General features: G+C 47.9%; 2 protein-coding genes across 4 annotated transcripts; both read left to right on the top strand.

Annotated features, from left to right (window-relative positions):
- Positions 1–5,088: 5,088 nt before the first annotated feature.
- SRCAP (Snf2 related CREBBP activator protein) lies at positions 5,089–66,009 on the top strand. 3 transcript variants are annotated; one of them, XM_069735243.1, is made up of 33 exons: positions 5,089–5,299; positions 34,976–35,129; positions 35,440–35,640; positions 36,045–36,230; positions 37,392–37,532; positions 38,385–38,604; positions 38,918–39,132; positions 39,243–39,339; positions 49,901–49,990; positions 52,005–52,109; positions 52,188–52,375; positions 52,488–52,665; positions 52,738–52,874; positions 53,009–53,178; positions 53,284–53,476; positions 53,551–53,687; positions 53,779–53,965; positions 54,061–54,230; positions 54,308–54,471; positions 54,544–54,696; positions 54,773–54,937; positions 57,557–57,790; positions 57,874–58,044; positions 58,122–61,030; positions 61,111–61,325; positions 61,404–61,606; positions 61,705–61,874; positions 61,967–62,163; positions 62,238–62,352; positions 62,574–62,699; positions 63,029–63,190; positions 63,273–63,356; positions 63,448–66,009. In XM_069735243.1, the coding sequence occupies exons 2-33, from the start codon at positions 35,100–35,102 to the stop codon at positions 65,464–65,466; spliced, it is 9,732 nt and encodes a 3,243-aa protein (XP_069591344.1). In that variant the 5' UTR covers positions 5,089–5,299; positions 34,976–35,099; the 3' UTR covers positions 65,467–66,009. The 3 variants fall into 3 exon arrangements, with proteins under 3 accessions (XP_069591344.1, XP_069591346.1, XP_069591347.1); XM_069735245.1 differs by having other exon boundaries at positions 5,159–5,299; positions 38,921–39,132; XM_069735246.1 differs by lacking the exons at positions 5,089–5,299; positions 34,976–35,129; positions 35,440–35,640; ... (3 more) ...; positions 38,918–39,132; positions 39,243–39,339 and having other exon boundaries at positions 52,250–52,375.
- Positions 66,010–95,299: 29,290 nt separating this feature from the next.
- On the top strand, positions 95,300–100,227 carry TMEM265 (transmembrane protein 265). The gene is made up of 3 exons (XM_069735254.1): positions 95,300–95,402; positions 95,686–95,910; positions 98,145–100,227. Exons 1-3 carry the CDS (start codon positions 95,379–95,381, stop codon positions 98,295–98,297), a joined length of 402 nt encoding a protein of 133 aa, XP_069591355.1. The 5' UTR covers positions 95,300–95,378; the 3' UTR covers positions 98,298–100,227.
- The last annotated feature ends 21,669 nt before the right edge of the window (positions 100,228–121,896 follow it).

Here is a 121,896-nt window from a genome sequence, read left to right as displayed (position 1 = left end):
TCACACACGGTGAGGGAAGTATATACACACGGGTCACACACGGTGAGGGAGGTGTATACACACGGGTCACACACGGTGAGGGAGGTGTATACACACGATGAGGGAGGTATACACACACAGGTCACACACGGTGAGGGAGGTACATACACACGGTGAGGGAGGTATACACACACGGTGAGGGAGGTATATACACACGGGTCACACACGGTGAGGGAGGTATATACACACGGTGAGGGAGGTATATACACACGGTGAGGGAGGTATATACACGGTGAGGGAGGTATATACACACGGTGAGGGAGGTATATACACACGGTGAGGGAGGTATACACACACGGGTCACACACGGTGAGGGAGGTATATACACACGGGTCACACACGGTGAGGGAGGTATACACACACGGGTCACACACGGTGAGGGAGGTATACACACACGGTGAGGGAGGTATACACACACGGGTCACACACGGTGAGGGAGGTATACACACACGGGTCACACACGGTGAGGGAGGTATACACACACGGGTCACACACTGAGGGAGGTATATACACACGGGTCACACACGGTGAGGGAGGTGTATACACACGGGTCACACACGGTGAGGGAGGTATACACACACGGGTCACACACGGTGAGGGAGGTATACACACACGGTGAGGGAGGTATACACACAGGTCACACACGGTGAGGGAGGTATATACACGGGTCACACACGGTGAGGGAGGTATACACACACAGGTCACACACGGTGAGGGAGGTATATACACACGAGTCACACACGGTGAGGGAGGTATACACACGGGTCACACACGGTGAGGGAGGTATACACACAGGTCACACACGGTGAGGGAGGTATACACACACGGTGAGGGAGGTATACACACACGGGTCACACACGGTGAGGGAGGTATACACACACGGGTCACACACGGTGAGGGAGGTATATACACACGGGTCACACACGGTGAGGGAGGTATATACACACGGGTCACACACGGTGAGGTATATACACACGGGTCACACACTGAGGGAGGTATATACACACGGGTCACACACGGTGAGGGAGGTGTATACACACGGGTCACACACGGTGAGGGAGGTATACACACACGGGTCACACACGGTGAGGGAGGTATACACACACGGTGAGGGACGTATACACACACGGGTCACACACGGTGAGGGAGGTATATACACACGGGTCACACACGGTGAGGGAGGTATATACACACGGGTCACACACGGTGAGGGAGGTATATACACACGGGTCACACACGGTGAGGGAGGTATATACACACGGGTCACACACGGTGAGGTAGGTATATACACACGGGTCACACACGGTGAGGTAGGTATACACACGGGTCACACGGTGAGGGAGGTATACACACGGGTCACACACGGTGAGGGAGGTATATACACACGGGTCACACACGGTGAGGGAGGTATATACACACGGGTCACACACTGTGAGGGAGGTATATACACACGGGTCACACACGGTGAGGGAGATATATACACACGGGTCACACACGGTGAGGGAGGTGTATACACACGGGTCACACACGGTGAGGGAGGTATATACACACGGGTCACACACGGTGAGGGAGGTATATACAAACGGGTCACACACGGTGAGGGAAGTATATACACACGGGTCACACGGTGAGGGAGGTATATACACACGGGTCACACACGGTGAGTGAGATATACACACGGGTCACACACGGTGAAAGAAGTATATACACACGTGTCACACACGGTGAGGGAGGTATACACACACGGGTCACACGCGGTGAGGGAGGAATATACACACGGGTCACACACGGTGAAGGAGGAATATACACACACGGGTCACACAGGGTGAGGGAGGTGTATACACATGCGCACACACGGTGAGGGAGGTATATACACACGGGTCACACACGGTGAGGGAGGTATACACACACGGGTCACACACGGTGAGGGAGGTATACACACACGGGTCACACACGGTGAGGGAGGTATATACACACGGTGAGGGAGGTATATACAGACGGGTCACACACGGTGAGGGAGGTGTATACACATGCGCACACACGGTGAGGGAGGTATACACACACGGGTCACACATGGTGAGGGAGATATACACACACGGGTCACACACGGTGAGGGAGGAATATACACACGGTGAGGGAGGAATATACACACGGTGAGGGAGGTATACACACACGGTGAGGGAGGTGTATAAACATGCGCACACACGGTGAGGGAGGTATACACACACGGTGAGGGAGGTATATACACACGGTGACGGAGGTATATACACACGCGCACACACGGTGAGGGAGGTATACACTCACGGTGATGGAGGTATATACACACGCGTACACACGGTGACTGAGGTATACACACACGGTGATGGAGGTATATACACACGCGCACACACACACGGTGACGGAGGTATATACACACGGTGACGGAGGTATATACACACGCGCACACACGGTGAGGGAGGTATATACACACGGTGAGGGAGGTATACACACGCGCGCACACACACGGTGAGGGAGGTATATACACACGGTGACGGAGGTATACACACACGGTGACGGAGGTATATACACACGCACACACGGTGAGGGAGGTATACACACACGGTGAGGGAGGTATACACACACGGTGAGGGAGGTATACACACACGGTGAGGGAGGTATACACACACGGTGAGGGAGGTATACACACACGGTGAGGGAGGTATACACACACGGTGAGGGAGGTATACACACACGGTGAGGCAGGTATACACACACGGTGAGGCAGGTATACACGCACGGTGAGGCAGGTATACACGCACGGTGAGGCAGGTATACACGCACGGTGAGGCAGGTATACACGCACGGTGAGGGAGGTATACACGCACGGTGAGGGACGTATACACGCACGGTGAGGGACGTATACACGCACGGTGAGGGAGGTATACACGCACTGTGAGGGAGGTATACACACGGGTCATACACGGTGAGGGAGGTATATACACACGGGTCACACACGGTGAGGGAGGTATATACACACGGGTCATACACGGTGAGGGAGGTATATACACACGGGTCACACACGGTGAGGGAGGTATACACACACGGTGAGGGAGGTATATACACACGGGTCATACACGGTGAGGGAGGTATATACACACGGTGAGGGAGGTATATACACACGGGTCATACACGGTGAGGGAGGTATACACACACGGTGAGGGAGGTATATACACACGGGTCATACACGGTGAGGGAGGTATACACACACGGTGAGGGAGGTATATACACACGGTGAGGGAGGTGTACACACGGTGAGGGAGGTATACACACGGGTCACACACGGTGAGGGAGGTATATACACACGGGCCACACACGGTGAGGGAGGTATATACACACGGGTCACACACGGTGAGGGAGGTATACACACACGGTGAGGGAGGTATACACACGGGTCAGACACGGTGAGGGAGGTATATACACACGGGTCACACACGGTGAGGGAGTTGTATACACACGGGTCACACACGGTGAGGGAGGTGTATACACACGATGAGGGAGGTATACACACACAGGTCACACACGATGAGGGAGGTACATACACACGGTGAGGGAGGTATATACACACGGTGAGGGAGGTATATACACACGGTGAGGGAGGTATATACACACGGTGAGGGAGGTATATACACACGGTGAGGGAGGTATATACACACGGTGAGGGAGGTATATACACACGGTGAGGGAGGTATACACACACGGTGAGGGAGGTATACACACACGGGTCACACATGGTGAGGGAGGTATACACACACGGTGAGGGAGGTATACACACGGTGAGGGAGGTATACACACACGGGTCACACACGGTGAGGGAGGTATACACACACGGGTCACACACGGTGAGGGAGGTATACACACACGGTGAGGGAGGTATACACACACGGTGAGGGAGGTATACACACACGGTGAGGGAGGTATACACACACGGTGAGGGAGGTATACACACACGGTGAGGGAGGTATACACACACGGTGAGGGAGGTATACACACACGGTGAGGGAGGTATACACACACGGGTCACACATGGTGAGGGAGGTATATACACACGGGTCACACACGGTGAGGGAGGTATACACACACGGTGAGGGAGGTATACACACACGGGTCACACACGGTGAGGGAGGTATACACACACGGTGAGGGAGGTATACACACACGGGTCACACACGGTGAGGGAGGTGTACACACACGGGTCACACACGGTGAGGGAGGTATACACACACGCGTCACACACGGTGAGGGAGGTATATACACACGGTGAGGGAGGTATATACAGACAGGTCACACACGGTGAGGGAGGTATACACACACAGGTCACACACGGTGAGGGAGGTATACACACACAGGTCACACACGGTGAGGGAGGTATACACACACGCGTCACACACGGTGAGGGAGGTATATACACACAGGTCACACACGGTGAGGGAGGTATACACACACGGTGAGGGAGATATACACACACGGTGAGGGAGGTATACACACACGGTGAGGGAGGTATACACACACGGGTCACACATGGTGAGGGAGGTATATACACACGGGTCACACACGGTGAGGGAGGTATACACACACGGTGAGGGAGGTGTACACACACGGGTCACACACGGTGAGGGAGGTATATACACACAGGTCACACACGGTGAGGGAGGTATACACACACAGGTCACACACGGTGAGGGAGGTATACACACACGCGTCACACACGGTGAGGGAGGTATATACACACAGGTCACACACGGTGAGGGAGGTATACACACACGGTGAGGGAGGTATACACACACGGTGAGGGAGGTATACACACACGGTGAGGGAGGTATACACACACGGTGAGGGAGGTATACACACACGGTGAGGGAAGTACACACACGGTCACGCACACACTTGTAATTTCCCGCTTTTCCCCGGCCTCACTGAAGACGCGGAGCCACGCCCAAGTTTCCCAGCGTGCTCTAAGGTGCGTGACGTAGAATCCCCGCCCTTCGTAAAAAGCCCTGTGTCTCCGCCCACGTCGCCATTTTGCGCAGTGAGCGCCGGCTCAGTCCAGCTGACAGGAAAGTCGTTTCCCGTCTGAGTGTGACGACCCCCGGAGTGTTCCCCGGCCCCGGAGCCGCCCGCTGCCCGCCCCCTGAACGCGGGCGCACCCTCACCAACCACCGAGACGGATGGCGACGGATTGTGACCGCTGAGCGGAACCGGGAGCGCATCAGAAAGCGCGCAGGTGAGGAACAGACAAGATGGCGGCCGAGGAGAGAGTGCACGGAGAGGCTGTGTGTGGGGGAGGACACGGTGTGAGGCTAGTTATGTGTAATGTCCGGTGTGAGAACGTGTGTATATAGTATACAGAGGATAATGGGAGTATACAGCTGTGTATACAGAGGATAATGGGAGTATACAGCTGTGTATATAGAATACAGAGGATAATGGGAGTATACAGCTGTGTATACAGAGGATAATGGGAGTATACAGCTGTGTATATAGTATACAGAGGATAATGGGAGTATACAGCTGTGTATACAGAGGATAATGGGAGTATACAGCTGTGTATATAGAGGATAATGGGAGTATACAGCTGTGTATATAGTATACAGAGGATAATGGGAGTATACAGCTGTGTATACAGAGGATAATGGGAGTATACAGCTGTGTATACAGAGGATAATGGGAGTATACAGCTGTGTATATAGAATACAGAGGATAATGGGAGTATACAGCTGTGTATACAGAGGATAATGGGAGTATACAGCTGTGTATATAGTATACAGAGGATAATGGGAGTATACAGCTGTGCATATAGTATACAGAGGATAATGGGAGTATACAGCTGTGTATATAGAGGATAATGGGAGTATACAGCTGTGTATATAGTATACAGAGGATAATGGGAGTATACAGATGTGTATATAGTATACAGAGGATAATGGGAGTATACAGCTGTGTATATAGAGGATAATGGGTGTATACAGATGTGTAATGTATAGATGGAGGATGTGTACATAGTATACAGAGGATAATGGGAGTATACAGATGTGTAATGTATAGATGGAGGATGTGTATATAGTATACAGAGGATAATGGGAGTATACAGATGTGTAATGTATAGATGGAGGATGTGTATACAGTATACAGAGGATAATGGGTGTATACAGATGTGTAATGTATAGATGGAGGATGTGTATATAGTATACAGAGGATAATGGGAGTATACAGATGTGTAATGTATAGATGGAGGATGTGTATACAGTATACAGAGGATAATGGGAGTATACAGATGTGTAATGTATAGATGGAGGATGTGTATATAGTATACAGAGGATAATGGGAGTATACAGCTGTGTATATAGAGGATAATGGGAGTATACAGCTGTGTATATAGTATACGGAGGATAATGGGAGTATACAGCTGTGTATATAGTATACAGAGGATAATGGGAGTATACAGATGTGTATATAGTATACAGAGGATAATGGGAGTATACAGATGTGTATATAGTATACAGAGGATAATGGGAGTATACAGATGTGCATATAGTATACAGAGGATAATGGGAGTATACAGATGTGTATATAGTATACAGAGGATAATGGGAGTATACAGCTGTGTATATAGAGGATAATGGGTGTATACAGCTGTGTAATGTATAGATGGAGGATGTGTATATAGTATACAGAGGATAATGGGTGTATACAGCTGTGTATATAGAGGATAATGGGTGTATACAGCTGTGTATATAGTATACAGAGGATAATGGGAGTATACAGCTGTGTATATAGAGGATAATGGGTGTATACAGCTGTGTAATGTATAGATGGAGGATGTGTATATAGTATACAGAGGATAATGGGTGTATACAGCTGTGTATATAGTATACGGAGGATAATGGGAGTATACAGCTGTGTATATAGTATACAGAGGATAATGGGAGTATACAGCTGTGTATATAGTATACAGAGGATAATGGGAGTATACAGCTGTGTAATGTATAGATGGAGGATGTGTATATAGTATACAGAGGATAATGGGAGTATACAGCTGTGTATATAGTATACAGAGGATAATGGGAGTATACAGCTGTGTATATAGAGGATAATGGGAGTATACAGCTGTGTAATGTATAGATGGAGGATGTGTATATAGTATACGGAGGATAATGGGTGTATACAGCTGTGTATATAGTATACAGAGGATAATGGGAGTATACAGCTGTGTATATAGTATACAGAGGATAATGGGAGTATACAGCTGTGTATATAGTATACAGAGGATAATGGGAGTATACAGCTGTGTATATAGTATACAGAGGATAATGGGAGTATACAGCTGTGTATATAGTATACAGAGGATAATGGGAGTATACAGCTGTGTATATAGTATACAGAGGATAATGGGAGTATACAGCTGTGTATATAGTATACAGAGGATAATGGGAGTATACAGCTGTGTATATAGTATACAGAGGATAATGGGAGTATACAGCTGTGTATATAGTATACAGAGGATAATGGGAGTATACAGCTGTGTATATAGTATACAGAGGATAATGGGAGTATACAGATGTGTATATAGTATACAGAGGATAATGGGAGTATACAGATGTGTATATAGTATACAGAGGATAATGGGAGTATACAGATGTGTATATAGTATACAGAGGATAATGGGAGTATACAGCTGTGTATATAGTATACAGAGGATAATGGGAGTATACAGCTGTGTATATAGTATACAGAGGATAATGGGAGTATACAGCTGTGTATATAGTATACAGAGGATAATGGGAGTATACAGCTGTGTATATAGTATACAGAGGATAATGGGAGTATACAGCTGTGTATATAGTATACAGAGGATAATGGGAGTATACAGATGTGTATATAGTATACAGAGGATAATGGGAGTATACAGATGTGTATATAGTATACAGAGGATAATGGGAGTATACAGATGTGTATATAGTATACAGAGGATAATGGGAGTATACAGATGTGTATATAGTATACAGAGGATAATGGGAGTATACAGAGGATAATGGGAGTATACAGATGTGTATATAGTATACAGAGGATAATGGGAGTATACAGATGTGTATATAGTATACAGAGGATAATGGGAGTATACAGATGTGTATATAGTATACAGAGGATAATGGGAGTATACAGCTGTGTATATAGTATACAGAGGATAATGGGAGTATACAGCTGTGTATATAGTATACAGAGGATAATGGGAGTATACAGATGTGTATATAGTATACAGAGGATAATGGGAGTATACAGCTGTGTATATAGTATACAGAGGATAATGGGAGTATACAGCTGTGTAATGTATAGACGGAGGATAATGGGAGTATACAGCTGTGTATATAGTATACAGAGGATAATGGGAGTATACAGATGTGTATATAGTATACAGAGGATAATGGGAGTATACAGCTGTGTATATAGTATACAGAGGATAATGGGAGTATACAGCTGTGTATATAGTATACAGAGGATAATGGGAGTATACAGCTGTGTATATAGTATACAGAGGATAATGGGAGTATACAGATGTGTATATAGTATACAGAGGATAATGGGAGTATACAGCTGTGTATATAGTATACAGAGGATAATGGGAGTATACAGCTGTGTATATAGTATACAGAGGATAATGGGAGTATACAGCTGTGTATATAGTATACAGAGGATAATGGGAGTATACAGCTGTGTATATAGTATACAGAGGATAATGGGAGTATACAGATGTGTATATAGTATACAGAGGATAATGGGAGTATACAGCTGTGTATATAGTATACAGAGGATAATGGGAGTATACAGCTGTGTATATAGTATACAGAGGATAATGGGAGTATACAGCTGTGTATATAGTATACAGAGGATAATGGGAGTATACAGATGTGTATATAGTATACAGAGGATAATGGGAGTATACAGATGTGTATATAGTATACAGAGGATAATGGGAGTATACAGATGTGCATATAGTATACAGAGGATAATGGGAGTATACAGATGTGTATATAGTATACAGAGGATAATGGGAGTATACAGATGTGTATATAGTATACAGAGGATAATGGGAGTATACAGCTGTGTATATAGTATACAGAGGATAATGGGAGTATACAGCTGTGTATATAGTATACAGAGGATAATGGGAGTATACAGCTGTGTATATAGTATACAGAGGATAATGGGAGTATACAGCTGTGTATATAGTATACAGAGGATAATGGGAGTATACAGCTGTGTATATAGTATACAGAGGATAATGGGAGTATACAGATGTGTATATAGTATACAGAGGATAATGGGAGTATACAGCTGTGTATATAGTATACAGAGGATAATGGGAGTATACAGATGTGTATATAGTATACAGAGGATAATGGGAGTATACAGATGTGTATATAGTATACAGAGGATAATGGGAGTATACAGATGTGTAATGTATAGTTGGAGGATGTGTATATAGTATACAGAGGATAATGGGTGTATACAGATGTGTAGTGTATAGACGGAGGATGTGTATATAGTATACAGAGGATAATGCGTGTATACAGATGTGTAATGTATAGATGGAGGATGTATATATAGTATGCAGAGGATAATGGGAGTATACAGATGTGTAATGTATAGATGGAGGATGTGTATATAGTATGCAGAGGATAATGGGAGTATACAGATGTGTATATAGTATACAGAGGATAATGGGAGTATACAGCTGTGTATATAGTATACAGAGGATAATGGGAGTATACAGATGTGTATATAGTATACAGAGGATAATGGGAGTATACAGATGTGTATATAGTATACAGAGGATAATGGGAGTATACAGCTGTGTATATAGTATACAGAGGATAATGGGAGTATACAGCTGTGTATATAGTATACAGAGGATAATGGGAGTATACAGCTGTGTATATAGTATACAGAGGATAATGGGAGTATACAGCTGTGTATATAGTATACAGAGGATAATGGGAGTATACAGATGTGTATATAGTATACAGAGGATAATGGGAGTATACAGCTGTGTATATAGTATACAGAGGATAATGGGAGTATACAGCTGTGTATATAGTATACAGAGGATAATGGGAGTATACAGCTGTGTATATAGTATACAGAGGATAATGGGAGTATACAGATGTGTATATAGTATACAGAGGATAATGGGAGTATACAGATGTGTATATAGTATACAGAGGATAATGGGAGTATACAGATGTGCATATAGTATACAGAGGATAATGGGAGTATACAGATGTGTATATAGTATACAGAGGATAATGGGAGTATACAGATGTGTATATAGTATACAGAGGATAATGGGAGTATACAGATGTGTATATAGTATACAGAGGATAATGGGAGTATACAGCTGTGTATATAGTATACAGAGGATAATGGGAGTATACAGCTGTGTATATAGTATACAGAGGATAATGGGAGTATACAGCTGTGTATATAGTATACAGAGGATAATGGGAGTATACAGCTGTGTATATAGTATACAGAGGATAATGGGAGTATACAGCTGTGTATATAGTATACAGAGGATAATGGGAGTATACAGCTGTGTATATAGTATACAGAGGATAATGGGAGTATACAGCTGTGTATATAGTATACAGAGGATAATGGGAGTATACAGATGTGTATATAGTATACAGAGGATAATGGGAGTATACAGATGTGTAATGTATAGTTGGAGGATGTGTATATAGTATACAGAGGATAATGGGTGTATACAGATGTGTAGTGTATAGACGGAGGATGTGTATATAGTATACAGAGGATAATGCGTGTATACAGATGTGTAATGTATAGATGGAGGATGTATATATAGTATGCAGAGGATAATGGGAGTATACAGATGTGTAATGTATAGATGGAGGATGTGTATATAGTATGCAGAGGATAATGGGTGTATACAGATGTGTAGTGTATAGATGGAGGATGTATATATAGTATGCAGAGGATAATGGGTGTATACAGATGTGTATATAGTATACAGAGGATAATGGGAGTATACAGATGTGTAATGTATAGATGGGGGATGTGTATATAGTATACAGAGGATAATGGGAGTATACAGATGTGTAATGTATAGATGGAGGATGTGTATATAGTATACAGAGGATAATGGGCGTATACAGATGTGTAATGTATAGACGGAGGATGTGTATATAGTATACAGAGGATAATGGGAGTACAGATGTGTAGTGTATAGATGGAGGATGTGTATATAGTATACAGAGGATAATGGGAGTATACAGATGTGTAATGTATAGATGGAGGATGTATATATAGTATACAGAGGATAATGGGTGTATACAGATGTGTAATGTATAGACGGAGGATGTGTATATAGTATACAGAGGATAATGGGTGTATACAGATGTGTATATAGTATACAGAGGATAATGGGAGTATACAGATGTGTAATGTATAGATGGGGGATGTGTATATAGTATACAGAGGATAATGGGAGTATACAGATGTGTAATGTATAGACGGAGGATGTGTATATAGTATATAGAGGATAATGGGTGTATACAGATGTGTAATGTATAGATGGAGGATGTGTATATAGTATACAGAGGATAATGGGCGTATACAGATGTGTAATGTATAGATGGAGGATGTATATATAGTATACAGAGGATAATGGGTGTATACAGATGTGTAGTGTATAGATGGAGGATGTGTATATAGTATGCAGAGGATAATGGGTGTATACAGATGTGTAATGTATAGATGGAGGATGTGTATATAGTATACAGAGGATAATGGGAGTATACAGATGTGTAATGTATAGATGGAGGATGTGTATATAGTATACAGAGGATAATGGGTGTATACAGATGTGTAATGTATAGACGGAGGATGTGTATATAGTATGCAGAGGATAATGGGAGTATTCAGATGTGTAATGTATAGATGGAGGATGTGTATATAGTATACAGAGGATAATGGGTGTATACAGATGTGTAATGTATAGATGGAGGATGTGTATATAGTATACAGAGGATAATGGGTGTATACAGATGTGTAATGTATAGATGGAGGATGTATATATAGTATACAGAGGATAATGGGAGTATACAGCTGTGTAATGTATAGATGGAGGATGTGTATATAGTATACAGAGGATAATGGGAGTATACAGCTGTGTAATGTATAGATGGGGGATGTGTATATAGTATGCAGAGGATAATGGGTGTATACAGATGTGTAATGTATAGATGGAGGATGTGTATATAGTATACAGAGGATAATGGGTGTATACAGATGTGTAATGTATAGATGGAGGATGTGTATATAGTATACAGAGGATAATGGGTGTATACAGATGTGTAATGTATAGATGGAGGATGTGTACATAGTATACAGAGGATAATGGGTGTATACAGATGTGTAATGTATAGATGGAGGATGTATATATAGTATACAGAGGATAATGGGTGTATACAGATGTGTAGTGTATAGACGGAGGATGTGTATATAGTATATAGAGGATAATGGGAGTATACAGATGTGTAATGTATAGATGGAGGATGTGTATACAGTATACAGAGGATAATGGGAGTATACAGATGTGTAATGTATAGATGGAGGATGTATATATAGTATGCAGAGGATAATGGGTGTATACAGATGTGTAATGTATAGATGGGGATGTGTATATAGTATACAGAGGATAATGGGAGTATACAGATGTGTAATGTATAGACGGAGGATGTGTATATAGTATACAGAGGATAATGGGAGTATACAGATGTGTAGTGTATAGATGGAGGATGTGTGTATATAGTATACAGAGGATAATGGGAGTATACAGATGTAACATAGTAACATACATAGTAACATAGTTAGTAAGGCCGAAAAAAGCCATTTGTCCATCCAGTTCAGCCTATATTCCATCATAATAAATCCCCAGATCTACGTCCTTCTACAGAACCTAATAATTGTATGATACAATATTGTTCTGCTCCAGGAAGACATCCAGGCCTCTCTTGAACCCCTCGACTGAGTTCGCCATCACCACCTCCTCAGGCAAGCAATTCCAGATTCTCACTGCCCTAACAGTAAAGAATCCTCTTCTATGTTGGTGGAAAAACCTTCTCTCCTCCAGACGCAAAGAATGCCCCCTTGTGCCCGTCACCTTCCTTGGTATAAACAGATCCTCAGCGAGATATTTGTATTGTCCCCTTATATACTTATACATGGTTATTAGATCGCCCCTCAGTCGTCTTTTTTCTAGACTAAATAATCCTAATTTCGCTAATCTATCTGGGTATTGTAGTTCTCCCATCCCCTTTATTAATTTTGTTGCCCTCCTTTGTACTCTCTCTAGTTCCATTATATCCTTCCTGAGCACCGGTGCCCAAAACTGGACACAGTACTCCATGTGCGGTCTAACTAGGGATTTGTACAGAGGCAGTATAATGCTCTCATCATGTGTATCCAGACCTCTTTTAATGCACCCCATGATCCTGTTTGCCTTGGCAGCTGCTGCCTGGCACTGGCTGCTCCAGGTAAGTTTATCATTAACTAGGATCCCCAAGTCCTTCTCCCTGTCAGATTTACCCAGTGGTTTCCCGTTCAGTGTGTAATGGTGATATTGATTCCTTCTTCCCATGTGTATAACCTTACATTTATCATTGTTAAACCTCATCTGCCACCTTTCAGCCCAAGTTTCCAACTTATCCAGATCCATCTGTAGCAGAATACTATCTTCTCTTGTATTAACTGCTTTACATAGTTTTGTATCATCTGCAAATATTGATATTTTACTGTGTAAACCTTCTACCAGATCATTAATGAATATGTTGAAGAGAACAGGTCCCAATACTGACCCCTGCGGTACCCCACTGGTCACAGCGACCCAGTTAGAGACTATACCATTTATAACCACCCTCTGCTTTCTATCACTAAGCCAGTTACTAACCCATTTACACACATTTTCCCCCAGACCAAGCATTCTCATTTTGTGTACCAACCTCTTGTGCGGCACGGTATCAAACGCTTTGGAAAAGATGTGTAATGTATAGATGGAGGATGTGTATATAGTATACAGAGGATAATGGGTGTATACAGATGTGTAATGTATAGATGGAGGATGTGTATATAGTATACAGAGGATAATGGGAGTATACAGATGTGTAATGTATAGATGGAGAATGTGTATATAGTATACAGAGGATAATGGGAGTATACAGATGTGTAATGTATAGATGGAGGATGTGTATATAGTATACAGAGGATAATGGGAGTATACAGATGTGTATATAGTATACAGAGGATAATGGGAGTATACAGATGTGTAATGTATAGATGGAGGATGTGTATATAGTATACAGAGGATAATGGGAGTATACAGATGTGTAATGTATAGATGGAGAATGTGTATATAGTATACAGAGGATAATGGGAGTATACAGATGTGTATATAGTATACAGAGGATAATGGGAGTATACAGATGTGTAATGTATAGACGGAGGATGGGAGAAGAAGAGAGAGCGGTGGAGATAGCAGCGCGGTATGTGAGCGAATGCCATAGACTGCGAGAAAGAGAACTATGATGCCATGGACTATAGCCCCCACAATGGATCTGCCCCACCCACCTCCCCTATGCCATGGACTATAGCCCCCACAATGGACCTGCCCCATCCACCTCCCCTATGCCATGGACTATAGCCCCCACCCTGCATCTGCCCCATCCACCTCCCCTATGCCATGGACTATAGCCCCCAACCTGGATCTTCCCCATCCACCTCCCCCTATGCCATGGACTATAGCCCCCAACCTGGATCTGCCCCATCCACCTCCCCTATGCCATGGACTATAGCCCCCAACCTGGATCTTCCCCATCCACCTCCCCCTATGCCATGGACTATAGCCCCCAACCTGGATCTGCCCCATCCACCTCCCCTATGCCATGGACTATAGCCCCCACCCTGGATCTGCCCCATCCACCTCCCCTATGCCATGGACTATAGCCCCCACCCTAGATCTGCCCCATCCACCTCCCCTACAGCTCCTACCCAACATCCCCACAGTCCCTATCCCTATTGCCTCTATACACTTGCTTTGGCAAAACTGATGTGTATTTGGTCCTGCCAATAAAGCTTCTTTGAATCTTGAATCTTGAATCGTGTATATAGTATACAGAGGATGGGAGTATACAGATGTGTAATGTTTAGACGGAGGATATGTATATAGTATACAGAGGATAATGGGTGTATACAGATGTGTATATAGTATAAAGAGGATAATGGGAGCATACAGATGTGTAATGTATAGATGGAGGATGTGTATATAGTATACAGAGGATAATGGGTGTATACAGATGTGTAATGTATAGATGGAGGATGTGTATATAGTATACAGAGGATAATGGGTGTATACAGATGTGTAATGTATAGACGGAGGATATGTATGTAGTATACAGAGGATAATGGGTGTATACAGATGTGTAATGTATAGACGGAGGATGTGTATATAGTATACAGAGGATAATGGGTGTATACAGATGTGTAATGTATAGATGGAGGATGTGTATATAGTATACAGAGGATAATGGGTGTATACAGATGTGTATACAGTATAAAGAGGAAAATGGGAGCATACAGATGTGTAATGTATAGATGGAGGATGTGTATATAGTATACAGAGGATAATGGGAGTATACAGATGTGTATATAGTATACAGAGGATAATGGGAGTATACAGATGTGTAATGTATAGATGGAGGATGTGTATATAGTATACAGAGGATAATGGGAGTATACAGATGTGTATATAGTATACAGAGGATAATGGGAGTATACAGATGTGTAATGTATAGATGGAGGATGTGTATATAGTATACAGAGGATAATGGGAGTATACAGATGTGTAATGTATAGATGGGGGATGTGTATATAGTATACAGAGGATAATGGGAGTATACAGCTGTGTAATGTATAGATGGGGGATGTGTATATAGTATGCAGAGGATAATGGGTGTATACAGATGTGTAATGTATAGATGGAGGATGTGTATATAGTATACAGAGGATAATGGGAGTATACAGCTGTGTAATGTATAGATGGGGGATGTGTATATAGTATGCAGAGGATAATGGGTGTATACAGATGTGTAATGTATAGATGGAGGATGTGTATATAGTATACAGAGGATAATGGGAGTATACAGCTGTGTAATGTATAGATGGGGGATGTGTATATAGTATGCAGAGGATAATGGGTGTATACAGATGTGTAGTGTATAGATGGAGGATGTGTATATAGTATACAGAGGATAATGGGTGTATACAGATGTGTAATGTATAGATGAAGGATGTATATATAGTATACAGAGGATAATGGGTGTATACAGATGTGTAGTGTATAGACGGAGGATGTGTATATAGTATACAGAGGATAATGGGAGTATACAGCTGTGTAATGTATAGATGGAGGATGTATATATAGTATGCAGAGGATAATGGGTGTATACAGATGTGTAATGTATAGATGGGGATGTGTATATAGTATACAGAGGATAATGGGAGTATACAGATGTGTAATGTATAGACGGAGGATGTGTATATAGTATACAGAGGATAATGGGAGTGTACAGATGTAACATAGTAACATACATAGTAACATAGTTAGTAAGGCCGAAAAAAGACATTTGTCCATCCAGTTCAGCCTATATTCCATCATAATAAATACCCAGATCTACGTCCTTCTACAGAACCTAATAATTGTATGATACAATATTGTTCTGCTCCAGGAAGACATCCAGGCCTCTCTTGAACCCCTCGACTGAGTTCGCCATCACCACCTCCTCAGGCAAGCAATTCCAGATTCTCACTGCCCTAACAGTAAAGAATCCTCTTCTATGTTGGTGGAAAAACCTTCTCTCCTCCAGACGCAAAGAATGCCCCCTTGTGCCCGTCACCTTCCTTGGTATAAACAGATCCTCAGCGAGATATTTGTATTGTCCCCTTATATACTTATACATGGTTATTAGATCGCCCCTCAGTCGTCTTTTTTCTAGACTAAATAATCCTAATTTCGCTAATCTATCTGGGTATTGTAGTTCTCCCATCCCCTTTATTAATTTTGTTGCCCTCCTTTGTACTCTCTCTAGTTCCATTATATCCTTCCTGAGCACCGGTGCCCAAAACTGGACACAGTACTCCATGTGCGGTCTAACTAGGGATTTGTACAGAGGCAGTATAATGCTCTCATCATGTGTATCCAGACCTCTTTTAATGCACCCCATGATCCTGTTTGCCTTGGCAGCTGCTGCCTGGCACTGGCTGCTCCAGGTAAGTTTATCATTAACTAGGATCCCCAAGTCCTTCTCCCTGTCAGATTTACCCAGTGGTTTCCCATTCAGTGTGTAAGGGTGATATTGATTCCTTCTTCCCATGTGTATAACCTTACATTTATCATTGTTAAACCTCATCTGCCACCTTTCAGCCCAAGTTTCCAACTTATCCAGATCCATCTGTAGCAGAATACTATCTTCTCTTGTATTAACTGCTTTACATAGTTTTGTATCATCTGCAAATATCGATATTTTACTGTGTAAACCTTCTACCAGATCATTAATGAATATGTTGAAGAGAACAGGTCCCAATACTGACCCCTGCGGTACCCCACTGGTCACAGCGACCCAGTTAGAGACTATACCATTTATAACCACCCTCTGCTTTCTATCACTAAGCCAGTTACTAACCCATTTACACACATTTTCCCCCAGACCAAGCATTCTCATTTTGTGTACCAACCTCTTGTGCGGCACGGTATCAAACGCTTTGGAAAAGATGTGTAATGTATAGATGGAGGATGTGTATATAGTATACAGAGGATAATGGGTGTATACAGATGTGTAATGTATAGATGGAGGATGTGTATATAGTATACAGAGGATAATGGGAGTATACAGATGTGTAATGTATAGATGGAGAATGTGTATATAGTATACAGAGGATAATGGGAGTATACAGATGTGTAATGTATAGATGGAGGATGTGTATATAGTATACAGAGGATAATGGGAGTATACAGATGTGTAATGTATAGATGGAGAATGTGTATATAGTATACAGAGGATAATGGGAGTATACAGATGTGTATATAGTATACAGAGGATAATGGGAGTATACAGATGTGTAATGTATAGATGGAGGATGTGTATATAGTATACAGAGGATAATGGGAGTATACAGATGTGTATATAGTATACAGAGGATAATGGGAGTATACAGATGTGTAATGTATAGATGGAGGATGTGTATATAGTATACAGAGGATAATGGGAGTATACAGATGTGTAATGTATAGATGGAGAATGTGTATATAGTATACAGAGGATAATGGGAGTATACAGATGTGTATATAGTATACAGAGGATAATGGGAGTATACAGATGTGTAATGTATAGACGGAGGATGGGAGAAGAAGAGAGAGCGGTGGAGATAGCAGCGCGGTATGTGAGCGAATGCCATAGACTGCGAGAAAGAGAACTATGATGCCATGGACTATAGCCCCCAACCTGGATCTGCCCCACCCACCTCCCCTATGCCATGGACTATAGCCCCCACAATGGATCTGCCCCACCCACCTCCCCTATGCCATGGACTATAGCCCCCACCCTGCATCTGCCCCATCCACCTCCCCTATGCCATGGACTATAGCCCCCAACCTGGATCTTCCCCATCCACCTCCCCTATGCCATGGACTATAGCCCCCACCCTGCATCTGCCCCATCCACCTCCCCCTATGCCATGGACTATAGCCCCCAACCTGGATCTGCCCCATCCACCTCCCCTATGCCATGGACTATAGCCCCCAACCTGGATCTTCCCCATCCACCTCCCCCTATGCCATGGACTATAGCCCCCAACCTGGATCTGCCCCATCCACCTCCCCTATGCCATGGACTATAGCCCACACCCTGGATCTGCCCCATCCACCTCCCCTATGCCATGGACTATAGCCCCCAACCTGGATCTGCCCCATCCACCTCCCCTATGCCATGGACTATAGCCCCCACAATGGACCTGCCCCATCCACCTCCCCTATGCCATGGACTATAGCCCCCAACCTGGATCTGCCCCATCCACCTCCCCTATGCCATGGACTATAGCCCCCACAATGGACCTGCCCCATCCACCTCCCCTATGCCATGGATTATAGCCCCCACCCTAGATCTGCCCCATCCACCTCCCCTACAGCTCCTACCCAACATCCCCACAGTCCCTATCCCTATTGCCTCTATACACTTGCTTTGGCAAAACTGATGTGTATTTGGTCCTGCCAATAAAGCTTCTTTGAATCTTGAATCTTGAATCTTGAATCGTGTATATAGTATACAGAGGATGGGAGTATACAGATGTGTAATGTATAGACGGAGGATATGTATATAGTATACAGAGGATAATGGGTGTATACAGATGTGTATATAGTATAAAGAGGATAATGGGTGTATACAGATGTGTAGTGTATAGATGGAGGATGTGTATATAGTATACAGAGGATAATGGGTGTATACAGATGTGTAATGTATAGATGGAGGATGTGTATATAGTATACAGAGGATAATGGGTGTATACAGATGTGTAATGTATAGACGGAGGATATGTATGTAGTATACAGAGGATAATGGGTGTATACAGATGTGTAATGTATAGACGGAGGATGTGTATATAGTATACAGAGGATAATGGGTGTATACAGATGTGTAATGTATAGACGGAGGATGTGTATATAGTATACAGAGGATAATGGGTGTATACAGATGTGTAATGTATAGATGGAGGATGTGTATACAGTATACAGAGGATAATGGGAGTATACAGATGTGTAATGTATAGACGGAGGATGTGTATATAGTATACAGAGGATAATGGGTGTATACAGATGTGTAATGTATAGATGGAGGATGTGTATATAGTATACAGAGGATAATGGGTGTATACAGATGTGTATACAGTATAAAGAGGATAATGGGAGCATACAGATGTGTAATGTATAGATGGAGGATGTGTATATAGTATACAGAGGATAATGGGAGTATACAGATGTGTATATAGTATACAGAGGATAATGGGAGTATACAGATGTGTAATGTATAGATGGAGGATGTGTATATAGTATACAGAGGATAATGGGAGTATACAGATGTGTATATAGTATACAGAGGATAATGGGAGTATACAGATGTGTAATGTATAGATGGAGGATGTGTATATAGTATACAGAGGATGGGAGTATACAGATGTGTAATGTATAGATGGAGGATGTGTATATAGTATACAGAGGATAATGGGAGTATACAGATGTGTAATGTATAGACGGAGGATGTGTATATAGTATACAGAGGATAATGGGTGTATACAGATGTGTAGTGTATAGATGATGTGTATATAGTATACAGAGGATGGGAGTATACAGATGTGTAATGTATCGATGGGGGATGTGTATATAGTATACAGAGGATAATGGGTGTATACAGATGTGTAATGTATAGATGGAGGATGTGTATATAGTATACAGATGTGAATGTAGTATACAGAGGATAATGGGAGTATACAGATGTGTAATGTATAGATGGAGGATATGTATATAGTATACAGAGGATAATGGGAGTATACAGATGTGTAATGTATAGATGGAGGATGTGTATATAGTATACAGAGGATAATGGGAGTATACAGCTGTGTATATAGTATACAGAGGATAATGGGAGTATACAGATGTGTATATAGTATACAGAGGATAATGGGATTATACAGATGTGTAATGTATAGATGGAGGATGTGTATATAGTATACAGAGGATAATGGGTGTATACAGATGTGTAATGTATAGACGGAGGATGTGTATATAGTATACAGAGGATAATGGGTGTATACAGATGTGTAATGTATAGATGGAGGATGTGTATATAGTATACAGAGGATAATGGGTGTATACAGATGTGTAATGTATAGATGGAGGATGTGTATATAGTATACAGAGGATAATGGGAGTATACAGATGTGTATATAGTATACAGAGGATAATGGGAGTATACAGATGTGTAATGTATAGATGGAGGATGTGTATATATGGTATACAGAGGATAATGGGAGTATACAGATGTGTAATGTATAGATGGAGGATGTGTATATAGTATACAGAGGATAATGGGTGTATACAGATGTGTAGTGTATAGATGGAGGATGTGTATATAGTATACAGAGGATAATGGGAGTATACAGCTGTGTAATGTATAGATGGAGGATGTGTATATAGTATACAGAGGATAATGGGAGTATACAGATGTGTAATGTATAGACTGAGGATGTGTATATAGTATACAGAGGATAATGGGTGTATACAGATGTGTAATGTATAGATGGAGGATGTGTATATAGTATACAGAGGATAATGGGTGTATACAGATGTGATGTGTATATAGTATACAGAGGATAATGGGAGTATACAGATGTGTAATGTATAGACGGAGGATGTGTATATAGTATACAGAGGATAATGGGAGTATACAGATGTGTAATGTATAGACGGAGGATATGTATATATAGTATACAGAGGATAATGGGTGTATACAGATGTATAGTGTATAGACGGAGGATGTGTATATAGTATACAGAGGATAATGGGTGTATACAGATGTGTAGTGTATAGATGGAGGATGTGTATATAGTATACAGAGGATATTGGGTGTATACAGATGTGTAGTGTATAGATGGAGGATGTGTATATAGTATACAGAGGATAATGGGTGTATACAGATGTGTAGTGTATAGACGGAGGATGTGTATATAGTATATAGAGGATAATGGGTGTATACAGATGTGTAGTGTATAGACGGAGGATGTGTATATAGTATACAGAGGATAATGGGTGTATACAGATGTGTAGTGTCAAGATGGAGGATGTGTATATAGTATACAGAGGATAATGGGTGTATACAGATGTGTAATGTATAGACGGAGGATGTGTATATAGTATACAGAGGATAATGGGTGTATACAGATGTGTAATGTATAGATGGAGGATGTGTATATAGTATACAGAGGATAATGGGAGTATACAGATGTGTAATGTATAGATGGAGGATGTGTATATAGTATACAGAGGATAATGGGTGTATATAGATGTGTAATGTATAGATGGAGGATGTATATATAGTATGCAGAGGATAATGGGTGTATACAGATGTGTAGTGTATAGACGGAGGATGTGTATATAGTATACAGAGGATAATGGGTGTATACAGATGTGTAATGTATAGATGGAGGATGTATATATAGTATACAGAGGATAATGGGAGTATACAGATGTGTAATGTATAGACGGAGGATGTGTATATAGTATACAGAGGATAATGGGAGTATACAGATGTGTAATGTATAGATGGAGGATGTGTATATAGTATACAGAGGATAATGGGAGTATACAGATGTGTAGTGTATAGATGGAGGATGTGTATATAGTATACAGAGGATAATGGGTGTATACAGATGTGTAATGTATAGATGGAGGATGTGTATACAGTATACAGAGGATAATGGGTGTATACAGATGTGTAGTGTATAGACGGAGGATGTGTATATAGTATACAGAGGATAACGGGTGTATACAGATGTGTAGTGTATAGATGGAGGATGTGTATATAGTATACAGAGGATAATGGGAGTATACAGATGTGTAATGTATAGATGGAGGATGTGTATATAGTATACAGAGGATAATGGGAGTATACAGATGTGTAGTGTATAGATGGAGGATGTGTATATAGTATACAGAGGATAATGGGTGTATACAGATGTGTAGTGTATAGACGGAGGATGTGTATATAGTATACAGAGGATAATGGGTGTATACAGATGTGTAGTGTATAGACGGAGGATGTGTATATAGTATATAGAGGATAATGGGTGTATACAGATGTGTAGTGTATAGATGGAGGATGTGTATATAGTATACAGAGGATAATGGGTGTATACAGATTTGTAATGTATAGATGGAGGATGTACATATAGTATACAGAGGATAATGGGTGTATATAGATGTGTAATGTATAGATGGGGGATGTGTATATAGTATACAGAGGATAATGGGAGTATACAGATGTGTAATGTATAGATGGAGGATGTGTATATAGTATACGGAGGATAATGGGTGTATACAGATGTGTAGTGTATAGATGGAGGATGTGTATATAGTATACGGAGGATAATGGGAGTATACAGATGTGTAATGTATAGATGGAGGATGTGTATATAGTATACAGAGGATAATGGGTGTATACAGATGTGTAGTGTATAGATGGAGGATGTGTATATAGTATACGGAGGATAATGGGAGTATACAGATGTGTAATGTATAGATGGAGGATGTGTATATAGTATACAGAGGATAATGGGTGTATACAGATGTGTAATGTATAGATGGAGGATGTGTATATAGTATACGGAGGATAATGGGTGTATACAGATGTGTAGTGTATAGATGGAGGATGTGTATATAGTATACGGAGGATAATGGGTGTATACAGATGTGTAATGTATAGACGGAGGATGTGTATACAGTATACAGAGGATAATGGGAGTATACAGATGTGTAGTGTATAGATGGAGGATGTGTATATAGTATACAGAGGATAATGGGTGTATACAGATGTGTAATGTATAGATGGAGGATGTGTATATCGTATACAGAGGATAATGGGTGTATACAGATGTGTAATGTATAGATGGAGGATGTGTATACAGTATACAGAGGATAATGGGAGTATACAGATGTGTAGTGTATAGATGGAGGATGTGTATATAGTATACAGAGGATAATGGGAGTATACAGATGTGTAATGTATAGATGGAGGATGTGTATATAGTATACAGAGGATAATGGGAGTATACAGATGTGTAGTGTATAGATGGAGGATGTGTATATAGTATACAGAGGATAATGGGAGTATACAGATGTGTAATGTATAGATGGAGGATGTGTATATAGTATACAGATGTGTAATGTATAGATGGAGGATGTATATATAGTATACAGAGGATAATGGGTGTATACAGATGTGTAGTGTATAGACGGAGGATGTGTATATAGTATACAGAGGATAATGGGTGTATACAGATGTGTAATGTATAGACGGAGGATGTGTATATAGTATACAGAGGATAATGGGAGTATACAGATGTGTAATGTATAGACGGAGGATGTATATATAGTATACAGAGGATAATGGGTGTATACAGATGTGTAGTGTATAGATGGAGGATGTATATATAGTATACAGAGGATAATGGGTGTATACAGATGTGTAGTGTATAGACGGAGGATGTGTATATAGTATACAGAGGATAATGGGAGTATACAGATGTGTAATGTATAGATGGAGGATGTGTATATAGTATACAGATGTGTAATGTATAGATGGAGGATGTATATATAGTATACAGAGGATAATGGGTGTATACAGATGTGTAGTGTATAGACGGAGGATGTGTATATAGTATACAGAGGATAATGGGTGTATACAGATGTGTAATGTATAGACGGAGGATGTGTATACAGTATACAGTGTATACAGTGTATACTGTATAAAAGCCGGTGGCCTAGATGGAATCCTACCAGAAATGCTGAAGTACAGCCCACCAGAAATACAGGCTGCAATGGTTAAACTCTTCAATATTGTACTGAGTGCCGGCTACTTCCCTCGTACCTGGAACCAAGGCCTCATCACACCCATCCACAAGAGTGGGGACAGGTATGACCCAGCTAACTACAGAGGCATATGCGTCAGCAGCAACCTGGGAAAACTGTTCAACAGTATCCTGAACAAGAGGATCCTCACCTTCCTCACCGAGCACAACGTCCTCAACAAGAGCCAAGCAGGGTTCATGCCGAACCATCGCACCACTGACCACATCTATACTCTGCACAGCCTCATTCAGAGACACGTCTACAATACAAAGAATGGGAAGATATACGCCTGCTTTGTGGACTTTAAAAAGGCCTTTGATTCAGTGTGGCACCCGGGCTTATTCCTGAAACTGCTGGAGAGTGGAATAGGAGGAAAGACCTACGATGTCATCAAAAGCTCCTACACCGAGAACAGCTGCAGCGTGAGTGTGAGCGGCAAAAGAACGGCTTTTTTCCAGCAGAGCCGCGGAGTAAGACAAGGCTGCAGCCTAAGCCCAACGCTCTTCAACATCTACATCAACGAGCTGGCTACCGCCCTGGAATCCTCCTCAGCACCAGGTCTCACCCTCCACGACGCCCAGGTGAAATTCCTGCTGTATGCAGATGACCTGCTGCTGCTGTCACCAACCGAGAAAGGCCTCCAGGACAACCTGAAAATCCTAGAGAAATTCAGCTCCACCTGGGCCCTACCGGTCAACCTAAAGAAAACCAACACCATGGTGTTCCAGAGGAGAAAGAGAAGATCAGACCAACACCCATCATTTATCCTCAACAACTGCGACCTCACAGGAACGGACAAATATACCTACCTGGGCCTAGAGATTCACCGGTCAGGGAACTTCAAACAAGCCATAGAGACCCTGAAAGACAAGGCCTGCAAAACCTTCTATGCCATCCGAAGGACACTCTACCATCTGAAGCCACCAGTGAGGGTCTGGCTAAAAATCTTCGACTCCATCATCGCCCCAATCCTCCTGTATGGCAGCGAAGTCTGGGGTCCTCACACCTACCCAGACTGGTCAAAGTGGGATTCCAGTCCAACAGAAATATTCCACCTGGAATTCTGCAAGCACCTTCTCCAGGTCCATCGGAGCACCTCCAACAGTGCTTGTCGGGCCGAGCTGGGCAGATTCCCTCTACACCTAACAGTTCTAAAGAGGGCGCTGTCATTCCGGGCTCACCTGCATAGGAGCAATCCAAGCTCCCACCACCATAAAGCCCTGATACATGAAGGTGAAACAGAAAAACAAGAACCCCCGGAACAGCCCAGCCAAACCCAACCGGAGCAGAACACCAATCACAACAACCTGACAAAAGCCGGAATTAGGAAGATGGCAGATGAAGGCCAGGAGAGGTATGTCAGTGACTGGAAGAATGATATCATCAGCTCACAGAAACTGACCATGTACCGGAGCCTACAGAGAGACTACAGACTGGCCCCATATCTGGAGAAACTCCCGGACCCCAGAGACCGCCAGATCCTGAGCCGATATAGACTCAGTGCCCACAGTCTGGCCATCGAATGTGGCCGACACAGGCAGAGCTACAAGCCCAGGGAGGAAAGACTGTGCCAACACTGAGATCAGGAGGCCATAGAGGACGAAACCCACTTCCTGCTACACTGCTCCAAATACTCAGCAGTGAGGGACACTCACTTCAGGAGACTCTCACATCTCTTCCCAGACTTCATCACCATGAAGGAGGAAGAGAAAATATATATCCTGCTGGGAGAAGAGAGAGAGCGGTGGAGATAGCAGCGCGGTATGTGAGCGAATGTCATAGACTGCGAGAAAGAACTATGATGCCATGGACTATAGCCCCCAACCTGGACCTGCCCCATCCACCTCCCCTATGCCATGGACTATAGCCCCCACAATGGACCTGCCCCATCCACCTCCACTATGCCATGGACTATAGCCCCCACCCTGGATCTGCCCCATCCACCTCCCCTATGCCATGGACTATAGCCCCCACAATGGACCTGCCCCATCCACCTCCCCTATGCCATGGACTATAGCCCCCACCCTGGATCTGCCCCATCCATCTCCCCTATGCCATGGACTATAGCCCCCACCCTGGATCTGCCCCATCCATCTCCCCTATGCCATGGACTATAGCCCCCACAATGGATCTGCCCCATCCACCTCCCCTATGCCATGGACTATAGCCCCCACCCTGGATCTGCCCCATCCACCTCCCCTATGCCATGGACTATAGCCCCCACAATGGATCTGCCCCATCCACCTCCCCTATGCCATGAGACTATAGCCCCCACCCTGGACCTGCCCCATCCACCTCCCCTATGCCATGGACTATAGCCCCCACCCTGGATCTGCCCCATCCACCTCCCCCCACAGCTCCTACCCAACATCCCCTCAGTCCCTATCCCTATTGCCTCTATACACTTGCTTTGGCAAAACTGATGTGTATTTGGTCCTGCCAATAAAGCTTCTTTGAATCTTGAATCTTGATACAGAGGATAATGGGTGTATACAGATGTGTAGTGTATAGATGGAGGATGTGTATATAGTATACAGAGGATAATGGGAGTAAACAGATGTGTAGTGTATAGACGGAGGATGTGTATATAGTATATAGAGGATAATGGGAGTATACAGATGTGTAATGTATAGATGGAGGATGTGTATATAGTATACAGAGGATAATGGGAGTAAACAGATGTGTAGTGTATAGACGGAGGATGTGTATATAGTATATAGAGGATAATGGGTGTATACAGATGTGTAATGTATAGATGGGGATGTGTATATAGTATACAGAGGATAATGGGTGTATACAGATGTGTAGTGTATAGATGGAGGATGTGTATATAGTATACAGAGGATAATGGGAGTAAACAGATGTGTAGTGTATAGACGGAGGATGTGTATATAGTATATAGAGGATAATGGGTGTATACAGATGTGTAATGTATAGATGGGGATGTGTATATAGTATACAGAGGATAATGGGAGTATACAGATGTGTAGTGTATAGACGGAGGATGTGTATATAGTATATAGAGGATAATGGGTGTATACAGATGTGTAATGTATAGATGGAGGATGTGTATATAGTATGCAGAGGATAATGGGTGTATACAGATGTGTAGTGTATAGACGGAGGATGTGTATATAGTATATAGAGGATAATGGGAGTATACAGATGTGTAATGTATAGATGGAGGATATGTATATAGTATACAGAGGATAATGGGAGTAAACAGATGTGTAGTGTATAGACGGAGGATGTGTATATAGTATATAGAGGATAATGGGTGTATACAGATGTGTAATGTATAGATGGGGATGTGTATATAGTATACAGAGGATAATGGGTGTATACAGATGTGTAATGTATAGATGGGGATGTGTATATAGTATACAGAGGATAATGGGTGTATACAGATGTGTAGTGTATAGACGGAGGATGTGTATATAGTATACAGAGGATAATGGGAGTATACAGATGTGTAGTGTATAGACGGAGGATGTGTATATAGTATACAGAGGATAATGGGAGTATACAGATGTGTAGTGTATAGACGGAGGATGTGTATATAGTATACAGAGGATAATGGGAGTATACAGATGTGTAGTGTATAGACGGAGGATGTGTATATAGTATACAGAGGATAATGGGAGTATACAGATGTGTAATGTATAGATGGAGGATGTGTATATAGTTTACAGAGGATAATGGGAGTATACAGATGTGTATTGTATAGATGGAGGATGTGTATATAGTATACAGAGGATAATGGGTGTATACAGATGTGTAATGTATAGATGGAGGATGTGTATATAGTATACAGAGGATAATGGGTGTATACAGATGTGTATATAGTATACAGAGGATAATGGGAGTATACAGATGTGTAATGTATAGATGGAGGATGTGTATATAGTATACAGAGGATAATGGGTGTATACAGATGTGTATATAGTATACAGAGGATAATGGGAGTATACAGATGTGTAATGTATAGATGGAGGATGTGTATACAGTATACAGAGGATAATGGGTGTATACAGATGTGTAATGTATAGATGGAGGATGTGTATATAGTATACAGAGGATAATGGGAGTATACAGATGTGTAATGTATAGATGGAGGATGTGTATATAGTATACAGAGGATAATGGGTGTATACAGATGTGTATATAGTATGCAGAGGATAATGGGTGTATACAGATGTGTAATGTATAGATGGAGGATGTGTATACAGTATACAGAGGATAATGGGTGTATACAGATGTGTAATGTATAGATGGAGGATGTGTATATAGTATACAGAGGATAATGGGAGTATACAGATGTGTAATGTATAGACGGAGGATGTGTATATAGTATACAGAGGATAATGGGTGTATACAGATGTGTAATGTATAGACGGAGGATGTGTATATAGTATACAGAGGATAATGGGTGTATACAGATGTGTAGTGTATAGATGGAGGATGTGTATATAGTATACAGAGGATAATGGGTGTATACAGATGTGTAGTGTATAGATGGAGGATGTGTATATAGTATACGGAGGATAATGGGAGTATACAGATGTGTAGTGTATAGATGGAGGATGTGTATATAGTATACGGAGGATAATGGGAGTATACAGATGTGTAATGTATAGATGGAGGATGTGTATATAGTATACAGAGGATAATGGGAGTATACAGATGTGTAATGTATAGATGGAGGATGTGTATATAGTATACGGAGGATAATGGGTGTATACAGATGTGTAATGTATAGATGGGGATATATATATATATATATATATATATATATATAGTATACAGAGGATAATGGGTGTATACAGATGTGTAATGTATAGATGGAGGATGTGTATATAGTATACAGAGGATAATGGGTGTATACAGATGTGTAATGTATAGATGGAGGATGTGTATATAGTATGCAGAGGATAATGGGTGTATACAGATGTGTAATGTATAGATGGAGGATGTGTATATAGTATACAGAGGATAATGGGTGTACACAGATGTGTAATGTATAGATGGAGGATGTGTATATAGTATACAGAGGATAATGGGAGTATACAGATGTGTAATGTATAGATGGAGGATGTGTATATAGTATGCAGAGGATAATGGGTGTATACAGATGTGTAATGTATAGATGGAGGATGTGTATATAGTATACAGAGGATAATGGGTGTACACAGATGTGTAATGTATAGACGGAGGATGTGTATATAGTATACAGAGGATAATGGGTTAGGGTGATGGGTGTGATGTGTCTAAGTGATGGGTGTCTCAGTATGGAAACTGCTGGTGGTACTGGCCTCTTGCGCGGTACCACCAGCGAAACACCGTCACACCCACACACACTGTATGCGCCGTACACATACACAAACAGACACTGTATATGGCGTGCGCAACACACAGAGTATACGCCGTACGCGTCTTGTGCGGTACCACCAGTGGAACACCATCGTGAACATGCTGCTGCCGGGATCAGCCGAATGATTTTTGACCGCCACCATCTGTCTGCACAAAGATGGCGACGGTCTGATTTACTGCGCCTGCGCTTATTTTGCGCAGTGAAACGTTCGGCTGATCCCAGCAGCAGATGCGCGTCGTATCTACAGGCAGAGGACGCCGGTCACATTAAAGGGGTTTTCCCACGAACGAAAGTTCATTTTAAAAATTGTCTTTTTTCTGACCTTGTACGGAGCATAGCACAGCTCCTTGGCAGGGGAGGAAGCAAAAGACAAAACTGACATTACAGCAGGGGATCATAATAGATTCATTTTGTGAGGTAAAATATTTCACTGACTGTTTTTAAAGGGACTCTGTCACCCCCTCCAGCCATTAGAAACTAAAAGAGCCACCTTGTGCAGCAGTAATGCTGCATTCTGACAAGGTGTCTCTTTTAGTTATTGGTGCAGTCAAAGCAGAAATAAAGTGTTTTATAATTTCGCAAAAATACCTGTCTTTAGTCGTGGAGGCAGGTCTTAACCCCCCTGCTGCACACGCCACTCTGCCGTCACTCAAAGCTTCTTCGGCGCCGGGTGCCGCCCCTCCGCTCTGTTTTCCAATCAAATCCGGCGCCTGCGCTGTTTAGTTCTGCCAGGGGCAGGCGCAATGAGCGCTGCCCGTCTGACCTCAGATGCAGTCTTGCAGACTGCGCCTGTGCGGCCACCCAGCTTGTGAATCCCAGCCCCGCGGTGTTATGCTTTATTGATACTACGAGGCTAGGATTCACAGGCAGGGCGTCTGCACAGGCGCAGTCTGCAAGACTGCATCTGAGGTCAGATGGGCAGCGCTCCCTGCTCCTGCCCCTGGCAGAACTAAACAGCGCAGGCGCCGTATTTGATTGGAAAACAGCACGGAGGGGGGCGGCGCCGAAGAAGCTTTGAGTGACGGTGAGTGAGCACATGGGGGAGAGAGGATAGGAGGGTGAGCACATGGGGGAGAGAGGATAGGAGGACGAGCACATGGGGAGAGGATAGGTGGGGGAGCACATGGGGGAGAGAGGATAGGTTGATGAGCACATGGGGAGAGGATAGGAGGGTGAGCACATGGGGAGAGAGGATAGGAGGGTGAGCACATGGGGAGAGAGGATAGGAGGGTGAGCACATGGGGGAGAGAGGATAGGTGGATGAGCACATGGGGAGAGAGGATAGGTGGGTGAGCACATGGGGAGAGAGGATAGGAGGGTGAGCACATGGGGAGAGAGGATAGGAGGGTGAGCACATTGGGGAGAGAGGATAGGTGGGTGAGCACATGGGGGATAGAGGATAGGTGGGTGAGCACATGGGGGAGAGAGGATAGGAGGGTGAGCACATGGGGGAGAGAGGATAGGAGGGTGAGCACATGGGGGATAGAGGATAGGAGGGTGAGCACATGGGGGATAGAGGATAGGTGGGTGAGCACATGGGGGATAGAGGATAGGTGGGTGAGCACATGGGGGATAGAGGATAGGTGGGTGAGCACATGGGGGGAGAGAGGATAGGTGGGTGAGCACATGGGGGGAGAGAGGATAGGTGGGTGAGCACATGGGGAGAGAGGATAGGTGGGTGAGCACATGGGGAGAGAGGATAGGTGGGTGAGCACATGGGGAGAGAGGATAGGTGGGTGAGCACATGGGGAGAGAGGATAGGTGGGTGAGCACATGGGGAGAGAGGATAGGTGGGGGAGCACATGGGGGAGAGAGGATAGGTGGATGAGCACATGGGGGAGAGAGGATAGGTGGGGGAGCACATGGGGGAGAGAGGATAGGAGGGTGAGCACATGGGGGAGAGAGGATAGGTGGATGAGCACATGGGGGAGAGAGGATAGGTGTGTGAGCACATGGGGGAGAGAGGATAGGAGGGTGAGCACATGGGGAGAGAGGATAGGTGGGTGAGCACATGGGGAGAGAGGATAGGTGGGGGAGCACATGGGGGAGAGAGGATAGGTGGGGGAGCACATGGGGAGAGAGGATAGGTGGGGGAGCACATGGGGGAGAGAGGATCGGTGGGGGAGCACATGGGGAGAGAGGATAGGTGGGGGAGCACATGGGGAGAGAGGATAGGAGGGTGAGCACATGGGGGAGAGAGGATAGGTGGGGGAGCACAAGGGGAGAGAGGATAGGTGGGGGAGCACATGGGGAGAGACGATAGGTGGGGAGCACATGGGGAGAGAGGATAGGTGGGTGAGCACATGGGGAGAGAGGATAGGTGGGGGAGCACAAGGGGGAGAGAGGATAGGTGGGTGAGCACATGGGGAGAGAGGATAGGTGGGTGAGCACATGGGGAGAGAGGATAGGTGGGGGAGTACATGGGGAGAGAGGATAGGTGGGGGAGTACATGGGGAGAGAGGATAGGTGGGGGAGCACATGGGGGAGAGAGGATAGGTGGGTGAGCACATGGGGGAGAGAGGATAGGAGGGTGAGCACATGGGGAGAGAGGATAGGTGGGGAGCACATGGGGAGAGAGGATAGGTTGGGGAGCACATGGGGAGAGGATAGGTGGGGGAGCACATGGGGGAGAGAGGATAGGAGGGTGAGCAATTGGGGAGAGAGGATAGGTGGGTGAGCACATGGGGGAGAGAGGATAGGAGGGTGAGCAATTGGGGAGAGAGGATAGGTGGGTGAGCACATGGGGATAGAGGATAGGTGGGTGAGCACATGGAGATAGAGGATAGGTGGGTGAGCACATGGGAGATTCTCAACACTGCAAAGCCAGCCCCATCGCGACATTACCGCCCTCCTGATGCGATAGCTCGCGCCTCTATCTAGTATAATACAAATTATAAAAAATGTTTAAAGTGAAATTCTTAAATCAAGTCCTTCTCCGCCCTTTAACTCTTAATTTTTGACAATTTTTATATTTCTTAACATGTCTGGTATGACGCTATAATTGTAAAATGTAATCAGACGCCCTCAAGTGCTTTGTCCCCCAATATGGTATTAACCCCTTTCTGACCTCGGACGGGATAGTACGTCCGAGGTCAAAACCCCCGCTTTGATGTGGGCTCCGGCGGTGAGCCCACATCAAAGCCGGGACATGTCAGATGTTTTGAACTGCTGACATGTGCCCGCAATAGCGGCAGGTGAAATCGTGATTTACCCGCCGCTATTAACTAGTTAAATGCCACTGTCAATCGCTGACAGCGGCATTTAACCGGGGCTTCCGGGCGTACGGCCGGAAATGAGCGCATCGCTGACCCCATGACATGATCGGGGGTCAGCGATGCTTCTGTATAGTAGCCATAGAGGTCCTTGAGACCCCTATGGTTACTGATCCCGGCTAGCTGTGAGCGCCACCCTGTGGTCGGCGCTCATAGCACACCTGCATTTCTTCTGCATAGCAGCAATCTAATGATCCCTGCTGTGTAGCAGAGGCGATCGAGTTGTGCCAGGTTCTAGCCTCCTATGGAGGCTGTTGAAACATGGCAAAAGTGAAAAAAATATAAAAGTTTAAATCACCCCCCTTTCGCCCCATTCAAAATAAATCAATAAAAAAAATCAAGCCTACACATATTTGGTATCGCCGCATTCAGAATTGCCCGATCTATCAATAAAAAAAAGCATTAACCTGATCGCTAAACAGCGTAGCGAGAAAAAAATTGAAAACGCCAGAATTTTGTTTTTTTCGTCACCGCGACATTGCATTAAAATGCAATAACGGGCGATCGAAAGAACGTATCTGCACAAAAATGGTATCATTAAAAATGTCAGCTCGGCACGCAAAAAATAAGCCCTCACCCGACCCAAGGTCCCGAAAAAATGGAGAATCATAATGGCAGGTCAGTTCTAGCATTTAATGAACCTAGCAAAAAAGCCAAACAAAAAACAAGTGTGGGATTGCACTTTTTTTGCAATTTCACCGCACTTGGAATTTTTTTCCCGTTTTCTAGTACACGACATGGTAAAACCAATGGTGTCTCTCAAAAGTGCAACTTGTCCCGTAAAACATAAGCCCTCACATGGCCCTATTGACGGGAAAATAAAACAGTTATGGCTCTGGAAAGGAGGGGAGTGAAAAACGAACACGGAAAAACGGAAAATCCCAAGGTCATGAAGGGGCTAATAAGACAGTCAGCTCCGCAGCAGCGGAGAACAAGCCCCCACACGGCTCCAAGGGCGCAGAAATAGTCCAAGCTCTCACAATATGGCAGCACTCATTTTTACAGATTTCAGACGTTTATTTTCACCGCTGAAATAAAAGAAAATCCTGACCAAATGTGGTGTCCCCATAGCTGTGCGCAGAATTCGGACGCCGGGTTATTGGAACCAGATGGTGGACACATAAACACAAAACGCACAAGGCAATGCTGACATTGCAGGTTATATTTTTTTCCATTTCGTTGCACTTGGAATTTTTGTCATGTTTTCCAGTCTGATGATGATGGTGATGATGTTGATGGTGATGGTGGTGATGGTGATGATGTTGATGGTGATGATGTTGATGTTGATGATGGTGATGGTGATGGTGATGATGTTGATGGTGATTATGATGATGATGATGATGGTCATGATGATGATGGATCCCTGTCCCCTTCTCCTGACTCCGCTTCTGTCTGTAACGTCTGCACAGTGCTGTGCCCATGGACTGGTTGAAGGGGGATGTCCATGGCTCTCATATGTGCCTCCGCCATGTTTACGGGTCCTCTCATGCCATTATTTTTTTCTTGTAGCCCTTTACACGAGTGGAGGCTGGAGAGTCCGGCCCAGGATGAGGCGGCATCCCAGCATGCACCGCGGCAAGTCACTCTCCCCCTACTGGAGTATCGAGAGGAGTCGTCTGCCAGACGCCCCACAATGGAGCCCTGTCCTCGGAGGCACATGCCGGTGGGTCCCAGACCATTTATGAGGCGGCGTCACATTCTCACTACTGGAGGTTTGGGGGCGATTGTCAACCCCTTAACGGCATCATTTTCATTTTTGCATAATTATTCCACAAACTATATTTCCTGTTTGTAGACGTGCGCAGGATATGAGGATGCCCCCTGCACTTTACATCTAAGTATCCTCTCCTTATTGTGCATCTGCACTGGTATTATTGGGGCATACACATTAGGACAGCCCCCTTATTGGTCTCTCAAGCACCCCCTGTTAGAGAGGCTTGTGAATGCCCATTATTGCCTGCTCTGTCTTACAGGCATCGGATGTATTGACCAGCGGCATACCCCCCATGTCTCCAGACTCCAGCGGGGAACTGTCACCCTTTGACCTCTCAGGTGACATAGGGGATATATGCCCTGGTTCCCCCACAGATGATGGACTGGACGGAAACCAGCAAGACAGTTCCGCAGGACAGAAATGGGACAACCATACAGAAATTGCAGAGCAGGCCAAACATGTGAGTACCCGCCCTAGTCCCCCCCGGGGTAACCCGCCCGAGTCCCCCCCCCCCCCCCGGGTAACCCGCCCGAGTCCCCCCCCGGGGTAACCCGCCCGAGTCCCCCCCCCCGTCCCCCCCGGGGTAACCCGCCCGAGTCCCCGCCCGAGTCCCCCCCCCCCCCCCCCCCCCCCGGGGGTAACCCGCCCGAGCACCCCCCCGGGGTAACCCGCCCGTGCACCCCCCCGGGGTAACCCGCCCGAGCACCCCCCGGGGTAACCCGCCCGAGCACCCCCCGGGGTAACCCGCCCGTGCACCCCCCGGGGTAACCCGCCCGAGCACCCCCCGGGGTAACCCGCCCGAGCACCCCCCGGGGTAACCCGCCTCCTTCATCTGCTCATTTTGTTTCTCCATTTCTTGAGCAGGAAGCAGAGATAGAGAATAGAATCGCAGAGCTGCGGAAGGAGGGCTTCTGGACCCCACGCCGCCTGTCAAAATTTCCTGAACCCGCTCGTCCCAAAGTCCATTGGGACTATTTGTGTGAGGAGATGCAGTGGCTATCTGCTGACTTTGGCCAAGAGCGGCGCTGGAAAAGAGGCGTGGCCAGGAAGGTGGGCGCCAGGACCTATAATGCACGTTGTTGTTGGGTGGTAGAGAATAGTGCGCTGTTCTGGGGCGTTGTCAGCACAGCGCTATGATAAAGCAGGTCCCCGCCTGGCTCTGTAGGCTGAGATCTGGTAGCTGGTACCATAGAAAGACATGCTCCAACCGGGAGAGGAGAGAGGAAATGAGACTTACGGAGAAGGACACATTCCCCAATGGGGAGAGGAAGCAAGACATGGGAAGGGACATTTCCGATGGGCAGAGGAAACAAGACATACGGGGAGGGATATTTTCTCCGATGGGCAGAGGAAACGAGACATACGGGGAGGGACGTGTGCCCCAATGAGGAGAGGAAACAAGACATACTGGGAGGGACATTTCCTCCAATGGGCAGAGGAAACGAGACATACGGGGAGGGACGTGTGCCCCAATGAGGAGAGGAAACAGGACATATGGGGAGGGACATTTCCTCCAATGGGCAGAGGAAACGAGACATACGGGGAGGGACGTGTGCCCCAATGAGGAGAGGAAACAGGACATACTGGGAGGGACATTTTCTCTGATGGGCAGAGGAATCGAGACATACGGAGATGGACGTGTGCCCCAATGGGGAGCGTAAAGACATACGGGGAGGGATATTTCCTCCGATGGGCAGAAGAAGCGAGATATACGGAGGGGGACGTGTGCCCCAATGGGGAGAAGAAACAAGGGGCACATGAAACCAGCACAGTTACTGAGGGGCAGGAAGTATGTACCATGATGGACCGGTCCTGGGGGAGGATTAACAGGGCTGGGGGGACATATGCACAATGGTAGACGGCAGGTATTACTGGGGGATGGAGGCATGTACCATGATGGGGGGGAGGGCTCACTTCTCATCATGTTTCAAGGTTCAGGGTTTTTTTGCTGTATGTTCCAAGCTGTTGGATGTACAGCGTGTCGTGTCGGCCCAGTGGCTTCCCTTGGCCTGCGCTCGATGCAGCAGAGCCTTTCATGTGTTGTGGCAGGTCCTGGTTTTGCTATAAGCTGTCTGCCAGCCCTTTTCTCGAACAATATTAGAAGGATGCACTCTGGTACATGGTAACATTTCTTCTGGTGTATGGTATCCACACATTTGGGGCAGGTTTTATTCTGGTCTGTAACTTTTCTGCTGCTCTTGTTCTGTGCAGGTTGTGAGGATGGTGGTCCGTCATCATGAGGAGCTCAAGCAAAAAGAGGAGAGGGCTCGGAGAGATGAGCAGGCCAAGCTGAGGCGCATCGCTACCTCTATTGCTAAAGAAGTGCGTCAGTTCTGGAGCAACGTGGAGAAGGTGGGCTTTTCTGGGTCTGTGCAACCTCTTGCCTGCCCCCTCTCCCCACCAGGTCTGCGCTGCCCCTTTCCTCTCCCCACCAGGTCTGCGCTGCCCCTTCCCTCTCCCCACCAGGTCTGCGCTGCCCCTTCCCTCTCCCCACCAGGTCTGCGCTGCCCCTTCCCTCTCCCCACCAGGTCTGCGCTGCCCCTTCCCTCTCCCCACCAGGTCTGCGCTGCCCCTTCCCTCTCCCCACCAGGTCTGCGCTGCCCCTTCCCTCTCCCCACCAGGTCTGCGCTGCCCCTTCCCTCTCCCCACCAGGTCTGCGCTGCCCCTTCCCTCTCCCCACCAGGTCTGCGCTGCCCCTTCCCTCTCCCCACCAGGTCTGCGCTGCCCCTTCCCTCTCCCCACCAGGTCTGCGCTGCCCCTTCCCTCTCCCCACCAGGTCTGCGCTGCCCCTTCCCTCTCCCCACCAGGTCTGCGCTGCCCCTTCCCTCTCCCCACCAGGTCTGCGCTGCCCCTTCCCTCTCCCCACCAGGTCTGCGCTGCCCCTTCCCTCTCCCCACCAGGTCTGCGCTGCCCCTTCCCTCTCCCCACCAGGTCTGCGCTGCCCCTTCCCTCTCCCCACCAGGTCTGCGCTGCCCCTTCCCTCTCCCCACCAGGTCTGCGCTGCCCCTTCCCTCTCCCCACCAGGTCTGCGCTGCCCCTTCCCTCTCCCCACCAGGTCTGCGCTGCCCCTTCCCTCTCCCCACCAGGTCTGCGCTGCCCCTTCCCTCTCCCCACTGTGTGCGCCGCCTCTTCACCCTCCCCTAAGGCCTGCACCGCCTCGTCACCCTCCCACAGTGTGTGCCATGACTGTGCATGGTGTTTCAGGTGGTGCAATTTAAGCAGCAGTCTCGTCTAGAAGAGAAAAGGAAGAAGGCTCTGGACCTGCAGCTCGACTTTATTGTTGGCCAGACTGAAAAGTATTCTGATCTTCTCAGCCAGAGTCTAAGTGAAACTCTTCCTGTCAGCAAGACAAGCTCCTCGTGTGTTGGATCATCTCAGGAGGGTTCGCTGAGGACCAGCCCAACCCCGTCCATCTGTCAGAAAGGTAAGCAGAGGGTCAAACAAAGTAGTCCATGCTACAGCGATGCGCACTGATAAAACAGGTCCCTGCCTGGCTTTGTAGGCTCGGATTTGGTAGCTGGTGCCATAGAAACTTCTCTCTACTGTAGTTAAGTGTCATCTTAGTGACACCGAAACAGGCAGAGAGGGACATGCACTCCATTGGGGTGAGGAATCTAGTCACATGGAAAGAGGGACACTTGCCTGGGGTGACCCTGTACCCTCTACATGGAGGGATGTGTACCATGATGGCTGTATTACTGGTTGGTGACGGGGTTATCTCTTTGCCCTCTTTCCAGCAGCAGACATTGATGGCGACTTTCTCCCCCTTGAGATTGAAGCTGAAGAGGAGGACGATGAGGAGACCATAGAGTTAGAGGAGCAGCAGGAGGGGAATGATGCTGAGGCTCATCGTCTAGAGCTGGAGCTTCTCAGACAGGAGAGTGAGCTTCCCCTGGATGAGCTGCTGCAGAACCTGCCTCCGGAGATCCTGCAGGACTGCTCTCCTCTGCAGGTAAAACTGCTCTCGTTCAAAAAATGATTGCCTGTGGGTTATAAAGATTCACCGTAATAATCTATAAATGGGGTCCTTGCTTTTTCACTCCAACTTCCTTATTTTTTTAGGACCTTGTTTCCAGTGATGAAGACATTGAGGAGGAGGTAGAACAAGGAAAAGTGGAGGACGACGATGACGACGAGTTCACTGCAAACGAGGATGATGGTGAGTTCAGCATTTTACTTTTTACTTGTTTGTGTCGTGGTCGACCATTCTCCTCTGTAGACATCCTTGTATGGTACAAGGACGCCTCCCTGTGTGATGAGGAACGCCTCCTGAGGATATTAGTATAGTACAAGGACGTCTCCCTGTGTGATGAGGAACGCCTCCTGAGGATATTAGTATGGTACAAGGACGCCTCCCTGTGTGATGAGGAACACCTCCTGAGGATATTAGTATGGTACAAGGACATCTCCCTGTGTGATGAGGAACACCTCCTGAGGATATTAGTATGGTACAAGACATCTCCCTGTGTGATGAGGAACGCCTCCTGAGGATATTAGTATGGTACAAGGACATCTCCCTGTGTGATGAGGAACGCCTCCTGAGGATATTAGTATGGTACAAGGACATCTCCCTGTGTGATGAGGAACGCCTCCTGAGGATATTAGTATGGTACAAGGACATCTCCCTGTGTGATGAGGAACGCCTCCTGAGGATACTTGTGTAGTACAAGGACGCCTCCCTGTGTGATGAGGAATGCCTCCTGAGGATATTAGTATGGTACAAGGACGTCTCCCTGTGTGATGAGGAACGCCTCCTGAGGATATTAGTATGGTACAAGGACATCTCCCTGTGTGATGAGGAACGCCTCCTGAGGATACTTGTGTAGTACAAGGACGCCTCCCTGTGTGATGAGGAATGCCTCCTGAGGATACTTGTATGGTACAAGGACGCCTCCCTGTGTGATGAGGAACGCCTCCTGAGGATATTAGTATGGTACAAGGACATCTCCCTGTGTGATGAGGAACGCCTCCTGAGGATATTAGTATGGTACAAGGACGTCTCCCTGTGTGATGAGGAACGCTTCCTGAGGATACTTGTATGGTACAAGGACGTCTCCCTGTGTGATGAGGAACGCCTCCTGAGGATACTTGTGTAGTACAAGGACGCCTCCCTGTGTGATGAGGAACGCCTCCTGAGGATATTAGTATGGTACAAGGACGTCTCCCTGTGTGATGAGGAACGCCTCCTGAGGATACTTGTATGGTACAAGGACGCCTCCCTGTGTGATGAGGAACGCCTCCTGAGGATATTAGTATGGTACAAGGACGTCTCCCTGTGTGATAAGGAACGCCTCCTGAGGATACTTGTATGGTACAAGGACGTCTCCCTGTGTGATGAGGAACGCCTCCTGAGGATACTTGTATGGTACAAGGACGTCTCCCTGTGTGATGAGGAACGTCTCCTGAGGATACTTGTGTAGTACAAGGACGCCTCCCTGTGTGATGAGGAACGCCTCCTAAGGATACTTGTATGGTACAAGGACGTCTCCCTGTGTGATGAGGAACGCCTCCTGAGGATATTAGTATGGTACAAGGACGTCTCCCTGTGTGATGAGGAACGTCTCCTGAGGATACTTGTGTAGTACAAGGACGCCTCCCTGTGTGATGAGGAACACCTCCTGAGGATATTAGTATGGTACAAGGACGTCTCCCTGTGTGATGAGGAACACCTCCTGAGGATATTAGTATGGTACAAGGACGCCTCCCTGTGTGATGAGGAACGCCTCCTGAGGATATTAGTATGGTACAAGGACGTCTCCCTGTGTGATGAGGAACACCTCCTGAGGATATTCGTATGGTACAAGGACGCCTCCCTGTGTGATGAGGAACGCCTCCTGAGGATTCTTGTGTAGTACAAGGACGCCTCCCTGTGTGATGAGGAACGCCTCCTGAGGATATTAGTATGGTACAAGGACGCCTCCCTGTGTGATGAGGAACACCTCCTGAGGATACTTGTGTAGTACAAGGACGTCTCCCTGTGTGATGAGGAACGCCTCCTGAGGATACTTGTGTAGTACAAGGACGCCTCCCTGTGGGATGAGGAACACCTCCTGAGCATATTAGTATGGTACAAGGACATCTCCCTGTGTGATGAGGAACGCCTCCTAAGGATACTTGTATGGTACAAGGACGTCTCCCTGTGTGATGAGGAACGCCTCCTGAGGATATTAGTATGGTACAAGGACGTCTCCCTGTGTGATGAGGAACACCTCCTGAGGATACTTGTATGGTACAAGGACGTCTCCCTGTGTGATGAGGAACGCCTCCTGAGGATACTTTTGTAGTACAAGGACGTCTCCCTGTGTGATGAGGAACGCCTCCTGAGGATAGTTGTATGGTACAAGGGCGTCTCCCTCTGTGGTGAGGAACACCTCCTGAGGATACTTGTATGGTACAAAGATGTCTCCCTCTGTGATGAGGAACACCTCCTGAGGATATTAGTATGGTACAAGGACGCCGGATACTTGTATTGTACAAGGACGTCTCCCTGTGTGATGAGGAACGCCTGCTGAGGATATTAGTATGGTACAAGGACGCCTCACTGTGTGATGAGGAACACCTCCTGAGGATACTTGTGTAGTACAAGGACGTCTCCCTGTGTGATGAGGAACGCCTCCTGAGGATATTAGTATGGTACAAGGACGCCTCCCTGTGTGATGAGGAACACCTCCTGAGGATACTTGTATTGTACAAGGACGTCTCCCTGTGTGATGAGGAACGCCTCCTGAGGATATTAGTATGGTACAAGGACGCCTCCCTGTGTGATGAGGAACACCTCCTGAGGATACTTGTATTGTACAAGGACGTCTCCCTGTGTGATGAGGAACGCCTCCTGAGGATATTAGTATGGTACAAGGACGCCTCCCTGTGTGATGAGGAACACCTCCTGAGGATACTTGTATGGTACAAGGATGTCTCCCTGTGTGATGAGGAATGCCTCCTGAGGATACTTGTGTAGTACAAGGATGTCTCCCTGTGTGATGAGGAACGCCTCCTGAGGATATTAGTATGGTACAAGGACATCTCCCTGTGTGATGAGGAACGCCTCCTGAGGATATTAGTATGGTACAAGGACGTCTCCCTGTGTGATGAGGAATGCCTCCTGAGGATACTTGTATGGTACAAGGACTTCTCCCTGTGTGATGAGGAATGCCTCCTGAGGATACTTGTGTAGTACAAGGACGTCTCCCTGTGTGATGAGGAACGCCTCCTGAGGATATTAGTATGGTACAAGGACACCTCCCTGTGTGATGAGGAACGCCTCCTGAGGATACTTGTATGGTACAAGGACGTCTCCCTGTGTGATGAGGAACGCCTCCTGAGGATACTTGTATTGTACAAGGACGTCTCCCTGTGTGATGAGGAACGCCTCCTGAGGATACTTGGGTAGTACAGGGATGTCTCCCTGTGTGATGAGGAACGCCTCCTGAGGATACTTGTATGGTACAAGGACGTCTCCCTGTGTGATGAGGAACGCCTCCTGAGGATACTTGTGTAGTACAAGGACGTCTCCCTGTGTGATGTTGAACGCCTCCTGAGGATACTTGTATGGTACAAAGACGTCTCCCTCTGTGATGAGGAACGCCTCCTGAGGATATTAGTATGGTACAAGGACATCTCCCTGTGTGATGAGGAACACCTCCTGTGGATACTTGTGTAGTACAAAGACGTCTCCCTGTGTGATGAGGAACACCTCCTGAGGATACTTGTATGATACAAGGACATCTCCCTGTGTGATGAGGAACGCCTCCTGAGGATATTAGTATGGTACAAGGACGTCTCCCTGTGTGATGAGGAACGTCTCCTGAGGATACTTGTGTAGTACAAGGACGTCTCCCTGTGTGATGAGGAACGCCTCCTGAGGATACTTGTATGGTACAAGGACGTCTCCCTGTGTGATGAGGAACGCCTCCTGAGGATACTTGTGTAGTACAAGGACGTCTCCCTGTGTGATAAGGAACGCCTCCTGAGGATACTTGTATGGTACAAAGACGTCTCCCTGTGTGATGAGGAACGCCTCCTGAGGATACTTGTGTAGTACAAGGACGTCTCCCTGTGTGATAAGGAACGCCTCCTGAGGATACTTGTATGGTACAAAGACGTCTCCCTCTGTGATGAGGAACGCCTCCTGAGGATATTAGTATGGTACAAGGACATCTCCCTGTGTGATGAGGAACACCTCCTGTGGATACTTGTGTAGTACAAAGACGTCTCCCTGTGTGATGAGGAACACCTCCTGAGGATACTTGTGTAGTACAAAGACGTCTCCCTGTGTGATGAGGAACACCTCCTGAGGATACTTGTATGGTACAAGGACGTCTCCCTGTGTGATGAGGAACGCCTCCTGAGGATATTAGTATGGTACAAGGACGTCTCCCTGTGTGATGAGGAACGTCTCCTGAGGATACTTGTGTAGTACAAGGACGCCTCCCTGTGTGATGAGGAACACCTCCTGAGGATATTAGTATGGTACAAGGACGTCTCCCTGTGTGATGAGGAACACCTCCTGAGGATATTAGTATGGTACAAGGACGCCTCCCTGTGTGATGAGGAACGCCTCCTGAGGATATTAGTATGGTACAAGGACGTCTCCCTGTGTGATGAGGAACACCTCCTGAGGATATTAGTATGGTACAAGGACGCCTCCCTGTGTGATGAGGAACGCCTCCTGAGGATTCTTGTGTAGTACAAGGACGCCTCCCTGTGTGATGAGGAACGCCTCCTGAGGATATTAGTATGGTACAAGGACGCCTCCCTGTGTGATGAGGAACACCTCCTGAGGATACTTGTGTAGTACAAGGACGTGTCCCTGTGTGATGAGGAACGCCTCCTGAGGATACTTGTGTAGTACAAGGACGCCTCCCTGTGGGATGAGGAACACCTCCTGAGCATATTAGTATGGTACAAGGACATCTCCCTGTGTGATGAGGAACGCCTCCTAAGGATACTTGTATGGTACAAGGACGTCTCCCTGTGTGATGAGGAACGTCTCCTGAGGATACTTGTGTAGTACAAGGACGTCTCCCTGTGTGATGAGGAACGCCTCCTGAGGATATTAGTATGGTACAAGGACGTCTCCCTGTGTGATGAGGAACACCTCCTGAGGATACTTGTATGGTACAAGGACGTCTCCCTGTGTGATGAGGAACGCCTCCTGAGGATATTAGTATGGTACAAGGACGCCTCCCTGTGTGATGAGGAACGCCTCCTGAGGATACTTGTATGGTACAAGGACGTCTCCCTGTGTGATGAGGAATGCCTCCTGAGGATACTTGTATGGTACAAGGACGTCTCCGTGTGATGAGGAACGCCTCCTGACGATACTTGGGTAGTACAGGGATGTCTCCCTGTGTGATGAGGAACGCCTCCTGAGGATACTTGTGTAGTACAAGGACGTCTCCCTGTGTGATGAGGAACGCCTCCTGAGGATATTAGTATGGTACAAGGACGCCTCCCTGTGTGATGAGGAACGCCTCCTGAGGATACTTGTATGGTACAAGGACGTCTCCCTGTGTGATGAGGAACACCTCCTGAGGATACTTGTGTAGTACAAGGACGTGTCCCTGTGTGATGAGGAACGCCTCCTGAGGATACTTGTGTAGTACAAGGACGCCTCCCTGTGGGATGAGGAACACCTCCTGAGCATATTAGTATGGTACAAGGACATCTCCCTGTGTGATGAGGAACGCCTCCTAAGGATACTTGTATGGTACAAGGACGTCTCCCTGTGTGATGAGGAACGTCTCCTGAGGATACTTGTGTAGTACAAGGACGTCTCCCTGTGTGATGAGGAACGCCTCCTGAGGATATTAGTATGGTACAAGGACGTCTCCCTGTGTGATGAGGAACACCTCCTGAGGATACTTGTATGGTACAAGGACGTCTCCCTGTGTGATGAGGAACGCCTCCTGAGGATATTAGTATGGTACAAGGACGCCTCCCTGTGTGATGAGGAACGCCTCCTGAGGATACTTGTATGGTACAAGGACGTCTCCCTGTGTGATGAGGAATGCCTCCTGAGGATACTTGTATGGTACAAGGACGTCTCCGTGTGATGAGGAACGCCTCCTGACGATACTTGGGTAGTACAGGGATGTCTCCCTGTGTGATGAGGAACGCCTCCTGAGGATACTTGTGTAGTACAAGGACGTCTCCCTGTGTGATGAGGAACGCCTCCTGAGGATATTAGTATGGTACAAGGACGCCTCCCTGTGTGATGAGGAACGCCTCCTGAGGATACTTGTATGGTACAAGGACGTCTCCCTGTGTGATGAGGAACGCCTCCTGAGGATACTTTTGTAGTACAAGGACGTCTCCCTGTGTGATGAGGAACGCCTCCTGAGGATACTTTTGTAGTACAAGGACGTCTCCCTGTGTGATGAGGAACGCCTCCTGAGGATAGTTGTATGGTACAAGGGCGTCTCCCTCTGTGGTGAGGAACACCTCCTGAGGATACTTGTATGGTACAAAGATGTCTCCCTCTGTGATGAGGAACACCTCCTGAGGATATTGGTATGGTACAAGGACGCCGGATACTTGTATTGTACAAGGACGTCTCCCTGTGTGATGAGGAACGCCTGCTGAGGATATTAGTATGGTACAAGGACGCCTCACTGTGTGATGAGGAACACCTCCTGAGGATACTTGTGTAGTACAAGGACGTCTCCCTGTGTGATGAGGAACGCCTCCTGAGGATATTAGTATGGTACAAGGACGCCTCCCTGTGTGATGAGGAACACCTCCTGAGGATACTTGTATTGTACAAGGATGTCTCCCTGTGTGATGAGGAACGCCTCCTGAGGATATTAGTATGGTACAAGGACGCCTCCCTGTGTGATGAGGAACACCTCCTGAGGATACTTGTATTGTACAAGGACGTCTCCCTGTGTGATGAGGAACGCCTCCTGAGGATATTCGTATGGTACAAGGACGCCTCCCTGTGTGATGAGGAACACCTCCTGAGGATACTTGTATGGTACAAGGATGTCTCCCTGTGTGATGAGGAACGCCTCCTGAGGATATTAGTATGGTACAAGGACGTCTCCCTGTGTGATGAGGAACGCCTCCTGAGGATATTAGTATGGTACAAGGACATCTCCCTGTGTGATGAGGAACGCCTCCTGAGGATATTAGTATGGTACAAGGACGTCTCCCTGTGTGATGAGGAATGCCTCCTGAGGATACTTGTATGGTACAAGGACTTCTCCCTGTGTGATGAGGAACGCCTCCTGAGGATACTTGTGTAGTACAAGGACGTCTCCCTGTGTGATGAGGAACGCCTCCTGAGGATATTAGTATGGTACAAGGACACCTCCCTGTGTGATGAGGAACGCCTCCTGAGGATACTTGTATGGTACAAGGACGTCTCCCTGTGTGATGAGGAACGCCTCCTGAGGATACTTGTATTGTACAAGGACGTCTCCCTGTGTGATGAGGAACGCCTCCTGAGGATACTTGGGTAGTACAGGGATGTCTCCCTGTGTGATGAGGAACGCCTCCTGAGGATACTTGTATGGTACAAGGACGTCTCCCTGTGTGATGAGGAACGCCTCCTGAGGATACTTGTGTAGTACAAGGACGTCTCCCTGTGTGATGTTGAACGCCTCCTGAGGATACTTGTATGGTACAAAGACGTCTCCCTCTGTGATGAGGAACGCCTCCTGAGGATATTAGTATGGTACAAGGACATCTCCCTGTGTGATGAGGAACACCTCCTGTGGATACTTGTGTAGTACAAAGACGTCTCCCTGTGTGATGAGGAACACCTCCTGAGGATACTTGTATGATACAAGGACATCTCCCTGTGTGATGAGGAACGCCTCCTGAGGATATTAGTATGGTACAAGGACGTCTCCCTGTGTGATGAGGAACGCCTCCTGAGGATATTAGTATGGTACAAGGACATCTCCCTGTGTGATGAGGAACGCCTCCTGAGGATATTAGTATGGTACAAGGATGTCTCCCTGTGTGATGAGGAACGCCTCCTGAGGATTCTAGTGTAGTACAAGGACGTCTCCCTGTGTGATGAGGAACGCCTCCTGAGGGTACTTGTGTAATACTAGGACATCACTCTTTGATGAGGAACGCCACCTGAGGATACTTTTGTAGTAAAAGGACACCTCCCTGTGTGATGAGGAACGCCTCCTGAGGATACTTGTGAAGTACAAGGACATCTCCCTGTGTGACGAGGAACGCCTCCTGAGGATACTTGTATGGTACAAGGACATCTCCCTGTGTGATGAGGAACGCCTCCTGAGGATACTTGTATGGTACAAGGACATCTCCCTGTGTGATGAGGAACGCCTCCTGAGGATACTTGTATGGTACAAGGACATCTCTCTGTGTGATGAGGAACGCAACAACCACAAGACGGAATTCATCAGCAGGTATCCGTGTAATCAGTATAACGGCACTGACCTGACACTGTAGTCACTGAACACAATCCTGATGACAGGTATCCGTGTAATCAGTATAACAGCCCCGACCTGACACTGTCTGTAGTCACTGAGCACAATCCTGATCACAGGTATCAGTGTAATCAGTATAATGGCCCCGACCTGACACTGTCTGTAGTCACTGAGCACAATCCTCATCACAGGTCTCAGTGTAATCAATATAACGGCGCCGACCTGACACTGCCTGTAGTCACTGAGCACAATCCTGATCACAGGTATCCGTGTAATCAGTATAACGGCGCCGACCTGACACTGCCTGTAGTCACTGAGCACAATCCTGATCACAGGTATCCGTGTAATCAGTATAACGGCGCCGACCTGACACTGTCTGTAGTTACTGAGCACAATCCTGATCACAGGTATCAGTGTAATCAGTATAACGGCACCGACCTGACACTGTCTGTAGTCACTGAGCACAATCCTGATCACAGGTATCAGTGTAATCAGTGTAACGGCACTGACCTGACACTGTCTGTAGTCACTGAGCACAATCCTGATCACAATTATCAGTGTAATCAGTATAACGGCACCGACCTGACACTGTCTGTAGTCACTGAGCACAATCCTGATCACAGGTATCAGTGTAATCAGTATAACGGCACCGACCTGACACTGTCTGTAGTCACTGAGCACAATCCTGATCACAGGTATCAGTGTAATCAGTATAACGTCACCGACCTGACACTGTCTGTAGTCACTGAGCACAATCCTGATCACAGGTATCAGTGTAATCAGTATAACGGCACCGACCTGACACTGTCTGTAGTCACTGAGCACAATCCTGAATCCTGATCACAGGTATCAGTGTAATCAATATAACGGCGCTGACCTGCCACTGTCTGTAGTCACTGAGCACAATCCTGATCACAGGTATCAGTGTAATCAGTATAACGGCCCCGACCTGTCACTGCCTGTAGTTACTGAGCACAATCCTGATCACAGGTATCCGTGTAATCAGTATAACGGCACCGACCAGACACTGTCTGTAGTCACTGAGCACAATCCTGATCACAGGTATCAGTGTAATCAGTATAACGGCACTGACCTGACACTGTCTGTAGTCACTGAGCACAATCCTGATCACAATTATCAGTGTAATCAGTATAACGGCACCGACCTGACACTGTCTGTAGTCACTGAGCACAATCCTGATCACAGGTATCAGTGTAATCAGTATAACGGCACCGACCTGACACTGTAGTCACTGAGCACAATCCTGAATCCTGATCACAGGTATCAGTGTAATCAGTATAACGGCGCTGACCTGCCACTGTCTGTAGTCACTGAGCACAATCCTGATCACAGGTATCAGTGTAATCAGTATAACGGCACCGACCTGACACTGCCTGTAGTAACTGAGCACAATCCTGATGACAAGCGCTTTAATGTTGGTTTTTGATCACCCCTGTAAGGCCTTTTACTGTATGTCCCCATCTTTATTTGGTGGAAGTTGGCATATCTTGTGAGTGTCACCTCCATTCTCCGAGGGTCTGAGCTCGCTGCCATTTCCTGTAGGACCCTATACCATCCTCTCTTCCATGGGTGTTCTCTGCCTTCGTCATCACTCCGTACATCGTCCTCCCGCCCTCTCCTCCACCTTCTGGATCTGGTTAGCGCTGACTGGATCCTTCTTTTGGCGTTCTGATTCTCTTTTAGCAATCCTTGAAGGTCTACTGAAGGGTCTGTTGGCCATCCATCCCCATCGTAAAATTGTACAAAATCCCCTCTGGCTTCTGTCAATGCTGGCTTGTGACGTCACGTCGGCCTGCTCAGTGGCCCACTGTCAGCTTTTGTTCTTTTCCCACTTATTGGGACGTCTCATGGTCCTGTATCCCCCAGGTTAAAGAGAAAATTGGTCATGAATGTATTGGAGAGCACTGCTCCCACCCGACTTCCCGGTGGTCCTACCTGTGGGTCAGTTCTCGTTGCCTGTGGTGGTCTTCCCTGGGTTCAGGTCATGTTGGTTTCTGACAGGTTTTGTGTTACTTCATATGGTTTTCGTGTTCCTCTCCTGCTTTTGGCACTAAACTGAGCTGCCTTTTGTCTGTGGAGAGAATGAAAACACTTTCACCTGCTAGCATGACATGTACTCGCGGTCTTGTGCCCCCAGTGTGTTCACAGAGCAGGATTTTTAGGTGAGTACATAACAAGTGGCTTGTGCACCCCCGGGGTCATACAGTAGGTGATGGGCAATGCATTTTTGGAGTCTGCTGCTTTTTTCTTTTCCTTCAGTTAGCTCACTGTACATTGCGTGCTTTTTTGCAGCTGAGGACGAGGAGGACACAATTGAAGCAGAGGAGGAGATGGCAGGAAAGCAGGATCATGCCGAGGAGCTCTCCCAGCTGGCTAGAGAAGGTAGGTGCTAGGCATTACTTCCATACTCCTATCTCTGCAGGTACAGAGGTGGTCTGCAGCCTCCGTGATTGTAATCGTGGTGTACAGAGGTGGTCCGCAGCTTCCGTGATTGTAATCGTGGTGTACAGAGGTGGTCTGCAGCCTCCGTGATTGTAATCGTGGTGTACAGAGGTGGTCTGCATCCTCCGTGATTGTAATCGTGGTGTACAGAGGTGGTCTGCATCCTCCGTGATTGTAATCGTGGTGTACAGAGGTGGTCTGCATCCTCCGTGATTGTAAGCGTGGTGTACAGAGGTGGTCTGCATTCTCCGTGATTGTAAGCGTGGTGTACAGAGGTGGTCTGCATTCTCCGTGATTGTAAGCGTGGTGTACAGAGGTGGTCTGCAGCTTCCGTAACTGTAAGCGTGGTGTACAGAGGTGGTCTGCATCCTCCGTGATTGTAAGCGTGGTGTACAGAGGTGGTCTGCATCCTCCATGATTGTAAGCGTGGTGTACAGAGGTGGTCTGCATTCTCCGTGATTGTAAGCGTGGTGTACAGAGGTGGTCTGCAGCTTCCGTAACTGTAAGCGTGGTGTACAGAGGTGGTCTGCATCCTCCGTGATTGTAAGCGTGGTGTACAGAGGTGGTCTGCATCCTCCGTGATTGTAAGCGTGGTGTACAGAGGTGGTCTGCATTCTCCGTGATTGTAAGCGTTGTGTACAGAGGTGGTCTGCATCCTCCGTGATTGTAAGCGTGGTGTACAGAGGTGGTCTGCATCCTCCGTGATTGTAAGCGTGGTGTACAGAGGTGGTCTGCATTCTCCGTGATTGTAAGCGTTGTGTACAGAGGTGGTCTGCATCCTCCGTGATTGTAAACGAGGTGTACAGAGGTGGTCTGCATCCTCCGTGATTGTAATCGTGGTGTACAGAGGTGGTCTGCATCCTCCGTGATTGTAATCGTGGTGTACAGAGGTGGTCTGCATCCTCCGTGACTTAAACGTGCTGTACAGAGGTGGTCCGCAACCTCCGTGATTGTAAGCGTGGTGTACAGAGGTGGTCTGCATCCTCCGTGATTGTAAGCGTGGTGTACAGAGGTGGTCTGCATCCTCCGTGATTGTAAGCGTGGTGTACAGAGGTGGTCCGCAGCCGCAGTAATCATAATGCTGGGACGGCGGAGGGCCCCTCGTTTCTGGGGGGGTTTGGGAGACCGCGGAGGGCCTCACGTGTCTGGCAGGACGGCGGATGGCCCCTCACTCATCAGTAAGGGTATGTGTCCATGATCTGGCGTTGCTGCGGTTTTGACGCTACGTACTTCTGTAGTGACAGACTTGTAGGGGACAGATGTTACAGCATAGTGGATTTCAAGAAGTCCCATTACCACTATGTGTCTGGAGACGGGACGTGCGGTTTTCCCGCGGAGACGGGACGTGCGGTTTTCCCGCGGAGACGGGACGTGCGGTTTTCCCGCGGAGACGGGACGTGCGGTTTTCCCGCGGAGACGGGACGTGCGGTTTTCCCGCGGAGACGGGACGTGCGGTTTTCCCGCGGAGACGGGACGTGCGGTTTTCCCGCGGAGACGGGACGTGCGGTTTTCCCGCGGAGACGGGACGCGCGGTTCCCAACCTTGTGAACGTCAAGTGCCATCCTCGTATCTAAACGACCCACCGCAGCAGTGCTGGCAGTCATGAGACGGAATCACGGCCTTCGGTAGTTTGCCCGAGCCGTGATCAGCGCTGTCTGACCATGGTGGACTCGGTGTGGGACTTGGGAGGAGGAGGTGACTGCAGCTACCATGTGCTCACTAAGAGGGGCTTCATACATGTGTGATTAACCCCTTCCTTGTGCCTTCCCACCTCTCCTGGCGGGGCTGCACTCTCTAGACAGGATATCGGGGTGATGTGAGAGCGTTCACATTCTGCGAGTAGATGAATGAACGGGGCCATGCAGAGACGCGGCACCAGTCACCCTACAGCAGTAATGAGGGAGGTTATAAATGATCACATCCTTCTAATAATTCACTTAACAAATTTTCACAGGAGAGATGTCGTTAGAGGAGCTGCTGCTGAAATACTCTGTGCTGCCATCAGATCAAGAGAGCACTAGCCCAAGCGAGCGTGACAGTGTGGGAAATGAGGACTATGGTGAGTGGGTGCATGGCAATACACGGAGGGTCAGCTGGTCGGTCAGGGATGAGGTTTATACGTCTCGTTACCTTTCAGACTCTTCTGATTGCCACCCCTCGGATTGTGAATCTGAAGGAGTGGAGTTTCTTGTCAAACAGGATGAGGACGACCCTGGAAGTGACCACTTAACCCATGATCCTCCTGAGCCCAAGAAAGAAATCACAGATATTGCTGCTACGGCCGAATCTCTGCAGCCAAAGGGGTACACGTTGGCCACCACTCAGGTACCACTCCTGAGCATGCAGTGCAGACATTGTGGGGGCCGCCTTCTCAGGGCTCGGAGGACAGGTGGTGCGCACTCTTAGCGGACTGTGATCTGTCCTCCTTTTCTTCCAGGTGAAGACGGCGGTTCCTTTCCTACTGCGCGGGGAGCTCCGGGAATACCAGCACATTGGTCTGGAGTGGCTCGTCACCATGTACGAAAAGAAGCTTAATGGCATCCTGGCCGATGAGATGGGGCTTGGGAAAACCATTCAGACCATCTCCCTGCTGGCGCATCTGGCCTGTGAGAGAGGTGAGTGTGGTGACGCGTGGTCCTGCTGTGCATCTTCTAGCAGGTGGTACATATCTCCATTTTATTTTCCAGGTAATTGGGGACCTCATCTCATCATTGTTCCCACCAGTGTCATTTTGAACTGGGAAATGGAGCTGAAACGCTGGTGTCCCAGTTTTAAAATATTGACGTATTATGGCTCCCAGAAAGAGCGGAAGCTGAAAAGACAGGTAGGTTGATGGTGGTGGCCTCTCAATATGGGGGGTGCCTGTGGCTATGGAAGGTCAGCTGGGCTCTGTCTATGGTGTATGGGGGGCTCTGGGTGGTTTGACTGATATGCTTAATTTCTTTTTTCCATTGATAGGGATGGACAAAAGCCAACGCTTTCCACGTGTGCATCACCTCTTACAAGCTGGTTCTACAGGATCACCAGGCCTTCCGTAGAAAGAACTGGAAGTATCTGATCCTGGATGAGGCACAAAACATCAAGAACTTTAAGTCTCAGCGGTGGCAGAGTCTCCTTAACTTCAACAGGTGAGAAAGAGTGTGTGCTGGGGGTCCCCCAGCCCGGCAGCTGCATGGGGGGTGACTGAGTGGCCCCCTTCTCGGGTCCCATTCTGACCCTGCTGTTCTCCCCAGTCAGAGGCGGCTGCTGCTCACCGGGACGCCGCTGCAGAACTCTCTGATGGAGCTGTGGTCACTCATGCACTTTTTGATGCCTCACGTCTTCCAGTCTCACCGAGAGTTTAAGGAATGGTTCTCTAATCCCCTGACCGGCATGATAGAAGGGAGTCAGGAGTACAATGAGGGTCTAGTGCGCCGACTGCACAAGGTGGGAGAGCTGACGCCGCTTACATTGTTGCTCGGACTGTGGCAGGCTTGCTGATTTTCTCGTGTTATCCACAGGTGCTGCGGCCATTCCTCCTCCGCAGGATTAAGCTGGATGTGGAAAAGCAGATGCCCAAAAAATATGAGCATGTTGTCTACTGTCGTCTGTCTAAGCGCCAGCGCTTCTTGTATGATGACTTCATGTCACAAGCAGCGTAAGTCGCAGCGGCCTGTAGTGAGGGCTCCCCACGTTTCCTCTCACTTCCTCCGTTTTCACCCTTCCGTGTCTTGATTCTTTCTCCACAGGACCCGGGAGACTCTGGCCAGTGGCCATTTCATGAGTGTCATTAACATCCTGATGCAGCTCCGCAAAGTGTGCAATCATCCCAATCTGTTTGATCCGCGTCCAATCCATTCGCCCTTCATAACCAGCGGCATCTGCTACACGGTCCCTTCCTTGGTTCTTCATGCTCTGCAGCGCCATCCGCTCGAGGCAGGTACAGGGCCCACAGGGGGTGCGGACTGCGGATGTTACTGCTTACGTGGAGTTTTGAGGGCTACAATGGTGTCTTCTTCCTCTGTCCCCAGCATATGGACATGTCTTTGTTTGACTTCATTAACATGGAGGGGCGGGTGAGCCGTTACGAGCGGGACGTTTTCCTACCCCAGTACAAGCAGTCGCGTTCCCTGATCCAAGAGATTGCAGAATCCCCGGAGCCGCCTCCTAGACCTCGGACGCTGAAGATGAAGGTGAACAGGTGTGTTTACCTGATGGGCACCATTTCATCCACATGTCTGTCCTTGGAGATTTGCTGACACGGCCCTCTTCTCTCAGGATGCTCCAGCCTGTGAAGCCTGACACTCGCTCGGTAGTGGTAGTGAACAATTCTCGTCTGGCTCAGAAGTCTCCGGACGTGCTCCCCTCTGCCGCCCCCCAACCAGCGGCTCCTCTGTTGGCATCCAGTAACTGTACGCCTCCTCTGCCGCCTGCCCTGAAGGGTGAGTTGTGTGCCCACAGCCTGGGGCTCCTAGCTTTGTGTTAATGACCATCGTGTCATTTGCTGTGTGCAGCTCCTCTCCCTGTCCAGTCCTGTCCAGCGGTCACATCCGTGACTCCAGTGTCCATCGGGGCTGTTAAATCTGTTCCTGTGCAGAACGCTCAGCCGGTGTGTGCGGCTCCCCAGAGGCTCATACTGACCCCTGAAATGCAAGCACGCCTGCCCTGTAAGTAGCGGTAACGCCTGCACAGTACATGAGCCTGCTCCTGCGCTTCTTATTCACTGACGTGTTTGTTTTCTAGCCGGAGAAGTCATCAGCCTGGCACAATTGGCAACCCTTGGGGGAAGACCCATCCAAAGTCAGTCCATCACAAAGCCACTTACACTGCAGCTTCAGGGTGCCAAACTGACGTTAGGTGGTGCTCCAGTGCGGCCCCTCGGAGTGGGGCAACCTCGACCGCTGCAGGGTAAATCATCTTTTATTATAGTGTCCTTAATTCCAGAGCTCAAAAGCAGAACTAAACATGACTGAATTAGTGACTGGCACAAAGTGTGAGAGGACCCTGCCCTCGAGGCTTCTGGGGGAGTTATGAGAGGACCCTGCCCGCGAGGCTTACATGGAGTAATGAGAGGGACCCTGCCCGCGAGGCTTACGGGGAGTAATGAGAGGGATCCTGCCCGCGAGGCTTCTGGGGGAGTAATGAGAGGACCCTGCCCGCGAGGCTTACGGGGGAGTAATGAGGGACCCTGCCCTCGAGGCTTCTGGGGGAATAATGAGAGGGACCCTGCCCGCGAGGCTTACGGGGGAGTAATGAGAGGGACCCTGCCCTCGAGGCTTCTGGGGGAATAATGAGAGGGACCCTGCCCACGAGGCTTACGGGGGAGTAATGAGAGGACCCTGCCCGCGAGGCTTACGGGGAGTAATGAGAGGGACCCTGCCCGCGGGGCTTACGGGGAGTAATGAGAGGACCCTGCCCGCGGGGCTTACGGGGAGTAATGAGAGGACCCTGCCCGCGAGGCTTACGGGGGAGTAATGAGAGGGACCCTGCCCTCGAGGCTTCTGGGGGAATAATGAGAGGGACCCTGCCCACGAGGCTTACGGGGGAGTAATGAGAGGACCCTGCCCGCGAGGCTTACGGGGAGTAATGAGAGGGACCCTGCCCGCGAGGCTTACGGGGAGTAATGAGAGGACCCTGCCCGTGAGGCTTCTGGGCGAATAATGAGAGGGACCCTGCCCGCGAGGCTTACGGGGAGTAATGAGAGGACCCTGCCCGCGAGGCTTACGGGGAGTAATGAGAGGACCCTGCCTGCGAGGCTTACGGGGAGAAATGAGAGGGACCATGCCCGCGAGGCTTACGGGGAGAAATGAGAGGACCATGCCCGCGAGGCTTACGGGGAGAAATGAGGGACCCTGCCCGCGAGGCTTACGGGGAGTAATGAGAGGACCCTGCCCGCGAGGCTTACGGGGAGAAATGAGAGGGACCCTGCCTGCGAGGCTTACGGGGAGTAATGAGAGGACCCTGCCCGCGGGGCTTACGGGAGTAATGAGAGGACCCTGCCTGCGAGGCTTACGGGGAGTAATGAGAGGGATCCTGCCCGCGAGGCTTCTGGGGGAGTAATGAGAGGGACCCTGCCCGCGAGGCTTCTGGGGGAGTAATGAGAGGGACCCTGCCCGCGAGGCTTACGGGGAGTAATGAGAGGACCCTGCCCGCGAGGCTTACGGGGAGTAATGAGAGGACCCTGCCCGCGAGGCTTACGGGGAGTAATGAGAGGGACCCTGCCCGCGAGGCTTACGGGGAGTAATGAGGGACCCTGCCCGCGGGGCTTACGGGGAGTAATGAGAGGGATCCTGCCCGCGAGGCTTCTGGGGGAGTAATGAGAGGGACCCTGCCCGCGAGGCTTCTGGGGGAGTAATGAGAGGGACCCTGCCCGCGAGGCTTACGGGGAGTAATGAGAGGACCCTGCCCGCGAGGCTTACGGGGAGTAATGAGAGGACCCTGCCCGCGAGGCTTACGGGGAGTAATGAGAGGGACCCTGCCCGCGAGGCTTACGGGGAGTAATGAGGGACCCTGCCCGCGGGGCTTACGGGGAGTAATGAGAGGGATCCTGCCCGCGAGGCTTCTGGGGGAGTAATGAGAGGGACCCTGCCCGCGAGGCTTCTGGGGGAGTAATGAGAGGGACCCTGCCCGCGAGGCTTACGGGGAGTAATGAGAGGACCCTGCCCGCGAGGCTTACGGGGAGTAATGAGAGGACCCTGCCCGCGGGGCTTACGGGGAGTAATGAGAGGACCCTGCCCGCGAGGCTTACGGGGAGAAATGAGAGGGACCCTGCCTGCGAGGCTTACGGGGAGTAATGAGAGGGACCCTGCCCGCGAGGCTTACGGGGAGTAATGAGAGGACCCTGCCCACGAGGCTTACGGGGAGTAATGAGAGGGACCCTGCCCGCGAGGCTTACGGGGAGTAATGAGAGGACCCTGCCCGCGAGGCTTACGGGGAGTAATGAGAGAGACCCTGCCCGCGAGGCTTACGGGGAGTAATGAGAGGACCCTGCCCGCGAGGCTTACGGGGAGTAATGAGAGAGACCCTGCCCGCGAGGCTTACGGGGAGTAATGAGAGGGACCCTGCCCGCGAGGCTTACGGGGAGTAATGAGAGGGACCCTGCCCGCGAGGCTTACGGGGAGTAATGAGAGGGACCCTGCCCGCGGGGCTTACGGGGAGTAATGAGAGGGACCCTGCCCGCGGGGCTTACGGGGAGTAATGAGAGGGACCCTGTCCGCGGGGCTTACGGGGAGTAATGAGAGAACATGAGATCTGTGGTTTCATTTAAAGGTGGGGAGTTTTGGTTGGGGAGGAGCAGAAGTGAGGGTTGCTAATGTGCAATGTTACCCTGTAGGGCAGAGGTCCCCAACTCCAGTCCTCAAGGCCCACCAACAGGTCATGTTTTCAGGATTTCCATAGTCTTGCTCAGGTAATAATTGCATCACCCGTGCAATGCAAAGGAAATCCTGAAAACATGACCTGTTGGTGGGCCTTGAGGACTGGAGTTGGGGACCTCTGCTGTAGGGAACTGACTTTATTTTGTCACAGGTAACGTGCTTCACCTTGTCTCGTCTGGTGGACAGCATCATCTGCTTAGCCAGCCTGCCCAGCTCGCGCTCATTCAGGCCTTGGCACAGCAGGCAGCATCACCAGCACCACCGATGCCTCATTTGGTACAGAATACCAGCCAGGCGCAGATTGGGGTTCAGGCCATGTCTCTGCAGTCCCTGCAGCACACATTGGTGAACAGCGCCAGCCTTCCCGCAGCTTCTCCAGGGCAAGGTGAGTTCAGGTGCTTAGGTGGTGGCTCGTTTCCTACTTCTCTCTGTGCAAGGGATGATACCCCCCTTTTTTTTTTTTTTTAGCACCGTCCCCAGGGGTGGTGAAGATTGTGGTAAGACAAACTACCAGAGACGTTCCTGCATCTCCTCTGCACCATCCTGTGGCCCCACCAGTGCGGCCTCTTCTCAGAGTTGTTCCTGGTCCATCTGCAGAACAGTCTACAGCCCGAGAAGGACCCGGGGAGCAACGAGCTGGTATGTCCTTTTCTCATACACATTCTTGTGTCCTATCCAGATATTACTGACTAGGGTTTGTGGGTTTTTTTATGCAGCTCCGGTCGTATCCACCTCCACCTTGACTCTGGCAACAAGTCCTCTGCTTATGATGTCCAGCCCAGGACTGTCCACAAGGCTCCCTTCTCCTCATCCTGCTCAGCCGAATATAGAAGAGTCCTCTGTGCCCCCCATGTCTGGTGTAGCCTTACGGCTTCTGACAACGTCTGCAGGAGTACAGCTGACAAACCACCACTCGTCTCCTCCTAGACACACTCAGAGTCCGTCTCTTCCCAACTGTTGTCCTACCCCCATCCAGAACCCCAGCATCTCCAGCTGCTCCTCCACACACATTGTATGTCCAGATGCTACACCCTGTCCTTCCCGTGTTGGTGCCCAGGACCCTCAATCTGTGCAGAATGGTAATGGTACAGCAGTCCAGGTGTCGCAGCCTGTAACAACCCCCACCAGCTCTGCAGACAGTGCTTTGTATGTTAATCTCCTCACAAATCCTCCTTCTCCTCCTTCTGCCAACATCTCCAAAATGACCACTGCCACCCCCACATACAACCTGAGTTTAGTGCCTGCTCTTTTAGCAAACTCCGGTCCCAGTACAGTGGCCAGCTCTTACCCCATCCCTGCTCGGTTCCTAACCAGTCCAGTGTCTCTGCTCGCGCTGTCTCCTCTACCTTCTAGCAACAGTGGGGCCACCTCGGTGCTGTACACTGCACCTGGTGCCACCGCCTTCCCCGCAGCCTCAGTGTCTGCCTCTCTGCCATTACTCGCAGCTCCTGTGTCATTCACAGCTCCTCTGCCTGTGTCCTCCTCCACCCAGAGTTCATTGTCTGTTGAGACTCCATCTCAGCAACCGCTTACAGTTGTTTCTAATCCATCCCATATAATGCCATTATCAGCAGCTGGAAGTCTACCTGCTACAACAATCTCCTCCCTCTCTCTGTCTGCCCCGCCCCCAGCTGCCGGTCCCCTGCTTCCGCAGTCTGCCCCACCTGCGGCTGCCGCTCCCCTGCCACTGATGTCTGCCTCAGCTACCATCTCCCTGCCTGTGCAGTCTGTTCCACCAGCAGCTACCGCCCCCCTGCCTCTACAATTTGTCCCACCTGCGGCTCCCTCCCCCCTGCCTCTGCAGTCTGTCCCGCCTCTGACTACAGCCGCCCTGCCTCTGCAGTCGGTCCCACTTCTGACTACCGCGCCCTTTCCTCTGCAGTCTGCACCACCTCGGGCTACTGCTCCTCTGCTGTCTTCCCCGCCTCCTGTTGCTACTGCCCTCCTTCCTATGTCTGCACCGCCTGCTGGTACGGCCACTCCTTTCCCGCTACGGTCTGCCCCACCTTCTGGTGCAGCCACTCCTCTCCCGCTACGGTCTGCCCCACCTTCTGGTGCGACCACTCCTTTCCCGCTACGGTCTGCCCCACCTTCTGGTGCGACCACTCCTCTCCCGCTACGGTCTGCCCCACCTTTTGGTGCGACCACTCCTCTCCCGCTACGGTCTGCCGCTTCTGGTGCGGCCACTCCTCTCCCGATATGGTCTGCCCCACCTTCTGGTGCGGCCACTCCTCTCCCGGGACGGTCTGCACTGCCCCCAGCTATCCTGGAGGCTGCTGGTAGCCAGCCTCTTGTTCTGTCCTCTGATTCTGCCTCTGTGCCTCTGCGAGAAGCCTTTGCATCTGATTCCTTGTCGTCTCTGAAGTTGTCCTCTGCAGCACCATCCTCTGTGCCTTTGTTGTCTGCCTCTGGTACAGTTCCTCTCCTGGCAGCAGCTTCTGCGAAGATGTCAATCCCCATGGTTAACGCCACCTCTGCTCCCTCCACAGCAGGGCTTCAGCCATCATGCTTGTTCTCTGCCCCTCAGACAGCGCCCCTTCCTCTGCTGGCGGGTGCTGGGCCGTCCTGTGTGCCCGGTGACCCGCTCTCCTCGCATTCCATACTGATACCTGCTCCTATAGCCCTGGCATCAATGAGGCATTCTGCCCCTGGCTCATGTCCTCCCTCATCCACCCCTGTGCCTGCTGTGATGACAAAGATGATGACTTTGCCCTCTGTCCCTGCCGAGGCGCAGACCCCACTGACCGCTAAAGCCCAGGTTACTTTGCCTCCTGCCCCGGCTGATGCCCAGGTCACCTTGCTTCCTACTCTGGAGGCAGCTGGCGTGTCGTCTGTGCAGCCAGTCATTTCTGGCTTCTCTCAGTCCGCGCTCCCCTGCCTGTCTGTTAGGATTCCAGCTCCACAGCCCTCTTTGCCAGTGTCCGCACAGCCCCCTTCAATGCCAGCACCCATGCCCTCAATGCCAGCCTCCACTCCTATTCCTTTGCCCCTGTTGCCAGCCTCCACACCTTCTCCTATGTCCTCCTTGTCGGCATCGTCCTTAGATCCAGCCTCACTGTTACTAGTGCCCTCTCCAGCCCCTGATTTGTCGTCCTCTGTTTCTGCTTGTGCCCAGCCTGTAGACTCTCCCTCCGCTTCACTCCTGCCGCCTCCCCCGGCCCCCCATCCTCTGGTGATCTCGTTTTCTGCTCCCCTGACACTGGCTGCTTCCTCCCCTTCATTAGCAGTGTCTTCTCATTCTCACCTTCCTGTACTCGCTGCTTCGGTGCTCCCTCCCCAGTCACCATCGGCTGCCCTGCATGCGAAGCCCATCCCATCCTGTCCAGGGCCCGTCACGGCAGTAGAAAGTAGCGTATTCCCCGCTGCCGCCTCCATCACCGCGGCTTCTCCCACACCAGACACTCAGTCCACACTACCTGTCAATAGCCTTCTGCCCTCCAGTGTCCAGGAGCCATCTCTGTCACTTTCTGTGGCTGACCCTCCAACCATCAGCATGACACTTGGCCCAGCTGCAGAGTCTGACGGCACAATGGAAGACGAACGGCCATTGCACGGTGCCGTGACATCGGCTTGTGTGCGACCTCGACGTCAGCTGCCACCCCCACCTCGGTCTCCTTTCTACTTGGTAAGTGAAACTTTTGTGAGGATATGCTGGCTGTACTGATGAACGAGATGATGTGTGAGCTCCGAGTCTTCTCTCGTCAGGAGCCACTAGAGGAACGACGGAGAAGACAGAAATTGGAGAGACTGGACAGGATTTTTCATCTGAACGAGAGGAGAAGCAGCCTAGCTCCGATCTATGGGACAGAGGTGCTAGAGGCCTGCGCCGTACCTCTCTCCAGCCAGCAGACGGACGCTTTCCGTAGATGCACCTTCACTGCAGAGCAGCGCTTGGAACAGCTGGCCCCCATCATCGAGAGGTGGGTGGGTAGGTCCTTCATGGGAGCGCTGGAGCTTTCTGGCTGTCATCCACATCTGCATTTATATTGTTCTTCTAGGTTTATATTTGCTATGCCTCCCGTGGAGGCCCCACAGATTACTCTCCACACCTCACACCCACCACCCTCCCTGGTGCTGCAAGAGTCGGTCTTCAGAGATACCCTGTCCCAGGGGCTGACCCCACACACTCGCTGCCTTCACGGCATTATCTCCAATATGAGGACCCAGTTCCCTGACCTGCGCCTCATCCAGTATGACTGCGGTGAGCAAACCAGGACCACTCCTCCATTAGTCCGGAAACTTCTTGGGATGTATGGGTAGTGATGGTACATTTCTCACAGTGAATGTGGTTGTATACAGGAAAGCTACAGACCATGGATCGCCTGCTGCGTCAGCTGAAATCTGGTGGCCATCGGGTGCTCATATTCACGCAGATGACACGGATGTTAGATGTCCTGGAGCAGTTCCTGAATTATCACGGCCACATTTATGTGCGCCTGGATGGATCTACACGTGTGGAGCAGAGACAGGTAACGTGGTGGTGGCTGCAGTGGAGGGTGCTTGGCTTATGGTGCAGTGAGGGTGTGCGCCGCGGTGTCATCCTATTCTCGCTCACTTCCAGGTGCTGATGGAACGATTCAACATGGACAAGCGCATCTTCTGCTTCATTCTTTCTACACGCAGTGGAGGGGTCGGAGTGAACCTAACAGGGGCAGACACTGTCATTTTTTATGACAGTGACTGGAATCCCACAATGGATGCACAAGCTCAGGACCGCTGTCACCGCATCGGGCAGACACGGGACGTGCACATTTACAGGTATGTCGTGCAGTTGTCTCGTGCTGCAGCCTGTCCTGTGAGCTCGGCTACATTTGCCCCTGTCCTCGTTGCAGGCTGGTCAGTGAACGAACAGTGGAAGAAAACATTCTGAAGAAAGCCCAGCAGAAGCGTTTGCTGGGAGACATGGCCATTGAGGGTGGAAACTTTACTACGGCTTACTTCAAACAGGTAAGAATTATCCTGACGGGCCAGCCTGTCCTCTGTCAGATCGAAGCCTGCTTTCCAGGGCTCTCAGGACTATTCTAGTCTAATACTTGGCCACTTGTAGAATCTGTTGCCACTTGTTATGGCTGCCTTCCTACACATAATGTAAGAATGGGATCTACAGGAGCCTTCACCGCTTTGTGTGACGCTTGTGATGACCGATCTATATGTTTCTTTTATTTTAGCACACGATCAGGGAACTGTTTGATATGGAAGATACATCGCGCAAGGAGGTCGAGACCCGTAATGCATCCCCAGACCATAACACAGAGGAGGGAGCAACATCTCGACAAGAGCATATATTGGAGCAGGTAAGTCCTGCCACCAGTGACGGTCGCTCAGCGGCCATCGGGTATGTGACCAGGGGCGTTATTGTAGGTCGCTCTGCTCACTGACACCTGTTCTGACTCTGTGTACGCACACCTGTACTTGGCCCCCTTTATCATGCAGGGCACAGGCATGTAGTGTCATACACTTGGCTTTTTTGTCCATCATAACTATACATGGCGCAGTGTAAATAATGTATCTGAGTATCGGTTGTTTTGGGCAGCCCTAAAGAAAGTGACAAACCTATTGAAGTCTGCTCAGTGTACAGCGGCAGCATTGCACTCACTGCCCACCATGTGTTTGCCTTGTTCAGGCGCTGTGTGGTGCCGAGGATGAGGAGGATACCCTTGCTGCCTCTCTGGTTCGAGCCGAGCAAGTGGCAGATCTTGCAGAATTTAATGAAAATGTTCCTTTGGAGCCAGAAGAAGAGGAGCAGAGCCGCGCGGAGCAGGAAATATCTGCTTTGGTAGAACAGGTAATGCTAGAAATTCCAGCATGAAAATAGTGAATTTGTGATGGTAGTAATGATCAGTAATGCATGCATTTGTCACCCCCAGCTGACGCCTATTGAGAGATATGCTATGTACTATCTGGAAGCTTCACTGGAAGAAGTCAGTAAAGAGGAGCTGAAGCAGGCAGAGGTAAGTGACTGCAGCTCGTCTCCACTGCACTCACTGGTGGTTTCCTGATCTCTACAACAATCTAATCAAGTTTCCCCTCATTCCTATCCAGGAGCAGGTGGAGGCTGCACGCAAAGACCTTTTCCTTGCTAAAGATGAGGTAGGACTGATGACAGAAGAGAAATGGGATGACGATAGCAGAAGGAATCGTAAAGTGAAGACTCCAGTGCCCAACAAACCTCTAGAACGTGTTGGGGTTCGCACAAGTGAACGGTTAAGAGGAAGCAGACCAATTGAAAGTTTGGACCACACGGAGAACCTGACCATTCCAGACACTGCACCCCAATCCCAGGAAGATGAAGTTGTCCATGACAGTTCACCCCCCACCCGGAGTAATCAAGCCACTCCAGAGCCCGATGATGCCAGTCCAAGTGCAGACATCTCAGCCACCCAGGTTCTTACAATGGACCCATTGTCCACTACCTTGCCCCCTATTGCTTTCTCCGAGGAGGAAACTGTTCCTGTACGCAAGGAAGATGCTGAGGTACTTGTGATGGAAAATGTGGCAGATACGGGGTCTGTGCCAGGCAGCCCAGTGAGTGCAGTGCCAGGCAGCCCCATTCCACCCCGCACACCTCGCAGGAAAGTCTTTGCAGACTCTGAGATTATGCTTGCTGGGGCTTCAGAGGACTCGCCAACTGCTAAAGTGCTTAGGCGGCTGCCAGGGCGTCTCGTTACCATAGTACAAGAATGGCTTCCCAGTCCTCGGCGCCAAAATAGGGGTAGAGGATGCCAAATAGCTACTGGGAATGACAGTGAGAATTCTACTATCCCCATTTCTCATAGCTCTCCTCATGATCGATTATCTGAAGAGACTTCTGAAACAGGCAGTCCTCCACCAAAGCGAAAGAGAGGAAGGCCCCCAAAAACAAGAGGAGACATGTCGCCAACTTATTTCCCTATTGATATGCCCCCTGCGGACTCCCCTGCCCACACGTCTCTAGATCTCGGCACTGCTTTTCAAAGACCCACCATAGATTTGGTGACGTCTTCTGTTGTAGTCCAGACTCCAGGAAGTCCAAATAGTTATTTAAAGACGAGTTGTGAAATTGTAAGTAAATCACCTATTGAGAAAAGAAAAAGAGGTCGACCTCCCAAAACATATGCCACCCCTATGTCACCCCATAAACTTGACTCAACTCCTTGTGTTCCTTTACTGGCATCCTCCAAACTGCACGAAGAGCCCCCTTTTGCATCATTAGTTTTGCCCAAGAAACATGAAGATTCAGTGGGGGAGCCTATCCTTGTATCGCCATTGTTTCCTCACAGAGACTCCACACCTGAGGTCCATGACAGAGACACAACTCGAGGAACTTGCTCTTCAGTTTTTGCCCGCAGTAAATCTGATGGACAGAATGAGTCTTCATTGTTGTCTGGTCAGTCTCCTGATTCCATCATTCCCAGTGTATCTTCCAACATTCCCACGGTGCCAGCTGAAGGTACAAGCAGCAGTTGTGCTGAGGAGCCCATGTCCCCTCCAAAGCGTAAACGTGGCCGCCCTCCCAAGGTTCGTCCTGTGCTCCAAATCAACTCTAGTCCTATGTTACCCATAACTGACAGTTCTCCAGAAAGATCTCCCAGGCACCAAGTCACAAGGACTTCTCTACAGAGAAATTGCAAACCACTTAAGGCGGAACCCCTGGATCCGATGGAGCAGAACTCCTACCTTGCTGACACTGATGATTCTTCTGATGAGGAGGTTACTGTGAGCGCCCCTCTGACACGTAATGTCAGGACTAGACTACAGAGCACAAACCAGAGACCTCCTGTAGTCATTCAGAACTCTGTTGTATCTTCCAAATCCTCCTGTGGACGTTCTCCACACACAATTCCTATCCAGGAAAAACTTCCCACCAAAAAAAGGAAGCCTCAGAGTGTGAGTTCTCCCAGCCCATCTTCCTCCTCTCCTCCACATGGCAGTTCCAGCGAAAGCAGGAAGCGTCCTTGTCCCCCTGCAGAGCGGGTTCTGCGCAGCTCCCTTACTGCCAACCCTGCGAGTAACACTCGCTCGTCACGTTCCCCTCTCCTTAATTCTCCAAGTAGCCACAAAGGCAGAAAGGCCAAAACGTGAGTGCAATTGACAGTGACCAATGTTTTCTTTGGAAAGGCCACCATAACAAATTACTTAAGAGCAGGAGAAGGGGTCCCGATGTTTGACCACAGATTTGCTTTGAGATTGGCCAAGTGTTGGCTGTAAACCTGCAGCCCTGTTACTGGGAAATACAATCTATGCAAGAAGATGGGATGGACTCAATATGTTGCAGGGGATCAGGCACTACGCTCTCTCGGTGTTGTCAGGCCCTGTAGTATTAGGTGTCACTGGGGGCTGGGCATGTCATGGCCACTCACAGCCTCAATGCTTTGGACTTGTTTCTACAGAATTTCCTGTATTTCTGTCCTGAAAATAAAGTGTTGAGTAAAGTCCGCTGTGTGTCAGGGTGAGCGGCAGTGGCGGTCTCTGTACGTTGCTGTAGGGAATCTACCATGAACTGTATTGTTTTACTATATTAGCACAGTCTGGTCTGATTCCTAGAACTAGCAATGCACATGAAATTCTCTATTTTTGTCTGTTGTATCATTGGAATAAAGTTGTTGATGGTGTCGCCTTCCTCTCCCTAATGTCCGAGCTGGCTTCTTCACTCAGAACTTTTAATTAGATGCTGCATTGACTGATATTGGTCAAGCATCCTTGACTATAGAGCAGTGAGTGCAACATGGAGTAAATGATTCGAATATTAAGCACAAGCATAAAATATCCCTCATATTTAGATGAATGTAGAGCATCATGTGTGGTGTGAGTCTCCGGGACCACGGGCCAGCATTGGACTGCGTTCCCTTCATGATAGATTCTCTTTGCCCGTCATATTGCTTTGCAGCTGAAATGGTTACGCTGCATTGTTATGAGATGGGCGTCTAAAACCAGCCTATAATCCATTTGCATTTGTCTGAATTCTGGCCTCAATCTTTCAGTTTTACTTGGGTCACCACAGTATTTTCGGCTGAGCAGAGAGGTCATAGAGCATGCAGCAGGTCAGACAGTGAGGTCATAGTGCATATAGCAGGTCAGGCAGTGAGGTCATAACGTATGTAGCAGGTCAGGCAGTGAGGTCATAGAGCATGTAGCAGGTCAGGCAGAGAGGTCATAGAGCATGTAGCAGGTTAGGCAGTGAGGTCATAGAGCATGTAGCAGGTCAGGCAGTGAGGTCATAGCGCATGTAGCAGGTCAGGCAGTGAGGTCATAGAGCATGTAGCAGGTTAGGCAGTGAGGTCATAGAGCATGTAGCAGGTCAGGCAGTGAGGTCATAGAGCATGTAGCAGGTCAGGCAGTGAGGTCATAGCGCATGTAGCAGGTCAGGCAGTGAAGTCATAGAGCACGTAGCAGGTCAGGAAGTGAGGTCATAGCGCATGTAGCAGGTCAGGCAGTGAGGTCATAGAGCACGTAGCAGGTCAGGCAGTGAGGTCATTGCGCATGTAGCAGGTCAGGCAGAGTGAGGCCATAGCGCATGTAGCAGGTCAGGCAGTGAGGCCATAGCGCATGTAGCAGGTCAGGCAGTGAGGTCATAGAGTATGTAGCAGGTAAGGCAGTGAGGTCATAGAACATGTATCAGGTCAGGCAGTGAGGTCATAGCGCATGTATCAGGTACGGCAGTGAGGTCATAGCGCATGTATCAGGTACGGCAGTGAGGTCATAGCGCATGTAGCAGGTCAGGCAGTGAGGTCATAGTGCATGTAGCAGGTCAGGCAGTGAGGTCATAGCGCATGTAGCAGGTCAGGCAGTGAGATCATAGCGCATGTATCAGGTCAGGAAGTGAAGTCAGCACATGTAGCAGGTAAGGCAGTGAGGTCAGCGCATGTAGCAGGTCAGGCAGTGAGGTCATATCGCATGTAGCAGGTCAGGCAGTGAGGTTATAGCGCATGTAGCAGGTCAGGCAGTGAGGTCATAGCGCATGTAGCAGGCAAGGCAGTGAGGTCATAGCGCATGTAGCAGGTAAGGCAGTGAGGTCATAGCGCATCTATCAGGTAAGGCAGTGAGGTCATAGTGCATGTAGCAGGTAAGGCGGTGAGGTCAGCGCATGTAGCAGGTAAGGCAGTGAGGTCATAGCGCATGTATCAGGTCAGGCAGTGAGGTCATAGCGCATGTAGCAGGTAAGGCGGTGAGGTCAGCGCATGTAGCAGGCCAGGCGGTGAGGTCATAGCGCATGTATTAGGTCAGGCAGTGAGGTCATAGCGCATGTAGCAGGTCAGGCAGAGTGAGGCTATAGCGCATGTAGCAGGTCAGGCAGAGTGAGGCCTTAGCGCATGTAGCAGGTCAGGCAGTGAGGTCAGCGCATGTAGCAAGTCAGGCAGTTAGGCCATAGCGCATGCCGCAGGTCAGGCAGAGAGGCCATAGCGCATATAGCAGGTCAGGCAGTGAGGTCAGCGCATGTAGCAAGTCAGGCAGTTAGGCCATAGCGCATGCCGCAGGTCAGGCAGAGAGGCCATAGCGCATATAGCAGGTCAGGCAGAGAGGCCATAGCGCATGTAGCAGGTCAGGCAGAGAGGCCATAGCGCATATAGCAGGTCAGGCAGTGAGGTCATAGAGCATGTAGCAGGTCAGGCAGAGAGGTCATAGAGCATGTATCAGGTCAGGCAGTGAGGTCATAGAGCATGTAGCAGGTCAGGCAGAGAGGTCATAGCGCATGTAGAAGGTCAGGCAGTGAGGTCATAGCGCATGTAGCAGGTCAGGCAGTGAGGTCATAGAGCATGCAGCAGGTCAGACAGAGGTCATAGAGCATGTAGCAGGTCAGGCAGTGAGGTCACAGCGCATGTAGAAGGTCAGGCAGTGAGGCCATAGCGCATGTAGCAGGTCAGACAGAGGTCATAGCGCATATAGCAGGTCAGGCAGTGAAGTCATAGCGCATGTAGCAGGTCAGGCAGTGAGGTCATAGAGCATGTAGCAGGTTAGGCAGTGAGGTCATAGAGCATGTAGCAGGTCAGGCAGTGAGGTCATAGCGCATGTAGCAGGTCAGGCAGTGAGGTCATAGAGCATGTAGCAGGTCAGGCAGTGAGGTCATAGAGCATGTAGCAGGTCAGGCAGTGAGGTCATAGCGCATGTAGCAGGTCAGGCAGTGAAGTCATAGCGCATGTAGCAGGTCAGGCAGTGAGGTCATAGAGCACGTAGCAGGTCAGGCAGTGAGGTCATAGAGCACGTAGCAGGTCAGGCAGTGAGGTCATAGAGCACGTAGCAGGTCACGCAGTGAGGTCATAACGTATGTAGCAGGTCAGGCAGTGAGGTCATTGCGCATGTAGCAGGTCAGGCAGTGAGGCCATAGCGCATGTAGCAGGTCAGGCAGTGAGGTCATAGAGTATGTAGCAGGTAAGGCAGTGAGGTCATAGAGCATGTATCAGGTCAGGCAGTGAGGTCATAGCGCATGTATCAGGTACGGCAGTGAGGTCATAGCGCATGTATCAGGTACGGCAGTGAGGTCATAGCGCATGTAGCAGGTCAGGCAGTGAGGTCATAGTGCATGTAGCAGGTCAGGCAGTGAGGTCATAGCGCATGTAGCAGGTCAGGCAGTGAGGTCATAGCGCATGTATCAGGTCAGGAAGTGAAGTCAGCGCAGGTAAGGCAGTGAGGTCAGCGCATGTAGCAGGTCAGGCAGTGAGGTCATATCGCATGTAGCAGGTCAGGCAGTGAGGTTATAGCGCATGTAGCAGGTCAGGCAGTGAGGTCATAGCGCATGTAGCAGGCAAGGCAGTGAGGTCATAGCGCATGTAGCAGGTAAGGCAGTGAGGTCATAGCGCATCTATCAGGTAAGGCAGTGAGGTCATAGTGCATGTAGCAGGTAAGGCGGTGAGGTCAGCGCATGTAGCAGGTAAGGCAGTGAGGTCATAGCGCATGTATCAGGTCAGGCAGTGAGGTCATAGCGCATGTAGCAGGTAAGGCGGTGAGGTCAGCGCATGTAGCAGGCCAGGCGGTGAGGTCATAGCGCATGTATTAGGTCAGGCAGTGAGGTCATAGCGCATGTAGCAGGTCAGGCAGAGTGAGGCTATAGCGCATGTAGCAGGTCAGGCAGAGTGAGGCCTTAGCGCATGTAGCAGGTCAGGCAGTGAGGTCAGCGCATGTAGCAAGTCAGGCAGTTAGGCCATAGCGCATGCCGCAGGTCAGGCAGTTAGGCCATAGCGCATGCCGCAGGTCAGGCAGTGAGGTTATAGCGCATGCAGCAGGTCAGGCAGTGAGGTCATAGCGCATGTAGCAGGTCAGGCAGTGAGGTCATAGCGCATATAGCAGGTCAGTCAATGAGGTCATAGCGCATGTAGCAGGTCAGGCAGTGAGGTCATAGCGCATGTAGCAGGTCAGGCAGTGAGGCCATAGCGCATGTATCAGGTAAGGCAGTGAGGTCATAGCGCATGTAGCAGGTAAGGCAGTGAGGTCATAGCGCATGTATCGGGTAAAGCAGTGAGGTCATAGCGCATGTATCAGGTCAGGCAGTGAGGTCATTGCGCATGTAGCAGGTCAGGCAGAGTGAGGTCATAGCGCATGTAGCAGGTCAAGCAGTGAGGCCATAGCGCATGTAGCAGGTCAGGCAGTGAGGTCATAGAGTATGTAGCAGGTAAGGCAGTGAGGTCATAGAGCATGTATCAGGTCAGGCAGTGAGGTCATAGAGTATGTAGCAGGTAAGGCAGTGAGGTCAGCGCATGTAGCAGGTCAGGCAGTGAAGTCATATCGCATGTAGCAGGTCAGGCAGTGAGGTTATAGCGCATGTAGCAGGTCAGGCAGTGAGGTCATAGCGCATGTAGCAGGCAAGGCAGTGAGGTCATAGCGCATGTAGCAGGTAAGGCAGTGAGGTCATAGCGCATCTATCAGGTAAGGCAGTGAGGTCATAGTGCATGTAGCAGGTAAGGCGGTGAGGTCAGCGCATGTAGCAGGCCAGGCGGTGAGGTCATAGCGCATGTAGCAGGTAAGGCAGTGAGGTCATAGCGCATGTATCAGGTCAGGCAGTGAGGTCATAGCGCATGTAGCAGGTAAGGCGGTGAGGTCAGCGCATGTAGCAGGCCAGGCGGTGAGGTCATAGCGCATGTATTAGGTCAGGCAGTGAGGTCATAGCGCATGTAGCAGGTCAGGCAGAGTGAGGCTATAGCGCATGTAGCAGGTCAGGCAGAGAGGCCTTAGCGCATGTAGCAGGTCAGGCAGTGAGGTCAGCGCATGTAGCAAGTCAGGCAGTTAGGCCATAGCGCATGCCGCAGGTCAGGCAGTGAGGTTATAGCGCATGCAGCAGGTCAGGCAGTGAGGTCATAGCGCATGTAGCAGGTCAGGCAGTGAGGTCATAGCGCATATAGCAGGTCAGTCAATGAGGTCATAGCGCATGTAGCAGGTCAGGCAGTGAGGTCATAGCGCATGTAGCAGGTCAGGCAGTGAGGCCATAGCGCATGTATCAGGTAAGGCAGTGAGGTCATAGTGCATGTAGCAGGTAAGGCAGTGAGGTCATAGCGCATGTATCGGGTAAAGCAGTGAGGTCATAGCGCATGTATCGGGTAAAAGAGTGAGGCCATAGCGCATGTAGCAGGTCAGGCAGAGTGAGGCCATAGCGCATGTAGCAGGTCAGGCAGAGTGAGGCCATAGCGCATGTATCAGGTAAGGCAGTGAGGTCATAGCGCATGTAGCAGGTAAGGCAGTGAGGTCATAGCGCATGTATCGGGTAAAAGAGTGAGGCCATAGCGCATGTAGCAGGTCAGGCAGAGTGAGGCCATAGCGCATGTAGCAGGTCAGGCAGAGTGAGGCCATAGCGCATGTATCAGGTCAGGCAGTGAGGTCATAGCGCATGTATCAGGTAAGGCAGTGAGGTCATAGCGCATGTAGCAAGTAAGGCAGTGAGGTCATAGCGCATGTATCAGGTACGGCAGTGAGGTCATAGCGCATGTAGCAGGTCAGGCAGTGAGGTCAGTGCATGTAGCAGGTCAGGCAGTGAGGTCATAGCGCATGTAGCAGGTCAGGCAGTGAGGTCAGCGCATGTAGCAGGTCAGGCAGTGAGGTCAGCGCATGTAGCAGGTCAGGCAGTGAGGTCATAGCGCATGTATCAGGTAAGGCAGTGAGGTCCTAGCGCATGTAGCAGGTCAGGCAGTGAGGTCATAGCGCATGTAGCAAGTCAGGTAGTGAGGTCATAGTGCATGTAGCAGGTCAAGCAGTGAGGCCATAGCGCATGTAGCAGGTCAGGCAGTGAGGTCATAGCGCATGTAGCAAGTCAGGTAGTGAGGTCATAGCGCATGTAGCAGGTCAGGCAGTGAGGCCATAGCGCATGTAGCAGGTCAGGCAGTGAGGTCATAGTGCATGTAGCAAGTCAGGTAGTGAGGTCATAGTGCATGTAGCAGGTCAAGCAGTGAGGTCATAGCGCATGTAGCAGGCAAGGCAGTGAGGTCATAGAGTATGTAGCAGGTAAGGCAGTGAGGTCATAGAGCATGTATCAGGTCAGGCAGTGAGGTCATAGCGCATGTATCAGGTAAGGCAGTGAGGTCATAGCGCATGTATCAGGTACGGCAGTGAGGTCATAGCGCATGTAGCAGGTCAGGCAGTGAGGTCATAGCGCATGTAGCAGGTCAGGCAGTGAGGTCATAGCGCATGTAGCAGGTCAGGCAGTGAGGTCATAGCGCATGTATCAGGTCAGGAAGTGAAGTCAGCGCATGTAGCAGGTAAGGCAGTGAGGTCAGCGCATGTAGCAGGTCAGGCAGTGAGGTCATATCGCATGTAGCAGGTCAGGCAGTGAGGTTATAGCGCATGTAGCAGGTCAGGCAGTGAGGTCATAGCGCATGTAGCAGGCAAGGCAGTGAGGTCATAGCGCATGTAGCAGGTAAGGCAGTGAGGTCATAGCGCATCTATCAGGTAAGGCAGTGAGGTCATAGTGCATGTAGCAGGTAAGGCGGTGAGGTCAGCGCATGTAGCAGGTAAGGCAGTGAGGTCATAGCGCATGTATCAGGTCAGGCAGTGAGGTCATAGCGCATGTAGCAGGTAAGGCGGTGAGGTCAGCGCATGTAGCAGGCCAGGCGGTGAGGTCATAGCGCATGTATTAGGTCAGGCAGTGAGGTCATAGCGCATGTAGCAGGTCAGGCAGAGTGAGGCTATAGCGCATGTAGCAGGTCAGGCAGAGTGAGGCCTTAGCGCATGTAGCAGGTCAGGCAGTGAGGTCAGCGCATGTAGCAAGTCAGGCAGTTAGGCCATAGCGCATGCCGCAGGTCAGGCAGTGAGGTTATAGCGCATGCAGCAGGTCAGGCAGTGAGGTCATAGCGCATATAGCAGGTCAGTCAATGAGGTCATAGCGCATGTAGCAGGTCAGGCAGTGAGGTCATAGCGCATGTAGCAGGTCAGGCAGTGAGGCCATAGCGCATGTATCAGGTAAGGCAGTGAGGTCATAGCGCATGTAGCAGGTAAGGCAGTGAGGTCATAGCGCATGTATCGGGTAAAGCAGTGAGGTCATAGCGCATGTAGCAGGTCAGGCAGTGAGGTCATAGCGCATGTAGCAGGTCAGGCAGAGTGAGGCCATAGCGCATGTATCAGGTAAGGCAGTGAGGTCATAGCGCATGTAGCAGGTAAGGCAGTGAGGTCATAGCGCATGTATCGGGTAAAAGAGTGAGGCCATAGCGCATGTAGCAGGTCAGGCAGAGTGAGGCCATAGCGCATGTAGCAGGTCAGGCAGAGTGAGGCCATAGCGCATGTATCAGGTAAGGCAGTGAGGTCATAGCGCATGTAGCAGGTAAGGCAGTGAGGTCATAGCGCATGTATCGGGTAAAAGAGTGAGGCCATAGCGCATGTAGCAGGTCAGGCAGAGTGAGGCCATAGCGCATGTAGCAGGTCAGGCAGAGTGAGGCCATAGCGCATGTATCAGGTCAGGCAGTGAGGTCATAGCGCATGTATCAGGTAAGGCAGTGAGGTCATAGCGCATGTAGCAAGTAAGGCAGTGAGGTCATAGCGCATGTATCAGGTACGGCAGTGAGGTCATAGCGCATGTAGCAGGTCAGGCAGTGAGGTCAGTGCATGTAGCAGGTCAGGCAGTGAGGTCATAGCGCATGTAGCAGGTCAGGCAGTGAGGTCATAGCGCATGTATCAGGTCAGGCAGTGAGGTCAGCGCAGGTCAGGCAGTGAGGTCAGCGCATGTAGCAGGTCAGGCAGTGAGGTCATAGCGCATGTATCAGGTAAGGCAGTGAGGTCATAGCGCATGTAGCAGGTCAGGCAGTGAGGTCATAGCGCATGTATCAGGTAAGGCAGTGAGGTCATAGCGCATGTAGCAGGTAAGGCAGTGAGGTCATAGCGCATGTAGCAGGTCAGGCAGTGAGGTCATAGCGCATGTAGCAGGTCAGGCAGTGAGGCCATAGAGCATGTAGCAGGTCAGGCAGAGTGAGGCCATAGTGCATGTAGCAGGTCAGGCAGAGTGAGGTCCTAGCGCATGTAGCAGGTCAGGCAGAGTGAGGTCCTAGCGCATGTAGCAGGTCAGGCAGTGAGGTCATAGTGCATGTAGCAAGTCAGGTAGTGAGGTCATAGTGCATGTAGCAGGTCAAGCAGTGAGGCCATAGCGCATGGAGCAGGTCAGGCAGCGTGAGGCCATAGCGCATGTAGAGGGAATCAAATTTAAGAGACAAAAACAGTAATTACAAATTAGTGTAGGTGAGGATACAAAAAAGAACCTGAAGGTGAAATCCAGCAATTGCACAGATGCTGCACAAATTCCCTTTAATAATGCTAGAGACCCTTTAGCTCAATAGATGTCAGGTACTACTTTCTTAAGTCTAGTTCTGCTACCGCTTAATGGGAATCCGTCACCCCAAAAATCGACGATGAGCTAAGCCCACCAGCATCAGGGGCTTATCTCCAGCACTCTGTAATGCATTCTGTAATGCTGTAGATAAGCCGCCGATGTATATGTAGCAAGTCAGGCAGTTAGGCCATAGCGCATGCCGCAGGTCAGGCAGTGAGGTTATAGCGCATGCAGCAGGTCAGGCAGTGAGGTCATAGCGCATATAGCAGGTCAGTCAATGAGGTCATAGCGCATGTAGCAGGTCAGGCAGTGAGGTCATAGCGCATGTAGCAGGTCAGGCAGTGAGGCCATAGCGCATGTATCAGGTAAGGCAGTGAGGTCATAGCGCATGTAGCAGGTAAGGCAGTGAGGTCATAGCGCATGTATCGGGTAAAGCAGTGAGGTCATAGCGCATGTAGCAGGTCAGGCAGTGAGGTCATAGCGCATGTAGCAGGTCAGGCAGAGTGAGGCCATAGCGCATGTATCAGGTAAGGCAGTGAGGTCATAGCGCATGTAGCAGGTAAGGCAGTGAGGTCATAGCGCATGTATCGGGTAAAAGAGTGAGGCCATAGCGCATGTAGCAGGTCAGGCAGAGTGAGGCCATAGCGCATGTAGCAGGTCAGGCAGAGTGAGGCCATAGCGCATGTATCAGGTAAGGCAGTGAGGTCATAGCGCATGTAGCAGGTAAGGCAGTGAGGTCATAGCGCATGTATCGGGTAAAAGAGTGAGGCCATAGCGCATGTAGCAGGTCAGGCAGAGTGAGGCCATAGCGCATGTAGCAGGTCAGGCAGAGTGAGGCCATAGCGCATGTATCAGGTCAGGCAGTGAGGTCATAGCGCATGTATCAGGTAAGGCAGTGAGGTCATAGCGCATGTAGCAAGTAAGGCAGTGAGGTCATAGCGCATGTATCAGGTACGGCAGTGAGGTCATAGCGCATGTAGCAGGTCAGGCAGTGAGGTCAGTGCATGTAGCAGGTCAGGCAGTGAGGTCATAGCGCATGTAGCAGGTCAGGCAGTGAGGTCATAGCGCATGTATCAGGTCAGGCAGTGAGGTCAGCGCAGGTCAGGCAGTGAGGTCAGCGCATGTAGCAGGTCAGGCAGTGAGGTCATAGCGCATGTATCAGGTAAGGCAGTGAGGTCATAGCGCATGTATCAGGTAAGGCAGTGAGGTCATAGCGCATGTAGCAGGTAAGGCAGTGAGGTCATAGCGCATGTAGCAGGTCAGGCAGTGAGGTCATAGCGCATGTAGCAGGTCAGGCAGTGAGGCCATAGAGCATGTAGCAGGTCAGGCAGAGTGAGGCCATAGTGCATGTAGCAGGTCAGGCAGAGTGAGGTCCTAGCGCATGTAGCAGGTCAGGCAGAGTGAGGTCCTAGCGCATGTAGCAGGTCAGGCAGTGAGGTCATAGTGCATGTAGCAAGTCAGGTAGTGAGGTCATAGTGCATGTAGCAGGTCAAGCAGTGAGGCCATAGCGCATGGAGCAGGTCAGGCAGCGTGAGGCCATAGCGCATGTAGAGGGAATCAAATTTAAGAGACAAAAACAGTAATTACAAATTAGTGTAGGTGAGGATACAAAAAAGAACCTGAAGGTGAAATCCAGCAATTGCACAGATGCTGCACAAATTCCCTTTAATAATGCTAGAGACCCTTTAGCTCAATAGATGTCAGGTACTACTTTCTTAAGTCTAGTTCTGCTACCGCTTAATGGGAATCCGTCACCCCAAAAATCGACGATGAGCTAAGCCCACCAGCATCAGGGGCTTATCTCCAGCACTCTGTAATGCATTCTGTAATGCTGTAGATAAGCCGCCGATGTATCCTGAAAGATGAGAAAAAGAGGTTAGATTATACTTACCCAGGGGTGGTCCGATGGGCGTCGCGGTCCGGTCCAGGGCCTCCCATCTTCATATAAAAGATTGGGCTGAAAGGTGGCAGATGAGGTTTAACAATGATAAATGTAAGGTTATACACATGGGAAGAGGGAATCGATATCACCATTACACACTGAACGGGAAACCACTGGGTAAATCTGACAGGGAGAAGGACTTGGGGATCCTAGTTAATGATAAACTTACCTGGAGCAGCCAGTGCCAGGCAGCAGCTGCCAAGGCAAACAGGATCATGGGGTGCATTAAAAGAGGTCTGGATACACATGATGAGAGCATTATACTGCCTCTGTACAAATCCCTAGTTAGACCGCACATGGAGTACTGTGTCCAGTTTTGGGCACCGGTGCTCAGGAAGGATATAATGGAACTAGAGAGAGTACAAAGGAGGGCAACAAAATTAATAAAGGGGATGGGAGAACTACAATACCCAGATAGATTAGCGAAATTAGGATTATTTAGTCTAGAAAAAAGACGACTGAGGGGCGATCTAATAACCATGTATAAGTATATAAGGGGACAATACAAATATCTCGCTGAGGATCTGTTTATACCAAGGAAGGTGACGGGCACAAGGGGGCATTCTTTGCGTCTGGAGGAGAGAAGGTTTTTCCACCAACATAGAAGAGGATTCTTTACTGTTAGGGCAGTGAGAATCTGGAATTGCTTGCCTGAGGAGGTGGTGATGGCGAACTCAGTCGAGGGGTTCAAGAGAGGCCTGGATGTCTTCCTGGAGCAGAACAATATTGTATCATACAATTATTAGGTTCTGTAGAAGGACGTAGATCTGGGTATTTATTATGATGGAATATAGGCTGAACTGGATGGACAAATGTCTTTTTTCGGCCTTACTAACTATGTTACTATGATGATGTCCTCTTCTTGTCTTCCTGCTCTGGCGCAGGCGTACTGATTTGCCCTGTTGAGGACACAGCAAAGCATTGCAGTGCGCAGGTGCTGGGCCTTTCTGACCTGCGCACTGCAGTACTTTGCTCTGCCCTCAACAGGGCAAAGTGTGCCGGAGCCACGTCAGGAAGACAAGAAGAGGACGTCATCCTATGAAGATGGGAGGCCCCGGACCACGTCACCTATCGGACCTGACTGCAGCAGGACCTCCCCTGGGTGAGTATAATCTAACCTTTTTTCTTATCTTTCAGGATACATCGGGGCTTATCTACAGCATTACAGAATGCATTACAGAGTGCTGTAGAGAAGCCCCTGATGCCGGTGGCATTAGCTCATACACGATTTTTATGGTGACAGATTCCCTTTAAACAACTGCAGTGCATGTATCAAGTGCAAATTTATATAGACCGTGCCAAGAAAGTATACAGGCACCGAAGCAGAACCAGACAGAAGATAAATATATATTATTGATCTTGAGTAGGGGGAAGGAAACAGAAGTCAAAAAGGAAAGAAAGAAGAAAGTGTCATGAAGTATAGCATAATTCCTCTCCTAAAGTGCAGGGAAAGTGCATGTAGTGCTTACCCATGTGGGAAAATATGCCGGATGACCGTCCAGGACAGTGCCCCAACGCATGTTTCGCTCGTTGGGCTTCTTCGGGGGCAGAAGAAGCCCAATAATATATATTTATCTTCTGTCTGGTTCTGTTTCGGTGCAACTGGAACAAATAAACTTTCAAGTAACATCCTTTTCAGTCATTTTCGGCTTTAGTGGAAGTCCTGCTCAAAAAAGATACTTTAGCTTTTTACCTTATAGAGAAGTAGGGCAAGCACGGTGTCTCAATGGTTAGCACTGCTGCCTTGTAGCTCTGGAGTCCTGGGTTCAAATCCCACCAAGGACAACATATACAAGTAGCTTGTATATTCTCCCCATGTTTGTGTGGCTTTTCCCTTGAATAAGGGCTATCACACAATCCTCAAGAAGTGTCTTATTTTTGTTTGTTGGTTTTACTGTCTTCTGCCTGGATTTGCGTGAACGAGAGGCACAATACATAACCGGCTGTGGAGACATGAGGGTCAGTGGGTGCTCTCGTCCACTAGCCCGGCTGTCTTAAGACCACATGGACCAGGGGTCATTCCACTGAACGCCCGCACCCCTTTCCCGTGAGCAGAATACCACTCAGACAACACAGTGCGGGTAGAACAGTTCAATTTATTGAACTACCAACTGACAATAATATATAGAACAGTCCCAGCAAATACCCAAGATGGTGGAAATGATGGAGTTTCACCCTTCCTCTGGCTCGCCGGAATTAAAGCAGCTGGGGTTTCCAGGGCTCCATGTATTTGGCAGGCACGCACAGAGAAGAGGTAACGGCAAGCTTACGAAGCAGACATTCAATTGAGATATGTGGCCAGGTGACATGATTTTCCCAACCTGGTCGCCAGGTGACCGGAGAGTCTCCATGGGTTTAGTGATGATCAAGAGAAGCAGATCTATATTCCTCCATCTGGGCCGTGGCCCCTTAAGCTGGCATCCTGTAGAATGTCAAATCTGTATTCCGCTGGATGGTGCCTTAGCTGTTGTTCTGTAGAGTCTCACTGCAGAAAGATAAAGGTCCCTTTCTACATTGACAGCTGTCCTCCAAACAGGGCTGTGGAGTCTGAGTCTGTATAAAATGAACTGATGCCTAAAATATATAATACATTGGGTACAGTAGTTCAGTGCAGTATGTGCTGAATGTGTTCTACACTTTATATAAATGCTCAGTAGTGAAGCATGTATGAGGGAGTCAGGGTAATTGAGGCGTCTGAGTCGGAGGTTTGGCTTACCTACTCTACAGCCCTACCTCCCAGGCCATCATCCACAGGTCAAGTGGAAGATGTAATGAGGTTAAATCAATCTGCATAGTTTGTTCATCACTGTTTTGCAGGTTAACAAACTACATGGAGTTATACAATGGGTAATCAACATATTAGCAAACATCGATTGTTCAATGACCCTTGCGTCCCTGTCATCCAAAGATGGCAACACAATCAATTCAAGAGTCAACGTTCAGACTCATGAACAATAGTCATTCTCCTGGCCTACTGAAAATATACTGTGACGAGACTGCATTTTATCTTAACCAGACATCTATTTTGAGTACCGTTCAAAAGTTTAGGATCACTTCGAAATTTCCTTATTTTTTAAAGAAAAGCACATTTTTTTTCCAATGAATCTAACATTAAATGATTCAGAAATACACTATACATTGTTAATGTGGTAAATGACTATTCTTGCTGCAAATGTCTGGTTTGTAGTGCAATATCTTCATAGGTGTATAGAGGCTCATTTCCAACAGCCATGACTCCAGTTTTCTTATGGTACTTTGTGTCTGTGTAAGAAAATTAATGGATGGTTAGAATACCCTTGAAACCCCTTGTGCAAGTATGATAGCACAGCTGAAAACAGTTTGGCTGCTTAGAGAACCTATAAACATGACCTTCCTCTGAACTAGTTGAGACTCTGGATCATTACATTTGTTATACAAAAAAATGTAGTGTCTGCTCACCAACCCCTAGAGCGTGCTGTACAGCAGGTTTATCAGAACTTCAAAGAAATAAGTCCGGCACTGTAAGTCCATAAAATCCATATTCTTTTAATCCATAGCTTCAAATAACATTAAAACAATTAAGTCATAGTCCAGACTGGACTGGACTATGTAGGAAGAGAAAGATAAGTGGGAGGCTCTGCTGCATAACTGAGCAGCAAGACAAGTACATTAGAGTCTGTAGTTTGAGAAGTCAACGCCTCACAGGTCCTCAACTGGCAGCTTCATTAAATAGTACACGCAAAACGCCAGTGTCAACGTCTACAGGGAAGAGGTGACTCCGGGATGCTGGTCTTCAGGGCAGAGTGGCACAGAAAAAGCCATATCTGAGACTGGCTAATAAAAGGAAAAGATTAATACGGGCAAAAGAAAACAGACATTGGACAGAGGAAGATTGGAAGAAAGTGTTATGGACAGACGAATCCAAGTTTAAGGTGTTTGGATCACAGAAGAACATTTGTGAGACGCAGAACAACTGAAAAGATGCTGGAAGAGTGCGTGACGCCATCTGTCAAGCATGGTGGAGGTAATGTGATAGTCTGGGTTTGCTTTGGTGCTGGTAAAGTGGGAGATTTGTACAAGGTAAAGGGGAGCGCTTGATTGGAGCCAATTTCACCCTACAACAGGACAATGACCCAACGCACACCTCCAAATGATGCAAGAACTATTTAGGGAAGAAGCCGGCAGCTGGTATTCTATCTGTAATGGAGTGGCCAGCGCAGTCACCAGATCTCAATCTCATTGAGCTGTTGTGATTAAATAGTCAAACAACGCATTAATCTTATCACATCTTCCTCTTGACCTCTGGATGCTGGCTTGAAGTACAACAGTTGTGAGCTATATAAGTGGGATATGCCTCTAACAATATACATCCAAATACCCCAGAGACTCTTTACAAAACCATAGCCAGGAACACTCCAGGGGACAGCTGCCAAATCATGGCTCCATCACGAGGGACACCGATTTAACATTCTACTGCCCTCAGTACTGTAAGGCCAGAGTCTGAGTAAACGTCAATTGTCCCCAGCAGTCCGATTTAGCCAACATAAAGGATTGCGGTCGGTTATGACCGTGAATTCCTTGCTATAGAGGGGTATAGCTGCTATTTTTTACACGGTTCAGAATATGGCCAAGCATTCCTTTTTTATTGTGGTGTATGCCTTCTCCCAATCCAACAGCTTCCTGGAAACATAGGCTACTGGGTATTCCTGACCGTTGGCCCTCACTTGACGGAGTATGGCTCCCAATCCAGTATCCCATGCGTATGTTTGAAAATGAAACATCAGCAGAAGTTAGGACTAGGCTTTGGGCTAACTGAGTTATCAACTGGAGAAATGTGGACTCACATTCTGATGTCCAGATAAGATTCCGGGCATAACTCTTGATAGTAAGGTCAGTGAGGGGGCTTTGCTACTGTGCTGTAATTGGGGATAAACTTTCGATAATAGTTTGCTGTCCCTAGAAATGCATGGACCTGTTTTTGGTTGGCTGGGCGAAGCCACTGGGTAATCGTTTCTACTTCTGCAAGTTTGGGATAATGCACCCCCACTGCCCACCCGATGTCCCAGGTATAGTACTGATGGTAAGCTGGGCTTTGGCTACCCTCTGCAGAACCCTGGAAACATCCTGAAGATGCTCTTCCCAGTTGTCACTCAAGATAGCGATGTCATCCAGGTAGGCCTGGGCATACCACTGACATCCCTCTAATAACCACCATTCTTTATCCAAAATGGCATGCTGGTAAACTCATACAGGCCAAAAGCGATGATCAATGCAGATTTCTCTTGAGCCTCTGTGTGAGTGGGATCAGCCAGTATCCCTTGCTCAAATCGATGGTAGATATGAACCGAGATCTTCCTAATCTGTCTAGTAGTTCATCCACTATTTACACAGATACTAGTACTTTTGTCTGTCTTGGCCACCAACACTATACTGGCTTCCAATGGGCTATGGGAAGGAGCTATGACCCCAATATTCTACATGTCATCCATCTCCATCATTGCCAACAGTAGGCAGGTTGTCTGAGTAGAGTGGCTACCTGTGTTAACATGATGCTGGACCATGGGTGTTTGATCAGGCCGGCTGCTTCTGGGATGGACCGAGCCGCTTCTCCAATGGGGCATCCGTTACCCTCGCGTCTCTTTTTGATTCACCTCTAAAGGTACCGTCACACATAACAATCGTTGGTCGCTGGGGAAAGTCCAGCACTTTATTTTGTTGCTGGATCTCCCGCTGACATCGCTGAATCGGCGTGTGTGACGCTGATTCAGCGATGTCTTCACTGGTAACCAAGGTAAATATCGGGTTACTAAGCGCAGGGCCGCACTTAGTAACTCGATGTTTACCCTGGTTACTGTTGTAAATGTAAAAAAAAAAACACTACATACTTACATTCCCGGTGTCTGGTCATGTCCCCCGCCGTCAGCTTCCCGCACTGTTGTGAATTCTGTGGTCAAGCTCCCTCCTGTGGTCATGAGTGGTACTTTGGCTGGTTCTGTCTATGAGCTTCCTCTGGTGGATATGAGTGGGGCTGCGGCTTCTGAGTTTCCTTCCTCAGGTGACGAGGTGAAGTCGTTAGGTGCTGCTCTATTTAACTCCACCTAGTTCTTTGTTCCTGGCCTCCAGTCAATGTTCCAGTGTTGGTCTTGCTCTTTCCTGGATCGTTCTTGTGGCCTGTCTACCCTGCATAAGCTAAGTTTTGCTGGTGTTACTTTTGTTTGCTATTTTTTCTGTCCAGCTTGCTACATTGGTTTTTCTTGCTTGCTGGAAGCTCTGAGAAGCAGAGGAAGCACCTCCGTACCGTTAGTCGGTGCGGAGGGTCTTTTTGCGCCCTCTGCGTGGTTGTTTGTAGGTTTTTGTGCTGACCGCAAAGCTATCTTTCCTATCCTCGGTCTATTCAGTAAGTCGGGCCTCACTTTGCTAAAATCTATTTCATCTCTGTGTTTGTATTTTCATCTTTACTCACAGTCATTATATGTGGGGGGCTGCCTTTTCCTTTGGGGAATTTCTCTGAGGCAAGGTAGGCTTATTTTTCTATCTTCAGGGCTAGCTAGTTTCTTAGGCTGTGCCGAGGCGCCTAGGTCTGGTCAGGAGCGCTCCACGGCTACTTCTAGTGTGGTGTGATAGGATTAGGGATTGCGGTCATCAGAGTTCCCACGTCTCAGAGCTCGTCCTATGTTATTAGTAACTATCAGGTCATTTTCTGTGCTCTTAACCACCAGGTCCATTGTGGTTCTAAATCCCCAGTTCATAACAGTACTGGAGGCCCAAAGTACTAATGCTTCTCAATAGAGGGAAAAGAGAAGTTCTGAGACCTTTTTTTTTTTTCTCTGCACTGTGTTTTGTCTTTCTTTTCCCCTAGACATTTGGGTGGTTCAGGACACAGGTGTAGTGATGGACAGTAAAGGTCTGTCTTCTTGTGTGGATCATCTCACTGCAAGAGTACAAAATATTCAAGACTTTGTGGTTCAGAATTCTATGTTAGAACCTAGAATTCCTATTCCTGATTTGTTTTCTGGAGATAGAGCTAAGTTTCTGAGTTTCAAAAATAATTGTAAACTGTTTCTGGCTTTGAAACCCCGCTCCTCTGGTAACCCAGTTCAACAAGTGAAGATCATTATTTCTTTATTACGTGGTGAGCCTCAAGACTGGGCATTTTCCCTTGCGCCAGGAGATCCTGCATTATGTGATATTGATGCGTTTTTTTCTGGCGCTCGGATTGCTCTATGATGAACCTAATTCAGTGGATCAGGCAGAGAAAATCTTGCTGGCTCTGTGTCAGGGTCAGGATGAGGTAGAGATATATTGTCAGAAGTTTAGGAAGTGGTCTGTGCTCACTCAATGGAATGAATGTGCTCTGGCAGCAATTTTCAGAAAGGGTCTCTCTGAAGCCCTTAAGGATGTCATGGTGGGATTTCCTATGCCTGCTGGTCTGAATGAGTCTGTCTTTGGCCATTCAGATCGATCGACGCTTACGTGAGCGTAAAACTGTGCACCATTTGGCGGTATTATCTGAGCATAAACCTGAGCCTATGCAATGTGATGGGACTTTGACCAGAGATGAACGGCAAGAACACAGATGTAGGAATGGGCTGTGTTTTTACTGTGGTGATTCCACTCATGCTATCTCCGATTGTCCTAAGCGCACCAGGCGTTTCGCTAGGTCTGCCACCATTGGTACGGTACAGTCGAAATTTCTTTTGACCGTTACTTTGATCTGCTCTTTGTCATCCTATTCTGTCATGGCATTTGTGGATTCAGGCGCTGCCCTGAATTTGACGGACTTGGAGTTTGCCAGGCGCTGTGGGTTTTTCTTGGAGCCCTTGCAGTATCCTATTCCATTGAGAGGAATTGATGCTACGCCTTTGGCCAAGAATAAGCCTCAGTACTGGACCCAACTGACCATGTGCATGGCTCCTGGGCATCAGGAGGATATTCGCTTTTTGGTGTTGCATAATCTGCACGATGTGGTCGTGTTGGGGTTGCCATGGCTACAGGTCCATAACCCAGTATTGGATTGGAAATCTATGTCTGTGTCCAGCTGGGGTTGTCAGGGGGTACATGGTGATGTTCCATTTCTGTCTATTTCATCATCCACCCCTTCTGAGGTCCCAGAGTTCTTGTCGGATTACCGGTATGTATTTGATGAGCCCAAATCCAGTGCCCTACCTCCGCATAGGGATTGCGATTGTGCTATCGATTTGATTCCTGGTAGGAAATTTCCTAAAGGTCGACTGTTTAATTTGTCTGTGCCTGAGCACGCCGCTATGCGGAGTTATGTAAAGGAATCCTTGGAGAAGGGTCATATTCGCCCGTCGTCGTCACCATTGGGAGCGGGGTTCTTTTTTGTGGCCAAGAAGGATGGTTCGTTAAGACCTTGTATTGATTACCGCCTTCTTAATAAAATCACAGTCAAATTTCAGTACCCCTTGCCGCTGCTGTCTGATTTGTTTGCTCGGATTAAGGGGGCTAGTTGGTTCACCAAGATAGATCTTCGTGGTGCGTATAATCTTGTGCGTATTAAACAGGGCGATGAATGGAAAACAGCATTTAATACGCCCGAGGGCCATTTTGAGTACCTGGTTATGCCATTCGGGCTTTCCAATGCTCCATCAGTATTTCAGTCCTTTATGCATGACATCTTCCGAGAGTACCTGGATAGATTCATGATTGTATACTTGGATGATATTTTGGTCTTCTCGGATGATTGGGAGTCTCACGTGAAGCAGGTTAGAATGGTGTTCCAGTATAACCATGTATAAGTATATAAGGGGACAATACAAAAATCTCGCTGAGGATCTGTTTATACCAAGGAAGGTGACGGGCACAAGGGGGCATTCTTTGCGTCTGGAGGAGAGAAGGTTTTTCCACCAACATAGAAGAGGATTCTTTACTGTTAGGGCAGTGAGAATCTGGAATTACTTGCCTGAGGAGGTGGTGATGGCGAACTCAGTCGAGGGGTTCAAGAGAGGCCTGGATGTCTTCCTGAAGCAGAACAATATTGTATCATACAATTATTAGGTTCTGTAGAAGGACGTAGATCTGGGGATTTATTATGATGGAATATAGGCAGAACTGGATGGACAAATGTCTTTTTTCGGCCTTACTATGTATGTTACTATGTTACTATGTCCTGCGTGCGAATTCTTTGTTTGTGAAGGGGTCAAAGTGTCTCTTTGGTGTTCAGAAGGTTTCATTTTTGGGTTTCATTTTTTCCCCTTCTACTATCGAGATGGACCCTTTTAAAGTTCAGGCCATTTATGATTGGACTCAGCCGACATCTCTGAAGAGTCTGCAAAAGTTCCTGGGCTTTGCTAATTTTTATCGTCGCTTCATCAATAATTTTTCTAGTATTGCTAAACCGTTGACTGATTTAACCAAGAAGGGTGCTGATGTGGTCAATTGGTCTTCTGCTGCTGTGGAAGCTTTTCAGGAGTTGAAGCGTCGTTTTTCTTCTGCCCCTGTGTTGTGCCAGCCAGATGTTTCGCTCCCGTTCCAGGTCGAGGTTGATGCTTCTGAGATTGGAGCAGGGGCTGTTTTGTCGCAAAGAAGTTCTGATGGCTCGGTGATGAAACCATGTGCCTTCTTTTCCAGGAAGTTTTCGCCTGCTGAGCGTAATTATGATGTTGGCAATCGAGAGTTGCTGGCTATGAAGTGGGCATTCGAGGAGTGGCGTCATTGGCTTGAAGGAGCTAAGCATCGCGTGGTGGTCTTGACTGATCACAAGAATTTGACCTATCTCGAGTCTGCCAAACGGTTGAACCCTAGACAGGCTCATTGGTCGCTGTTTTTCTCCCGTTTTGACTTTGTGGTTTCGTACCTTCCGGGCTCTAAGAATGTGAAGGCGGATGCCCTGTCTAGGAGTTTTGTGCCCGACTCTCCGGGGTTGCCTGAGCCGGCGGGTATTCTCAAAGAGGGGGTAATTTTGTCTGCCATCTCCCCTGATTTGCGCCGGGTGCTGCAAAAATTTCAGGCTAATAGACCTGACCGTTGCCCAGCGGAGAAACTGTTTGTTCCTGATAAGTGGACGAGTAGAGTTATCTCTGAGGTTCATTGTTCGGTGTTGGCTGGTCATCCTGGAATCTTTGGTACCAGAGATTTGGTGGCTAGATCCTTTTGGTGGCCGTCTTTGTCACGGGATGTGCGTACTTTTGTGCAGTCCTGTGGGACTTGTGCTCGGGCTAAGCCCTGCTGTTCTCGTGCCAGTGGGTTGCTTTTGCCCTTGCCGGTCCCGAAGAGGCCCTGGACACATATCTCTATGGATTTTATTTCGGATCTCCCTGTCTCTCAAAAGATGTCCGTCATTTGGGTGGTTTGTGATCGCTTCTCTAAGATGGTCCATTTGGTACCCTTGCCCAAATGCCTTCCTCCTCTGATTTGGTGCCATTGTTTTTCCAGCATGTGGTTTGTTTACATGGCATTCCGGAGAACATCGTTTCTGACAGAGGTTCCCAGTTTGTTTTGAGGTTTTGGCGAGCCTTTTGTGTTAGGATGGGCATTGATTTGTCTTTTTCCTCGGCTTTCCATCCTCAGACAAATGGCCAAACTGAACGAACCAATCAGACCTTGGAAACATATCCGAGATGCTTTGTTTCTGCTGATCAGGATGATTGGGTGTCCTTTTTGCCTTTGGCTGAGTTCGCCCTTAATAATCGGGCCAGCTCGGCTACTTTGGTTTCGCCGTTTTTCTGCAATTCTGGTTTCCATCCTCGTTTCTCTTCAGGGCAGGTTGAGTCTTCGGACTGTCCTGGTGTGGATACTGTGGTGGATAGGTTGCAGCAGATTTGGACTCATGTAGTGGACAATTTGACATTGTCCCAGGAGAAGGCTCAACGTTTCGCTAACCGCAGGCGCTGTGTGGGTCCCCGACTTCGTGTTGGGGATTTGGTTTGGTTGTCGTCTCGTTATATTCCTATGAAAGTTTCCTCTCCTAAATTTAAGCCTCGTTTTCCTATCGCCACGACAGCACCCCTACGAGAGAGGGGATCCGCCCACCTTACGGACAGGAACCTACAGGATTTAAAGGGGCGGTCCCCCTCACCACTCCAGTTTGGGTTCCTGTCCGGACGGCGGGAGCCTGCAGGATCAGCAGTCTTACCCGGGCCTCCATGCCTCCGCGCGGTGTCTTTTAGGAACGGCGGAATCGGGGGCTCGGAAGCAGCGTCGGGGGTGTACTGCGTGCAGACCCCCCCTCGTCTGGCCATATGGAGCGCGTCCCAGGAGTCGGGCAGTGCCGTCCTGGTCCGCGTTTGAGCGTGGTGTGCAGCGTCCACACCGGCGCTGGTGAACCCGGAAGTAGTTGATACGCTTCCGGGGTAAGCCGGGGGAGGAGCGCTGCAGCGCTGTAAAAGAGCGACGCCTAGGATGGGAGGCGCGCAACCATGTCCTCAGTAGGGGACGCCGAGCACCCTCATGGAGAGGGAACGGAACAGCGCAGTAAGAGCGGTAGCGGCCGCTCAAGGAGAAGCAGCAGCAGCAGCGTGGTACGGGGGCAGCAGCGTGCGAGCGCCCCAGCGTCACATTTGGATCCTACTCCTCCAGAACCGGTATTCACAGGATCAGCCTTATGGTGAGTGTTAAATCAGACACCTGGTGCTGATATGGTCTGTTATTTGTGCTTTGTTTTGGGAAAAAAAGACCTCAAAATCTAAGCACAAGCAATGTGCTCTATGCATGACACCAATGCCTGACTGTTATACCAAAAGGCTGTGTCAGGCGTGCATATCTCAGACCTTAGAAGAGGAAGCTCCCCTTCGGTCATCAGACCTTAGAGCGGTCATCAGGGAGGAAATTAGCTATTCCCTTAGAGGCAGCCGCCAGGAAAGGTCGGGCAGGGACATATCGCCAGGATCTAGCCTGTCCCTACAAGAAGGGGAATGTTCCCGCTCCTCATCTCCATCCTCCTCAGATGAAGAGGGAAGGCCTTGTTTCTCGGTGGACAACATGGACATGTTATTTAAAGGGGTCCGAGCTACCATGGGTGTTGCAGAGAGCAAGGAACCAAGGTCCGCACAGGACATAATGTTTGCGGGCTTGTGCCAGAGGAGTCGTAAGGCGTTCCCGGTGGTGGATACGGTTAAGACTCTTATAAAAAGAGAATGGGATAAGCAGGATAAAGGTTTCCTTCCGTCATCAGCTAAAAGAAGGTATCCCTTTGAAGATAATGAACTGGCAGAGTGGATGAAAGTCCCGAAAGTGGATGCAGCGGTGGCTTCTACATCTAAAGCCGGTACCTTGCCGCTGGAGGACGTGGGCCTTCTGAAAGATCCATCAGACAGGAAGGCGGACATGTTTTTGAGGAAAGTATGGGAGTCAACTGCAGGGGCATTCAAACCTGCTATCTCTAGCACGTGTACGGCTAGATCCGTCATGGTGTGGATATCCCAACTGGAAGAACAGCTGAAGTCCAAGGTCCCCAGAGACAAGATGTTGAACTCACTTTCGCAAATACGTGAAGGGGTGGCGTATTTAGCGGACGCGTCAGTGGATTCTTTAAAATTGGCGGCAAGATCAGCAGGTCTCTCAAATGCTGCTCGCCGAGCCCTATGGCTTAAGACCTGGAAAGGGGATGCCCAGGCGAAAGCTAAACTGTGTACAACACCGTGTAGGGGTGAGTACCTGTTTGGCCTGGTATTGGATGATATCCTAGCTAAGGCTGAGGATAGGAAGAAAGGTTTTCCTAAAGCTTTCAATCCTACCTTTAGGAATACCTTCAGGAGACGCTTCCAATACCGAAGACCTTACCACAACCGAGACTGGGAACCATCAGACCCAAAAACGAAAGGTTCGGACTTTAACGCTTCATCATCTTCCTCAAGAAGAAGAAGAAACTATCGTTAATAGAGATCTTCCAGTAGGGGGCAGGTTAAAATACTTCCATGCTCAGTGGGCCAAAATAACTTCGAGCAATTGGGTCCTAGGTATAATCAATTCAGGGTTAAAATTAGAGTTCCGGGAAAGACCTTCTGAATTTTATATCTTGACTGCCCCTGATTCCTTAGACCAACAAAAGGCCCTTGAAAAAGAGGTCCAAATGCTAAGACGAAAGAAAGTCATAGTAGAGGTTCCAAAACATCAACAGGGGAAAGGGTTCTATTCCCCTTTATTTCTAATCTCCAAGCCAGATGGATCCTTTAGAACCATCATAAACTTACGGAGATTAAACAAACATCTAGAGTATCATGCCTTTAAGATGGAATCTATTAAAACGGCAACTAATCTTCTCTTTCCCAGATGTTATATGACAGTCCTGGATTTAAAAGATGCGTATTACCATCTGCCCATTCACCAGGATCATCAACAATTCCTCAGAATGGCGGTGCGCTTAAACGACCAGGTCAGACACTTTCAGTTTGCTGCAATGCCCTTTGGTCTATCTATCAAACAAATAGGGCAGCACACTGCAGCGCCAAAACATGCAAACTTGAAAACACGAAATTTTTTTAAACTGCATTACTGCACTAGAAATATGAAAAATGAGAGCTTTTAGCGCATAAAAATGGCCAATTTTATGTGTACCTCGTAGCCACGTTACGGCATCTCTCTTATACGAGGTCCTACTCTAAACCTACCTCTCTGAGAATAAACGTCTCCATCTGAATGGGTACATGTGAAACCTCTCCTTGGACTCAAATTCTCTCTATGTGGAGGGGTATTGGACCTACTATAATTAAAACACCTGAAGCTAGGAGGCAGGGAGTGCACGATCAGAAGGCTAGAGAATACATTTCAAAAACCTGATCTGCGCATCCAAACATAGACTGAGTGTGAACAGGTGCTGAACCCAGAGTCGCCAACTCGTATATAATCAAACAAATAGGGCAGCACACTGCAGCGCCAAAACATGCAAACTTGAAAACACGAATTTTTTTTAAACTGCATTACTGCACTAGAAATATGAAAAATGAGAGCTTTTAGCGCATAAAAATGGCCAATTTTATGTGTACCTCGTAGCCACGTTACGGCATCTCTCTTGAGTCCAAGGAGAGGTTTCACATGTACCCATTCAGATGGAGACGTTTATTCTCAGAGAGGTAGGTTTAGAGTAGGACCTCGTATAAGAGAGATGACGTAACGTGGCTACGAGGTACACATAAAATTGGCCATTTTTATGTGCTAAAAGCTCTCATTTTTCATATTTCTAGTGCAGTAATGCAGTTTAAAAAAATTTCGTGTTTTCAAGTTTGCATGTTTTGGCGCTGCAGTGTGCTGCCCTATTTGTTTGATTATATACGAGTTGGCGACTCTGGGTTCAGCACCTGTTCACACTCAGTCTATGTTTGGATGTGCAGATCAGGTTTTTTGAAATGTATTCTCTAGCCTTCTGATCGTGCACTCCCCGCCTCCTAGCTTCAGGTGTTTTAATTATAGTAGGTCCAATACCCCTCCACAGTGAGAGAGAATTTGAGTCCAAGGAGAGGTTTCACATGTACCCATTCAGATGGAGACGTTTATTCTCAGAGAGGTAGGTTTAGAGTAGGACCTCGTATAAGAGAGATGCCGTAACGTGGCTACGAGGTACACATAAAATTGGCCATTTTTATGCGCTAAAAGCTCTCATTTTTCATATTTCTAGTGCAGTAATGCAGTTTAAAAAAATTTCGTGTTTTCAAGTTTGCATGTTTTAGCGCTGCAGTGTGCTGCCCTATTTGTTTGATTATATACGAGTTGGCGACTCTAGGTTCAGCACCTGTTCACACTGTGTCTATGTTTGGATGTGCAGATCAGGTTTTTTGAAATGTATTCTTTGGTCTATCTATGGCACCGAGGGTGTTTACTAAAGTCATGGCAGAAGTAATGGCCTATGTCAGAGAACAGGATACGTTAATTATACCCTACTTGGATGACTTCCTGGTAGTAGGAAATTCCTTTGGCCAGTGTAGTACTCGCCTAAATCATGTCATATCTTCCTTACAGGACTTGGGTTGGATAGTCAATATGGAGAAGTCAAGACTCGACCCATCAACAACTCAGACTTTCCTAGGTATTCTGCTGGACTCGGAAGTGCAACAATGTTTCCTTCCGGAGGAGAAAAAGCAGAGAGTTGTGCACAAAGTCAGTACGGTAACAAGGAAGCCAGATCTGACTTTAAGAGACGCTATGTCCCTTCTGGGATCCCTAACGTCTTGTATACCAGCCGTCCAGTGGGCTCAATTCCACACTCGAGTGTTACAGGCCCAAGTCTTGGATACAGAGAGAAGTCTTCAAGGGCAATTAGGCGGAAGACTCAAGCTGTCCACCGCCACTCTACACAGTCTAAGATGGTGGTTAAACAGAAGACATTTAGGGAAAGGAGTACGCTGGAGTGTAATACCAGACAACACGGTCACAACCGATGCCAGTCCAATAGGTTGGGGAGCTCACATAGGAGATGTTTGGACTCAAGGGCAATGGTCTCTCTTAGAGGCTCAAGAGTCCTCAAATTGGAAAGAGCTCATGGCAGTAAAGAAGGCCTTACTCAGGCTGCTTCCATCTCTGCAGGATTCACATGTAAGAGTCCAGACAGACAACACAACAGTAGTGGCGTATCTCAACCATCAAGGGGGTACAAGGTCAAGATCCCTAATGAACACCGCCACAGACATACTCGAAATAGCCGAAGCTCACTTTCGCTCTCTATCAGCCGTTCACATTCGGGGAGAGCTCAACACAGAGGCAGATTACCTCAGCCGTCATTCTCTACGTCAGGGAGAATGGGTTCTAGATCGACGGGTGTTCAGACAGATAGTGGATCTGTGGGGATTGCCCGTTATTGATCTATTCGCAACGAGAGAGAACAGGCAGACCAGGAAGTTCGCTTCTCTTCGAGTGGCGGACAAGCCCTGTATAATAGACTCCCTTCAAATACACTGGAATTTCCCTCTGGCTTATGCGTTCCCTCCAATGTGTCTAATCCAGATAGTCCTCAGGAAGATCAGGGAGGACAGGGCGAGAGTGATCCTGATTGCCCCCTTTTGGCCCAGGAGGGCATGGTTCTCGTTACTCAGGGCAATGTCTGTGTCCGACCCATGGGTACTGCCGACCAGCCCGGAGCTTCTTTCTCAGGGTCCATTCAGTTACCCCAATGTGGAATCCCTGCATCTGACGGCGTGGAATTTGAGAGGGAGTTATTGAGGAGAAGAGGGTTTTCAGAGGCTCTCATATCTACCCTTTTAAATAGCCGGAAAGAAGTTACCACTAAAATCTATGCTAAAACTTGGAAAAAGTTCCTTGCCTTGTACCAAAATCCCTTTTCTGGCAAGGTCCCAATTCCGGCTATTCTGGAATTTTTACAGAAGGGCCGAGAATTGGGCTTGGCGGTAAATACCCTTAGAGTCCAAGTATCAGCTTTGGGAGCGTTATATAACAACGATGTGGCGGGAAATAGATGGGTTTCCCGATTTATCAGGGCCACTGAACGTAGTAACCCAGTATATATTCCTAGATTACCACCATGGGATCTAAATTTGGTCTTAGACGCCTTAACAGAACCCCCCTTTGAGCCATTAGACTCTGTCTCCATAAAAAATTTAACCTTAAAAACAGCCTTCCTAGTAGCCCTGACCTCGGCTAGGAGAGTGAGTGACTTACAAGCTTTGTCGATAGACCCTCCTTATTTAATGGTCTTTCAGGACAGGGTAGTGTTAAAACCTGATCCAGCATACCTACCAAAAGTAGCTTCTAAATTTCATAGAAGTCAGGAAATAATTTTACCATCTTTCTGTGACAATCCGAATTCAGCTGACGAGCAGAAATATCACATGTTAGATGTCAGAAGAACTCTATTAGAATACCTACACAAGACAGAACCATAGAGGCAGAGTAGGGTTCTGTTTGTTTCCTTCCAGAATCCAAGGAAAGGGGCGAGTGTAACTAAAGCGTCTATCGCCAGATGGATAAGAGATGCCATATATCTTGCTTATACTGCTAAAGGCCAGACACCACCAGATGGCATCAGGGCCCACTCCACTCGAGCCATGGCCTCATCCTGGGCGGAAAGAGCGGACGTCTCCATAGACGTAATATGTAAGGCGGCAACTTGGTCATCTCCTTCCACCTTTTATAGACACTATCGTCTTGACTTATCTTCAGAGGCCAATTTAGTTTTTGGCCGTACAGTACTTAGTGCTGTAGTCCCTCCCAGGTGATTGATCTTTGAAAATCTCTCGTAGGGGTGCTGTCGTGGCGATAGGAAAACCGGTTTTTACGTACCGGTAATAGGATTTTACGGAGCCACGACAGCACCCGCACATTCCCCCCCGTAGTTATTCACTGGTTCTGCACCCTTTGGGGAAAGTGTGCTTGTTAAAAATCACTCTTTAGAAGGTGATGGTATTTAGTAATGTTTAAGTATATATGTTATGTACTAACTCAATGGCGGTGTCCCTTATACTCTGAAACACAAACTGGAGTGGTGAGGGGGACCGCCCCTTTAAATCCTGTAGGTTCCTGTCCGGAAGGTGGGCGGATCCCCTCTCTCGTAGGGGTGCTGTCGTGGCTCCGTAAAATCCTATTACCGGTACGTAAAAACCGGTTTCATTGGTCCGTATAGGATTTCTGAGGTTCTTAATCCTGTGTCGTTTCGTTTGACCCTTCCAGCTTCTTTTTCCATCCATAATGTATTCCATAGGTCATTGTTGCGGAGATACGTGGCACCTGTGGTTCCATCCGTTGATCCTCCTGCTCCAGTTTTGGTTGAGGGGGAGTTGGAGTATGTGGTAGAGAAGATTTTGGATTCTCGTATTTCGAGACGGAAACTCCAGTACCTGGTTAAGTGGAAGGGTTATGGTCAGGAAGATAATTCCTGGGTCTTGGCCTTTGATGTTCATGCTGCCGATCTGGTTCGTGCCTTTCATTTGGCTCGTCCTGGTCGGCCTGGGGGCTCTGGTGAGGGTTCGGTGAACCCTCCTCAAGGGGGGGGGGGGGTACTGTTGTGAATTCTGTGGCCAAGCTCCCTCCTGTGGTCGTGAGTGGTACTTCGGCTGGTTCTGTCTATGAGCTTCCTTTGGTGGATGAGAGTGGTACTGCGGCTTCTGAGTTTCCTTCCTCAGGTGACGAGGTGAAGTCGTTAGGTGCTGCTCTATTTAACTCCACCTAGTTCTTTGCTCCTTGCCTCCAGTCAATGTTCCAGTATTGGTCTTGCTCTCTCCTGGATCGTTCTTGTGGCCTGTCTTCCCTGCATAAGCTAAGTTCTGCTTGTGTTTCTTGGTTTGCTATTTTTTCTGTCCAGCTTGCTATTTTGGTTTGTCTTGCTTGCTGGAAGCTCTGGGACGCAGAGGGAGCACCTCCGCACTGTTAGTCGGTGCGGAGGGTCTTTTTGCGCCCTCTGCGTGGTTGTTTGTAGGTTTTTGTGCTGACCGCAAAGCTATCTTTACTATCCTCGGTCTATTCAGTAAGTCGGGCCTCACTTTGCTAAAATCTATTTCATCTCTGTGTTTGTATTTTCATCTTTACTCACAGTCATTATATGTGGGGGGCTGCCTTTTCCTTTGGGGAATTTCTCTGAGGCAAGGTAGGCTTATTTTTCTATCTTCAGGGCTAGCTAGTTTCTTAGGCTGTGCCGAGGCGCCTAGGTCTGGTCAGGAGTGCTCCACGGCTACTTCTAGTGTGGTGTGATAGGATTAGGGATTGCGGTCAGCAGAGTTCCCACGTCTCAGAGCTCGTCCTATGTTATTAGTAACTATCAGGTCATTCCGTGTGCTCTTAATCACCAGGTCCATTGTGGTTCTAAATCACCAGTTCATAACAGGGAATATCGTGTCCCCTCTGCCCAGGGGCGCAGCCTGTGGGCTGATGTATTAGGGACATGCATCTCACATGGAACCTATTATACATACATATAACTGCACAACATAATCTGAGTGCTGAGTGGTTCCGTAACACTTACACTATACAGAATGTGCAGTCCTCATACCTTACACCAGGGGTCCCCAACTCCAGTCCTCAAGGCCCACCAACATGTCATGTTTTCAGGATTTCCTTTGCATTGCACAGGTGATGCAATTATTACCTGGGCAAGACTAAGGAAATCCTGAAAACATGACATGTTGGTGGGCCTTGAGGACTGGAGTTGGGGACCCCTGCCTTACACTATACAGTGAATGATCAGTCCCTGGTGCCTCCTCATTCTGGTTTCACATGACATCTTTCCAGTGATTCACTAATACCATTTACTTCGCTCTTGTCCACAGTGGGCCGGGTCTGTGCTGGGGAATGTGCTCTCATTCCAGGTGTGGGAGTCACGGCGAGAGTCCACACCTTCCCCAGGTATTTCATACCTGTCCCATTGAGTCATCGTCTGCAGTGACGGCAGTGAGCACTCGACCTCCGCCAGCACCTGAGCGCCCTGCAGGATGAGAGGACATGACTGAGGCACAGCAGCCACAGGTGAGGGGGCCGGGGACACGACACGCAGGAGAGCCGCCATGTCACACTCCGGGGACTGTGGCACTGCATGGAACGGGGGCCACGGTGAAGGAGCACAGAGGGGTCATGGTCTGTGTCAGTCCCCTTTTCAGTGGATTCCTGGAGGGGCCTGCGATCTGCTGGCACCTGGGTGGGCTGCGGACAGTCCAGTACATATAGTGCTGTCATGGGGCCGTCGTCCTAGTGTGCTGCGATATAACGGGATGAGGAGCAGCGCTCTGATCTAACACGTCTCTAATCTTAGGCTCGGCCAATGTCTGAGAATCAGAAGCTTCAAAATGGAGCAGATGAGGAAATCGAGATCTTTATCAGACCGGTGCAAGAGCCCACAAGTCCCGCAGACACTCGGCAGCACAGACAGGACCGATCCACACATCTGCCGTCCTGCAGTCTGCGAAGATTCGCCATAGTGAGCATCATCTGCGGGGTCTCCTGTGTGGGGATCCGAGCCTTAATCCTGGCTCTGCAGGTACATCCAGTAATAACGCGATGCAGAGCCCCCCGCACCCTGTCCTCCTGCGCAGAGCCCCCGCACCCTGTCCCGCTGTGCAGAGCCCCCGCACCCTGTCCTCCTGCGCAGAGCCCCCGCACCCTGTCCTCCTGCGCAGAGCCCCCGCACCCCGTCCTCCTGCGCAGAGCCCCCGCACCCCGTCCTCCTGCACAGAGCCCCCCACACCCTGTCCTCCTGCGCAGAGCCCCCGCACATTTTCCTCCTGCGCAGAGCCCCCACACCCTGTCCTCCTGCGCAGAGCGCCCCGCACCCTGTCATAGTAACATAGTTAGTGAGGCCGAAAAAAGACATTTGTCCATCCAGTTCAGCCTATATTCCATTATAATAAATACCCAGATCTACGTCCTTCTACAGAACCTAATAATTGTATGATACAATATTGTTCTGCTCCAGGAAGACATCCAGGCCTCTCTTGAACCCCTCGACTGAGTTCGCCATCACCACCTCCTCAGGCAAGCAATTCCAGATTCTCACTGCCCTAACAGTAAAGAATCCTCTTCTATGTTGGTGGAAAAACCTTCTCTCCTCCAGACGCAAAGAATGCCCCCTTGTGCCCGTCACCTTCCTTGGTATAAACAGATCCTCAGCGAGATATTTGTATTGTCCCCTTATATACTTATACATGGTTATTAGATCGCCCCTCAGTCGTCTTTTTTCTAGACTAAATAATCCTAATTTCGCTAATCTATCTGGGTATTGTAGTTCTCCCATCCCCTTTATTAATTTTGTTGCCCTCCTTTGTACTCTCTCTAGTTCCATTATATCCTTCCTGAGCACCGGTGCCCAAAACTGGACACAGTACTCCATGTGCGGTCTAACTAGGGATTTGTACAGAGGCAGTATAATGCTCTCATCATGTGTATCCAGACCTCTTTTAATGCACCCCATGATCCTGTTTGCCTTGGCAGCTGTCCTCCTGCGCAGAGCCCCCGCACCCTGTCCTCCTGCGCAGAGCCCCAGCATTTTCCTCCTGCGCAGAGCTCCCGCACCCTGTCCTCCTGCGCAGAGCCCCCGCACCCCGTTCTCCTGCGCAGAGCCCCCCGCACCCTGTCCTCCTGCGCAGAGCCCCCGCACCCCGTCCTCCTGCGCCGAGCCCCCGCACCCCGTCCTCCTGCGCAGAGCCCCCGCACCCCGTCCTCCTGCGCAGAGCCCCCGCACCCCGTCCTCCTGCGCAGAGCCCCCGCACCCCATCCTCCTGCGCAGAGCCCCCGCACCCCGTCCTCCTGCGCAGAGCCCCCCGCACCTTGTTCTCCTGCACAGAGCCCCCCGCACCCTGTCCTCCTGCGCAGAGCCCCCGCACATTTTCCTCCTGCGCAGAGCCCCCGCACCCTGTGCTCCTGCGCAGAGCCCCCCGCACCCTGTCCTCCTTCGCAGAGCCCCCCGCACCCTGTCCTCCTGCGCAGAGCCCCCGCACATTTTCCTCCTGCGCAGAGCCCCCGCACCCTGTCCTCCTGCGCAGAGCCCCCCGCACCCCGTCTTCCTGCGCAGAGCCCCCGCACCCTGTCCTCCTGCACAGAGCCCCTCGCACCCCGTCCTCCTGCGCAGAGCCCCCGCACCCCGTCCTCCTGCGCAGAGCCCCCCGCCCCCTGTTCTCCTGCACAGAGCCCCCCGCACCCTGTCCTCCTGCGCAGAGCCCCCGCACCCTGTCCTCCTGCGCAGAGCCCCCCGCACCTCGTCCTCCTGCGCAGAGCCCCCGCACCCTGTCCTCCTGCACAGAGCCCCTCGCACCCCGTCCTCCTGCGCAGAGCCCCAGCACCCCGTCCTCCTGCGCAGAGCCCCCCGCCCCCTGTTCTCCTGCACAGAGCCCCCCGCACCCTGTCCTCCTGCGCAGAGCCCCCGCACATTTTCCTCCTGCGCAGAGCCCCCGCACCCTGTGCTCCTGCGCAGAGCCCCCCGCACCCTGTCCTCCTTCGCAGAGCCCCCCGCACCGTCCTCCTGTCCATAGCCCCTGCACCCTGTGCTCCTGTGCAGAGCCCCCCCGCACCCTGACCTCCTGTGCAGTGCCCCCGCACCGTCCTCTTGTGCAGAGCTCCCACACCGTTCTCCTGTGCAGAGGCCCCGCACCCTGTCCTCCTGCGCAGAGCCCCCCACACCCTGTCCTCCTGCGCAGAGCCCCCGCACCCTGTCCTCCTGCGCAGAGCCCCCCGCACACTCTGTCCGTGCTCTCTGACCCTCTGATTTGTTGCTCACAGGCAGAGCAGGAATGTGACCATGAGATGAAGGGCGTCCTCTCCCGCCGCTCCCGGAGGTTCTCTGTCCTGAGTATCCTGCTGTTTTTCGGCTTCCTGTTGTCTCTGCCCTTCCTCCTGGTCCTCTTCTCCTACCTGATGACTCTGATCGAGTGACATCTGCAGCGAGGGCTGAGGACACCGCCATGACCAGAGAGGACCTCTGTGTATACACCCTGACCGGAGAGGGTCCTGAATATACACCCCGACCGGAGAGGGGCCCTGAATATACACCCTGACCGGAGAGGGGCCCTGAATATACACCCTGACCGGAGAGGGGCCCTGTATATACACCCTGACCGGAGAGGGGCCCTGTATATACACCATGACCGGAGAGGGGCCCTGTATATACACCCTGACCGGAGAGGGGCCCTGTATATACACCCTGACCGGAGAGGACCCCTGTATATACACCCTGACCAGAGAGGACCCCTGTATATACACCCTGACCATAGAGAGGCCCTGTATATACACCCTGACCAGAGAGGACCCCTGTGTATACACCCTGACTAGAGAGGACCCCTGTATATATACCCTGACCAGAGATGGGCCCTATATATACACCCTAACCGAAGAGCACCACTGTGTATACACCCTGACTAGAGAGGACCCCTGTATATACACCCTGACCGGATAGGCTTCTCCCCTCTGTCAATCCCTTCACTGGCTTCCCATTGCCCAGAGACTCCAGTACAAAACCCTAACCATGACATACAAAGCCATCCACAACCTGTCTCCTCCATACATCTGTGACCTCGTCTCCCGGTACTTACCTACACGCAACCTCTGATCCTCACAAGATCTCCTACTCTACTCCCCTCTTATCTCCTCTTCCCACAATCGTATACAAGATTTCTCTCGTGCTTCCCCCCTACTCTGGAACCCTCTACCACAACACATCAGACTCTCGCCTACCATCGAAACCTTCAAAAAGAACCTGAAGACCGACCTCTTCCGACAAGCCTACAACCTGCAGTAACCACCGATCGACCAAACCGCTGCAGGACCAGCTCTATCCTCACCTACTGTATCCTCACCCATCCCTTGTAGATTGTGAGCCCTCGCGGGCAGGGTCCTCATTCCTCCTGTACCAGTTATGACTTGTATTGTTTAAGATTATTGTGCTTGTTTTTATTATGTATACCCCTCCTCACATGTAAAGCGCCATGGAATAAATGGCGCTATAACAATAAATAATAATAGTAATGTCATGAGAGATTAGTTCTAGAAGGTACATGGCACAGAGACACATGCTGCAGGCCATTCCGACCCCCCTCTTCTCTCTCTGCCTGCTTGTATGTGTGTAACGCAAAACCCCCACTAGAATCACTGAAGTTTTATGGTTCTACCCTGCAAATACCAGACTGTGAAAACTACTCTTCCCTCCTCCCATCTAGTTCTAGTTGGAACTGGTGTGAAAGCCCTGAGCTTCTTTGTTCTATTAAAGTTATATATCGTGGAACCGATTTAGGCTAGACAGATAAGAATGATATATTCCGGATGTCCATTGGTAGACCTATCACCCACTGAAAGCGCGAGCAGCTGAAAGCAACAAGTGCAAAATGCGGATTTCTCAGTAAGCGGTTCAGGTAATTGCTCCGTATTTACACTTAAAAGAACGCCCCTGATGTGGGGAACATCTTGAGCATTGTGTCTTTTACTTATGCGAGGTTCACACAGCGAGATATGAGTAAAAAAATGATTTTCACATTCTGAGAAAAGAGTGCATGTCATAACTCAGCCCACTTAGTGATGTCACGATGAGAGGGCATATCTTACACTGCTGAGTTGTGAGTGAGTCTTGGCCCAGAAAGCGAGCTAACAACAGCTCACCAAAGCTGTTCTAATGCACCTGGATGTATCTCCTGAGCACACGGCCGCCATGATAATATGAAATGATCTGAAAGACCTATAAGTGTTCTCTTTTCAATGTTAATCCTATTTTATTTGTAATCTGTAAAGTACACATGGTTATGTCTTCTTTGTAATATCTTTTTATACCTTGTAAACACTGCCTACCTGTTTTTGGAGTAAAATATATAATTTAGTAGCTTGTCTCTCCCTGCTTTATAAACAAACTGTCGCTTCCTCTGAAGTGAATTACGCTACTGATTTGGATTGGCTCCGGCCCCGTTAACCCTTGTGGAATCGGTGTTGGTGGCAGCATACTTTGTTCTGTGCAATTGGGAATCTTTGTAGCGAAGGCGGCATTGATAATTATTGTTTCCGCCTATGTGGGAGTAGATATATCACCCTCGCTGCAGTGTGCCCAATAGCCAGTACATAGCAGGCAGCCTTTCTGGCAACTAATTACCCTAGGTGCAGTACCTCATCTAACCTGAGGGTAAGGGGGCTCCAGAGATCTGCAGGTTCCAAACCGGAACTGGGAAGTGGGATATAGATAAATCCCCTTCAGAAGGAACCAGGGACAACCAAACAACCCCGGTTCGTGCCAAATTGGTGTGAGTAGTGGGGACAATAAAGATATCCTCCCCAAGATCCCTGACATATTGTTGGCAGCACGCACGGTCTGAACAGTGACACACCCTGACTGGAGAGGACCCGTGTGTACACACCCTGACTAGAGAGGGGCCCTGTAAATACACCCTGACCGGAGAGCACCCCTGTGTATACGTGACCGGAGAGGTCTCCTGTATATTCATTCTGACCGGAGAGCACCCCTGTATAGACACCCTGACCGGAGAAGACGCCTGTATATACCACCTATAAACATAAGGATGAATGACCTCGGTGAGATCAAAACATCCAACACCGCGGAGACACCATCACGTGTTTCTCAACGCAGTGATTCCAGAACACTGCCCCCATCCCTTATGGGAAATATGCAAATGCATGTAGAAAAGCCGCGGAGACACCATCACGTGTTTCTCAGCGCAAGCAATAAATAGCCAGGTCTTTCACCGGGAAGAAACAACTACGGGAAGGGCAGCATCCAAAAAGGAAAACCACCTATGCCAAAACATGGTATCCATCCACAGACAGCTGTTTCGGGGTATTTGCCCCTCATCAGTGTGGAGTAGAAAACTGGCTATTAGGAGCAGTGCCTAGTAAAAGGACTATAAACATAAGGACGAATGACCTCGGGGAGATCAAAACATCCAACACCGCGGAGACACCATCACGTGTTTCTCAACGCAGTGATCCAGAACACTGCCCCCATCCCTTATGGGAAATATGCAAATGCATGTAGAAAAGCCGCGGAGACACCATCACGTGTTTCTCAACGCAAGCAATTAATAGCCAGAGAAACACTTGATGGTGTCTCCACGGTGTTGGATGTTTTGATCTCCCCGAGGTCATTCGTCCTTATGTTTATAGTCCTTTCACTAGGCACTGCTCCTAATAGCCAGTTTCCTACTCCACACTGATGAGGGGCAAATACCCCGAAACAGCTGTCTGTGGATGGACACCATGTTTTGGCATAGGTGGTTTTCCTTTTTGGATGCTGCCCTTCCCGTGGTTGTTCCTTCCCGATGAAAGACCTGGCTATTTATTGCTATATATATATATATATATATATATATATATATATATATATATATGTATATATATATGTATATATATATATATATATATATATACATATATATATATATATACACACACACACACACACACACACACTGACCGGAGAGCCCCCTGTGTATATATATATATATATATATATATATATATATATATATATATATATACACACACTAGCTGAAGAGCCCGGCATTGCCTGGGCATAGTAAATATCTGTGGTTAGTTATAGCACCTCACTTCTCTTATTTTCCCATCACGCTCTTATTTTCTCCCTACACCTCTTATTTTCCCCCTCACTCCTCTTATTTTCTCCCTTACACCTCTTATTTTTCCCCTCACTCCTCTTATTTTCCCCCTCACTCCTCTTATTTTCCCCCTCACTCCTCTCATTCCCCCCTAATACTTGTCATTTCGACCTCAACATCTGTCATTTTCCGATCACTCCACTTTTTTCCCTCACTCCTCTCATTTTGCACTCACACCTTGTCCTTTTCACCTCACACCTCTCATTTTCCCCTCAGTATATACATGTTTGTCATCTCCCTTATATATAGTATACACCTGTATGTCATCTCCTGTATATAGTATATACCTGTATGTTATCTCCCCTGTAAATAGTATACCTGCTGTATGTCATCTCCTCCTGTATATTGTATATACCTATGTGTCATCTCCTCCTGTATATAGTATATACCTGTATGTCATCTCTTCTGTATATACTATATACCTGTATGTCATCTCCTCCTATATATAGTATATACAGTTACTCTATATGAAAAAGTTTGGGCACCCCTATTAATCTTAAGCTTAATGTTTTATAAAAATTTATTTATTTTTTTTTTGCAACAGCTATTTCAGTTTCATATATCTAATAACTGTTGGACACAGTAATGTTTCCGCCTTGAAATGAGGTTTATTGTACTAACAGAAAATGTGCTATCTGCATTCAAACAAAATTTGACAGGTGCATAAGTATGGGCACCCCACCAGAAAAGTGGCATTAATATTTAGTAGATCCTCCTTTTGCAAAAATAACAGCCTCTAGTCACTTCCTGTAGCTTTTAATGAGTTCCTGGATCCTGGATGAAAGTATTTTTGACCATTCCTCTTTACAAAACAATTCCAGTTCAGTTAAGTTTGATGGTCGCCGAGCATGGACAGCCCTCTTCAAATGATCCCACAGATGTTCAATGATATTCAGGTCTGGGGACTGGGATGGCCATTCCAGAACAGTGTAATTGTTCCTCTGCATGAATGCCTGAGTAGATTTGGAGCGGTGTTTTGGATCATTGTCTTGCTGAAAGATCCATCCCCTGCATAACTTCAACTTTGTCACTGATTCATGAACATTATTGTCAAGAATCTGCTGATACTGAGGGGAATCCATGCGTCCCTCAACTTTAACAAGATTCCCGGAGCCGGCATTGGCCACACAGCCCCAAAGCATGATGGAACCTCCACCAAATTTTACTGTGGGTAGCAAGTGTTTTTCTTGGAATGCTGTGTTTTTTGGCTGCCATGCATAACACCTTTTTGTATGACCAAACAACTCAATCTTGGTTTCATCAGTCCACAGGACCTTCTTCCAAAAAGAAATTGGCTTCTCCAAATGTGCTTTTGCATACCTCAGCCGACTGTTTGTGGCGTGCTTGCAGAAACAGCTTCTTTCGCATCCCTCTCCCATACAGCTTCTCCTTGTGCAAAGTGCGCTGTATAGTTGACCGATGCACAGTGACACCATCTGCAGCAAGTTGATGCTGCCGCTCTCTGGAGGTGGTCTGAGGATTGTCCTTGACTGATCTCACCATTCTTCTCTGCCTTTCTGATGTTTTTCTTGGCCTGCCACTTCTGGCCTTAACAAGAACTGTACCTGTGTTCTTCCATTTCCTTACTATGTTCCTCACAGTGGAAATTGACAGGTTAAATCTCTGAGACAGCTTTTTGTATCCTTCCCCTGAACAACTATGTTGAATAATCTTTGTTTTCAGATCATTAGACAGTTGTTTCGAGGAGCCCATGATGCCACACTTCAGAGGAGATTCAAACAGGAGAACAACTTGCAAGTGGCCACTTTAAGTAGCTTTTCTCATGACTGCATACACCTGGCTATGAAGTTCAAAGCTCAATGAGGTTAGAAAACCAAAAAAGTGCTTTAGTAAGTCAGTAAAAAGTAGGTAGGAGTATTTAAAACAAGAAAATGATAAGGGTGCCCATACTTATGCACCTGTCAAATTTTGTTTGAATGCAGATTGCACATTTTCTGTTAGTACAATAAAGCTCATTTCAAGGCGGAAACATTACTGTGTCCAACAGTTATTAGATATATGAAACTGAAATAGCTGTTGCAAAAAAAATTTTTTTTATAAAACATTAAGCTTAAGATTAATAGGGGTGCCCAAACTTTTTCATATAACTGTACCTGTATGTCATCTCCTGTATATATATATACTGTACCTGTATGTCATCTCCCCTGTATATAGTATATATCTGCTGTACAATATGTCATCTCCTCCTCTATATATCTATGTGTCATCTCCTCTTTTATATAGTATATACCTGTATGTTATCTCCTCCTGTATATAGTATATACGTGTGTCATCTCCTCCTGCATATAGTATATACCTGTAAGTCATCTCCTCCTGTATATAGTATATACCTGTGTCATCTGCTCCTGTATATAGTATATACCTGTGTGTCCTCTCCTCCTGTATATAGTATGTACCTGTATGTCATCTCCTCCTGTATATAGTATATACCTGTGTGTCATCTCCTCCTGTATATAGTATATACCTGTGTGTCATCTCCTCCTGTATATAGTATGTACCTTGTTACGTGTTACGGAACCACTCAGCACCCAGAATATGTTGCGCAGTTATATGTATATATAATAGGTTCCATGTGAGATGCATGTCCCTAATGCATCAGCCCACAGGCTGCGCCCCTGGGCAGAGGGGACACGATATTCTCCTTTTGTCCGCCCCCCACCTTTCTAATTCCCACAGTAAATATCGGCAGGCTCCGGCCACCTGCGGCTATTGTAATGTATGTCTGGCCTGCCGCTTTTCTATTGGCCTGCCCTCTGTATCTGTGTGATATATACTGCGTCCTGTGAGTAAAGTGTTGTCAGACTGGAAATACGTGGAGAAGCAGTGATCTTTTATATGCGCCCATGTAACCAAGCAATTCCAGCCAGCGTCCTTCATTCAAACTCCAGCCAAAGCAGAGTGGACCTCCTGAAACACGGGGTGGTACTGAAAGAGGTACCCTAGCTTGGTAGACCCCGTTACACTGGTGGCAGACAGCGGGATGTGATACCCCTTCTACAGGAGGAAAGGAATGAATGGAAAACAACTACCAGAAGTTAAAGAGGACTACATTAAAAGATCTGGTGGAAGCTCGAGGGTTGATCGCCAGCAACAAAACAAAAGCGGATTTGATAGCAGCCATCATGGAACACGACAGTGCAGCGCCCCCCAATGTGAACGTGGAGGAGACTGAATTCCAGAGGGAGGTAAAGAACAGACTGGCGTTCTATGGCCCAAACCCTACAGTAGAGATCATACAAGAGGTGATGGCTGATGTGCGTACTGATCTGAAGGAAAAGATGGCCGAGCGGACCAGGATAGAGCTGGCCAAGATGGAGATGGCAGAACGGACCAAAGTGGAGCTGGCCAAGATGGAGATGGCAGAGCGGAAAGAGAGAGTCAGCGAGCAGGGGGAGCTCTGGCCTCCGCCCAGGTACCTTCAACAGTAAGCCACAAAAAGATCCAGTATAATGCCTTCCGACAGTTGGGGGAGGCAGAGGAAGACATTGATGGCTTTCTGCAGGATTTTGAGCGGCAGTGTGCCCTTCATCAAGTGAAGCCGGAGGAACGGGTTCAGATTCTGGCCAGCAAGCTGACAGGCCGGGCAGAGACTGTATGGACTGTATGGACTATGAGCGGATCAAAGAAGTGATCTTGGCCCGGTATGCGCTGACACCAGAGGCATACCGCCAAAAGTTCCGCGGACTTATAAAACACGTAACTGATACCCACGCTGAATGGGCCTGTAAGTTACGGCGGTCACTGCTACAGTGGGTACAAGGGAGCCAAGCAACCACTAAGGAGGACGTCCTCCAGCTCGTCTTGTTAGAACGATTCTTTAATGGACTAAACCCCGAGACACAGGAATAGCTTCGGGACAGGCGGCCAATGACTCTTGAGGAAGCCGCTCGTCTGGCCGATGAACATCATGATGCCAGGAGGCCTCAGTTGTCCGGATCCAAGATAGTCACTAGGGGTCTGCCCATGGACCTGGAGGGCCCCAAACCACCGAAGATTGTAGGGAGACCAGCTAGACACCCGGCCTCCCAACTGCAAAGACAATGTCCCAACCGGACTCAGCATGCCCAGTGGCCAAAGGCGGGAACAGCTACCTTCAGCCGGGCTGCTGTACACTGCTACCAAGGCGAAGCTAACCCGACATTGGGGGCTACGACTAACCAAGGGGTGGAAGAGATGGAGGAAGTGCTGCATGAAGTAGACCCCGTGCAGGCAGCCCGGGCAGATAATCGACAACAGCATCGACAAGTCATGTGGGTTAATGGGAAACGTATGCAGGGATTAAGAGATTCCGGGGCAACTTTGACCCTTGTGAAGCCTCATCTCGTCCGGGACCAAGAGAAGACGGACCAGACAGTGGCAGTCCGTGTAGCAGGGGGAGCCATACATCGACTGCCCACTGCCAGGATTCACCTGAACTGGGGAGTCGGGGATGGCCTTGTTGAGGTCGGCTTGATGGAGGATTTGCCTACAGACGTTTTGCTGGGAAATGACTTGGGGCCCATGTTGTCGGCCTTCTCGGTTGCCCCTCTGGCTGAGACATATCCTGTGACCACCCGAAGACAAGCTTGAGCTGCGGAGGTGGAATCACACTCAGAGGAGGCCCAGGTAAGACATCCCAGCCCTACACATATTCCCATAGCCAGACACATTTCTTGGGCCACCCCAGATAAATTTAAGAGGGAGTTACTTGAGGATCCTTCATTGGAGGGATATCGTGGGAAGGCACAGGAGCGGAGAGGGGTACTGGAAGGGGAACAGTTTATATGGAAGCAGGGACTCCTCTACCGGATCACAGAGCAGCACCACACAGGGACGAGTGTTATGTAGGCAATCCAGTGACACAGTGTACCAGCGATCAGAGCACATACAGTGATCTGACAATAACCCAAAAAACAATAGAACGAGCTCTGAGACGTGGAATCTCTGTAGACTGCAAACCTGAACCTATCCTAAACACAACTAAAGGTGGCTGTGGATTGCGCCTGACGCTACCTATGCAACTCGGCACAGCCTGAGAAACTGACTAGCCTGAAGATAGAAAAATAAGCCTGGCTTGCCTCAGAGAAATACCCCAAAGGAAAAGGCAGCCCCCCACATATAATGACTGTGAGTAAGATGAAAAGACAAAACGTAGGGATGAAATAGATTCAGCAAAGTGAGGCCCGATATTCTAGATAGAGCGAGGATAGTAAAGAGAACTTTGCAGTCTACAAAAAACCCTAAAGCAAAAACCACGCAAAGGGGGCAAAAAGACCCACCGTGCCGAACTAACGGCACGGCGGTACACCCTTTGCGTCTCAGAGCTTCCAGCAAAACCAAACGACAAGCTGGACAGAAAAAATAGCAACAAAAAGCAAAGAAGCACTTATCTAAGCAGAGCAGCAGGCCACAGGAAAGATCCAGGAGCTCAGATCCAATACTGGAACATTGACAAGGAGCAAGGAAAACAGAATCAGGTGGAGTTAAATAACGAAGCAGCTAACGAGCTCTGCAGAACACCTGAGGGAGGAAGCTCAGAAGCTGCAGTACCACTTGTGACCACAGGAGTGAATTCAGCCACAGAATTCACAACAGTACCCCCCCCTTGAGGAGGGGTCACCGAACCCTCACCAGAACCCCCAGGCCGACCAGGATGCGCCACATGAAAGGCACGAACAAGATCGGGGGCATGGACATCAGAGGCAAAAACCCAGGAATTATCTTCCTGAGCATAACCCTTCCACTTAACCAGGTACTGGAGTTTCCGTCTAGAAATACGAGAATCCAAAATCTTCTCCACAATATACTCCAATTCCCCCTCCACCAACACCGGGGCAGGAGGTTCAACAGATGGAACTATAGGTACCACATATCTCAGCAACAACGACCTATGGAAGACATTATGTATGGAAAAAGAGTCCGGGAGAGTCAGACGAAAAGACACAGGATTAAGAACCTCAGAAATCCTATACGGACCAATAAAACGAGGCTTAAATTTAGGAGAGGAAACCTTCATAGGAATATGACGAGAAGACAACCAATCAAGATCCCCAACACGAAGTCGAGGGCCCACATGGCGTCTGCGATTAGCGAAAAGTTGAGCCTTCTCCTGGGACAAGGTCAAATTGTCCACTACCTGAGTCCAAATCTGCTGCAACCTGTCCACCACAGTATCCACACCAGGACAGTCCGAAGACTCAACCTGTCCTGAAGAGAAACGAGGATGGAACCCAGAATTGCAAAAAAATGGAGAAACCAAGGTAGCCGAGCTGGCCCAATTATTAAGGGCGAACTCAGCCAACGGTAAAAAGGACACCCAATCATCCTGGTCTGCAGAAACAAAACATCTCAGATATGTTTCCAAGGTCTGATTGGTTCGTTCGGTCTGGCCATTAGTCTGAGGATGGAAAGCCGAGGAAAAAGATAGGTCAATGCCCATCCTACCACAAAAGGCTCGCCAAAACCTTGAAACAAACTGGGAACCTCTGTCAGAAACAAAATTCTCAGGAATGCCATGCAAACGAACCACATGCTGGAAGAACAAAGGCACCAGATCAGAGGAGGAGGGCAATTTAACTAAGGGCACCAGATGGACCATTTTAGAAAAGCGATCACAGACCACCCAAATGACTGACATCTTTTGAGAAACGGGAAGGTCAGAAATAAAATCCATCGAGATATGTGTCCAAGGTCTCTTAGGGACCGGCAAGGGCAAGAGCAACCCACTGGCACGAGAACAGCAGGGCTTAGCCCTAGCACAAATCCCACAGGACTGCACAAAAGTACGCACATCCCGTGACAGAGATGGCCACCAGAAGGATCCAGCCACCAACTCTCTGGTACCAAAGATTCCAGGATGACCAGCCAACACCGAACAATGAAGTTCAGAGATAACTTTATTCGTCCACCTATCAGGGACGAACAGTTTCTCCGCTGGACAACGATCAGGTTTATTAGCCTGAAATCTTTGCAGCACCCTCCGCAAATCAGGGGAGATAGCAGACACAATGACACCTTCCTTGAGAATACCCGCCGGCTCAGATACCCCCGGGGAGTCGGGCACAAAACTCCTAGACAGAGCATCCGCCTTAACATTTTTAGAGCCCGGAAGGTACGAAATCACAAAGTCGAAACGGGCAAAAAATAACGGCCAACGGGCCTGTCTAGGATTCAAGCGCTTGGCAGACTCGAGATAAGTCAAGTTCTTATGATTAGTCAATACCACCACGCGATGCTCAGCTCCTTCAAGCCAATGACGCCACTCCTCGAATGCCCACTTCATGGCCAGCAACTCTCGGTTGCCCACATCATAATTACGCTCAGCGGGCGAAAACTTCCTGGAAAAGAAAGCACATGGTTTCATCACTGAGCAACCAGAATCTCTCTGTGACAAGACCGCCCCTGCTCCAATCTCAGAAGCATCAACCTCGACCTGGAACGGAAGAGAAACATCTGGCTGACACAACACAGGGGCCGAACAAAAACGACGCTTCAACTCCTGAAAAGCTTCCACAGCAGCAGAAGACCAATTAACCAAATCAGCACCCTTCTTGGTCAAATCGGTCAATGGTTTGGCAATGCTAGAAAAATTACAGATGAAGCGACGATAAAAATTAGCAAAGCCCAGGAATTTCTGCAGACTTTTCAGAGATGTCGGCTGAGTCCAATCCTGGATGGCTTGGACCTTAACCGGATCCATCTCGATAGTAGAAGGGGAAAAGATGAACCCCAAAAATGAAACCTTCTGCACACCAAAGAGACACTTTGATCCCTTCACAAACAAAGAATTAGCACGCAGGACCTGAAAAACCATTCTGACCTGCTTCACATGAGACTCCCAATCATCCAAGAAGATCAAAATGTCATCCAAGTAAACAATCAGGAATTTATCCAGATACTCACGGAAGATGTCATGCATAAAAGACTGAAACACAGATGGAGCATTGGCAAGTCCGAACGGCATCACTAGATACTCAAAATGACCCTCGGGCGTATTGAATGCAGTTTTCCATTCATCTCCTTGCCTGATTCTCACCAGATTATACGCACCACGAAGATCTATCTTAGTGAACCAACTAGCCCCCTTAATCCAAGCAAACAAGTCAGATAACAATGGCAAGGGGTACTGAAATTTAACAGTGATCTTCTTAAGAAGGCGGTAATCCTTCTTGGCTACGAAAAAGAACCCTGCTCCCAGTGGTGATGACGATGGGCGAATATGCCCCTTCTCCAGGGATTCCTTCACATAACTGCGCAAAGCGGCGTGTTCAGGCACGGATAAATTAAATAATCGACCATTAGGGAATTTACTACCAGGAATCAAATTGATAGCACAATCACAATCCCTATGCGGAGGTAGGGCATCGGACTTGGACTCTTCAAATACATCCTGATAATCAGACAAGAACTCTGGGACCTCAGAAGGGGTGGATGATGAAATCGACAAAAATGGAACATCACCATGTACCCCCTGACAACCCCAGCTGGTTACCGACATGGACTTCCAATCCAATACTGGATTATGGGTTTGCAGCCATGGCAACCCCAACACGACCACATCATGCAGATTATGTAGCACCAGAAAGCGAATAACCTCCTGATGTGCAGGAGCCATGCACATGGTCAGCTGGGTCCAGTATTGAGGTTTATTCTTGGCCAAAGGTGTAGCATCAATTCCTCTCAATGGAATAGGACACCGCAAAGGCTCCAAGAAAAACCCACAACGTTTAGCATAATCCAAATCCATCAGATTCAGGGCAGTGCCTGAATCCACAAACGCCATGACAGAATACGATGACAAAGAGCATATCAAGGTAACGGACAGAAGAAATTTTGACTGTACCGTACCAATGACGGCAGACCTAGCGAACCGCTTAGTGCGCTTAGGACAATCAGAAATAGCATGAGTGGAATCACCACAGTAGAAACACAGACCATTCAGACGTCTGTATTCCTGCCGTTCAACTCTAGTCATAGTCCTATCGCACTGCATAGGCTCAGGTTTAATCTCAGGCAATACCGCCAAATGATGCACAGATTTACGCTCGCGCAAGCGTCGACCGATCTGAATGGCCAAAGACATAGACTCATTCAAACCAGCAGGCAAAGGAAATCCCACCATGACATCCTTAAGAGCCTCAGAGAGACCCTTTCTGAACAAAGCTGCCAGCGCAGATTCATTCCACTGAGTGAGTACTGACCACTTCCTAAATTTCTGACAATATACTTCTATATCATCCTGACCCTGGCATAAAGCCAGCAAATTTTTCTCAGCCTGATCCACTGAATTAGGCTCATCGTACAGTAATCCGAGCGCCAGGAAAAACGCATCGACATTACTCAATGCAGGGTCTCCTGGCGCAAGAGAAAATGCCCAGTCCTGAGGGTCGCTGCGCAAAAAAGAAATAATAATCAAAACCTGTTGAACAGGATTACCAGAAGAATGAGGTTTCAAGGCCAGAAATAGCTTACAATTATTTTTGAAACTAAGAAACTTAGTTCTATCACCAAAAAAACAAATCAGGAATAGGAATTCTTGGTTCTAACATAGATTTCTGATCAATAGTATCTTGAATCCTTTGTACATTTGTAACGAGATTATCCATTGAAGAGCACAGACCCTGAATATCCATGTCCACACCTGTGTCCTGAAACACCCAAATGTCTAGGGGAAAAAAAAAGACTGAACACAGAGCTGAGAAAAAAAAAATGATGTCAGAACTTCTTTTTTCCCTCTATTGAGAATCATTAGTAGGGCTCCTTGTACTGTTATGTAGGCAATCCAGTGACACTGTGTACCAGCGATCAGAGCACATACAGTGATCTGACAATAACCCAAAAAATAATAGAACGAGCTCTGAGATGTGAAATCTCTGTAGACCGCAATACCTGAACCTATCCTAAACACAACTAAAGGCAGCTGTGGATTGCGCCTGACGCTACCTATGCAACTCGGCACAGCCTGAGAAACTGACTAGCCTGAAGATAGAAAAACAAGCCTGGCTTGCCTCAGAGAAATACCCCAAAGGAAAAGGCAGCCCCCCACATATAATGACTGTGAGTAAGATGAAAAGACAAAACGTAGGGATGAAATAGATTCAGCAAAGTGAGGCCCGATATTCTAGATAGAGCGAGGATAGTAAAGAGAACTTTGCAGTCTACAAAAAAACCCTAAAGCAAAAACCACGCAAAGGGGGCAAAAAGACCCACCGTGCCGAACTAACGGCACGGTGGTACACCCTTTGCGTCTCAGAGCTTCCAGCAAAACCAAACGACAAGCTGGACAGAAAAAATAGCAACAAAAAGCAAAGAAGCACTTATCTAAGCAGAGCAGCAGGCCACAGGAAAGATCCAGGAGCTCAGATCCAATACTGGAACATTGACAAGGAGCAAGGAAAACAGAATCAGTGGAGTTAAATAACGAAGCAGCTAACGAGCTCTGCAGAACACATGAGGGAGGAAGCTCAGAAGCTGCAGTACCACTTGTTACCACAGGAGTGAATTCAGCCACAGAATTCACAACAGACGAGCCCCACTATAAAACGATAGCTGGTAGTTCCAAAGAAGTATAGGCAGGAGTTACTGCGAATCTCTCATGACAGACCCTTGGCCGGGCACTTCAGCGTCAGTCGCACCAGTCATCGTCTGACACAAAACTTCTTTTGGCCGGGGGTAACCTATGATGTTCGTCAATACTGCCAGACCTGTGACAGTTGCCAGCGCATTGGCAAGAGGGGAGATGGATGCAAGGCCAAATTACGCCCCCTCCCCATTGTGGAGGAACCATTTAGCCGAGTAGCGGTCGATCTGATAGGGCCGTTAGCCAAACCCAGTCCGTCAGGGAAAAGGTATATATTGACAGTGGTAGATTATGCCACACGGTATCCAGAGGCGGTTGTGTTACCTAACATACTGGCAGGGACGTTTGGCGGCTGCCCTGCTCCAGGTTTTCTCACGGGTTGGATTTCCCCAGGAGATTATCTCAGACCAGGGTACCCAGTTTACAGCAGAGGTGACCAACCAACTGTGGAAGCTGTGCGGCGTAAAGTCCATTAGAAGTGCCCCGTACCACGCGCAAACCAATGGGTTGTGTGAACGCTTTAACGGGACGTTAAAACAACTCATTGGGACTTTTACCAGAACCTACAGGGACTGGGAGAAATTCTTGCCACACCTCCTGTTTGCCAATCGGGAGGTGTCCCAAGAATCCACGGGGTTCTCCCCGTTCGAGCTGGTATACGGGAGACGGGTAAGGGGACCCCTAGACTTAGTGCTAGAACACTGGGAAGGGGAGGGCATCATAGAAGGAGTACCTATTGTACCCTACGTGCTGGAATTCCGGGACCGCCTACAGGAGCTGACCCAGGCTGTACGTGGGAACATGCAGGCGACCCAGCGGCGCCAGCGCGTATGGTACGATCGGAGGGCCAGAGAGCGCACCTTGGGAATAGGGCAGAAGGTCCTGGTGTTAGAGCCCACTAGGCAGAGCAAGTCCCAAGCTGCATGGCAGGGGCCCTACCAGGTAGTGGGGAAAATAGCCGACACCACCTATAATGTCGCCCATTGTGACGACCCCAGGGTTATCCGCATGTTCCACGTGAATATGCTGAAGCCCTATCGGGAGCGCCCTGAAGAGGTAGTGGCCATCTGTGCACCTGAAGCAGAGGATTTAGCTGGACTTCCCTTGCCTGATGTCTTAGGGGAGAGGACTCAGTCTAAAACATGGGACCAGGTACTCTGGGGCGAAGACTTAGGTCCCCGGGAGAGACAGCAGGCGGAGGAGTTGTTGAGGCAGCGACAGAGGATGTTTTCGGGGAAACCTGGGTACACTCACCTGGCACAACACAAGGTTGAGACCCAGGACTAGACCCCTCTGCGACAACCCCCCTTCTGCGTTCCTGAGTCTGTACGAGAAGGGATGCAACAAGAGATACAAGAGATGTTGCGTTTAGGGGTCATTGAAGAGTCAGATAGTCCCTGGGCATCCCCCGTAGTGTTAGTGCCCAAGAAGGATGGGACTACACGGTTTTGTGTAGACTATCGTAAGCTCAATGAGAAAACAGTGACGGATGCGTATCCCATGCCGCGTGTGGATGACTTTATAGACCGGCTGGCAGGGGCAAAGTATTTGACCACCATCGATCTATGCAAAGGCTACTGGCAAATTCCCCTTAGTCCTGATGCTATCCCCAAGTCGGCATTTGTCACCCCGTTTGGCTTATTCCAGTTTCGAGTTATGCCATTCAGGATGAAGACTGCCCCGGCGACCTTCCAGAGGCTGGCCGACCGGCTATGCGGCCATCGAGAAGGAGTGCCTGGCAATAGTATGGGCACTCAAAAAGTTGCAACCATATTTGTATGGATGACAGTTTTCCCTCCTAACGGACCATAATCCCCTAGTCTGGCTTAATCGGGTCTCCGGAGACAATGCCAGATTGCTGCGGTGGAGTTTAGCCCTACAACCTCTGGACTTCACCATCCACTACAGACCCGGCAAACAAAACGGTAATGCCGATGGACTAAGTCGACAAACGGAACTTGTACCAACCCCATAAACTTCGGTCATCCCCAAACCGATCTGTTAAGGATCAGACTGTGTATGCCGATCGCGTCGCTGAAAAGGGGAGCCGTGTTACATGTTACGGAACCACTCAGCACCCAGAATATGTTGTCCATCTAGAAACAGTAAAGCCGCACAGCTGTGAGAAAGTCCAGGATCAGCCGCGGTTAATCCAAAGCATGTTATATTGCACAGGAGCCCGATATCCAGGTAGAGGTGCCCGCATGAAAACAGGTTCAAAACCAATGGCAGCATTCAGAACCTTTTTGTGCGCATTTTGCTTGACTACGAAATGAAATAAATTTACATTTCTAATAAATTTCACTGTGTTTGGAAAAACAGTGTGCCGGATTTTTTTCGAGACGAGAGCATACAGAACAAAGCGGCAACACTCACCGGTCCAGGTGTGGTCTGAATTCTTTATTAGAAAATGTACAAAGACACCATCATCTTCACGGCTTCGGGACAACACACAGAGAAGGAGGTGAGCAGGATGTGACGACGTCCGTTTAGTGCTTCCACGGGTCTCAAGCGTCGTCACATCCTGCTCACCTCCTTCTCTGTGTGTTGTCCCGAAGCCGTGAAGATGATGGTGTCTTTGTACATTTTCTAATAAAGGATTCAGACCACACCTGGACCGGTGAGTGTTGCCGCTTTGTTCTGTATGCTGCCCAGAATATGTTGTGCAGTTATATGTATGTATAATAGGTTCCATGTGAGATGCATGTCCCTAATGTATCAGCCCACAGGCTGCGCCCCAGGGCAGAGGGGACACGATATTCCCCTTTTGTCCTCCCCCACCTTTGTAACTCCCACAGTAAATATCGGCAGGCTCCGGCCACCTGCGGCTATTGTAATGTATGTCTGGCCTGCTGGTTTTCTATTGGCCTGCCCTGTGTATCTGTGTGATATATTCTGTGTCCTGAGAGTGAAGTGTTGTCAGACTGGAAATACGTGGAGAAGCAGAGGTCTGTTATATGCGCCCATGTAACCAAGCAATTCCAGCCAGCGTCCTTCATTCAGACTCCAGCCAAAGCAGAGTGGACCTCCGGAAACACGGGGTGGTACTGAAAGAGGTACCCCAGCTTGGTAGACTCCATTACAGTATATATATATATATATATATATATATATATATATATATATATACTAGATTGTGGCCCGATTCTAACGCATCGGGTATTCTAGAATATGCATGTCCCCGTAGTATATGGACAATGATGATTCCAGAATTCGCGGCAGACTGTGATTGGTCGAGGCAACCATTATGACATCATCGTCGCTGTGCCCGTTGCTGATTGGTCGAGGCCTGGCGGCCTCAACCAATCAGACGCGGGATGTCTACGTCCTTTATGACATCATCGTCGCTGTGCCCGTCGCTGATTGGTCAAGGCCTGGCAGCCTCGACCAATCAGAGACGCGGGATTTCTACGTCGATGCTGTGCCGGTCTCTGATTGGTCGAGGCCTGGTGGCCTCGACCAATCAGAAACGTGGGATTTCCAGGACAGACAGACGGAAAAACCCTTACACAATTATATATATAGATATAGTGACCGGAGACTGAGCCCCCTGTATACACAGTATATACATATAATGACCGTAGAGCCCCCTGTATATAGTATATATATATAATGACCGTAGAGCGCCCTGTATATAGTATATATATATAATGACCGTAGAGCCCCCTGTATATAGTATATATATATATAATGACCGTAGAGCCCCCTGTATATAGTATATATATATAATGACCGTAGAGCGCCCTGTATATAGTATATATATATATAATGACCGTAGAGCCCCCTGTATATAGTATATATATATATATATAATGACCGTAGAGCGCCCTGTATATAGTATATATATATATAATGACCGTAGAGCACCCTGTATATAGTATATATATATAATGACTGTAGAGCCCCCTGTATATAGTATATACATATAATGACAGGAGCGCCCCCTGTATACAGTATATACATACAGTGACCGGAGAGCCCCCTGTATATAGTATATACATATAATGACCGTAGAGCCCCCTGTATAAAGTATATATATATATATATAATGACCGTAGAGCCCCCTGTATATAGTATATATATATATATATATATATATATATATAATGACCGTAGAGCGCCCTGTATATAGTATATATATATAATGACCGTAGAGCCCCCTGTATATAGTATATATATATAATGACCGTAGAGCGCCCTGTATATAGTATATATATATAATGACCGTAGAGCGCCCTGTATATAGTATATATATATATAATGACTGTAGAGCCCCCTGTATATAGTATATACATATAATGACAGGAGCGCCCCCTGTATACAGTATATACATACAGTGACCGGAGAGCCCCCTGTATATAGTATATATATATAATAACCGTAGAGCCCCCTGTATATAGTATATATATATAATGACCGTAGAGCGCCCTGTATATAGTATATATATATATATAATGACCGTAGAGCCCTCTGTATATAGTATATATATATATATATATAATGACCGTAGAGCGCCCTGTATATAGTATATATATATAATGACCGTAGAGCGCCCTGTATATAGTATATATATATAATGACTGTAGAGCCCCCTGTATATAGTATATACATATAATGACAGGAGCGCCCCCTGTATACAGTATATACATACAGTGACCGGAGAGCCCCCTGTATATAGTATATACATATAATGACCGTAGAGCCCCCTGTATATAGTATATATATATATAATGACCGTAGAGCCCCCTGTATATAGTATATATATATATAATGACCGTAGAGCGCCCTGTATATAGTATATATATATATAATGACCGTAGAGCCCCCTGTATATAGTATATATATATAATGACCGTAGAGCGCCCTGTATATAGTATATATATATAATGACCGTAGAGCGCCCTGTATATAGTATATATATATAATGACTGTAGAGCCCCCTGTATATAGTATATACATATAATGACAGGAGCGCCCCCTGTATACAGTATATACATACAGTGACCGGAGAGCCCCCTGTATATAGTATATACATATAATGACCGTAGAGCCCCCTGTATAAAGTATATATATATATATAATGACCGTAGAGCCCCCTGTATATAGTATATATATATATATATATATATATATATAATGACCGTAGAGCGCCCTGTATATAGTATATATATATAATGACCGTAGAGCCCCCTGTATATAGTATATATATATAATGACCGTAGAGCGCCCTGTATATAGTATATATATATAATGACCGTAGAGCGCCCTGTATATAGTATATATATATATAATGACTGTAGAGCCCCCTGTATATAGTATATACATATAATGACAGGAGCGCCCCCTGTATACAGTATATACATACAGTGACCGGAGAGCCCCCTGTATATAGTATATATATATATAATAACCGTAGAGCCCCCTGTATATAGTATATATATATAATGACCGTAGAGCGCCCTGTATATAGTATATATATATATAATGACCGTAGAGCCCTCTGTATATAGTATATATATATATATATAATGACCGTAGAGCGCCCTGTATATAGTATATATATATAATGACCGTAGAGCGCCCTGTATATAGTATATATATATAATGACTGTAGAGCCCCCTGTATATAGTATATACATATAATGACAGGAGCGCCCCCTGTATACAGTATATACATACAGTGACCGGAGAGCCCCCTGTATATAGTATATACATATAATGACCGTAGAGCCCCCTGTATATAGTATATATATATATAATGACCGTAGAGCCCCCTGTATATAGTATATATATATATAATGACCGTAGAGCGCCCTGTATATAGTATATATATATATAATGACCGTAGAGCCCCCTGTATATAGTATATATATATAATGACCGTAGAGCGCCCTGTATATAGTATATATATATAATGACCGTAGAGCGCCCTGTATATAGTATATATATATAATGACTGTAGAGCCCCCTGTATATAGTATATACATATAATGACAGGAGCGCCCCCTGTATACAGTATATACATACAGTGACCGGAGAGCCCCCTGTATATAGTATATATATATAATGACCGTAGAGCCCCCTGTATATAGTATATACATATAATGACAGGAGCGCCCCCTGTATACAGTATATACATACAGTGACCGGAGAGCCCCCTGTATATAGTATATACATATAATGACCGTAGAGCCCCCTGTATATAGTATATATATATAATGACCGTAGAGCCCCCTGTATATAGTATATATATATATATATAATGACCGTAGAGCGCCCTGTATATAGTATATATATATATATAATGACCGTAGAGCCCCCTGTATATAGTATATATATATAATGACCGTAGAGTGCCCTGTATATAGTATATATATATATAATGACCGTAGAGCGCCCTGTATATAGTATATATATATAATGACCGTAGAGCCCCTGTATATAGTATATATATATATATATATATATATATATAATGACCGTAGAGCGCCCTGTATATAGTATATATATATATAATGACCGTAGAGCCCCCTGTATATAGTATATATATATAATGACCGTAGAGCGCCCTGTATATAGTATATATATATATAATGACCGTAGAGCGCCCTGTATACAGTATATATACATAATGACTGTAGAGCCCCCTGTATATATATATATATATATATATAATGACCGTAGAGCGCCCCCTGTATGCAGTATATACATATAATGACTGTAGAGCCCCCTGTATATAGTATATATATATATATAATGACCGTAGAGCGCCCCCTGTATACAGTATATATATATAATGACTGTAGATCCCCCTGTATATATATATATATATATATATATATATAATGACCGTAGAGCGCCCTGTATACAGTATATATATAGATTCAAGATTCAAGATTCATATATATAATGACTGTAGAGCCCCCTGTATATAGTATATACATATAATGACAGGAGCGCCCCCTGTATACAGTATATACATACAGTGACCGGAGAGCCCCCTGTATATAGTATATATATATATATAATGACCGTAGAGCGCCCTGTATATAGTATATATATATAATGACTGTAGAGCCCCCTGTATATAGTATATACATATAATGACAGGAGCGCCCCCTGTATACAGTATATACATACAGTGACCGGAGAGCCCCCTGTATATAGTATATATATATAATGACCGTAGAGCCCCCTGTATATAGTATATACATATAATGACCGGAGAGCCCCCTGTATATAGTATATATATATAAAATGACCGGAGCGCCCTCTGTATATAGTATATACATATAATGACCGGAGAGCCCCCTGTATACAGTATATATATATATATAATGACCGTAGAGCCCCCTGTATACAGTATATACATACAGTGACCGGAGCGCCCCCTGTATACAGTATATATATATATAATGACCGGAGAGCCCCCTGTATACAGTATATAGACATATAATGACCGGAGAGCCCCCTGTATACAGTATATATATATAATGACCGTAGAGCCCCCTGTATAAAGTATATATATATAATGACCGGAGAGCCCCCTGTATACAGTATATATATATAATGACCGGAGCGCCCCCTGTATACAGTATATACATACAGTGACCGGAGCGCCCTCTGTATATAGTATATATATATATATATATATAATGACCATAGAGCCCCCTGTATACAGTATATAGACATATAATGACCGGAGAGCCCCCTGTATACAGTATATACATATAATGACAGGAGGGCCCCCTGTATACACAGTGTATATAGTATATATATATATATATATATATATATATATAATGACCGTAGAGCCCCCTGTATACAGTATATACATATAATGACCGTAGAGCGCCCTGTATATAGTATATATATATAATGACTGTAGAGCCCCCTGTATATAGTATATACATATAATGACCGGAGCGCCCCCTGTATACAGTATATACATACAGTGACCGGAGCGCCCTCTGTATATAGTATATATATATAATGACCGTAGAGCCCCCTGTATATAGTATATATATATAATGACCGTAGAGCCCTCTGTATATAGTATATATATATAATGACCGTAGAGCCCCCTGTATATAGTATATATATATAATGACCGTAGAGCCCACTGTATATAGTATATATATATAATGACCGTAGAGCCCCCTGTATACAGTATATACATATAATGACCGGAGAGCCCCCTGTATACAGTATATACATATAATGACCGTAGAGCCCCCTGTATACAGTATATACATATAATGACCGTAGAGCCCCCTGTATACAGTATATACATATAATGACCGTAGAGCCCCCTGTATACAGTATATACATATAATGACCGGAGAGCCCCCTGTATACAGTATATAGACATATAATGACCGTAGAGCCCCCTGTATACAGTATATATAATGACCGGAGAGCCCCCTGTATACAGTATATACATATAATGACCGGAGAGCCCCCTGTATACAGTATATATATATATAATGACCAGAGAGCCCCCTGTATACAGTATATACATATAATGACCGTAGAGCCCCCTGTATACAGTATATACATATAATGACCGGAGCGCCCCCTGTATACAGTATATAGACATATAATGACTGTAGAGCCCCCTGTATACAGTATATACATATAATGACCGTAGAGCCCCCTGTATACAGTATATAGACATATAATGACCGGAGAGCCCCCTGTATACAGTATATACATACAGTGACCGGAGAGCCCCCTGTATACAGTATATATATATATAATGACCGAAGCGCCCCCTGTATACAGTATATATATATATAATGACCGGAGAGCCCCCTGTATACAGTATATAGACATATAATGACTGTAGAGCCCCCTGTATACAGTATATAGACATATAATGACCGTAGAGCCCCCTGTATACAGTATATATATATATATATATATAATGACCGGAGCGCCCCCTGTATACAGTATATACATATAATGACCGTAGAGCCCCCTGTATATAGTATATACATATAATGACTGTAGAGCCCCCTGTATACAGTATATACATATAATGACCGGAGAGCCCCCTGTATACAGTATATACATATAATGACCGGAGAGCCCCCTGTATACAGTATATATATATAATGACAGTAGAGCCCCCTGTATACAGTATATATATATATAATGACCGTAGAGCCCCCTGTATACAGTATATATATATATAATGACTGGAGAGCGCCCCCTGTATACAGTATATACATATAATGACCGTAGAGCCCCCTGTAAACAGTATATACATATAATGACCGTAGAG

The sequence above is a fragment of the Ranitomeya imitator genome, chromosome 7 (assembly GCF_032444005.1).
Source record: "Ranitomeya imitator isolate aRanImi1 chromosome 7, aRanImi1.pri, whole genome shotgun sequence".
Classification (NCBI taxonomy): Eukaryota; Metazoa; Chordata; class Amphibia; order Anura; family Dendrobatidae; genus Ranitomeya; species Ranitomeya imitator.
Note: the sequence above shows the minus strand (reverse complement) of the source record. Positions and strands in the feature narration are given on the sequence as shown.

Coding starts and splice junctions, on each gene's coding strand:
- TMEM265 (XM_069735254.1), top strand. CDS start 95,379: ATGACTGAGGCACAGCAGCCACAG. Junction 95,403..95,685: donor CTGAGGCACAGCAGCCACAG/GTGAGGGGGCCG, acceptor CTCTAATCTTAG/GCTCGGCCAATGTCTGAGAA. Junction 95,911..98,144: donor CCTTAATCCTGGCTCTGCAG/GTACATCCAGTA, acceptor TGTTGCTCACAG/GCAGAGCAGGAATGTGACCA.
- SRCAP (XM_069735243.1), top strand. CDS start 35,100: ATGGAGCCCTGTCCTCGGAGGCACATGCCG. Junction 53,179..53,283: donor AGTCTCCTTAACTTCAACAG/GTGAGAAAGAGT, acceptor TGTTCTCCCCAG/TCAGAGGCGGCTGCTGCTCA. Junction 62,353..62,573: donor CTACGGCTTACTTCAAACAG/GTAAGAATTATC, acceptor CTTTTATTTTAG/CACACGATCAGGGAACTGTT.